Source organism: Engystomops pustulosus, chromosome 8, assembly GCF_040894005.1.
Source record: "Engystomops pustulosus chromosome 8, aEngPut4.maternal, whole genome shotgun sequence".
Taxonomy (NCBI): domain Eukaryota; kingdom Metazoa; phylum Chordata; class Amphibia; order Anura; family Leptodactylidae; genus Engystomops; species Engystomops pustulosus.
Window position 1 is genome coordinate 71,519,903 of NC_092418.1, and position 135,838 is coordinate 71,655,740.

General features: G+C 41.6%; 6 protein-coding genes across 15 annotated transcripts; 2 read left to right on the forward strand and 4 right to left on the reverse strand.

The window, feature by feature from the left end:
* Positions 1-1,044: 1,044 nt before the first annotated feature.
* Positions 1,045-6,461, reverse strand: NDUFB3 (NADH:ubiquinone oxidoreductase subunit B3). Of its 2 annotated transcripts, XM_072121156.1 has the most exons (4): positions 6,303-6,445; positions 6,116-6,219; positions 2,652-2,790; positions 1,045-1,276 (listed from the first exon to the last, which is right to left on the reverse strand). In XM_072121156.1, the coding sequence occupies exons 3-4, from the start codon at positions 2,786-2,788 to the stop codon at positions 1,120-1,122; spliced, it is 294 nt and encodes a 97-aa protein (XP_071977257.1). In that variant the 5' UTR covers positions 2,789-2,790; positions 6,116-6,219; positions 6,303-6,445; the 3' UTR covers positions 1,045-1,119. The 2 variants fall into 2 exon arrangements, with proteins under 2 accessions (XP_071977257.1, XP_071977256.1); XM_072121155.1 differs by lacking the exon at positions 6,116-6,219 and having other exon boundaries at positions 6,303-6,461.
* Positions 6,462-6,549: 88 nt separating this feature from the next.
* On the forward strand, positions 6,550-54,335 carry HYCC2 (hyccin PI4KA lipid kinase complex subunit 2). Of its 2 annotated transcripts, XM_072121151.1 has the most exons (14): positions 6,550-6,708; positions 8,262-8,304; positions 26,054-26,154; positions 27,908-27,985; positions 28,239-28,340; positions 32,369-32,548; positions 32,817-32,897; positions 34,824-34,939; positions 35,042-35,137; positions 35,999-36,115; positions 36,459-36,546; positions 36,681-36,840; positions 39,952-40,089; positions 46,831-54,335. In XM_072121151.1, the coding sequence occupies exons 4-14, from the start codon at positions 27,935-27,937 to the stop codon at positions 47,418-47,420; spliced, it is 1,719 nt and encodes a 572-aa protein (XP_071977252.1). In that variant the 5' UTR covers positions 6,550-6,708; positions 8,262-8,304; positions 26,054-26,154; positions 27,908-27,934; the 3' UTR covers positions 47,421-54,335. The 2 variants fall into 2 exon arrangements, with proteins under 2 accessions (XP_071977252.1, XP_071977254.1); XM_072121153.1 differs by lacking the exon at positions 39,952-40,089 and having other exon boundaries at positions 6,551-6,708.
* A 128-nt stretch (positions 54,336-54,463) lies between these two features.
* On the reverse strand, positions 54,464-62,857 carry LOC140075366 (queuosine 5'-phosphate N-glycosylase/hydrolase-like). Its single transcript, XM_072121154.1, has 5 exons — positions 62,724-62,857; positions 60,308-60,658; positions 58,921-59,180; positions 58,510-58,705; positions 54,464-56,784 (listed from the first exon to the last, which is right to left on the reverse strand). Exons 2-5 carry the CDS (start codon positions 60,642-60,644, stop codon positions 56,552-56,554), a joined length of 1,026 nt encoding a protein of 341 aa, XP_071977255.1. The 5' UTR covers positions 60,645-60,658; positions 62,724-62,857; the 3' UTR covers positions 54,464-56,551.
* Positions 62,858-68,002: 5,145 nt separating this feature from the next.
* LOC140075369 (queuosine 5'-phosphate N-glycosylase/hydrolase-like) lies at positions 68,003-83,728 on the reverse strand. 4 transcript variants are annotated; one of them, XM_072121163.1, is made up of 5 exons: positions 83,446-83,728; positions 78,948-79,300; positions 75,462-75,721; positions 73,626-73,821; positions 68,003-69,491 (listed from the first exon to the last, which is right to left on the reverse strand). In XM_072121163.1, exons 2-5 carry the CDS (start codon positions 79,282-79,284, stop codon positions 69,259-69,261), a joined length of 1,026 nt encoding a protein of 341 aa, XP_071977264.1. In that variant the 5' UTR covers positions 79,285-79,300; positions 83,446-83,728; the 3' UTR covers positions 68,003-69,258. The 4 variants fall into 4 exon arrangements, with proteins under 4 accessions (XP_071977264.1, XP_071977266.1, XP_071977267.1 ...); XM_072121165.1 differs by lacking the exon at positions 83,446-83,728 and adding an exon at positions 83,010-83,405; XM_072121166.1 differs by lacking the exon at positions 83,446-83,728 and adding an exon at positions 82,686-82,888.
* ORC2 (origin recognition complex subunit 2) lies at positions 83,563-97,713 on the forward strand. Of its 5 annotated transcripts, none has more exons than XM_072121157.1 (17): positions 83,563-83,716; positions 84,534-84,635; positions 86,607-86,756; positions 86,837-86,923; positions 87,651-87,743; positions 87,826-87,854; positions 88,189-88,246; positions 89,125-89,291; positions 89,372-89,470; positions 90,695-90,804; positions 91,128-91,260; positions 92,133-92,229; positions 94,105-94,251; positions 96,197-96,368; positions 96,577-96,638; positions 96,746-96,864; positions 97,094-97,713. In XM_072121157.1, the coding sequence occupies exons 2-17, from the start codon at positions 84,542-84,544 to the stop codon at positions 97,178-97,180; spliced, it is 1,704 nt and encodes a 567-aa protein (XP_071977258.1). In that variant the 5' UTR covers positions 83,563-83,716; positions 84,534-84,541; the 3' UTR covers positions 97,181-97,713. The 5 variants fall into 5 exon arrangements, with proteins under 5 accessions (XP_071977258.1, XP_071977259.1, XP_071977261.1 ...); XM_072121158.1 differs by having other exon boundaries at positions 83,583-83,727; XM_072121160.1 differs by lacking the exon at positions 83,563-83,716 and adding an exon at positions 83,764-84,024.
* Positions 97,714-111,614: 13,901 nt separating this feature from the next.
* On the reverse strand, positions 111,615-120,352 carry BZW1 (basic leucine zipper and W2 domains 1). The gene is made up of 12 exons (XM_072121167.1): positions 120,195-120,352; positions 117,676-117,751; positions 117,297-117,473; positions 117,118-117,212; positions 116,946-117,011; positions 116,172-116,307; positions 115,227-115,336; positions 114,628-114,798; positions 114,398-114,544; positions 112,839-112,977; positions 112,442-112,564; positions 111,615-112,033 (listed from the first exon to the last, which is right to left on the reverse strand). Exons 2-12 carry the CDS (start codon positions 117,737-117,739, stop codon positions 112,002-112,004), a joined length of 1,260 nt encoding a protein of 419 aa, XP_071977268.1. The 5' UTR covers positions 117,740-117,751; positions 120,195-120,352; the 3' UTR covers positions 111,615-112,001.
* Between the last annotated feature and the right edge of the window lie 15,486 nt (positions 120,353-135,838).

The following is a 135,838-nucleotide window of genomic DNA, read 5'->3' on the forward strand; positions in this document are numbered from 1 at the left end:
TTTTGTCATGGAGCAAGAGTGAGTTATAACACACAATTATATTGTAATGCAAATGCATAGAAAAGGCAGATCCCTGGTGACAGGTTCCCTTTAAGTTTAATTTGTATGCAAGTCGGAACTGTATATTTTATAATTGTAGCTCCAGAGAAAATTTTTTTGGTCTCGGTGACAATTGGATTTTAAAAATAATGGATTGCCATAAGAACCAGGATTTACAATAAATCTTAATTACAGACACATTTAATAACTTATAGCCGTTTATTGTAGCCTAGGGCTAAAGTACAGTAAATTAACAATTATCAGAGGTCCGTTTGTAACTAGGGGTCATCTGCAAGGCCGTTGTTCTTAAGTAGGGGACCGCCTGTACTCAAATACCTGTGCAAGACATTTTAACATTAAAGTTAAAAAAAAATGCGTCACAGAGCGGTGCAAAGCCTTAGTAAATGTGCCCAATTGTTGCTTCTTCAGTAGTTACAGGCAACCCAGGATGTGTCAGTTTAAAATAGAACAGAGCACTGCACATCATGGAATCCTCGGGCTGCAGGAGGGGGCCTTGCCCTGTCTATTGTATTATGTGCTAGGGCAGTGGTGGCAAACCTATGGCACAGGTGCCAGAGGTGGCACTCCGGCCTTCACTCCAACACACAGTTTGCCAGCTAGGACTCAATGCTTTCTCCTGTGATCCAATACAGCCCAGGACGCACCATGTTCAGCACTATTTTAAAGCAACATCCTTGGCTGCCAGGACTACAGGAGGAGCGGGAAGGGCTGAATAGAGATGGATTGTCCTTTGAGCTCCTGCTCTGGGTCCACTGACTCTTCCTCTTCAGGGGCCCCTGGAGGGAAGCTACAATCCAAATTTCTCCATCGTTCTATTGTATTCTATGGTGAACTCAGGACTCTCTCTTTTTCTTTTTGAATGGTATATATTACTTTTGATGTGTGGACGATTTACTATCTCAAAATAGTCCTATGTTCTGTTTTGAAAGACAGTTTGTTATTAGCGCTGCATTCTACTATGTAAAAGCATGAAAATACGAAACATAACATTTAGAACACAAGTTTAATAAGGTTTTTTGCAAATTACAGATTTATACACAGCTCCCCAATACATTATTTTCAATGGTGACCACCATTTTTCTTGGGAGGAAAGAAAGCATATTCTACACCAAGTGCCACAACAAAAGCAGCAAACCCCCATCGAAATCCTTTGAAGACAACTTGGCTCAGGGTAACTGGTTTGGAAAATTCTCCCATGTACCTCCACGCTTCATTCCTGTAAAAAAAAACAAAAAAAAAAAAGCGTATTAATTCTGGCCCAGATTGTAAAGGGGTTGTGCGGCCATAGAAAGTAAAAAAAAAACAGTTTTTTTTGTATCATTACATTCTCAAACTTTAAAATAACCATACTTTTCCTGGAAATTGCTGTGGCTAATGTTTTTGTATACATTTTTTACCTTTTATTCCTGCTTTCCCTGGACAGAGTAAACAAGATGGTCCAGGATACCCAGCTCCCACCGTGGCTGTACACCAGTTAGGCTGGAAAGTACGAGCGGCTGTGCACCATACAGTTCTGTATATGCATGCGCAACAAACTGAAGTAAGTCTCCTTATGGACCTTTGGTTTAGGGTCCCAAATCAACCTTTTTGGTAGTCTTTATATGTACAAACTTAAAGAGGACCTGTCACCCCAAAATAGCCCCCCACCAAATGGGCTCCCCATAACCCTCTCCCTAGCCCCTTTCTCCCCAGCAATTTTTTTAAAAAAAATCTATGGTCATAAACCCTGTTTAAACAGATCCGACCTCTTACAAAATAAGAGTTTGGATCCTCATATCTGGGGAGCTGCAGTCGGCTTTATTCATAAGGGGGCCGGCCGACACTCCCCCAGCACGCCCTCTTTCACCTAGGACCAATAGGAGAAGCCGGCAGCATGTATTGCATAATCGCTGCCGGCTCTCCGCAATGCCGGCGCTGTTCCACTAACAGTGGCGCGGGGCTAATTCACATGGCCGGCCGCGCTCAACTGACAGCGGCCGCGCCAGGCTTATTGACAGTGCCAGCGATTATGCATTCCCATGATAGTAGATTTACTTTAAAAATATTTCCATTTACAGAGCAGCGTGGGCGCTTGTTTTCTCCAAAACAAATTGTACTTCCTAGTGACGGTATTTAATATTCTATGCAATGTACTGGAAAGCTTGAAAAATATTCCAAACGATTGGAAATTGACAGACTTGGGTAAGTTGAAATTGTTTTGTGTGTTGAGCGGACATTTTCATTGCTACCATTTTGGGGACTGTACAACCACTTTTTATTAAAATTTGCATGTGCCACCAAAAGGCAAAAGGCAACTAATCACACATTTGGAAGCTATTTTTTGCTTCGGGTTCACCGCAGGGAATGATCGCTCTTATTTTAATAGATTAGACATTTTCATGGGCCTCTCCATTTTTACAGTGTTATGAAGGCACCTTGAAAGATATAGGCAGGGGTTAATTGCGATTTAGGATTACGTTTTGGGAAGATATATTCAATTCACAATAAAAGTACTGTATGACAGAATTCTTATTTTCAGAGGATTGCATAAAATTATGACAGCCATTAGTTTCCCACATGAAGCAATAGGTACAGTACATTTTGGGATTTACCTCAACCATGGATCCCGCAGTCCCTTTTTTGCAAGCCTCTTTTGTACATCTTCCAGTGGTGTTCCATCTATTTTCCATATCTTGTAATCTGGCATATGCATCCTCCCATGCCCATGGTGTTCATGTCCATGGCCCATCCCTGTGACAGAATGGAGTGTACTTAGTTCCATCAACAAATCAAGCAGAACTTGTGCCCTACATTTTCTCCATTAAATGGGTAATTTTATTAAACAGCCAAAAATGGTAAAATAGTCAGTAATCCAACCATGTAGGAACCATATAAAATAGAAAAAATAAACTCCAATATTGTAGGGGAGGAAAACATGATACAAGAGTACAAACAGTATATCAAGCATACAAATTGTGTTAATTTTGTCACAAGCAATAGCAACCACCTAATAGGGCAGGAGTGTTTAGGTAATAAATATTACTGTATTATGGTTTCACCAAATCATGTTTTCAGAATCTCCGCAAGATACTGCAGGTCCCAGAGGTATAAACAGATTAGGCAAGGTCCCAGTGACATCTGTTTGTATATTTACATCTGCAGTCCCCATCTATTTACCCCCTTCTCGCATTTGGACTTTTCTGAACATCCTGTTGAGGGAGGGGGAAGCATAAAGAGTGCTGAGCCCTCTTCATATTTACCGGGTATTTGCTGGCACCGATTAAGGATGTTAACCATTTAAATGGCGCTAGCAAAGGTCCCATTTTAATTGGCAGCGGCACAACGATCAGTTGCCAAAACAGCTGGGTGTTTATTTCAAACTCCAGGACTGCCTGGAGATGTACTGCAAAATCCCCATATACTGAAATACAGGCAGTTCCCGGGTTAAGTACAGGATAGGTTCTTTAGGTTTGTTCTTAAGTTGAATTTTTATGTAAGTCGGAGGTATATATTTTATAACTGTATCTCCATACAATTTTTTTTTTGTCCCTCTGTCAATAAGATTTTTAAAAATTTTTGCTGTAATGGGAAGAAGGATTATCAATAAAGCTTCATTACAGACACCTTACAGCTGATCATTAAAGCCTGGGACTAAAGAAAGGCATCCAGAAAGCTTCATCAGAGGTCACAGTGGACAAAAGGTCCGTCTGTAACTAGGGGTCGTCTGTAAGTTGGGTGATAGGGCCTAACTTGCTGAGACCCCCACCGATCGCAAGAATGAGGGGTACTTCGGACTCCCCGACACTCCTCAGACTAATGGAGCGGACGGCCGCGCATGAACATTCTGCTGTATTAATCTCTATGGAGCTGACGGAGATTAATGAGCACAGCACTCGGCAACTTCCGTCAGCTCCATAGAGATTAATGGGGCAGATTGGTCATGTATTGCCGTCTGCTCCATTAAAGGGAACCTACCACCACTATTCTACCTATAAAGGTAGATCGGGTGGTAGGTGAATGTAAGGGACATGAGGATAGCCCTTTTTAGAGCTAATCCTCACATCCCCGCTAACTATTGGTAAACTTTATTGAACTAATATGTAAATTTAGTTATGCGGCTACTGGGGCGTGGAGTAGCCGGGCACGAGGCTACACAGCGCGGCTACTCCACGCCCCAGTAGCCACATTACTCCTCCTACCCTGTTGTGTGCGGCGCGCAGCTCCTCGTAGCTCCGCTTCCTCGTCCGACAAGCCGGCTACTGCGCATGCGCAGTAGTTCCGGCCTCAGACCTGGGGCTGCTCAGCCGCGGGCCTGCGTTCTGCGCAGAACGAGATAATGACGGACGAGGGCGCAGGACGAGTGCCCGGCTACTCCACACCCCAGTAGCCGCATAACTAAATTTACATATTAGTTCAATAAAGTTTGCCAAAAGTTAGCGGGGAAGTGAGGATTAGCTCTAAAAAGAGCTATCCTCACATCCACCTACCACCTGATCTACCTTTATAGGTAGAATCGTGGTGGTAGGTTCCCTTTAATCTGATGGAGCGATGAGGGGTCCAATGGTCCCGTGGAGAGGGCCTAACTTTAATTCGTGGGAAAACCCCTTTAAGTAGGGGACCTCCTGTACTGTAATATTGCAGTGAGCAATCAGACACCCTAGTACAGTAAGAAAACAAAGACCTTTAAGGAAACCTACCATTTGATTTGATGCAGTATGAAGCAAACATACCTTGAGAATGCTGTAGCTACACTAATGCAGGATCATATCTTGGTTAACCCTGTGCTGAGTGCTTTTGCTGATAAAACAGATATAACATTATGATGATGAAGGTCTGTGGCTTCTACCATATGTCTGCTCTGGCGCTTGCTTTCCCATTTCTCAATTGCTGCACCATCCCCCAGCTGCTGTATATGAGTGATCCAGCTCAGGTTGATTCGTGCTTGAAGGTCTCGAAGTTGATTAGCTTTCCCAAGGTCCTGAATGGTATAGTTGTTTTATCAGCAAAACCACTGAGCTCAGGGATTAAGCAAGATATGATCCTGCATCAGTGTAGCTACAGCATTCGCAAGGTATGTTTGCTTCATAATGCATCAAATCAAATGGTAGGTTTCCTTTAAATCCCCCCAATTTCCTAGAACTTATATACAGGTAACTATCGCTGCATCCCAAAATGCCCGTTCTATCAAAATATAAAAACGGTTATTCTCAGTGGTAAAACCCATAACGGAAAATAGCACCCAAATATAAAAATTTGCCATTTTATATCACGTAACATTTTGAATAAAAAGTGATCAAAAGGACATATATGGGGTCATTTACTAAGGGCCCGATACGCGTTTTCCCGACGTGTTACCCGAATATTTCCGTTTTGCGCCGATTTTCCCTGTATTGCCCCGGGATTTTGGCGCACGTGATCGGATTGTGGCGAAAACCCGACGGATTCGGAAAAACCGCCGCATTTAAAAAAAAAAAAAATGTTGCGGAACCTGCACTTACCTTCACCAGGAATAGGCTGGTGAACTTCAGGGCATTCCAGCGGGCCTCTGGGAACTTCAGCGCAGCAGCGCCACCTGGTGGACGTCGGAGGAACTACCTTAGTGAATCCCGGCCGGACCCGAATCCACCACAGAGAACGCGCCGCTGGATCGCGAATGGACAGGGTAAGTAAATCTGCCCCAATGTCTCCAAAATGGTAGCAAGTAAAAGGTAATCTCGTTGCACAAAAAAAAAAAAAAGTTTGATCTTACAAAGCTTCGTACAACCAAGTATGAAAAAGTTATTAGTGTCAGAATTAGGCAAAATCAAGAGTTTTATTTCCAGTCACATAATTAGTTTTATTTAATTATAGAAAAAGAAGAGAGATGTAGGTGGAGTTGGGTTGCAGAATTACAATGGAGCAGCCTAGTGGATGACATATGATTCCCCCTCACCAATATGATATTGGTGACATAGGATTCCCCCTCACCAAACTTCAATAGAAGCCCCTACTTGTCAACAGGGCGGTAACGTTGGATTTTTTGGTTACCACCCCCATGACTAGTATCAGTCGCATGTAAATCTTAGAGGGCTCTAACCTTGCAACTGGAGCAGTACGACACAAATCACAGGAGGTATGACAGCAACATGGTGACATGTCCTCCTTTAAAGCTGTGTTTACACTGTTGCGGTTTCCTGCTGCCTGATAATGACAGAAAGAATTCGGTGACCACACACCGTGGTGGAGGTGTACATCCAAGGTTACATTCTGCATTATAACCTTACCTGCACAACACACTGCTCTAGAGGAGATAATCCAGGAGACAGGAACAGGAAATTACCTTCACGGAAGGCTGGATGTCACTCCAGTAACCTTGTAAAAACCTTAGCATATACAGTTGTCAATAAAGTTATGGAAGAGAAAAAAACTGCCGCAAGAATGACGTATTCAGCCTTGGCTCTCCAGGCAGCAGGTCTGTCTCCAGAGCGAGGCTTGGAATACAAACAAACAGCTGTTCTATGTTTCCGCGATGACGTGTGCGCCAGACAGCGCACCAATCAGGGCGGCGCTTGCTTATGGAGCGGAGTTGTCCTATGGCAGGTGGCGTTGGTGCTTTGCTGCGGCTTGTCAGGAAGAAGAGCTAGAGGGGAGACATGACCGGGGCTCCGGGAGAGGAGGAGGCGGAGTGAGGTAACCGGAGATTGTCTGCCTGTATAATGTCGTCAGGGAGCAGACGTCTATGGTGTATAGAATGGCATGGTATGGGGGGGTCTCCCCTTCTGGTCAGGGGTGGGAGGGGGTGCTCACCTCTGCAGTACTGGATGGTAGAAAGCCAATGACGTGTATGCTGTGAGGATCCGTATGTACAGGTCATGTGGCACATCACTATATGCAGAGCTGGGTTTTAACAGTACAAGTATTGTATATTGATAAACAGTCCAATTTGAAAGCAGCATGTTATAGAGCAGGTGAAGCCAAGTTTACTAGCTGCAGGCTGCATGTTATAGTACACCAGGAGCTGAGCAGATTGCACATAGTGTCCTATCTGCAGGCAGCATGGTAAAGGGCACCAGGAGCTGAGCAGATTGTACATGGTGTCCTATCTGCAGGAAGCATGGTATAAGGCACCAGGAGCTGAGCAGATTGCACATATTGTCCTATCCTATCTGCAGGCAGCATGGTATAGGGCACTAGGAGCTGAGCAGATTGCACATAGTGTCCTATCTGCAGGCAGCATGGTAAAGGCCACCAGGAGCTGAGCAGATAGGACTCTATGTACAATCTGCAGGTAGCAAGTTATAGAGCAGAACAAGCTGTGCAGATTGTACATGGCATTTCTGCAGGCAGAATATTATACATTGGGGAGAGCTGAGCAGATTATTCATGGTGTCATATCTGCAGGAAGCATATTAAATAGTAAGAGTTACTGAGCAGATTGTACATGATATCCAATCTGCAGGCAGCATGGTACAGAGCAGGAGGAGCTTAGCATATTAATATACAGACTTTCACCTGTTCACTATAAAACTGTCCTCTGGAATCCTAAACTAAAATAACCTGATTTTGTAGCTAAATAAATTATAAGTTGTATGTAATCTTTTCCAAACGATGTCAGTCTGCACAGGTCTGTAACATGTAACATGCATATTAGACTCCTCTTTTATGGTGGCAATTTCCATTCAAAAAGGAACAGTCACCCCTCCTGATATTTCTGTTCCAGTACATAGTGGTATTCCCAATCATATAACAATTCTACATCATCTTTCCTTAGAACTTTACAATGTGCCGTTATTATGATACATGGGCACCTATTTCAGTCCTATAGGTGTGGCATGGCGTAGCGGGACGCATGCCCCGCTCTACTCCCATGCCTTAGTTTCTTCTTTCCCAGAGATCCTACATTTATTGTCTATCCTGTGTATAAGGCATGTGTTACATCTATCTATTTGACTGTTCTCAGTATTATAGTTGTCAAGTCATTTACACATTTCCAAGAGAAACAGGAAAAATGTAAAATCAGAGTTTTGACTAAAACTGAAATGTAATGTGTGTGACGGGTCCTTTTTAGATCTGTTTAAGATGTTGATTTGCTCCTCAGGATGGAAGTTTTGTAATTTTGTTATATGTTACTTCGTACAAGGAGACACCCGTAATATCTTTTGGTATAAGCTTATAGGACTAGAATATTATACAATAAACTTTTCCTAATAATGTCACTTGTATCTGTTTTATATTTTTACCAGAGGCTTCAAACTCCCAGAATGCTCCACTGTGTGCACTGAAAAGGTGAATGATCTTTTAACTTTTTTGTAAAGTTTTTACATTGTTAATATATTAACCAGCTTGTTAGAATTTATTTTAGCCTTCCAGATATTTGTGGCTAATATTATCTTAATAGTATATATTGCATCCAATACCTTTTGCCTTTAAGAGGTTATCAAGGTTCTACTGGACCATAACCCACTGTATCAGGGAGTGCACCTGACAGACTGTTACCAACAACGGGTCACAAGTTCAAGAACTCTGTCCCGCTTCCTCCCTCTGTGACTTTGTAACAGGTCACTGGCTATCTGCACCTGTACAGTAGCCATCATCCTTCTCTGCTACATCGATGCTGATTAAGCTATTGTGAAGAGCAAGCCAGTCTCTACAAGGATGTCACAGAGCGAGGGGGATGTGGAGAATCCATGTCAGAAGTGCACCTAAAGTATGGAGAGGTTTATTTTTGTTTCATGGGAAAACACCTTTTATATGTTCAGCGGTTTTTGTTGAGAGGCTCATGTCTCCTAGAATGGATGATTCGATCCCCAGTTTTACCAATAAAGCACAGGCACATCTGGAATTCTAGTTGATTCTTTACTAATCATCTTACGTACAAATGTAGCAGTGCCCTTCCTGTTCTCAGATTGTGTATGGTATTGCAGCTTGGCCCCATTGACACAGACATAGACAGATATGGTTCTTGTTTTCCAGAATAACACCGCCATACAGCATTGCAGTAGAAGGATTTAGTATTGTAATGTTATTCACTTATTTCAGTTTGATTGCCAATGGTTTCTACATAGAATTTCTTCCAATGTTGGTTATTTCCACAAACCAACACCCTTTTGCTTCTCATTTTTCTGGGGAAATATGGAAATGGCTTGATGTGTCCAGTCTTGCAGTTGTGATCTCTGCTAATAAAGACAGAGTTTATCTAAAGACATCTGATGGAACATGCGCCTTTTAACCTGGCATTGGATGTTCTGAACGCATGGTTACTGGCACCGGAACAGGAACTACTGCACATGTGCAAAGCTCCAGAGAAGCTGGCGGCATGACTACAGCTTATAAACAATGTGAGAATAGTGACAGCAAAGGCTATAGGCGCGTGGAGTAGCCTCTGCTCCCACAGCCCTGACCCGCTACTGCACGTCCTAGTAGCCGATAATTGGCTTGTTAGATTGATAACTGGGGATAATGAGACAGAGGAGGTCAGCTAATGCCCCTGGAGCCCTTATGACTAATTTGTATCATTTTAAACACTGATTTTAGTTGGAAGGAGGCAGTGGATAACATGTATAAGGAGGTCAGCTAATGCCCCTGGAGCCCTTATGACTAATTTGTATCATTTTAAACACTGATTTTAGTTGGAAGGAGGCAGTGGATAACATGTATAAGAAGATTACCACAGTCATGATCCTTGGTTTATCATGCTTGATTTTGATGGTAGATTTCATTTTAAAGAAATCTTCCACTTAATAAAGTTAAAAAAAAACCTACACATACTCACCTACACACCTCTTCATTCCAATCCTGATGCTTATATTTGCTAATCTTGACACAATGGGATAACGTAAAAAAGCAGCTGGGAGCGCAGGGACAATATATATCCGATTCGCTGGGCTTTTAATTATTCACACCTCCTTTGTGATGTCACCTTCCTCTCCAACATGGGAGAGAGAGACACGAGATGTGAATAATTAGCAGCCTGGAGCGCCAGACATCGCATCCCCACGCTCCCCGCTGCTTTTTATACGTTTTTTTTTTTTTAGGTGATCCCAGTTTGACAAGATTAGTGAAGCTCAGCGCCAGAATACGAAAGAAGAGGAGTGTAGGTAGGTATGTGTTGGTGTTTTTTTTTTTTTTTTACTTTTTAAGCCTTTGACAGATAAATATTGCTTCCTTCTTGTGGTTATAATATGTTTTACAGATGTAATGGAAAAGGTTCCTCAAAATGTGGAATTTGTAGGATGTGTTTAGTTCCTTTTTAAACCAATGCTTGTGGATGCGTTACATATCTGCAGGTTCTCAATCTAATGAATGTCTCATTTGGTTAAAGGGGTTATCTGCCCCAAGGCTACTTCTGTACAGTTTTGTTTTTGAAGCAGACAATTCATGTAAAGAGTTGTTGTTGTGCTTTGGTTTCTAGGTGCCTAACTTGTGTGGGTTCAGGAAGACACAGGTTCTGGTGGCTTTGTGTTCCATTCTAAACGTCATGTAATAACATGGTAACACATTCTGTCACCTGTATTGTCTGCTTTCTAGGTACAGCGGCCTTGTAGATGATCCTGTCATAACAGATGCCAGATATAAATGTCAGATCTGCATGCCCCACTGCCTGCAGTAATGTGTCAGGGAGCTGTCTGACTGGTCCTTCACACGTCTGCTGGTTTAGCGATTTTTTTACCACAATCGGAACCCTGGAAAGTTCAATAACTGAGTTTGTTTAAGGCAGGTTGGCATGTTTGTCGATCCGCCCATGGCATACAGCAGGTATTACTATGACAGTATATTTCCAGAGAGCAGGGAACAAGGTTTGCTTTCATAATCTCTACTCCGTTCACTGACGCTTTTATCTGTCTGTTGTAGGATTTCCCTATTCTAGATGATATCTATAGACATCAGACACTCTTAACCATCATCTGTCTTAATGTCCCCTTTCCCATTTATCATGATTCAATGAATTTAAAAAAAACAAATCTATTTTACTTAAATACAGATTTCCATATAGTGTGAATCTAAACTGATAGTTGTATATTATAGCATATAACATTTCCTACCTTGTATGCGTTGCTTTTGTTTATGCTATGTCTCAAGAAGTCATATATCTGTGTGTCTATAAGGAATCTGTTGTATGGATATTTATGAGAGACCCAAAAGCAAAATATCCCTGGCATAAATCTTTGTTGGCCATTAAAAGTCACAAAGGTTTGCTAAACTTTTCATAGCTTAAAAGAAACTTTATTATAAATATGGGAGAAATGAGAGATAGGGCGGAGGCCACTGGAGCTAATGGTAAGTTTTCGATCTTGCCCTAAGTTCATGATTCTAATCAGTGTCCGTCAGTACTTTTATTATTGTCTCATCTGATTTCACTATAGCTACTGAGTGAGAGTTTAAAGGGGACCTGTCCTCAGATTTTGACCTAGCAACCTAAAGGTTCCTGTAGCTCATGACCATCTTACAGCAAACATGTTGCCCCCAAAAACTTGTGTAGTGCTGATGAAAAGTGAAAAATGAGGTTTAATAATCTACCTTGCTTGCTCGTACCCTCCTCCCTTCTACTTAAAGTAAATCTACCATCAAAATCAAGCATGATAAACCAGGGACACTTACTCATAGATCCAGACGCAATGACTGTGGTAATCAGTCATTTTGTAAGGAAGGAGGCCATGAATAACAAATATAAGATGATTACCACAGTGCCAGGATGTATTGTGATGGTAGATTTACCAGTGCTTTTCACATGTAAAGACTTTAGACAACGGATGAGGTCGGCACTCACTTGTTCATAAATAATTGTGAATCCTTTATTGGTCCATGGTAAAGTCAGCAGTTAGACTGGTATACATGAAGTGAAAAAGTGGTGCCTGTCTGACACGTTTCAGACCAGTTGGTCTTTAGTCCTAGATCATTTACCATGGACCAATAAAGGATTCACGATTATTTATGAACAAGTGAGTGCCGACCTCATCCGTTGTCTAAAGTCTTTGTCTGTTGAGGAAAGGCGTTCCTGGGGCTGAGCGGGTTAGTCTTGAGTGTTCTCACATACTACCCCTTCTCACATGTAGACTGTACTGTTCCATGTGGATGTTCAGACCCTGCGGGAAACAACTGTTATTTTCATTAAAAAAAAATTTGCTGGGAATGTGCAAAGAAGGGCAGAGAGTGAGAAGGGATTCCTTGACTTGAATGGCTCTGAAAAACGCCCCCATGACTCAACTGCATCTGTGGCAACGAGTCCAGTAGATTTTTAAACTGAACAGCGCTAGAGGAGATTTTGCTGTGAGGGGTTATGTGCTATGCAAGCTGTTATTGGGTTCCTAGGTCAAAACTTGATGACTGGTTTCCTTTAAACTCTCAGCAAAAAGTGCAGAATCAAATAATACTTTGCTTCCAAGGTCAAAACGTGGTAATAGAGCAGATATTCAGTCAAAAATAACTATTAAACTTGACAAAATTGGTAATTTTAAATTTCATTTATTTCCTAATCAGAAAAGTAGGAATACTTGGTGAAGTTGGCTACATATCAGAGTATGTAGAGAAAAACCTCTTTGACAGGGCGGATGAAGGGTTCTCTATAAATAATAAATGTAGAGACTAATCTGAACCAATGTACAGATTGTAGGCAGAAGTAGTTGGTTGCTTAGTATTGTTACTAGACTAGAATTTTGTCAACAGTTTATACTATAGTGTTTGAAGCCACAACAGTTAAAAAAAACTCTCCAAGGTTTCTTGGATCCTGGCCACATTACTGCACTGCATTCCTCGCCCCGAGACACTATTGATCGTTTTCCGTCGTCATCCTAAAGCAAGATGGGTTTGGCTTGGAATCCCCAGGCTGACTTCATCGGCTTTCTATTTTTTGTGTTCTATATATGCTGCCATTTTTATTCATTTTATCAGAGGAAGGTAAAAAAGAAAAGGTAACAGAACGCTGAATCCATTATATGATGGACAGTAAACTCCATACACTTATATCTCCTGTTTAAAAGATGCAACTTTTGGTTTAATGGAAATCTGAGCAAAGAACTAATATGGTGGGTGCTATGCCGGGTCCACTTGTAATAAAATAAAAAACAGGCACCACTCCCGCTTTGAAAAATGTATAATTGTGAAGGTTTATTCATCCTATATAGCTATTTTCTACTTTTTCAAAGCTTGAGAGGTCGTATTGCTCAACAGAAACGTTGCTACATGGGTGAATAAACCATCACGTTTTTACCTTCCTAAAGTTTGAGTTTGCTGCCTGTGTTTTGCTTTATCTATATATTATAGATTTTGTTGCAGAAAATCTTCAGTGTAATACAATTTTATTAAAGTGAATCTGATATAGGCCATCAATACTTGATCTATCTAGTGGATTAGAAAAAAGAGAAAGGCAGATGTATATGGGTGAAAGTATATGACAAATTTTATTAGAAAAAATGTGAATCTTAAAACAATTAAAAAACCCTATCCAAGAGGGTGACAATACTGAAATACTCCCCAGCGTTAGAGAGTCAATTGTATAATACCAATAGTACAGGTATAGCAGTTATCCATATACATACAAACACGGCAAACAATAAGTAAAGCACAATAACCAACCAAAAGGGGCACTCAGATATATAATATTAATCTAGTGATGAATAACAGTCACAAGAGTGTCCACAATAGATGAAGGTACAAATAAACAAAATAGTATTACAGTGTAATGGATGTAGAGTAATGGATACAGGCAGTCCCCTACTTAAGGACACCCGACTTACAGACAACCCATAGTTACAGACGGACCCCTCTGCCCACTGTGACCTCTGGTGAAGCTCTCTGGATGCTTTATTATAGTCCCAGAATGCAATGATCAGCTGTAAGATGTCTGTAATGAAGCTTTATTGATAATTCTTGGTCCAATTACACCAAAAATTTTGAAACTCCAATTGTCACAGGGGCAAAAGAAAAATTTTTTTCTAGAACTTCCATTATAAAATATACAGTTTCGACTTACATACAAATTCAACTTAAGAACAAACCTCCAGACCCTATCTTGTATGTAACCCGGGGACTGCCTGTATTATACAATTGACTCTCTAACGCTGGGGAGTATTTCAGTATTGTCACCCTCTTGGATAGGGTTTTTTTAATTGTTTTTAAGATTCACATTTTTTCTAATAAAATTTGTCATATACTTTCACCCATATACATCTGCCTTTCTGTTTTTTCTGTTCATACTTCATTCAGATGTGGGTTGTATTCATTCTTTATTTACACATTACCCCAACCCAATATATACCTATCTAGTGGATTGTAAGGGCTCTGTAAGTTCAGAAGCGCCTGAGTTCTCTTGGTAAATGGAGTGATAATATTCACATGTGATCACCGCTCTATTAGTCTCCTGCAATGTATAGGGACGACCAACTCTGCGCTCTATCACTTCCAGTGAGGTAAATAAAGAACCTGTGCACTCCTGTAACACTTGGGACATGGGACCTTGCTCGATTCTGTTTATGGGGGAGCAATGTTGAAGGAAAACCCCTTTAAGAGAGCAGCTGAGGGCTGCTTTTGTATTGAGATTGAAAAACACTATTGTGAAGGGTTATCCGTCTCCATTATCTAATTATTATAGATTGGGGACTACCAAGTAACCTTTTTACCCTGCGTGCCTTTACTTCACAATTGGTTCCACGGATGAAAGAAATAGGATTGCAGATGACATATCTGCAATCCCATGCAATAGTCGTTTTAATTTTTGTTATCTGTATTGCCTTTTTCAAGTTGTAATACAAAGAGTTTTTCACTCATGTAGCACTTCTCCCTGGCACTTTTATTCAGTGTTTGCCTTTTTAGGGGAAACTATTCTCAGCGGTTCTCATTTTCGCGCTGCTCACTTTCGTCGGACTGTGCACCTTTTCCGGGGATTACACGGCTTGCACAGGTATTTAAGAAGTGTCTGCGCTGAGATTTTGGCACACGGAATAGTTTTTTGGTGCAGCTGCGCTGGCTTCCATGCAACATAATTTAGGGGGCGTACCATTGGACGATTCGACTGATTTGAACTGAGCGCGGGATCGTGTCACAAGCCCAAGCCCTAACATGCAACACAAAAAAGATGGTTAACTCTGTGGGACCTGAGTGGGGAAGCGACACATGCAGGATATTAGGCGCACAATCTTAGTGAATTGCGTCCGTGTTACCCTTCCAGGTTTCTCCTCGGCTGTATATAACAGTGGTCGTCCTCCATGCTTTACACTACAACTGTGGCCTTGAGTAATGTTAGAATGCAGTGTCTGTATTTGCTTTGCACAGGCTTTCTCTTCTATGGAGGATTAGTATAATAGCACTTTTTATATTGTAAAACTTTATTCTTTTTAATGCTGCCAGCATACGACTGAGTTGAGTTGCAGCAGCTCTTGCCAATTCTTCCATTTTCATAATCTAGAAGATGAAAAGATACTCGGCACATATGAATCACTGCAGATATTGCCGTGCACCGATACATTCAGTCTCTCTGCAGGGTAGGGAGTAACTATCTGATCAGTGACTGTTCAACCCCTCGACCAGTACTTACCATGAGAACAGGGGTCCCACTCATCTTTAGGAAGTGATGGGTCTCTCAGACGCAATACCTTCTATTTATTGTTTGTGAATTTGCTGGACATGGCAAAATACAACATCCAGTGATCTCTCCAGTCCTACAGACATAAAATGGACAACCCACCACGCCATTCAGGGCCACTGTTTCCATGATGACTGTGGTCCCAGTAAATCTTTTCAGCAGTTTGTGCTGTGTTTATATTAGCACTGGTCTTTATGTACAGATTGTATTTGGTGATGTTCCTATTCATCATTGTACCAGTGATATCCTGTTTTAGATCATTGTGTTTATAAATTTACTGCCTCCCCGCAGAGTCCTTCCCTTTCTACAACAATGGCGTTCTTGTCCCTCCTGTCCTTATGAACTGCTTGTACAGCTATTGAGAAGGATGGTCGCTGATATGTTGCATTGCTGTGGGGTTGTATCAAGTTTACAGGTTATTGCGACAATTCTTGAGGGTCCATCTGCTGAGACCCCCATGATAATGGGAATGACAAGGGAACCTGTCACCACATTTTCACATGTACAGCTAGTGACAGGTTCCTATAGAGCCCTATTCTCTGACTGACACACTTCTTTTAGCTAAAAATTGTTTCGCTTACGTTACTTTTTTATCTTATATTTCCTCGCATAAGAGGGGGGGTGTCCTTCTTGGCCGGCCCCTCCCATCTACTCCCCCTCATGCCTTCTTACTAATTAGCAGTTCATGTCAGGCTTCAGGACCAGATGGTATCAGTGCAAGATTAATCAAGACCTGTGGTATCATTTCAAGTGTTCAACATGTTCCTGTTGGGAATGGTACAACTATGGAAAAAATCTTGTGTGGTACCAGTTCCAAAAACACTTCACCCATCGGACCTCAACAGCTACAGACCAGTGGCATTAACATCCCTTTTGAAGGCCTTCGAGAGGTTGGTTCTCGCACATCTCGGCCCCCTAGTGAGCTCATATTTGGACGCCCTACAGTTTGCTTATCAGCCAGACATTGGTGTAGATGATGCCATCATCCACCTTCTACATCGAACTCTTTCTCACCTGGAGAAACCTGGGAACACTGTGAGAATAATGTTCTTTATTTTCTCCAGTGCTTTCAATACCATACAGCCAGGGCTACTAAGGGACAAACTGGATCTGGCTGGAGTGAACCACAATCTCTCTAGTTGGATCATAGACTACCTCACAAACCGACCTCAGTATGTGAGAGCCCGGGACTGTGTGTCGGATACTGTGATGAGTAGTACAGTTGCACCTCAAGGTACAGTTCTGCCTCCCTTCCTCTTTACGTTGTACACAGCAGACTTCAGATACAATTCATGTAACTGCTACCTCCAGAAGTTCTCTGATGACTCTGCAATAGTAGAGAACGACAGGGAGTACAAAGAACTGATCTGGAAAGCTGGGAAGACCAAGGAGATGGTGGTGGACTTCCATAAGCACAGCCCTTTTTCTCAACTACTGGTTATCCAGGGGATGGACATTGAGGCTGTGAAGTCCTATAAGTACTTAGGTGTCCTCCTCAACAATAAACTGGAGTGGGCAGAGAACATAAAAGCACAAGAGGGGTCAGAGCAGGCTATACATTCTGATGAGGGCATTCTGAGTGTGGGGGCTCTTTTTAAGACCTTCTTCAGCTCTGTAGTGCATGGGTCTTGAACCTTTTTGGCTGAGAGTGCCATGAACACCACATATTTTAAAATTTCATTCTGTGAGAGCCATACAATATGCACATGCCCCCCAGTAAATAGGTAGCCACAGCACATGCCCCCCAGTACATAGGTAGCCACAGCACATGCACCCAAATAGACAGTTAGCTCCAGCACATGCCCCAAGTAGATAGGTAGCCACAACACATGCATCCCCAGTATATTGGTTACCACTGAACAGTAGAAGGGTAGCACCATCACATGCCTGCTAGTAAATTGGTAGCCACAGCACATGCCCCCAAGTAGATAGCAATAGCAAACTGTACCCCATACATGCATCTGACCACATGAAATCACAGCCTCTACAGACTTCTACTCTTCTACATGCTTCATGGAGGCTGCTGTGATTTCATGTGATCAGATACACTCATGATTACAATTTTCTATTGTTAGAAGGCTAGAGGACCTGCGATTATGTCACTCTGGTCACATGACATGAATGTAACACTAGGCACTATGTAAAAAATATGCTATAATAATATACTATATTCCTATAAGTAAATAGAGCTTTATCTGTCTGACTATTTGCAGAGGGTCCCTAAGTACAAGGGGGCAGAGCAGTGATTTGAAGAGACACACAGTTGTCAGTCATAATAATGGGCCATGGTTCACTGCCAGCCTGGGAGAGAGAAGAATCACAGCTAGCAGACATGAGTCCCAAAAGCTAATTTGCATAACAGAAAAACTGGTGTAATTAACCTACAGGGCCCACTGGCAGCTAATATTAGGTGATATGGAGAGGACATGTAACCCTTTATCAGCAGGCATTGTTAGTCAGGGTAGTAAAATTTTGGTGACAGGTCTTCTTTAACAGTGAATGGGAGTGCAGGGGTTACTCCTTTTCCGACATGCCTGTCCTGTTTCTCGGGATTGCTGGGGGGGTCCCGTTCTTATCAAAACACATGTTAAAAGGGGAAAACGCCTGTTTCCAGTTCCTGTACCCAAGTGTTTAGGTGTAAACGCTTCTGCAGGTGTACTCGCCCATTATGGAGAGATTGGATAAATATCAACAGCTCTCTCCTGTATATGGCTGTCTAAAGCCATTAGAGAATAAAAAAAATTACAATTACATGTAGCGCTGCATGGATGAACATGTTGCACGTCATATGTTTACTAGTAATCACCTGGATACACACCTCTTTGGTTAAGTGTAATCTCTGACACCTACTCCAGAAGGCAAAATAACCTTGCATCATGTTGTAAGAGGCAGCAGTAGTCCCCACTGATTCCATGTATTACTCAATGTATTCATGATTTATAGGACTGGATTCAGACACAGGGGTACAGCTTGTATATACCCAAATACAGATACATGAGATTCCTTGCTGAAGTGTAAAGAAATCTGGATGTGCCTTTAACAGAACTATGTCCATGAAGGAAATTACTGTTTGTTTGTATAAATGTACATTGTTAATATTTCATGAAGTCCCCCTGCCGATATCCATTTGAAGTGACTTCCCTATCTTTTGCTGTGCGTGCAGCGAGGCGCGGAGGCACTAAACGGAGAACCAAGCTGTTCTTCTAGCTCCATTCTCTGTGTTTAATCTGGCAGCATAGTTATCCGGATTTGCCTCCCTCTCTTCTGTATCTGATTTGTGACCTGTCCTATGAATCCCTGGGGAAACATGATAGTATAGAATTTTATATGAGCCTATTTCCAGTGGTTAACACAAGAAATCATACGCTAGACAACCCCTTTAACCTTTGCTCAGAGGATCAGATGATCCCTGTGATTCACACTTATTTTGTCAGCACATGCTTCAAATTCCTTCATTTGACAAAGCAGGTTGTTCATTTGTATCATGTTGTACCTTTACCCGGGAAACTTTTTGTGTTTGCTTAAAGGGCTTGCCTGAAGTGACCATCCTTTACCTGTGTCCTAAGTCCCAGCTATACACAGGAGTCCCCTTACATAACCCAGTGACACCCGCTGCGGAAGGGATCATCGGTCGCCAGATAGTTCTAAATTGGTTGTTTGGTGAACACTAAAGAAACCTACCTTCTGGAAAGCGCCTATACCGCATCTGTCCTGGCTGATGAATAAGTGACTATGATGGCCACAATGGTTTATTGTCGGGGTGCGTACAGGTTGACATTTTGCCTTTTACTGCTTTGGCAGCAGCGCTAGTTACAGTGTTGTCTCTGAGTTAAACATAGCCTATGATTGCCTAAGAGTATATTCACATGTGTCTGTTGCCAGCAGTTTTTTTTTTTATCCTTTAGTCTGCATCGGTCTTGCCATCAATTGTGCAGATTGGAGCTTAAAAACTAATATGTGGATGCACCCCCAAGGCCTCGCACCACCCAATATGGTGTCCACTATGGCCTAAGCCAGTGATGGCTAGCCTATGACACGCGTGTCAGTGCTGACACACGTAGCCATTTTCACTGACACGTGGCTGCCTGAGAGTTAAGTTTCATCCTACATGATCAGGTGCAGTAACCGGGAGGCTGAGAGATTGCACTGAGCTTCCAGCACCCCCCTCCTCCTCCTCCTCCTCGGGCCGACCTCTCCCCATGTGTGAGCTGTCCCTAGTGTCTCCAGTCCGCACAGGTATCAGCACGGGGCACAGCAGGAGAGGTGACCCGGCCGTAAACCAGGGAGACTCCTAATAGTTGTGGTGGGGGGAGGATGGCAGCACAGTCAGAGGTCACATCGCTGCTGCCTTGTGTGATGTCCCAGCAGCTGCCACCTCTACACTGACCATCTCCACAGCAGGGGCAAGGGAGGACAACCACTCTCATCATTATAGTAAGTAAGGTCAGTGTACTGTATGATAGAAGACAGTCATCAGGGCTTGTGTGTCAGTTTTGTGACTTACAAGCCCTGAAATAATCTTGCAAATCGCCAGACATTGCGATTATTTTGCTCCTCACACCTTCTCCATGCCAAGATGGCATAGGGGAGATGCAGACAGCGTCGCCTGCGCCCTCGCTATAACCTGTGAAGTTTCATGACAGAAAGTTCACAGGTTACTAAGCATTTCCACACCTGTCTGATTGTAACCGATCTATTACAATGTGTGATTTGCACATAGTAATAGATGATTGGGAAAATCCCCATATACTGCCATACTGTAGAATGGCAGTACATGGTAGGATCAATCAGACAACCTACAGTTAAAGTACCCTGGAAGTTAAATAGTATACAGATTTATTATTTAAACTATAAATATCACAAAATTGTTTTTTTTTGTCATGGTGACACACCACCCTAGTTATGCTCTGTTTTTTGGCGCATTTTGACACACCAAGCTCAAAAGGTTGCCCATCACTGGCCTAAGCTGTCACAAAGTTTCTCTTCTCTGTGGTGCAGGATGATCTTGGTGCCTTTAAATGGATTTTCATGTGATCAACACTTCTCCTTATCCCTCATATTGTGCCTTATCATGACCGTGAAGGTCACTCTTATCCCTAAATGAATGAATGGTTACTATCTAATGTGACCACATATGCAATTGGCTTCTTCTTTCATTTGGACGTAATGGAAGCAAAGTAACCCTTTTGATGGGGTTATCTTGATGCGACTGCAATATCCGGTTTTAGACCCCTATTCTTGTGATTACTGGGGGCTCTACCATAATGGAGCTTTCTATTATTACATTATTATTGAGTTCTGACAGTCTGTAGCAACAAAAACCTTATTCTGGTTAAAAGTCTCACAACATGTCCACATGTGGAATGAATAAAAGACCTGCCATAGAGGTTTTGTTTGGAGCTGTTGCCCGTTCTTCTTTATTTCGCTATGTGGTTGTTTGTCAGAGGAAACAACTTCTTGCTGAACCTTGTGGAGCATTAGGTCCACTTGAAGACTGGAAAGGGGGAAGGGGTAATAGGATTTGCCTCTGTAATTCTCTTTTTAATCTCGCTTGGATCAAGTCTTGTGCATCTGTTCTCTGGCTTGTTTACGGAGCAGAGAATATTCCATGGTCCACAATGGTACAGGGTGGTGCAGCACCCTGGTCACACAGAAGTATTAACGCTCTGGAGTTTATGGAACAGCTTAGGGGTTATGTTTTCAGCAAATAAACGTATGCAGTTTTTATTTGCGTATTTGTTTTATTGAATTTGCGCTTTGGTTTCTGATGTTGGTTATAGTCTGCTTGTGCCTGGTAAATGACTCACTTTAGGGATAGAAATAGAACTAGACAGCACTAATAATCCCTAGGTTCTGCATTCATCCAGCGTAATCGCAACGTTTCTACTTTAATTAGTTATTTTGAGTTAAAACGTTGCTGTTATGCTGGGTAAATAAACAGCCAGGGATATTTTTTCAATGAGGCTGCGTTCACACGTGGCACTTGAATTGTGTTTAGTAATGTACTTCAAAACGCTACCAGGTGGGACCTGATCGCATATGCGTTTCCATGGAAAATCATGCAATCGGTAATGAGTACCCAGTGCCAAGTTTGAATGCAGACAATGCAGGAGTGCTGCTTTTTTGAAAACGCATGCGTTTTTGACCAGTTTGAATTAAGATAAATGCTCAAACCTGTCAAAAACGCATGCGTTTTTCAACAATCTGAAAACGCACTAACTAAAAACGACCCAAAAACGGCATGTGTGTCTTCACCCTCAGGGCGCGGTCACACATTCGGCTAGTGTTGCGTTCATATTGTGCCGCTAACGCACAGGGGGCGGGCCTCGGCCTGATAGCATATGCGTTTCCTGGGAAATGCATGTGATTGATAGCCTTTCCCCTGTGCGTTAGCAGCGCGTTATGAACGCAACACTGGCGGAACGTGTGACCATGCCCTCGGGGTTTTAGTTTAAAGTGTCTTAACGTGGCGTTCTCTCCCCTGAATTTTTTGAGGTGCTTTTTCATTATGTTTTTAAAAACAGTAGCGTTTTTGAAAAGACGTGTGATTACATGCACAGACAGCAGATAGAAGATCACTGCATTTTTACAAATTCCAAGAGACACAGCTGCATGCAATTACCGCACATCAAGCATTGCGTTTTTAAAAACCTCAAGCAAACATTTGAAAAACGAATGCTCAAAAACTGATGCATTTTCAATGCATTTAAAGTCGCTGCATCGCATCGTAAACATGTTGATGCATGCATTTTTGTTAACGCAATGCACCGTGGGAATGCGCCCTTTGGGTAATGCCCCACATGGCGTTTTTAGTCTGTTTTTAAGCATGCATTTGTTAACTAAAAACACATGCTTAAAAATGGACTAAAAATGCCATGTGTGGCATCACCCTCGGGGTGATGCCACACATCTTGTTTTTGGACCGTTTTAAAGCATGGGTTTTCAGTCTGAGGGTGATGCCACACATGGTGTTTTGAACCTGTTTTTGGTCCATTTTTAAGCAGTTTGTCTTAAAATGCATGTGTTAAAAGGTTGGTTTTTTTTAAACGCATCCGTTTTTGACCAGTTTTATTTAAGATAATTGATAAAACCTGTTAAAAACTGATGCGTTTTTCAAAAACTTATGCATTTTTAAATGGACTGCTTAAAACCGGACCAAAAACGGGTTCAAAACACCATGTGTGGCATCACCCTAACATGCGTTTGGCTTCTTTGAATCTGTTTATCTTCATTTGTAACATGTGACAAGCATCAGGTGTTTTGCATGTAAACAATGCAAAGCACTTTGTGCTAATTACAGATCATGTGGGTTTATTTGATACGTGCTAGTGGGAAAGGTCTAGGGTGATGCCACACATGGCATTTTGAACCTGTTTTCGGTCTGTTTTTAAGCTGTCCGTTAAAAATGCATCCGTTTTTGGCAGATTTTATCAATTATCTTAATTTTCAAAAAACGCATGTGTTTTTGGACGGACTTCTTAAAAATGGACCAAAAATGGGTTCAAAACGCCATGTGTGGCATCTTCCTTACCCCTGATGAAGTCATGGTGATGTGACGCAACGCTTGGGGTTACTCACCCACATCCGACTCGCCTTCCCTCCCCCGCCTGATCTGCCTCATTGCCATTGATATCTTATAGGTTTACTTGCCTTTCATACGTTTCTTACCGAGGTATTGTATACATTGGTTTTCTTATACCTATCAAGCACGTTTTTGTATTTTGGCAGTGACTGGGGTTTTTTGTAGGGAGGGTATATAAGGGTTGTGGGGTGTCTGTGGGCATGGGACTTGGTCCCCTGTCCCACTGGGTGATGTTGTGCTGGACTGCAGCACATTTTTAATTGATTTTATGTTGTATGTGTCTCTTTTCTGTTATCAATTATTTCAAAGATATTTTGTATTGGCCACATATTTGCATTGCTTTTTCTTTAGTGTAGCTTTTTGGTGCCATTGGCCTAGGTATATACCTATTTATTGCTGTGCCGTTCCCTTGTTTGTGGTAGTAATATTATCATTAGTAGCCATCTGTAATAAAACAATACTGCAGAATAATTGAGATGGATGCAGCTGCTCCACAGCTTTGTTCTCAGATTTACTTATTATTCTAATGGGATTTGGGGAGACATCTGTAGCAGCAATTTGTCAGATCATGCTCTCAGTCTGTTTGTTTTGTGCAGAAATGAGTTTACTAGCGCTGTCAGAACTTACGTTTTGGGAGGCGGTAGAAGATGTTATTAAGGCTTTCTGCGCCCGATTAAAGGTTTGCGCTTAACGAGGTGTTTTTGCAAGCTTTTAGATATTTAAAGGGAACCTGTCACCAGGAGATCCATTTTAGCACTCCCCCAGTCCCCACAGAGCATAGTACATACACAGAAAAAAAGATATGTTATATTGTACCTTTCATTAGCATCTGCTGTGTGATTTGGCAGTTGCCAATTGGGAGGGGCTGGAAAGGAGCAGTTCCCCCCCCCCCACCCTTGGGAAACATGTGACCTTTTCAAATATATGAATAATTCCCCTCACTCGGGATTGGCTGTAGAGGAGCAGGGGGGCGTCGCTAAGCCCAGTGATGGGTGTTTTCATATATTTGAAAAGGTCACATGGAGTAGCTGAATCCCAAGGGTGGGGGGGAAACTACTCCTTTCCAGCCCCTCCCAATAGGCAACTGCCTAGTCACACTGCAGATGCTAATGAAAGGTACAATATAACATATCTTTTTTTTCTGTAAAACCTATTTTTTTATGCAAAAACACTTTGACAATGTATGCTCTGTGGGGACTTGGGAGTGCTAAAAATGGGTCTCCTTGTGACAGGTTCCCTTTAAGGTATATGACAAAATCAATATCAAATCCAGGGGTAGATTTCAGATCTTTTTTGGTTTTGGTAACCGAGAGGAAGGACATTGAAATTATTTGTTTGGTTCCATTTAATCCCATTCTGCATAAAAGGTCCAATCAGAAAAGTCCATGTGAGGCCTTATGTCCGATCGAGCTCCAGGACTTTTAGGACATAGTGTGGTAAATGTCCGTACTCTATTATAGTTTGCTTTTATGGTAGTTGAGTTGGGTTGGGAAAGGGGGGGGGGTAGTGTTAGGGAAAGAAGGCACAAAAACAGTTATAGTGAATTAAAACATAGACAAATAAAACTAAAAATGACGTGACAAAGCTTATTGTCTCATCCTTGTAGACCAAGCCCCAGCATCTGTTCCCAGGCAAGGAATTGCTTATTGGCAAAGTCCTATGAACGTTCTCTGCAAAGCTCTACCAAGAGTTTCCGGTCATTCTTAACCATAGATTGGTTAAGGTCTATTGGAGTGTCTCCCATGAGCCGTCACTCCTGGTACCACACTGTTGCAGCAACGCGGCAATCCCTCCTCATCTCAAGAGACATCAGGGTGATGAAGCTCTCCCATGTAGTAAAATTAAGGATTTTAGCCAGTTTTCCGTATCCCCTTAATTTCAATCCATACTCATTATGAACGTGATCTTATCTAGGAACGTTCTAAAGGGGGGGTGCTGTGGGACACAGCCAAGTTCAGAAGATACTTTTGCAGCCTGCCACTGCCGTCATTAATCTCATTTTATTTAGGGAAGAGTTGGGTACGAGTATCCCCGAGCCCGATGATCGCTCCCACATCTGGTACCTGGGGACATGGCTTGTGAGAGATTTGTTTGTAAAGGCCTCAATAGTGTCCCAGAAAAGTTGGAATTGTCGAGCAGGCCTACAAACTTATGGTACTTCAATCGTAACTAAACTTTCAACAAAATGTTATAAATGTAATAGTTCAGATAATAGACTTAAAGGGGTATTCTCATTTCAGCAAAATTAATGTTAATGATTTTATGAAAAAAGTTATTTTTTCCAATATATTTTCTGTATCAATTCAATTCCTTATGGTTTTCTCAAATCTCTGCTTGCTGTCATTCTAAGGAAATCTTCTTTGTTCCCCACCAGTGAACAGAAATCTGACCGTGGTCACACAGGTGCACGGCTCGTTATATCATAGAGAGTAATCAGAGCTGTGTGATATAACGAGCTGTACACCTCTCCTTTCTGTGTTGTGTAAGGGACTTCAGATACACTGCTCACTGATGGAGAAAGAAGGAGTAGTAATGAAAAACCACATAAGCTTTATTTAAGTATATATTCTCACCAGCACTATTCATTTATTGCGATACAAATTGCTTCAAAGGTTTAGTTACACTTTTAAAAGTGGTCGCACACACTGTGTAGATTTTAACGAAAATTACCTTTTAATACTTAAAGTTGAAATATCCATTGAATGAAACATACTAGGGGAATGTTGGACCCCTTTAGGTACTGCTGTGGCATCCTTATTTAGGGGCTGCTTGCAAATCTTGTCGTCTTGTCTGAAGTAATAGAGATCTCTCCCTGGCCCTTTAATTATTACTATTTCTTCTAGTGATAACATTTTTTTTTTTTATATTTTTTTTAGCATTTCACATACAAGGATGCCTGTACAGGAGAATAAATGCAGTCCACATGAAACCCAGCGCCTGCCACTGCTCAATGTAAACTGATTCTTTTATAATTCAGGTAAGTGCTGTGAGTGTCCGCATGAGTTCTGGTTATCACATTTGTGGGATTTTACAAAGCTGTACACATGCAGGATATCTTCTCTTCCAGACAGAAGGCACTCAGCATGTTGGCTTGAAAACAAAGCACATTGTGTGTTTTCTCAATCAGCTAAACCCTTGTATAAGAAAAGTTAATGCCTTACTTACAGAACAAGTATTCACCGAGGATTGTGGAATGTTTGATTCTGAAGTAGTCAGATTAAAGACTTGAAATCTGTGCAAAGCACATGCCTTCACCACCCAAACACAGATCATACTATATACCAATCCTGGGCCTGTGTAATAGAAAGCACGGTCCAAATACATTAGAGAGATTGTACCAAGTTTGCATATTAACTTTATCCACATGATAGGGGATAATAAGCTCCAGCACCTGCTACACCGTGAATAGCAGAGCTGGAGATAACTGTGCGCTGTACTCTGCAATTTGCGATGCTCTCAACTATTGAATGGAATGGCAGGATGCATGCTTCACGTTCTCTGCTGATCCCATTCTTGTGTTCTGTGGCCATCTCAGCTGTAACTGATAAGTTTGTTGTCCCCTATCTTGTTCATAGGGGATAACGTTCTAACTTGGCACAACCCCTTTAAGAAAGGCCCCATTTTATGACTCCTGTTGTGAGTGACATTGTGTGCTAATGGAGGTAAACCTGGGAGCTCCTCTGGGCTTTGCATTAGTAGAATTGTCTGGACTTATTAGGCTTTTACAAATCTTTGCTCATTTTGGATCTTGAGTTCTGTTATACCTCTCTTTGCATTCGGTGCCTGTACTTTTTTTTTCCATCCAGGAAGATCTCCTTTCACTGAGTCTCATGTATATTTAAAATGTTCTGCTGCATCTTGCTTTTCTAAAGACTCTTATCTTGTGCCAAGGGTAAACCATTTAACCCTGTATATTTTCTTGTATTTCATGTATGTCATCGATGGACAGATGTGCTTTTAATAGTCTGGTGAAAGCACAAGAGAGCATGCTGTCAGTATATAGGATCTTTTCAAGTCCGAGCTTAAAGAGGACCTGTCACCCATAAAAAGGCACTAGCAGCCTTTTTTCTTTTTATATTATTATATGTGACCGGTCTTCTTTAAAGAGGACCTGTCACCAGAATTTTACCTTGCTGACTAACAATGCCTGCTAATACTGGGTTACTCCTGTACTCCCCATATCACCTAACATTAGCTGCCAGTGAGGCACTGTACCTTAATTACAGTCATTTTTCTGATATGCAAATGAGCTCTTCTGGCTTTGACTCTTCTCTCTCCTGGGCTGCCAGTAAACCATGCCCCCTTATTTTGACTGACCGCTCTGCCTTGTGTTACATTCATGTCATATGACCAGAATGACATCTCGGGTCCTTTAGCCTCCTCACATTAGCAAACTGTACCCGTACTGTACTGTACTATATGTATGTGAGTATGTGAGCAGCCTCCATAGAGAAAGGAGAGAAGTCCATTGAGGCTGCTGTGAATACATGTTCTTAGAAACACATATACATGTGGAAACAACCAGAGCAGATGACATGTATCCAGTGCTTTCAGAGCCAGTTATAAGACTTGCTGAATCCACAAAAGACAAAACTAAAACTTATTTATGTTTTTGCTATAAGATACATTAAAGATGTACTTGGTTTTTCATACATAAAAGTGCCCACAGCCATGGAGCTATGTAAAATATCTATACTCTAATTATATACCTGTTTTCCTTTATTTTTTAGTAAGAGAGCAGTGGACGTGGTAAGAAGATGCTGGGATCTGAACGTGGAGTAGTGGAAGAATGGCTCTCAGAATACAAGGTAATTTCATTCTTGGTCGCTCAAAGACCTGCAGGAGGCCTGAGATTGCAGTAACTATTGTAGCATTACTTCTACTATCTATTTTATATAAAAGTTTTGTATATTTTGAGACTGGTTTTCTTTCACCTTAATGCACCAGGAGACAAGTACATCACATAAATCATAAATCTATTGTATTATACATTTGAACATACATGCCGGTATATGATTTCTAACTTGCTAAGCAACAAATTTCCCGTTGTGCTGTTAACAGGTATTACCTGAAACGCAGCTATCTGCTTATGCTGCAACTCTTCATCGCAAGAAAAGTCTTGTTTCTGCATTGTATAAAGTCATTCAAGACCCAAACAATGAGGTAACTCTTATACTTGACATGTTATCCGCTGTAACGTAGTACAATGAATATTTATATAGTCTGTAGTCTGAATTTTATAATCTACACAGTGTAATCACCATTATTCCCCCCCCCCCCCCCCATACTACTGTGTCTATGACTCTGTGTATATGCTCTCATTAGGGCACATCTGTTAAAGCGTAACTGTAAAGTTTTTTTTTTTTGTGATTTTACCAAATTATTATATGCGATTCCCCTTTGAAAAAAAAAAAAACAGAACAATGCATACTTTGTGCTGCTCATCCTTTTCTTTCCAAAGTTATGGCATTTTCTGTTTTGAATGTGTTTGACAAAAGTCTTTCTCACCAGAGGTGAAATGGGCAGAGACTAATGTCTGCCCTCATCTCTGCCCTCATCTCTGCCCTCATCTCTGCCCTCATCTCTGCCCTCATCTCTGCCCTCATCTCTGCCCTCATCTCTGCCCTCATCTCTGCCCTCATCTCTGCCCTCATCTCTGCCCTCATCTCTGCCCTCATCTCTGCCCTCATCTCTGCCCTCATCTCTGCCCTCATCTCTGCCCTCATCTCTGCCCTCATCTCTGCCCTCATCTCTGCCCTCATCTCTGCCCTCATCTCTGCCCTCATCTCTGCCCTCATCTCTGCCCTCTGTTTAACCTCTACTCAGACATTTACTAAGTGGAAGGATAGATGGAATGAAATGTCCTTTTGTTAATGAGTTGAGTGTCTAAAATAACCTTTCAGATCAGGATGTTCTCACATTCACAGATCAAATGGTGACTTGATAGAAGGGTACAAGAATAAAACAGGATGATTGAGTCTGTGCTGCTCTCAGCTATGGCACTTTCAGCTTGCTGGCATAGATGCCCTATGGGAGATCACGGGTCATTAACAAAGACACTGGAACAGCTTTGATATTTTATCAATGAATCCAGGGAGCAAGCAAATCATTATGTTCACATACGGCTTCATTACATGGCAACATTATAATTGCCTCTATAATGTTCCTTGCAACTCGCCTGTGGATTAGAAAACACAGATTGAGCAATGATTGTGGATATTCGAGATGTTTGTCATACAGTACAGATAAGCTGTGCCCTTGAGGGTTTTAGAACAATCTATGGAGCTTGAACATTGAGTGTTGAACATTCCCTAATGGTCCTTATACAGTGGCTTTTCCATCCAATATTTTAACAATTTATCCACAGTATTTCATGAAATATTTTCCATGGTATCTGGTCACATGTTGACTTCTTTGATTCCTCATATGATCAGCTGTGCTTCCTCCCCCCTCCTCATTTCAGTGTTTGAGTAGCTAAACCATATACATGTGAAATAGATATGTGTGATATACAGGCGGTCCCCTATTTAAGAATACCCAACTTACAGACGACCCCTAGTTACAGACAGAGCCCTCTGCCCACTGTGACCTCTGGTGAAGCTCTCTGAATGCTTTACTATACTCCCAGGCTGCAATGATCAGCTGTAAAGTGTCTGTAATGAAGCTTTATTGATAATCCTTTGTCCAATTACAGCAAAAAAAAATTTTTGAAACTGCAATTGTCACTGGGGCCAAAAAAATTCAATGATAAAATATACAGTTTAGACATTCAGCTGCTGTGGATGATTTTAGCTCTACATTGAGGTGCGATGGCATTGAGCTGCTGTCCGTGATTTTCCCCCAACAATGTGATGTGCAACGGCATTGAGTTTCTGTGGATGATCTCCCGAGCATTGTAAAAAGCGCTGGCATTGAGATGCTGTGGGTGGCCCTACATTTTGCTGTACACTGGCATTGAGCTGCTGTGATTTACTCTATACTGTGCTGTGAGCTGGTTGGAGATGCTTTCCCTGTCCTCTTTGTTGTGCGTTGCTGTGGGCAATCCTACCCCTCCATGGTCCCTGGTGCTGGCTGCCGGGTAATATGATCAGTGATTGTTCACAGAATTAATCTCCGATGTAAAAGAAAGATGGGTGCTGCATCCAAATACATTCTTGTTGTTTTTGATTTTTATTATATTATCTGGATACAACTAGTTTGTTCTCTTTCCCCCTGTGTATTGTTAAAATACCTGTACTGTACTGTACAACAGTGTTTGGCAAAATGTTTAATAAAATGTTGAAATTCAGCATAAAGTAAAACACTCACAGAACTGAATACAGAAATACATGCACTGAAAACAGCTGCAGATATAATTTGCCATAAAATGGACAAAACTATTTTTTATTTTCTATTTTGTGAAATGATAAAATCATAAAGAATCCTTACTTGTGTTCTTATTGTAATGTAGCTATCAAGCAGATGCTCCCTGTATCAGACTTCCAGCAGCAGAGGCATATGATAGGGACCTCATACAGTCTAAACATCGATTTAAAGATTCACTTTTCTACATTTACCCTGCCCATGTTTTTGCATTGAATATTACAAGGGCTTGTTGCTTGGAAGAGCTAGCCTTACCACTGAGTACAACCAAAGCCTTGTGTAATTTATCCATCCAATCAATTTTCCAGCACTGGATGCATGGGAAGTGCCCCTTTGTCAGGAGAAATGGTGCCACCCAGAGGTCAGTTTATTCATGAATATTCTGACTTCTATCACTGTGATCCCAAGCATCCACTGTTTTATAGAGTCTTCATATAGTTCTGCAGGCTTCAGAGCAGCCATCCCTGTACATATACTGATTTCCTCGGCTGGTAGGAGGTGTACACTTTACACCAGGTACTGCACAGTAATCTGAAAAGGTCGCACGCTGCTGCATTACAGAGGCTAAGTTTAGCTTTTAGGGATGTGTTTGACGTCAGAGTTGTCAGCTGTTCTCAGAAACAGGCAGCAGAACTGTGAATACATCAGGAGTGTAGTCAGTGTTTGACCCGAAATGTTAAGGACTTGCCACAATTCTTATGTATTACATGGAAGACCATTAATCTAAATCTGTCCTCTAGTACTACCAATCCTGACTAGCTGTGGCTTCTCGCAGACAAATCTCTGACACGGCTCAGGCCTATAAGATTTATTTTTATATGTATACAGGCGGTCCCCTACTTAAGAACACTCGACTTACATACGACCCCTGGTTACAAACGGACCTCTGGATGTTGGTCATTTACTGTACTTTAGCCCTAGGCTGCAATAAACGGCTATAATACTTATCAAAGGTGTCTGCAATGAAGCTTTATTATTAATTTTGCTTCTTATGACAATCCAACATTTTTAAAATCCAATTGTCACTGAGGCCAAAAAAATTCTGTCCGGGGTTACAATTATAAAATATACAGTTCCGACTTACATAGAAATTTAACTTAAGAACAAACCTACAGACCCTATCTTGTATGTAACCCGGGGACTGCCGGTATCTATCGCCTTAAACGTTCTAAGGAAAAGTTCCAGTGTGAACACTGCCTCTTAAAAGAAATCTACCATCCGTCTCATGTATGGATTAACCAGGGACACTTACTCATAGAACCAGGCGCTGTGATTGCGTTAATCATTTTTTTCATTCATGGCCTCCTTCCTTCTAAAATCAACTTTTAAAATGACGCTTATGAGGCAGAAGGGTTACTAGGGCAGCTCCCAAAGCCCTGCCCCTCCACTCTGTTTCACAGGCTGCTACACTGTCTCACTACACTGTAGATTTCCTTTAATACTGAGGAGTTGTGCACCTATGAGATTTCAAACAATCGGATCTCCTGTTAAGTAAATTAAATATAGTTACAGAAACATTTACAGCTGCTCCAGTGACATTATATTGTAATCTCTTAGTTTCAGCCATAAAGTAGCGTAAACAAAGTCTGGTTAGATCTGATATTCAGGACAGGAAGCTATTCATTATAATCTGAGCCATAATGCAGAGAGCTATATGTAAATGGTGACTTATGAGACCATGTCCTTACTGTGATTCCATTCTCCTATGTAGGATCACTTGTCTATGTGATATTTTGCCTTAGAATGATACATTTTCTCCCTGCAGCTTTATATTGTTACTAACTCTTGTTTATCTAATTGTAAATTGCTGTTTTCTCGTCTATTTGTAGCTCCTGGAACCGATCTGTCACCAGTTGTTTGAGTTGTATCGCAGCTCTGAAGTGCGACTAAAGCGATTTACCATGCAATTCCTTCCCGAGCTGATCTCCATCTACTTGCGACTTACCGCCAGCCGTGATCGGCAGAGCAATGGCTGCATCGAAGCTCTGCTTCTGGGTATTTACAACTTGGTAAGAGCTTCGATTCTACTAATTGTCTGCTTTTTTATCCCCTTACATTGAACGTTCCTCAGTGATAAGACTTTATCTTATAGCTGTCGTATGTTTACAAGCTCTCCTAATACGTGATGAAATGAAAGGCAATATTTTTCATCAGTAAGGGCCATTGCAAGTAAAAATACTGTAACCTGAGTCCTTGGGGGAGCGTTGTACTACATGTGCTGTATCCGTGTAGCTATAAATAAAACAACCTTTGAACAATGTCTTCTCTTATTCACAGGAAATTGCTGATAAAGATGGAAACAATAAGGTGTTATCTTTTACTATTCCTTCATTATCCAAGCCTTCAATATATCATGAGGTAAGAAAAGGGAACAGAAGCTGTAAATACAGAACCCATTTTTTTTTTATTAAGCAAGCTTTATTATGTAGGTAACTATGTAAGAATGTTTTATCTATTTTGGTACAGAAATACTTAAATTGGTGTGCATATGTTGAAACTTAGAAATAACATACGGAATGTCATAAAATTCAGAAGATGTCAGAAGATTTGGTATTCAGATTCATACAGAGGCATAAAATGCATAACAGGAATACATAACATCTCTCCATGGGAATGATTCTAAATCCGTGATCAGGCTCTATTTACCATCTAAGCATAGCAAGAGCAGAGGTTTAAGTGTGAAAATGCAGGTTATAATAATTCTTATCCTTCAGGGCTATATAATAATAATCTGCTAAGCATCTCCTGCTCTATAACATGATCTCTGCAGATAGGGCACTATATACAATGTGCTCAACCCATGACATACTGCCTTCAGATGAGGCACTTTGTAAATTCTGCTCCACTCCTCCTGCGCTATAACAAGCTGCCTCGAGTTAGCACATACTGGGGCAAATTTATCAAGCTGTCTGAAAGTCAGAATATTTCTAGTTGCCCATGGCAACCAATTCATTTTCATTTTAATTTACCAGTGCTCATGAATATTTTAAAGCTGAGCTGTGATTGGTGGCCATGGGCAACTAGAAATATTCTGACTTTCAGACAGCTTGATAAATCTGTCCCACTGTGTGTCACTTTTAAGTCTATTCATTATAAGCCATCCTTGCAACATCTCTATAGTAGCCAAGGAAGTGTCTGGCCCACAATATATCCTGCAGTATCTACAAGGAAGAATACCTTTCGTGTTGTGACTGGCTTCATTGTTCGCTTACTTGGCATTTGTGATATTTGTGGGCAGGATTTTTGAATCATTCCTATATCTCCTATTCCTATTATTTATTACTTCTACAGTTTTACAGACTCTTGAACTTGTAAATTGCTGTGATGAGACATTTTTATAACCTGGATATTAGTGTAGGATCACATGGTGCACATCAGATCCATGCATGTAAAAAAAATATGCAACTTGTAGATCTATATAATATGTCCTCCCTTCCTAGTTTTATGGAAAATAGATTCATCAACCAGCAAGAACCGGTTGGGAAAGCTCTGTGCAGCGCTGCATAATCTGTGTGCACCATATAAATAGAGAATTATTATTATTCAATGAAAGTGGTTACTATTGTGTCTCGTTCCAGAAGCCAAGAGTTACCTTTTGAGACTGCATTCACACGTTGCTTTTGAACTCTGTTTTGAAATTCGATTCAATCCCGGTTGGTAGGGGGTAGTATGAAATGTAGAAGGTTTAGACCTAAACACTATGGGGAACAAGCAAAATATGTTTCAGCCATAAACTATACAAAACATGTGTTGAAAGCAAGCGCTTAGATCTGAATACATCACTGTTTGTGAGTAGCTCTACCACGATGTGCTTGAATTACATGTTGCATTTGAGTTAAGTTCAGAAACGCAAACACAGCCTCAACAATGAGGTATTGATGACTATCCTAGGGATGTTCCACATATGTTGAACCCTGAGCAGTCCTTTTAAGAAAATCTCCATCAAAATCAAGTATGATAAAGCGCAGAAATAGCCATAGTTGCACAGACCCAGGCACTGTGCAACTTTTAAAATTATGCTAATGAACCTATAAGGCTCTAGGGGTTTTATCCAGAGCCCCTCAGACTCTTTAGCATAATTGTAAAAGTTGATTTTAAAAGGAAGGAGGACATGAATAACAAACATAAGAATACTATCACAGTCACTGTGACTAGATCAATGAGTAAGTGTTATGATTTATCATGCTGGATTTTGATGATAATTTCCTTTAATGTTAACAAAAGAAAAAAAAAAGTGTTACTTGTATTATTGTGTAATTTCTGTCTCCATCTTTATGGTATTAGCCATCATCCTTGGGATCCATGGCACTGACAGAGGGAGCTTTAAGCCAGCACGACCTCATCAGAGTAGTTTACAGCGATCTTCACCCCCAGAGAGAAACTTTTACTGCACAGAACAGGTGAGGAGGGCTCAGGCAGTGAACGCAATGGATATTAACCATTTCTTGTCATAAGTAAACTATAAAAAGTTAGTTAACTGCAACAATTTCCTTTTTCCTCAGGTTTGAAGTATTAAGTTTTCTTATGTTGTGTTACAACTCTGCGATAGTGTACATGCCCCCTTCTTCCTACCAGTCACTATGCAGGATGGGCTCCAGGTAAGCGGGAAAATTATGATTATTGCTATAGATGTACTATGTGAGCTGATGTGTGCTTTGGCTAACATTTGCAATTTACACTGTTTAAGCTTAAACCTGCCACCAGATTTTACCCCATTTAAACTATTCGCCCCCTCAGGTAGTTTATATAATGTGTTTTCCCTCTCTATGTGTAATCTCACCCAGTTACCTATAAAAATAAATATCCTCCAAAGTCATGTGAAAATGACCAGAGGAGGAGTCCTATTTTGCCTGAGATCAGTCAAGTTTAGAGACTACATGGGGAGAGACTTCAGGTGCCTCTATCTTTTGGTGCTATAGTACCTAGAAACATGCAAGGTGTCACATATAAGATAAGAATCTCTTCTTTCAGGCTTGTGGTGCTGTGAGCTACTGAATCTGAGACGCAGACAATTATAAGGAAAAAAAATTCTGCACCTTGTATATGCAAATATGGCTTTAAAACTTGACTCGGGCAAATATGAATCATCTTTGCTCATTTTCATTTGATGTTGTAGGATATTTTTTATTTGTAAAAGGGGGAATTTTACATAAGAGGTTTTTTTGCACCTACCCCAGGTTGTTAAGAAGTTCCCCGGTGAGTGTGTCTGTTTCAGTGTGTTCCCCATAGATAGGCTTTTTGTGATTGTTCCCTATGATGACTTTAAGACTACATGTTCTCATTTTGTGATTGAAGATCTCCTCCTGTATTAAGAAGACATTAAACAAATGGGGTTTTTTTTTTTTTGTTTTTTTTTCTTTTTAAATGATCTGCGTGATGAAATAGTTTCCAGATGATGTTTATATCTCATTTAAGATTAAATGCGGAAGAAACCAGTTTTCCCTTTGTCTTTCCTCCAGATTGTGTGTGAGTGGCTTTCCTAGGCAGCATGAAAAACGCTGGAAGGAACTGTGTGGTCGTGTGGTCTTGGATCCGGCCTTCATGGTCCAGCTGCTCACTGGTGTTTATCATGCGATGTAAGTTTATATATAATATCTAAAGGATTTTATGGCTTTTTAAGGTTTACTCGGAATTGAAGATGAATCTTAAATACTCTTGTTTTTTAACTTTAAATATCTTACTAATTTTATCTTAAAATCACCATTAGCAGATCCGCTGTGTGGTACATTACCAGCTTAGTAGATGCGTTTTAACCAGATCCCACCCACATGCCACAAGAAAAGCCCTGCACAACAGACTGATCTTTTTTTTTCCTACTGTAAAACCTGTACATATTCTCTGACCAGTAATACTGGGCCCTTGCCTTCTGAGCCCCCAATAATTAGAAAAAAAGTCATTTCTTATATATTTGTCTCTCAGATACAATGGAGAGTGGGAACTGGGGCAGGAGGTTCTGGATGACATCATCTATCGCGCTCAGCTGGAGCTCTATTCGCAGCCCTTGCTGGTAAGTGACCTGCTGTACTGCAGTCTCTTCTACAATAGTTTTGGAATTGCATCAGAAAAGACTTGCTGTTTCAATGTGCATGTTCATTTTTCTATGTTCTCTGGTTATGAATTTTTTTTAAAATTCCTAACCAGGTTGCAAATGCAATGAAAAATTCTCTGCCATTTGATGCCCCTGACTCTTCACAACATGGACAGAAAGTACTGAAAGTCGAAGTCACGCCAACAGTACCTCGTATCTCCCGAACAGCCATCACCACGGCTTCAATACGAAGGCACCGCTGGAGGAGAGAAGGTAACAGTAGTAATAGTACTGGATTGTAGTAAAAATGTCTTGTAAAGTGCATATAGATACACGCATAAAGTGTGAATTTTACTGAAAGGATATTGCACTGATCCATAGGGGTACACTGTAGTCTGGTGGTCACCAGTCTAAAGGGTTGAGCCCTTCAGTGTTATCTATTTTACTGACAGTAGTCATTTCATGCAAACTCGAGAAGTCTGCAGGTGTCTTGTTTAGGGGGTGGTCACACGCTGCACTTTTATACACACTGTGTGACTGTATCCTCACCTGTACTTTTAAAAACAGTTTTAGGCATAGGATGTATATAATCTATACATATAATGCTTGCTTTATGTTTCACAGACCCTATAGACAATACAACTTGTTGTTATTCCCAAACATTGCCTTGTATAATTGTCTAGCAGTCTGCAGATCAGCCCACCAACAGGCAATGGTTCCTTGTTTAGCTCATTAAATATTTATGTAGAATAATGGGATTATTGTTGGCACAGTGTGCAGCTAAGTGAAGGAGGAATGATTGCTACAGTGATCGTTCTATCACCATTCGCTTTGCATCTGGCTATTTACACGGGCCAATGCAAACAAGCTCTGTGGTTATCACTCTACTCATAGTAGCCTACGTCTGCAGGTGGAAAATACCTTAAAGACAACATGCCGGTAAAGGTAGACCTGCACAGTAGATGAATGTGCATGGAGTTGTCCAGGCTCTTCCCCCACATCCGCTATGGATTGCCAAAAAGTTTAAGGAATTTTTGATTTTAACTTATCAAATCCAAATGTCCCACGAGGTGAGGAACATCAGGTACCTAAGCTGCCTTCACACAGCTGTTGTGGGGACATATATCCAGCCACAAGAGCATGCATTTTCTTTCCCTGCATGTATGGCTAGGACACACTATTTGCTATGGAGAGGAAAGGCATTGCGCTGCATTATGCACGCCCAGCTACTGCTCAGTTTTCTGGCATTTTTACGAACAGTTTGACAAAGGGGAATGGTCAATTAAAAGGGGGCATGGTCTCATTGCAAAAAGGTCAGTGCACTTAAAATATTTCTGAGCTGAATTTTCTCCTAGTTTTCTGGCGTCTGTCACTAGACAGTCTTAAGCTATGATTCATTTAAATTCCTAATGCTTATAGATCCGATGATAAATGTACCTTGTGCAGAATAAGACTGTCTAATCTAATCTAACTCTACACCGACTATTCCAAAGCACTTTACAGATTCTTTTCATAAATCTGCTGCACTGTGTTGTCCCGGTCGTAGTTTTTTATGGTGATATATATCTCTTATTTGTTATGGTAAATGGCAGAGAATTATATTTAATAATTCTCCCCCATTTACCACATGGCAAAACAACATGTTTGCGTGCATTAGTAGTAGAAGGCTTATTTCTTGTGGGATGAGTTATACATTTTCATTGGTTTTATTCTGCGGTATGTGCGACCTCTTGATAACTTTATATTTTACTTGTTTGGATGCGATGTGATCGAAAGCCCTATTTCCCATGTTATATTTAACTTGCATATGAATTAAATGCCTACCTCTCTGCCTCTAGGTTGGGTTTTATGAATAAAGCAATTTTGTCTCTAGAAATTTCATAGCTAAAGTTCTAGGCAAATCACTATACCGTATTTTCCTGGTGATAAGGCGCACCGGACTATAAGGCGCATTCTCAATAAAGGCCAGGTACCATGGATAATTTCATATACAAGGCGCACCGGACTATAAGGCGCAGGGTTAGGAGGAGGTCCTGGGGCGTGGTCTGAAAGCCGAGAGGTCACAACCAGCGACTCTCCACAGAACCGCCAACCCGGCAAGTTTGAGGTAAGCGGTCGTACAGGGAGATGGGGAAGTGGGTCAGATGGAGGAGGGCAGCGGACGCTACTTACATAGGTCTCCGCTACCGGAGACAGCAGATCTCCAGCGGGAACTGCAGACCACGCGGTAGAAGTTGGTTCGCGTTATGGCGCCTGTTGTCCCGCTGGAGATCTGCTGTCTCCGGTAGCAGGGACCTATGTAAGTAGGGTCCGCTGCCCTCCTCCAGTCACTGCCCCCCTCCATACATAAGGCGCACCGGACTATAAGGCGCACTTTGGATTTCTAAGGAAATCTTAGGTTTTTATGTGCGCCTTATAGTCCGGAAAATACGGTACATCTATACAGGCTTCATGCACTGCAATACAGAATTCCTTTGATGTGTACAGATAGATTATAACCAAGAACCAATACTTCTAAGATTTACATATGGAGCCCAATTGAAGATATCCAGCTTTTTTGAGAGAGTAAACATCAGTATAAACATCTTGTGTATGAGCTTTTTTATCATGTCTAGTAGTATTATGTTCATGAATGGAGAATCAGGGTATTATTAGACCCCATTTAACATTTCATTCATTTTTTCATGCATTGTTCTCATAGATTTCTTAAGGTACAAAGTTGTATTTATATGTAAAAGTTATCGCTTGTTACAATGAACTTGTGATTTTCTGAATTCTGATCTTGTTTTGGATAAGCCACCACCATTAAAGGAAACCTAACATTTGATTTGATTTTGCATCATTATGAAGCAAGCATACCTTGAGAATGCTTTAGCTACACTGACGCAGGATCATATCTTGGTTAATCCCTGTGCTGAGTGGTTTTGCTGATAAAACAGATATAACATTATGATGATGAAGCTCTGTCGCTTCTATAGCTGCTTCAGCGCTTCTCCTAGCATGTGAGCTACTTACTGCAAGAGAGGATGATGTAATCCCTGGATTGTTCCTGAAGGCAGAATAATCAATTGCTGCACCATCCTCCAACTTAGGTTGATTAGTCATGGCTTGACTAGCCTCCATTGGTAATTAAACGTTCTGTGTGTAAAGTGTTTATCTAGGCAGCTAGCCTGACCCAGCTTTCCCAAGGTCCTGAATACTATAATTGTTTTTTCAGCAAAACCACTCAGCTTGTGGATTAACCAAAATATGATCCTGCATCAGGGTAGCTACAGCATTCTCAAGGTATATTTGGTTCATAATGTATCAAATCAAATGAAATCCTTTAAGAAGTAGCAGTCTGTCTTCAGAAATACACTAAATTGTTCCTGTGTTGAATCCCAGATGGTTTTGACCTCACAGCTGACTCGAATCCAGGCTCCCCGAACTTGAGCACCACTCCAAACCTAGGGGACACTCCTGAAGGAGATATTCTTGTGTACCTGACCCCCGAGATCATCATTCCAGAAGCTGCCACTGAGGGTAGGCCTAAGATCTGGGGCCAGGCACCCATAAGAGAGTTGTGCAAGATCAGTACTCTCTTTGTTTATTGAGACCCCTTTCGTCCCTATAGTGTTTTCATTTGTTCCCTAACAATGCAAATCTATGGTCCAAGCTGAAGGTCAGGTATTAACATTCTGTACATTTTTACAGCATTTCCCTGCAGACATGCTTGGCATGGCTATGGAATACATGGAGTAATAATGTATAACTGCGCTCAAGCTGAAGATCCAGGGGGCTTTGCTGGGGAACTCTTATTTCACAATGTGGTATCTCTGTGGTTACCCAGTTCACTTTTTATATGAAGTGCAACACTCGGGAAAGGGCATAAAGGAAAAAGATTTCAGAATTTGTTCTAGAAAATATTTGTAGTATTGCACTTTTTATCTGGTGATAGGTTCCAATAGTCTGTGCTATGCTAATTTTAAAAATGCCTTTTTCAGCATCCTGAATCATTTCAGTAGTTTGTATAAGTTTAATTCACATTACCCGGCTCCCAGCCAGCAAGTTGTAGTGTGCCCCAGAGAGAGGGGCAGTTGCAGCCTGTGTCAGTCTTCTCTCCTCCACACTCATGCAGATCTCTCTCTTCCCTCCCCCCACTTCCTGTCAAGCGGAAGGTGGGGGCAGAGGAAGGAAGCACAAGGAGACGCAGGCACACAAAGGCTGCTGCTACCCCTCCCCTAAGACTCGCCACATGCTGCTGGCATGGAGTCGGGTAATGTGAATTAAACTTTTTTATAAACAATAGAAATAATTCAGTATAATTCAGTATGCTGACAAAGGCATATTTTTAAAATCAGCATAGCATAGGCGATTGGAACCTGTCACTAGCTAAAAATGACATTCCTGGTGACAGGTTTCCTTTAAATTTAACTGATCTTAAAGGGAGTCTGCCATATGAAGTACACCACAGCGCTTGGCTGGGCACTTAGGATACACATTGATCACATGTGAAATGAGACTTTGAGAGTCTTAGAGAGTTTAGTGATTTGAAGAAGGGTGTAGCATGTTACATTTGGCTGCATGTGCATGGCTCCAAACAGCTCAAGGAGGACGGACACTATAGATTCTCATGTTTGATTTCCAGAGCACTCAGGCCGGTATCGGAAATGCATCATTGGTGCTCCTTTTTTAAATTGTGTTCACATGCTGTTAACTGTAGATTCTACAATGCAATCGATTGAGGATATATGGTTGGGTGGGTGAACAGATGGATATCAGACACAGATCATAGAACCTAGAAATAATCAGAACATTTAAAAAACATGTTTGTGAATGGGCATCACAGCCCCGCTGCCATAGTGAATGTTTACAACCCGCTACAGTGACCCAAGCTGAATTTGCCCCAGAAGAAAGTGTAATAACTGTAGACCTGTTGGAAAAACTCAAATTACAATTTAAATCACAATATACAGAAAACCTAAGCAGAAAAAACATTAATGCTTCATAGTCTTCCCCCTTTTTGGCCTTAGGTGATGGAGAAAAAGATCTATACTATCCTACACCGTTCTTAAAGGGAACCTATCACCATGGACCTCATTTTCACTAAAGACAGTTTACAGAAGTCCATAACACCTGCATTGCAAATATACCTTTCTCTAAGCATTTGCATTACAATATAATTGTATGTTATAACTAACCTTGCACCCTAAAAATCATCTGTGTAGTCCCAGGGGTTGGCTTTTGGTTTGTATGCATTTCAAAAAAACATGTGACTTGTCTGTGCTGCAGACTGCTCAGCTCTCAGCCCCCACCTTTGTGCTCATGTACAGCTCCTCCCTCCACAGCCTGGTGAGCTGACATCAGTGGAAGAGGGAGGAGCAGTGCTAAGCAAATGCTTAGAGAAGACAGAAAGCCATAATTGCAATAAAGGTGTGATGGGCTTCTGCAACCTACCATTAATGAAAATTAGGTCCCTGGTGACAGGTTCCCTTTAATAAAACCTTCCACTAACCGTACTCTGCCCAACAACTAACCCATGAAGTGGGTTATTTAAAATGTACAATTTTTTCATCTAAAATAGTCTTGCAAGTTTCCAATAAACAGCCAACTAATGAACACACTTTCTTTATCAGGCCTTATGCACACAATAATTTTTGGTGTCCGTGAACAGGTTATACAAACTTTGGCAGCTTACAGTCACCATTTGACTCTTATGCACACTGTATCTCACTGCCCCGAGCCATGCTGTCTATCCCTGCCTGGCTGGGTGAGGGGTGAGGAGCGCTTACCCCTTACATCTCCACCCTGCCGGTAACTTGCCCCCAGTTGTGTGCATTAATGATTTTCCTCATATCCGTCCCCTAGGTGTTGCACACACAGCACCTCTCGGGGCTTAGGTATTACACCATAGTTGTTATTAAAACAAAAACAATGCAATGGTTCGCTCAGTGTTTCAGGACTCCACATCATTGATCTTGTCTTTTCACATAAATCTATAATGACTTGCTGCTTGAAAATATATAAAATACATTCCACTCAAAGTCAGAGCTGATTCATTGGATTGTACCTTGTGCAGGACCTGAAGGGAGGAGCAGGACTCGAGGTTCTAGGAATACAATGAAAATGAGTCGTGCTCCTCCCTTCCTTTAATAATAATATAAATGCCATTGTGCAGAATTATGGAAACTAAAATTAGACTTCACTCTTAGACCAGTGGCACAACATTGTGCTCAGTCTTCGAAAACCAGACTATGAGCTGGTCAGACATGCATGACTGAGTACAGTGCCAGGAACTGGACTCGTTGCATCATGGATAAATAGGATGCAAGGAATCCCTCCCCAGCACTATGCACATTTCATGGAATCTGACTGGCATACAGTCTAGTTTTCAAGGACTGAGCGTGGTCTTGTGCCATCAGCCTCTGGCCCCTTTCACACAGACGTTGTGGGGACGTTTATCCAGCACAAATTTGTGGTCACATGTATGTCCCCATCGACACCCATGGCACCTGGCGGCTGTATAGTGACCACCCATGTGTGGCACTGTAACGTACCATGCACGGGGAAAAATTGAGCTTTCTCTATCTTTTCCCATGTTTATGGCCGGGTGCCATGGCTCGCTATGGAGAGGGGAGGGGTGAACTGCGTTCACCCCTCCTTCAAGCACTCTGCTGTATGCTCACAGGGCGGCTATGGCTGGGCGCACGTACGGCAGTGAAACTAATCCTGCAAAAACAACCCCAACCATACAGTCTGAATACAGCCTAAATATTAAAGTATTGATGACCTCTTTAGTGTAGGCCCTCTTAAATGCTGTGATCCCTACCAATGGCAGCAGTTCTCCTGTTCTGATTCCCATGTATATGTTATTACATTCATGGATCAGAATGATTTCTAGTTCACTGGTTCATTAAATAAGAATAACCTGAGGGCATTTTCAAGTACTTGAGATGAATATATATGACGCTGTGCTTGATGAATCAGGCCCCAGTGATATTGATATCTAATCTACTACTGATGGGTCATCAAAGACAAAGTTCCTAGGAACCCCTTTTTAAATTCACAGACCACCACCTTGATGAAGATAATTTAATAATTAAAGACATCTAATTGTGTATCTGCATCTAATAATTTATCCGCCCATATTTTTTAATTGGTGTAGTCTCTATGCCTAAGGATTTCCTATTTATGGGGATAGTCAACAACATATTATAGATAATTGATGGAATATGACAATTGCTAGCAAGCTTCTCTTTAAAACATGATGGACACTTCTTTTAAGTTTGAGAATCTACTTCCCAGTCTTGGTTTCTTCACTTTAAATATTTCATGCTGATTAGATGTGAATGATCCATCTTGGAGATTCTCAGACATTACCGTGTCTCATATCTGTAATGGGTTGGATGGCAGCCATGATGATACTTAAGATAGAACTACTTCCGTGTATGAATGGACCACTTCTTTACAGATGGCAGAATTAATGACATCACCAAGGTTCTTGGCTATCTGGCCTCACATATTTTTGAGAACCACTGCTGCATGTGAGATTCATTGGTTGTGCATGGAGCTGCATGACATCAGCACTAATCCTTCTGGCTGTGTGCTCATCTTTGTCTATGCCTAAAAACCTAATGCCCCTGCTTTCATCGGATGGGTAATCTCCAGAGACATGATGGCCTTGGTAGGGTTATATCAGGTAGGTAAGGATGATATATAATTGTACATTAAGTATTGTGTTGTATGTGATCCAAAATGTTGCTTGTGTTAGAGCATCTAAATTAGTAAAATCAAAAATCTCATTCATTCATTCCTGTTTTCAAAGCATTCATCAGATGTTTTCAATCCGTTTTTGACATACAATCAGTTTTTTAAATACGTTATGTTTTTCATTATCTTATGGAATATACTTATATTTTATATACTTATATTAAAAAAAACATTTGCTGCATTTTCATGCAAAGATAATTATCTTTCTAGAGGTATAGGCTAATAATTTATTTTTGCACATCAAAACAAAAAACAAGGTCTTATTTTTTTAAAAATAGTTTTGAGAATTTTTTTTTTTTTTTTACAAAATTAGGCTAAATTCGCACATAGTGTGCCTGCCGTACCATAGCTCACCCCGCCCCTTTCCATAGAGAAACATGGGGCATGGCAATGTATTCTGGGGAACGGTACGGTGACGCATGTGTAAATGAGGCCTTAGCTGCTGCTTTTTCTTTTTGTGCTTATATTGTATTCTGCGTTACAGTTATATACATTTCTACGTTCTTCTTCAAGTCTTCTGCAATTCATGCTGGTAAGCTGAATATTTGCTTCTGGGCCTAATACTGACCAAAAGTAACCCATCAATGCATCAATTCAATTTCTCCAAACACTTTTTTTTTTTTTTTTTAAAGATGAACTATAGGCTCTAAATGGGTTTGAGATCTGGGTAGTCTCCAGACCCAAAATGTCAACGTATTGTTCGCCCGGCCACTTGCTTATCACTAAATTTGAGGATAGTTAGACACCATTATTAATGATTTGGACATTGGAGTTCTTTTCATTGTTGAAGTTCCCAATATATTGTGTGGGATATCTGAAAGAATGGTTGTCTAGAGAAGAGAAGGTAAGCATCGCCATGGGGCCTGTGTCACTCCAGCTGTAAAGGATCCAGAGATCATAGGTGGGCTTCTACAAGTGAGTGAGTGAGCTTATAGTTTTGACTAAGAACACTGATATCTAATATCATCCATGAGAAAGTTCTCCTACCTGTCCAGGAGCTATTTGGCAATGATGAGTGCTTTTTCCAGAAGAATGCAGCACCATAATGCTTGATGAACAAAACATTTCAATTTCAAATTCATGGCTAGAAAACGCCAGAGATCTCAATCCCGTTGAGAACCTGTGTTCATTTATCAAAAGGTGCTTGGAGTAGCAAAAAGACAGAATTTTGAAGAAAAATTGCTACAGATTAGTGCAGAAAAAAGTTCTCATCCGTTGGGAGTTGGCCAGGGTGAAATGCAGAAGTCTTAAGAAACAAGGATTACTATTGAGTCTTTGCATTTTATTTTGTATTGCTTTTAATTTTATTTTATGCATTGGTTTATAAAGGTATAAAAATATATCTTGTAAATGTATAAAAGATCTAAAAACACAAAAGTAGTAAATTTTGTGAAAACCAAAATGAATACCAGTCTCAACTTTTGGCTGTAACCTCACAGGTGAACATAAGCCGCATGTGGCCAAGTCTCGACATCCCAGTAGTATACTTGCAACTTAATATAATGTACTCTTGTCAATTTCATGAGGGAGGACAATATTTCATGGCTTTTAATTTTTTTTTTTTTGGCAATAATTTTGTGGTTTATTATGTTAAAACTGAATAAGCCTACACTAGTGTGCTTGGCAAATGTAACTTTTTTTTTTTATTAATATGGGTCTGTCAACCTCAAACTCAAGTGAGCAATCCTCAGCAAAGATCATCAACATCCGATGTACCCTAAGGGTACAGGCGACTCCATTCTCTGAATAGTGGCCTAAGCGATTTTCCTTGACTTGGCTCCTGTTCAGATAAAAAGGAGCTGTTCCGCAGTAACCTGGCCTGACCACTACATAGAAAATAAGGCCATATGCTTCCTATTTCATTTTCTGCTTATGATCTACTGAGAACTGCTTATATGTTTGAGGGCCAGACCTCTACAGTCTGCTACTCTATACCTATTCTATAGCTATGTAATCAATATTTTGGCCTGGAAAACCCCTTCAACTGCACCTGTTGTGCACACACATTGAAGCCACAATCTACTTCAATGGAGAACTTCATGTACGCTGAAAGCTGTGGAGAGGAATCGTATTGCACCCCCTCCCTCTCCACAACCAGGATTTTTATAGGCAATTTGCCTGATTTTTAACCTAAAGATGGGAGATTCAATGGTTTCATTATTTTATAGACTGACATCCTGGGATAGATCTGTATGTTATTGCTGATGGTATCTGGACACTTTTCATCTAGAGGTTGGTGCTAGCTGAAGAGAAGATGCTAAGGCAGTGATTAGGATTGCTCTTCTTCTTGAACACAGGTTACTATATATAGGCTTGACTGGCATTCTGTCCGTAGACATTAAGTGACTGCGGTTTAATTTTTTGTTTTTGTAAAGTACTGATTGTAAGAATGGTAATGCAATTTCAATTAAACTGAAATAGCAGAGAAGATCCTGTGTGCACAGAAAATCAAATAAAAATGTCAAAATAAACTAAAAATGGCATTTATTGTAATGGCCTATGTTTCTGTTTTAGGACCTGATGGCACAGTGACTGGAGAAGACTCCATTAATTTCAATGATGCAGATGAGGGGTTTTCGTCCGGAGCCTCTGTTAGTAGCCAGCCTCTTGGCGCCAAACAGCCTTTATCTACTAACCAGAGAAGTGGTTCAAGGAAAGGCGGAAGCGTGAGATCTAATAAAGAAAAAGATACACCTGTTCATCTAAAAGCCAGTGAAAGTCGGGAATCCACACCAAGGAAACAACCTTCTCCTGCATCTGCAGAAGCATCACTTGAAGCTATAGAGCTGTCGCCTATGAAGAAGCACCTGAGCCTTCCTGCGGGCCACGTGGTGCAAAAAGCTAATAGTATAAGCCTCATCCGAACCTCCAGCACTTCATCAAGTAAATCATTTGACTATGTAAATGGGAGTCAAGCCGGTGGAAGCGGAGGGATAGATGGAGTTACTAATCTGTCTGCTTGCAACACCAACCGGTTTTCCACTATAAGCTTACAAGAGGACCGATTAGGGGGAGAAGGCAAAGATCTACTGTCTGCTGGTGCCCCCTTGACCAAACAGTCTCGATCCCCAAGCTTCAATATGCAGTTGATCTCCCAGGTGTAAGGTGTTCCCTTATCTGTTCCTGTGCTTATTTGCACAGTTTGTGAAACAAAGAGTTGATACATTTCCAATGATTTTCCCTTATGGTTTGTTTTTCCTCATATATATACAGTAATTCTGTGAATGATAGAAAGAGCAATACAATTTTCTGTTCCCCATTGCCTAATCCCAAATCTATGTACTGTCCATGCGGTCTATTTCTTAATTTGGGTGTTGTGCAATTTGGAATCAGTCGTTCCCATTTCAACACTGTGAGTCCTATCTTTTGAGAAGAATGAAGATCTGGGAATGTGCTTGTAAACATAGGATGTGATTCTTTTTTCCCGAAGAAATTTGGATATTTGAAAGGTCACTTGATTCTTGTGCTGGTGCAATTAATGTTACATCCTTTCTTTTTTGGCACCTTTGGACAGTCCATGGATGTTATTCCTAAACATCTGCTCATTATTGGAAACAAAATCCAGACTGGATGGCATTTTGGTTTGTCTACACTTTGGTTACAAATATGGTCTTGGTTTCCATAACCCATCTTATGTGTCTTCCCTACTTCCCACGGATGTGGGCTTTGTTTCTTCCAGGAACATGACCCTGGAGAGAAAATCCTTCATGGAAATCCTGGTGTATAATTTAGGATTATCATATTCCCCTACTTGATCATTTTTGCAGATGGATGTCAAGTTCAATGTCGGGTAAATGAAGGACTCTATCAGCCTTTGGCCAGAGAGCCTTCTCAGCTGCTCCCCTTTGTTCCCTCTCCCCTCTTAAGATCTGAGATCCTTGCACAGAAGTTGTCGGTCCAGCTGGTCGCTCTGGAGAACTCTGCAGCGGGTGCCAGCCTGCTGAAATTGCTGTTGTACGAAGTGTTGGTGTGTTCTGTTTTCTTGGTGATCCTGTTGACCACACTGCCTTTGTTATGATCATCCATGGTGTAACTTCCCTAAACTTGCCTAGCTGTGGAAGGGTGAGAGCCGTGGGTGTGCTGATCATTGCTGTTTTACTCCCACAATGTTAAAGGGAACCTGTCACGTTGAATGTGATGACAAATCAGATTATAGTTTTGTGGTTAAAGACCAAGTAGAATATCACATCCTGCTCTGCTAACATGTTGATCATGCAGATATCACGTGACCGGTTTTCTTTGAAGGGAATCTGTCATAAATTTTTCCCATATAAAGATGCACCCAGTGTTGGGTAGCAGCCCTGCAGTTCTGTATAAACCGTACCTTTGAATATTGTTAGCACTTACAGGATTGTGCAAGGGCTCTGGACAGGTTTTTCAACCTGAAGAGCTTTCTGCTCTATGCATTGTGCTGTTCCACTGCCCGACCCCTCTGCTAGGAGTAGAAGCTGTATCAGGATCTTGGTTGGATACTTACAGCAATCACTCAGAGCAGGGGGGAAGAGATGTGGAGCAGTTCATTGCAAAGAGCATAGCTCTTCAGGCTGAATGACCCATCTAGAGCACTTGCAGGAGCTGCAAACCAGGATCAAGAGTTCACTTTTTACAGTTCTGGTACTATTGATTATAGACAAAAAGGTACGGTTACATAGATCTCCGAGGGTTTATTCCTAGTACTGGCCACAGTTTATCATGGTCAAACCTGATGACCAATTCCCTTTATGAAATCTTAATGTTATAGATTCCCTTCCACTGATCTGGGTGTGAATGTATTGGGATGTTAGATGGCAAGACTTGGAAACTACCATTACCCATGAGAATGCTAAGTGTGCGTCTAGTTACCCCGTTTTCTAGGTACAGGCAGATCTTCTCGCCTGTGTGTGCTCCTTGGTTTTTAGATGTTTACAGGGTTTTTTTTTTCACCTCCTGTCATTTGTTTTGGCAACTAAGTTTTTTGCAACTGCAGATGTTACCAATAGATTTTTATTTATGTTTGTTTTTTTGTGCTGGTTATCCAGATATTATGGCTAATGCGTTGCTTAGGCATTTGTTTCCATTTTATGCTGTGTAATTGCTGTACGGTGATTTATTTTCCTCTTCATTATTCACAATAGCAACTAGACAACTTGCAGCTCTCAGTCAAATGAAGCTTGAAAGAACAAGTAGCTGCTAAACCACCCCCCAGTAATCTTATAGAGGGGGCAAAATACTGTATCAACAAGTGGATGTAATGGTGGCTGCAAGTTGTGGACTGGGCTGCTGCTATGGACCTGGCAATAAGACAAATGAATATACTGTGCAGATTCAGCTTCTTTAGCTGTAGTATAGACGGCTATGACCGTACGTGGCTCAGCTTTCAAGGTTAGTATTGATTCGGCTAAGCTTGTAGTGCAGTAGTCCCATATGTCACTGTTCTTGCATGTACAATCTTTGACATTTTGTAGAGAGCTGTATTATTTTTTGTATGTGCTCTGATGTGAGAGATCCATAGGCTTTCTCTTCGGTGTCCACGTGCATCTTTACAAGGATTACTTGAGATCAGACTAGAGTACGGACAGTGGTACGTAGCCGAGCGCGTACACAGGAAAAACCATTGCCTTCACTAACTCATTTTGATAGATTAAATTATTCTATCCATTATTTAAAGAGAATTTATGTAAGATACGCAAGTATATATTTTTCTAATTAGAGTTACAAATATCACTGTATTTATCACACTTTCAACTCTGCTGGAAGTAGATGTCCACCAGAATGACAGTACTTGAAGATGGTGCAGTCCTGATAGCAGCTGGAAACCGGTCCACCTCCTCTAGGTACCTTCTCTATAACATTTCATTGTATTCTTCAGACAAGTAACGTAGGATGCATTATGTAGAGTATCACCTCATCTCGCATCCATTATCTGAACATGGTTAGCGTAATATCCTCGATGCTGTATTACTTTCAGAAAAGAAACTGGAAGATGTTCTAGCCCCCAGCACACCAAGCTGAAATCCTGAGCTCTGGATGTGCCTTTAGCAGAATGGGTTATATCACAAATCTTTCCAATGTCCTGCATTCATGACAACCCAACAGTACGATGTTCACAGTGTCGCTCCTGTGGGTGCTGTGCCCTCTTCATAAGGCCTGTAATGTTCTGTTCTTTGTTCATGTGTTTGCAGTTAAGTCCCATTGAAAGTCAACTATATTGTAGCTCCAGACATCCCATCAAAATGAAGCTTGGATAAACCAGGGGTATTTACGTATAGATCCAGGCACTGTGACTTTGCTAATCATCTTTTATTTGTTATACATGGCCTCCTGGCCTCCTTCCTTCTAAAACCAACTTTTAAATAATGATAAGGAGCCCAATGGGCTACTGATGGTGTTATTAAGAGCCCCTCTGAGCTGAAGCTGTACAAGGAGCACTTCCCCCTTCCTACTGTTTGACATTAAATCAGGGAGTGGGAAGTGCAAAGGGGTTACAACCGCAACCGCATGTGCAACCTGAGCCCTTCAGGCTTATTAGCATAATTTTAGAAGGAAATAGATAACCAATATAAGAAGATTACCACAGTCACTGTGCCTAGATCTATGAGTAAGTGTCCCTGGTTTATCATGATGGATTTTGATGGTAGATTTCATATCTGGAGGGTATCAGGTTTATACCCCATATACTTTCTGTATAAATTATCATGTACTTTCCATTATTGATGCCCTACGGATGTTGCATTACACAGTCCAGAGTTGCATTTGCTAATGGGAGCGGTCAGAAAGTTTTCTGGCTAATCTGACTGCTTAGCGGGGAATCCTCTAATATATTGGGACAGTTTGTTTCCCAAATATTAAATTATTTTTGTGTTATACATTAGCTGTTAGTTCTTCAACATTTCCCCTCTGAAGCTGCACCGTTGTGAATGCAGCTCTGGAGGGTAAGGATCCCTGTATCTCAGGATTGGTACATGTATGTGAATGATTACATATCATTTAAGAAGTTGTTCAGCTTTCTATGTTAACATAATGTTCAGGTTGTGTTGTCTCCTGAGAAGTATAAGAAACTTACAAGTTGTGTTTTGCTTTGCTTCCTGCTCAGCTTGATATTTCTTTATAATGGATGGCGGCTATTGATTTCAGTAAGTGCTTTACCCACTAGCTACATCTAACCGCAGAGAAGCCTTTCCGGGATCAGCTTAAAGGGAAATCGGCAAGTAGAAAATGGTGTCATGTTATAGAGCAATGGGAGCTTGCCGGATAATTACATAATCGGGGAGGAATAACTCAGGTTGGAATACAAATGGATCCCTGTCTTGTATGGCACAACAGAGTATAATACATAGAAATCTCTAGTGATAGTCAAACAATTTTAGATGTGTATAAACATGTATTTATTCAGACAAGCCCTTACTATGCTTAGGAAGCCATTGGACTGACTGCATCTTTTCCCATAAAATTGCTCTGTACCATGAACAATCTGCTCAGATTTTCTATAACATGCTCTATAACATGCTCACTGTAGATGGGACACTGTGTACAACCTACTCAGCTCATTCTCCTCTATAACATCCTGACTTCACATAGGTTTCTCCTGCTCTATATTACAATGTGCTGCCTACAGATGGGACACTGTACAATCTGCTCAGCTCATCTTGCTATATAAAATGTTACCTGCATATAGGACACTATGTACAATCTTTTCAGCTTCTCCTGCCCTATAACGTGCTGCCTGCAGATAGAACACTTTTAAAATCTGTTTGGCCAATCCTGCCCAGTAATATGCTACCTAATTGATGACCTACGCAGGAATCCCTTCCAAAATCATACAGGTCATGGAGTTGGAAGCAGTTTGCTCCTTGTTTTTGTTGTGGCCAGAAGCTGTAACTACAGCAATGCTAACATGCCAAATAGCTGCATGTTCGCTTCCACTAATAAGACCTTTTTTTCTTTGAATACTTCATTTTTTATTTTATCAAAACAAGGGAAACAAATAAGAAGAGGGTTATGTAATACAGAAAAACACTTTTTAAAAAATAATTTTAAATTAGTTTTGATGGATAGCTAATTCCAACTAGAACTAGATAGTTTTCCTACTGGGGAAAAATAGCATTATACGGCAGCCATTCACATGAACAGTCTTCTATGTAATAACTTGGCTTAAACGGGTTGTCAGGAGGTTAAAAAACATGGCTGCTTTCATCCAAAAATAGTGCCACCTGGCCATGGTTTGTGTCAGTATTGCACAGTTGCAAAGAGATGAATTGAACTGAGTTGCAGTACTGGAACAGACCATGACCAGGTGTGGCGCTGTTTTGGGAGGAAAGCAGTCATGTTTTTAACCTCTGGACAACCGTTATAAGTCCAACAGGGCAGGAAAAGCTTCTACAGATGGGCTCAATGTTTTAACTGGGGAACTAGATAAACTTTGACAACATTTCAACTTATGAACTCCTTTCAGGGTTTTACTTAAGGCAAACTCCTCACATTTTGGAGCGAAAGTGACATTTTGTATTCTAATAGTCTTTAGTTATCCACAGTGTCATCCTGTAATAACTATATATAGTTGCCCAGGATACAAAGAAACACTGAAAAATCATGTTGTGTGATGCAGGTACCAGTAGCTGTACACACAGTGCTGTATATTGTGTGGTACTGGTACCAGTAGCTGTACACACAGTGCTGTATATTGTGTGGTACTGGTACCAGTGGCTGTACACACAGTGCTGTATATTGGGTGGTACCAGTAGCTGTACACACAGTGCTGTATATTGTGTGGTACTGGTACCAGTAGCTGTACACACAGTGCTGTATATTGTGTGGTACTGGTACTTGTAGCTGTACACACAGTGCTGTATATTGTGTGGTACTGGTACCAGTAGCTGCACACACAGTGCTGTATATTGTGTGGTACTGGTACCAGTAGCTGTACACACAGTGCTGTATATTGTGTGGTACTGGTACCAGTGGCTGTACACACAGTGCTGTATATTGTGTGGTACTGGTACCAGTGGCTGTACACGCAGTGCTGTATATTGTGTGGTACTGGTACCAGTGGCTGTACATGCATTGCTGTATATTGTGTGGTACTGGTACCAGTGGCTGTACATGCATTGCTGTATATTGTGTAATACAAATTTTAGTCGCTGTACACACAGTGCTATAAAATAAGACCAGACAGACGGTATACATGACCTGGATGCAGAACTTGGGCATTTTTTTTTTAGCCAGTAGATTCATACTTTTCAGTTTAATCATGTTTTATTGTTGAAGAATATTTTTACTCTTAGGAACTCAGGATATTTCCATCTATTCTTTTTTGTTAGATTACTTTGAACAGAAGATTTGGGGTCCTCTTTTATTTATCTCCCTATTTGCAGACTTGAATGATATTGTATTAAAGTAACCAATTGTGCTAGTAATGGAATGGCCAGATACCTTCTCATAGACTCGCCCTGCATCTATTTCCCAAGGCTTTTCTTGGATGGTTTATTTAGAGCTGCAGCTCTGCTTATTTCCTTGTATTCAACAGAGTATTGCAATACCATAAACAAACTATAGACTTAGAGGGGCGCTGTTTCTGGAGTAACAAAAAAAACCCCACTTTTTTTGTAATCTTTGAAGTTATTTTAATAAGATTATATAAGACAATATCTATTGAGCATATTTTCAGCGAGCAGATACATGCACACGCCATAAAGCTTATAATCCACCTGACCAAACTAATGAAGAAAAGCCTGTCTCCTCTACCAAAGAGTTTCTGCAATAGCGCATCATCCCATTGGTCCATGTAAATAGAGATCTGTTTGAGCAGTAGGACTGCATTCTGTATTTTTCTCAGATATCCGGTGACACGGGCGTCCCGTAGCATGCTGTATGCATCATGGTGTACAAGGATGAGGTGCTGCTTCCCCCCGTCTGTACAATGACAAGTAAGCTATGTCGTGGCCCTCTGGTGTGGATTTGGTGGCATTATTCCTGCCTCCCGGGACCATTGTATTTTTCTATTTTCTGTTTAGTGCAGAATTAATGCAAAACTGTGGCCGATCACACTATTGCTGCATGTCAGACATATTTATATTCTATCTGTCTTAATGGAAGCTGGTAAATGCCGTTCACTGTCGTTGAAAATGTGAAACTTAGTTGTTGTTAACAAATGTAAATATCTACCAGAGAGTAAAATAAATATTTTAATTCATTGTAAATAGAGATGTACAAATTTCTGAATTGTTCAGAATATCTATACTATGTTAAATAAATATTGTTCTGTTTCTGGCCTCGAGTGTCTGTTCTTTGTGTTACACATTTCCACTATTTGTACAGAAAAGGACTAGAAAAGCCACGTTGGACTGGATGTATGTCTGGATAATGGTGATCACACAACGGCATGTTATTCTGCATGAATCTGGCCATAAGCCCTATACTGCGTGTTCTTGTTCAGTATAGATCGGTATGGATTTATGGCATTCAGTGAGTGCTATAGTTCAGGAAGGGCTGGATTAAGGGTACATTCACACGCGGTATGCCCGCTATTGCCTTCTATGGGGACGTACATGCGGCCGCAAAATTTGTGTCCGCATGTACGTCCCCGCAGACGGCCATGTGAATGAGCCCTAACCGCTAGGCCAGATGTGGCACTCAGAGCCCTTGCTGTGGGTACTCGCCCCAGGACAGAGTTCACCAAATCCACCAAATCTTCCTGCAGTCCCAAGCAACTTAAGAGAAGCTGCTCTCAGCGCTATTTTAGAGTGACACCTCATTGACTGTTTGGAACTGCGGGAAAAATGAAAAGGTTTTGACAGAAGATTTTTTGAGGTCATCCTGCTGGACCCACCATTCTTCCTGTATAGAGAGACCCTGGAGAGAAGCTACAGTGAATTTGCTCTCCTTCTTTCAACTGCACTGGTGGCCTCAGGGGCCAATACGATTGAAAGATGTGGAAGAACAGGTAGCAATAAGTTACTGCTTAAAATGCCATGTTGGCACTTCACAGTATAGAAGTGGATTTTGGTTGTTGTTTGCGCACTCGGCCTCTCAAAGGTTTGCCATCACTGCCCTAGGATCAAAATCTTGTGGGGGCCCCCAGCGAATTTAGCCCAGACAGTAGTAAACATTACTATTCTAAATTATCATTAATATATCTACATGTTTCCTGGCTCGCAGTGCCGGTAGTACTAATTATTAGTCTCAATCACCATGCAAGTCTCACATGCAACTGCTTCCCCAAAAGTTCTCTCTTCTCCTCTCACAGATCAGGTTGAGTGATCTATGAGGAAATACATCTAACACTGATTGGCTAGCGCTTGACTGGCAACCAGTTCAGCCAGGTGTCACTCTATATGCAGCGCAGCTCCGGTAAAAGCATGCTGCATACAGAATGTGGTTGAGTATGGCTGGACAAGCACACTTTCACTGTCACAGCTTGGAGGCAGGTACATGTGTGTCACGTTGGCACTGCCGCTGCACATCACTCCCAGAGAAAGTTGGCTCACATCTGTAAGCTGACCATCAGACATTACTGGTGGGGGCCTCGGGTAGCACGCCCCTGGAAACCTCCCTATTATCTGGTGCTAGGTGCAGGGTATAATGGTCACCTAATTCCAAACTAGTGCCCAAACTAGTGCCCGTAACCATAATAGACCCAGAGCTATTATTCTGGCAGGGACAGATTTCTGTCTGACTTTGCACTAGAATGAAAATGCAATCTGCTTGCATGTGTATTTATAAAGTGCCAGTTTTGTGTCACGGCTGAAAAAATGTGCACCTGAAGGCGCGTGTTAGTGCTTAGAGTTTAATATAACATTTAATACAACAGTTCAACAGAATTGTGTCACACACTAAATATTAAAGGTGCAACAAAAAAAATAAAATGGTGCACACTTCCCGAGCAGTACAGGGTGCGCCGGAATATTGAGGATCACTTGAAAGGCAAACTGCAGTTTTCTTCACTTTTGATAAATCTGGGCCTTTCATGGGACTAATCCTCACAATGCTGTATGAATCTATGCTAAGGCTACCTGAACCTTCTATGGAAGGGATGTGTGATAAAAAGAGTCTTTACACCATTTTTGTGCATTTGTGTTGTACAGCTGTGACTTTGCTGGTGCACATCTTGCTCTGTGTTCAGGACACATTACAAGTCTATGTAGTTTATATAATGCTGCTCCTTTAAAAAAAAATAAGTGTCTTGTAAAATGTTACAAATTATATTTAATTACAACAAATATTTTTAAAAAACCTTAGATATTTTCTATATTCCCTCATACTAGTAATAGATACAGCGCACCCTATGAAAGGGAACTACATCTACAGCCTTTCTGTTGTCACGCGCAAAGTCCCATAAGAAGTTATTGAGGAGGATAGAGTTGACATTGTTGCTTATTTTTCCATCCTTCTTTTTGTATAGCTCCTGCACATGTTCATAGATCAGCTCCACGGCCCAGATGGAGCAGCCCCTGATCTCCATCTCTTCCCGATCTCCATTCTGAAACAACCACCCTGCAAGGAGAAGGTAACACCATGTAGAAATGTGGAGTGGTGTAATCCTCTTGCCAGTTAGCTTGGTACACAAATAGTATGAAAGTTTTTCTCTATATGGTATATAGTGTATTTTTGTATTGTAAGAAATGTATTATACAGTAAAGGTATATGGGAGATGTATAAAAGTGTCAGTCTTTAGACCAGTGCAGAGTAGAACTAGATTAATCTGGTGCAGTATAAGATCTGAGAGTCATATTCTGCACCTCCTATTTGTTGGTCTAGTTTGCTCCAACGCAATTAAGAATTTTTTGGTGCATGGGTGATTTCCTACAAGGCCATTGCCCTTTTCAGACAAGTCTGGCGCACCACATTTTAGATGCAAATTACTCCATTTGTCTGTCATAGATTAATACACCTCCCCCATAGTTCAAAAAAGTATTAAAGGAAATCTGCCATCAAACTCCAGTATGATAAACCAGAGACACTTACTCATAGATCCAGTCACCCTGACTGTGGTCATCTTCTTATATTTGTTATCCAAGGCCTTTAACACTTTTAAAATGCTACTAATGATCTTGAAGAGCTTTTGAGGGTGTTACCAGAGCAACTCAATACTGCAGCTTCACAGGCTGTTAAACTGTCTAACCATGTTCCCTCAGTACTGCCGTCTGTAATCTTACACAATGGGAGGGGGAAGTGCTGCTGCACAGTGTAACAGTCTCTGAAGGTAGAGCACGGTAATTCCACCAAAGCCCTTCTGGCTCATAATTTTAAAAGTTGATTTTTAGAAGGAAGGAGGCCATAGATAACAAATATAAGAAGTTTATCACAGTCACTGTAGCTTGGATCTATGAGTAAGTGTCCCTAGTTTGATGGTAGATTTCCGTTTACAACTAATGTTACACTATGTTTATGTAGGCAAAAACTGTATAACCATATGCGCTAATCTTCATATACCATAAACTTTCTTAACAAGGTGAACTACCTTTTGGATATTTTTAAACTCAATTTTAGGAGTAATGTAACGACAAGGGGGAGTTTTGGTATTTGCTGCAAAATAAAGAGATGCAGCAAATTTGTTAAAGGATTAATTTTTTTAAATTTAGTAACATCTACTGCACCAGAAAACCTTTTTTTACTATTATGATTGGCAAGAAGGACTACAATATGTCCCTATCATGGTGTGGCAACTGTATACATGCTGCCAATCTCTGGTGACATAGGTATCAGTAATAATAAGTGCTTTTCTCTCTTTTTTTTTCTCTTATATTTGTGAGGTTTTTTTTTGCATATATGTGCCAAAATTTGTGACTTTTCCACTCGCCTAGCAAAGTTAGAAGTGCAAGACATTTTGTGCCGCAAACAAACTCCAGTCCCAAGGAGGATGCATAGGCAAAAGTTTGGAAGGTGGTGGCAGAAGAATTTTGCAAAAAAACAAAACAGACACACATGCCTGAGGGTACATTCAGATGACGGTGTGCTCGGCCAAAATCCGGGCCAGAAAGAGGAAGTTGGAGGGGTGAGAAGTCTATAGGCAGACGAGCGGCCGCCCAACTCGGTGAAGGAGCGGTGACCAGGAGCCAAAGATTTCTATCGAGGTCGTGATCTGGCCTCAGTTGGTGCGGCCAGATTATGGCCACAATTGCGGCCGTCTGAATGAGCCCTGAGATAAATGAAACAAGTCCAAAACACAGAGAAAGCAAAAAAGTGAGTAAAGATAAATGAACCCCTAAGTTTACTTACCTTCTTTTAGCTTTTTCACTATCTCTTCTGAATATCTAATAACTCCAAAGTGGAGCAAGGTTTGAGGAACCCGATAGTCAGCAAACATGGTTATTTTCTGGATGTCATGGAAGGAGCCCTCGTTTTTTCCTTCCAGTACTGCCCAGGTGTCTCCAACCAGGATCTGAGCACGCTTGTAGAAGGCCACCTTCTTACCCTGGAGGAGATGAAGATAAAGGTATCCACTTTACTGTACTGTATGTTGGGTGACAACCCATATGGCTGCCAGATGGATATATGTATGGTACAAGTGTTACATTATCATGTAAAATAATTCTGTGTCTTTGAAGCATTAAGCCTGAATGTGATACATAGTTATTATACTAATAGGATTGTATATACAGATAGTTGTAGGATTGCCAGTGCACTAACCTGGAAGACCGCTTCATCCCTGTAGGATGGGAAGTTCTCCACCACCAGCTGCATGAGTTTCGCAGCACTTCTCTCACTCATTTTTACACAATTCAGAAAAGAGCCTCCGAATTTTTCCATCAGTATCTTTCCAGTCTGATGAAGGATCTCCAGACGGGTTTCAATCATGGTTATGGGAACATCAGTGTCAGAGCGGAAAACATACTTCAGCTGGTCCAGGGTTATATCAGAGTAATATGATGCTGTTGTGATGGGAATTCCTGGAAATACATAGGGCTATTATTTAAAAATTGAGTATTGTCCAAAATGAAAAAGACTAGCTTTCTTTTTTAGTTTATAGAAAATATGCCATAACTTTCCTTCAAAGTTACACCAAAGTGTCTTTAAGTCCAGTTATTGCAATCAGAATATATACCTGGAGCAACAACATTCCTCTTGAGTTCAGGTTTGTCTTTCATATACAATGGGGCACATATACTAAGATTCTCGGAAACTGCACTAAAAGTGCTCTGCCTGTGTATAATGCTGGGAGCGATGGATTCATTAAGAACGTGCGCCAGGAATCATGAATCTGTCGCTTCCCTGCACTGGCCCGACAGAGTTCACCAACTTTTTTGTGGTGCACCTTTAACATAGGGCGTGCAACAGACTTTTCATGTTAAATCTGGCGCACAGTCCGACTGAGCACCGGAACGCCCCATAATTTGTGTTGCATGGTGGCTTGTGCAGTTGCGCCACAAAACAGTCTCGAGTGACACAATAGTGGTGCAGACACTTCTTAAATACCTGTGCAAGCAGTTTATACCTAATAGAACATGCAAAGTCCGTCAGAAAACAGGCACAAAGCCCTTTGTGCCCCAATGTGAACAAAATTGTACAAATTCTACAATGGGTTTCACTATTGACCTCTATGGAGGAGAAGTTATGTCCTTCCCATAATTTGTTATAACATTTTTTTTCTTTGCCTGGCTTCTGGTTCACTACACTTCCAGCTGTAATGCTGAAGGCTTTTCAGAAGCAGATTACGATCGACTGACAGCTTATCCTTCAGCTCTTCCCTAACCTCTGCTGCACCATTCATAACCAAATCAATGGGTATTGAACTATACAAGAACTTTAGAGACTAGAGATTGAGGTAAGAAAAAGATGTTCATATAGCCAGTAGAGAGGAGACACACATTGGGTAAATTGTTTGGCTGCACAAATGAGACATCACAGCTAATTTCTGCCCTGGTAAAAATGCTGCAGAATGTCTGCTGCTGCCATCTATCAGTGATTCCACCATGTTTGTCCCTGGCCTTACTATGCACAAAGACCAACAATGTGTCAGGTGCTCATCCACAGAAGATTAGACTGACAACATGGATGCTGTCCCTAGGTTACTTACCTTCATCCAGGGCGCGGTTAATGGCGGCACAGAATGACCAGTAGCCACTATAGTCTTTTCCTTTGTATTTGACCAAATACTTCTTATCTTGATTTTCTGACCAGAAGGAGAAGTTTAATGTATCCGCAAAGAACACCCAATTGAGAGCATCTTCCCCGGATCCCTGAGGGTTTAATTCATGAAGGAATTTCCATCCCTTCAGGGTGAGCTCTTTGCGATCAATCTTCTGGAAGAGTTTCTCAGCGAGGGAGCGGACACCCTCCATGTCTACAGTCACATCCTTGCTGTTCTCTGTGATGAACTTGCCGGTCTCTCTGGGTCCAAGTGGAGCTGACATTCTGCTTTACTGCCCTGGAATGAGATTTCTTCATCATTATTTGTAGGATAATATTCCCATTAGCTCTAGTATCACAATGCAGACCATTACTAGATTACAAGTAACATGTAGTAATGTGTGTTGGAGGAAGGCTGGAAAACAGTTTAGTGAAGATCATTAGACCAAAGCTTAATTTCATTGTAAACTGTAACCCACATTTTTTATTCATTTAATTTATTTATTATAAATTAATTTATTAACAGAATATGTAACATGACGGAGGAGGAGATGCGGTCCATATGATGTGGTCCAGTGGTTTAGAGTGCCAAATTGCTGTACATAAAATTTGTCCATGGGCAAATAGATCTAGGTGCACCATGTGAAGACAGTATAGTACACTTCAGCTGCACTGTGCAAGAGCCGTAGGTGCATTGAAGTGCAATCATCAGGCTCAGATTTAGGAGAGTCTACATCCTGTCTACAATTCATGTTATCTCTCCTCTGATTTACCTAAGTGTACATACAGATACATTCAGTGTTAACACTGAGACATACAGAATACCTGCTTTGTAGAAACTAGAAAGCAGATCTTCCCAATGACTGTTGCACACTCTACAAGTGGGCAAAGTAAGCTTAAAGGAAATCTACCATCAAAGACTATCTACTATCAAGCATGATAAACCATGGACACTTACTCATAGACCCAGGCACCGTTAGTGTGGTAATCTTCTTATATTTTTTTATCCATGTTTAAATTATGCTAATGAGCACCTCGGTTTTGTGGTCTTACAGGCTATCACACTGTGCAGGCAAACTTCCCACCTCCCACAGTGTGCTAAAAATCCCACCTGCCGTGCTATTACATACAGGGAGGTGCCACAGAGCAGAGGGAGGATGAGACAGCCTGTGAAGGTCTATAGTGAAGACAGCAAGAGCACTTCTGTCACATTAGCATAATTATAAAAGTTGATTTTAGAAGGAGGCCATGGATAAGAAATATAAGAAAATTACCACAGTCAAAGTGCCAGGATCTACGAGTAAGGGCTGTTTACAAACGTGTGCAGTACGTATAAACGTGCAGTATGGTGGCACGATCCCACAGGCTGCATGCACGGATTTAACTATTACAGTTCCTGCACAGCTGGATGGCCGGCAGAGAGAACATTCTTGCATTGTATTTCTATATAATGCAGGGACTACAGTACACTGTTCTATGTGCAGTCCATGCGGTTGTGCCACCATACGGCACATATACACAGGCTGCACACGTTTGTGTAAGGGAAACCGTTTTTTAGATACAGTTTTTGATGTTCAAACCAGGATTGGAGTTAAAAAAAACTAAGAGAAGCAGCTTCTCTCAATGATAAGCCCTCACTTATTATGAACCACACCTTCTTTTGGCTTCAAAAACTGCAACTGAAAAAACTGTACGTTTGAACGCACCCACATGGCGTTTAAACATCCGTTTTCAGTCAGCTTACCATGCATTTGGCTGCTAACAACCTGTTTATCTATTAAGATAATTGGGAAAAACGGACTAAAAGCGGGCCAAAAACGCCATGTGTGGCATCACCCTAAGTGTCCCTGATGCCTGATTTTCATGGTAGATTTCCTTTTGAGGCATATCAAGTTAAACATAAAACCATGAACACATAGGAGGAAATTTATCCTACACCAGCTGTAGGATAATGGCCATGCTCCCGTGTCCCGCTGTATACCTCATGGGCTAAAAGGTAGAAAAGTGGCGTAGAAGCAGTGATAAAAATGGTAGGTTTCTTGCATAATGTCCACACAACAATTGTTCTATCTTTTTAACTTTCTAAATCTTAATCAATATTTGATGCAGAGGCTTATAAACAGAATAGGCCAACAAGCTGATGGCTCGGTCACACAGTGTTTTGCGTATGCAGTGTAGATCTACATGGAGTATCCTCTGAATCTATACGCAATGTGAGTTTGCTCTGCACAAAATAACAAAGACTCACATAAACTACAGAATTACAAGGAATAAATGAATGAAGCAGAAGACAGAAGGAAAATATAATAGGTTCCCAGATTCCCAGATCCTGTTCAGAAAACTGAGCTTATACTCAGACTTACCTTGCCCTCTACAGGAAGAATGTGTGAATGTTATCTCAGTCTGGAATATATATATGTAGGGAACCGGCACATCAATCGCCTGCACTCTGCCCAGATCACATGATATTGCACAATATGAACTACCATCCAAATGGAGCTTTATTTCATCGAGAGATAACATGATAGAACATGTTTATAAAGAGGAGGACGAGCCAGGACTTGTCCTCTGGTGACTTGTATCCCAAAAGCAGCATCCACTTATCATTTCAGAGTTTGTTTTAGGAATAGAAAATAATATCCAGTTAAATCCAAACAATAAGTTCCCATCTTCCCTGGAAGCCACAAACATAAATGTTCTCACATGGAAAAAATGATGCTTGGCAGAAGCCAGCAGAAAATAGTTTCTTTTGGGGGGATCCATAGAATTCCATTACCTTCCGTTATATGCATCTATGAAATAAATAGGACAGGTTTCATAATTTTTTCCATGGACAACAGATCAGTGAAAATACAAGCCAGTATGAAAACACCCATTGAAGACAATGGCTTTGAGAGGCATCCATGAAAATCACAGAACCACGGACACAGAACAACGCTAATGTGAAAGAGCTCTAAAGGATGCAGCGGATGGAGGTGATTGAGGTAGAGAAAGGTCCAACACTTTATTTTTTATCATTAAGAAAAACATGTTGAAGATAAAAGAACATTTATATGGTTTATTGGTCTTTCAATGAACACTTGCACTTTTTAATGCAATCTTTGAATTTTTTTCATTTCCTTTTCCTGGCAAGCAGTTCCTGAGCCAAGTGATTGGTCTGTGCGCACTTTCCAGACATTATCACACAACTGAATGCCTATGGTTACGAGAAAACATTTGGTAGCCTGCATTTGTTGGACTTTGAGGATACATTTTTCTTGAATAATATTAGTAGATTAGAATATGGGGTTTATCTGAAAAGAAAAAACACTAAAAAATCTGAGGCGATCTGGGGACGTTGACAGGCAACATCAGGGGCACTTCTCGCTGTTAAGCAAAAATTGTCACCAATTTCTTGTTAAACTGACGGGCTGCTTACTACAACAAAAATACTTGCACCGTACTATAATACCATATCTCCTGACATAATCATAGGTTGTATAGAATATAGTATGAGATCAATTACCTTTTAAGTTTGAAAGAGACACATATGCTAGGTAAGGGGCGCCAGACCGGGGACAGGGTGGTGAGGGAGAGGTGGCTAAACATGGCTGTTATTCTTTTGCTCACCCAGCTCCTGGCTGCGCCCGGTGAGAACATGTCCATAGCTCATTCAGCTCCCGGCTGTGCCCAGTGAATATATACCAATTTGTAAGCCCATGTTCTTTTAGCACTCTTCGCTTCCCGGAGGCTGCAAGTTATGTCTTTCTATTCTATTCAAAAAACAAATGTAAGGCTCTTTTTTTTTTGCTGCCTTAATAAAAAAAAGTTCTGATTAAAAAAAAAAAAGATACATTTTTCTATAGCTTTTAGTGATTTTCTAGGCCGTTTTTGTAACTAGAAAAAAAGCACCATTTTATTTTGTAATAGACAATCAATTTTGACAGGCATAGAAAAACTACAGCAAGTATTACAACTACCATCATACAGTATATTCACATATAAGAAGCTCATCTCAAGATCTAGTATGGCTCCTACATGTCTGAACATATTAGTTACACAGTGGGTCAGTGTTTATTAAGTAATACTACAAGTCTAGGACTTGTTAAGGCAAGAATCTTATAACTATTCCAAACACATTACATACATGATACTGACCCAGAGTTACTGGGGCACATTTACTTACCCGGTCCTACGTGATCCACGATCCGGAGTGTCCGCTGGTATGCACGTCTGCCGTGATTCAAGAAGATCCTGCACCCGATTTCCAGCATCTACCGCTTCCCCGCTCAAGTCCGCCAGAGTTCACCTTCTTCAAAACACAAATTTAAATGTTAAATCCCCTGCTTAGTCCGAATCTGCTGAATCGTCCAACAGCCGTCTCCCCCGATTTCTGACGCGTGAAAGCCGGTGCTGGCGCTTTATGTTGGCATGGTATTTAAGATTTCACATATTTTACCAGAATGTTAGAATTTGGGTGCCATTTTTCAATTTTGGGGGAAAATCGCCAAGACTTGTATTTAGAAGGACCTGCTCAACTTTCAATTGACTGCGAGAGACCTAAATAATAGTAAGACTTGTAAATTACCCCATTATGGAAACAACACCCCTCAACGTATGAAAAAACACTTTTAAAGAAGATTTGTTTTATAGGAGTTAAAACAAAATGTAGGAGTGTTCTACAAATTGTAATATTTTTGGACAATACATTAATTTTGGGCAGAAAATGAAACATTCACAATGGATTAAATGACAAAAAGCTCCACAAAGTTTGATACAAAATTTCTCCTGAGTACTTTGATACCCCAAATTGCTGTATGTCGCTTCAGTACCCCAAGACCCAATCTAGATATTTATATTTACTACTTGGCAGGCCAGCTTAAATATATCAGATGGTGGCTCCATTTGGGCCCATTTCCCAACTCTGAGCATCATTTAGCTAACAATCTAGGCATTACAAATTTATGGCCAGTACTTTTTTTTCATGCCCGATTCACAATTCACAATTTTGTGCCAAGTCACTTTCTAAGTTTACTGAAGTGATGGCTGAAACCCCCTTAGGGGATAATCCAAGTCTACCTGAATTATAAAAACTAGTGGACTTATGGTCCTCTATGAGAACTGTGTTTCATGCTCGTTTGAACAGTTCAAGGCCTCTTTTGATGTTCCACAAACCCAATTATACTGATATTTACAGCTCAGGCATGCCCTGGAGGCACGATTTCACCCCCCCCCCCCTAATTTCTAGTTATCCCTTAATAGGAGCGTTTAGATCACAGGGGCCATGTGGCCTGATCTCCACAATACAACACACCTGATCACAACTAGGGTAGCTAATAACCCCTCACCAGCCTAAGAGAAGTGGAGGATTTTGATTCCTAGCTTAACTGCCGAAAGCTATAACAAAGCCTTGGAGTCTCCCCATCGGCTAATAACAAGCTGATTCAGGATTCAGGTCTTGTGGATGTGTCCGATGATACATTCATTGTGGCAGGAGGTAATCTCCCTACTGTCCACTGTAACAGGCATACCTATCTCATTTAATCCTGAAATATGTCTGTTGGGGGTGCTCGATGAGGAATCAACGCAACACCACACTCATATCTTCCACAGAGGGCCCCTCTTTTATGACAGAAAGGCGATAGCTTTGCAGTAGATGTCCCCAAACCCACCTTTACTCTCAATGTGGAGGAAATTGGTAAATGGTAAATCCTTGACCTGATATGGGGGTCGGGGCTGCCGGGACAAGTTCTATAAAGTGTGGGGAAATTTGTGTGACTCCCCTGCTACTCTATACTCTGCCAAAACCCTTGTCACTCAACTTCAAATGTGGCAGGTTTGAAGGGACGTGAGATTTCTCTGCAGCACAAAGTTGAGTTTGTTACTCAGTTTCTCTTTAATCACTTTTGGATTATTGTACACAAGTAATGAGACCAGTGTGAGTCTTATCTTTAATATTTACTGCTGTATCTGTTGTACACTTTTTATGTTTTTATCTGATTAAGGGCTTATTTTTTGTGAGAAAAGGTTGTTCTCTTTAGCAGTCTTATTTTGGAGCGTGTAACATTTTTTTAGCACTTTTTTTTTTTTAATAAGGGTATTAATAAAAAATAGTTGGTCTTTTTCCGGGTTTCATGCGGGTCCAATAACAATTCTGTTTTATTATACAGTGCTCCGGACATTCCAATACCAAATATTAATGCTTTATTAAGTGTTTGTATGGGAGCGAAATTTTAGGGGCTTATATTTTATTCATTTTTTTTTAATTTTAAATGTTTTTAATTTTTTTTACAGTATACAAACTTGTACTTAAACCAGCAATGCTCTGATACAGAAGGGGTCTGACTGCCGGGGACATCAAGCCCTGAAGAGGATTAGATCCCTGGTAAGCGGCATCAGGGTCAGATCCTTAGGGGGAAGACCGTGGCGTTTAAGGGGTTAACACTGTTGATCAGAGCCGACTCCAATTGGGGGTGTTGGAGCACAGCGTCAGCGGTGATATTACTGACACCCGTTGCTTCTGGTGCTGGCTTTGCTAGTGAGCTGGTGCTGGTTATGTAATAGCACGTCCTAGTGCGGGAAGTATCATTGCGATGACATACTATTACATCCATGTGCGCGTAGGAGTTTAAAGAAGTCAACCACTCCAAAAACACACAAAAAACCCTAGAAATACTCACCTCCGCTTCTCTTGACCGTGTTCCTGTTGCTACTCTTGATCACCTAGAAAACAAACTTTTAATTTGCAGCACGGAGACAAATCTGGTGATACTAATTATACACGCCCCCGCTAGTGATGAAGTTGCAAAAAAACCACATTTGCACTAATTTCTTGTGAACACGGTTAACAGCTTTCACTGTATGTTCAAATGACACCTCTACTTTATTCCTTGGGAAGTTGTGATGAACTGTGAACCACAGTTTGGTACCTGGAGAGTAGAATTTCAGTCCAAATGCTCTTAAACATTGTGACACTGTATGACAAGACAGATGTTTAGGGTATGGTCACACGGTGTGGCCTTGGTGCGTTTACATTTTCACAGCTGCTTACACTTCAAGGATTAGCAATAAAATTGTAATTACAGACACCTTACAGCTGATCATTTCAGTCGGGGACTTAAGTGAAGCATCCAGAGAGCTTCACCAGAGGTCACAGTGGGCAGAGGGGTCTATCTGTAACCAAGGGTCGTCTGTAAATTGGCTGTCCTTGAAGTTTCCAAGGTGATATTTATTGCTGTACTGTGGCATTTATAATTTCAGGGGTTGGCATTTTGTGCTGTACTAATGGTGCATCTAAGGTGCTGGATACTGATGGTTCCCCTTAAAGTCAAGTATGACAATGCAGCCCTTGGACATATAGAGATTGTTCACCCCTGGCCTAAATCCTATGTTTAGGAATAGAACATACATTTAAAAGGGACAACATAATTTTCCAAATTAATATAAAAAAAATTCAGCCCATACTGCACAAACTATACCAATTCTATATTTGTGAAGTCTGGGTCGGGCCATGACTCACAGCACTGGGTAATGGTTGAGAGTTCACATAAAAGAAGGAATTCTAGGATATTTCATACATTTCCTGAGGGTGCTAGTAGTTTAATGGTATAAGATCTGGTGACAGTGTCCCTTTAAGGAAAAACAAGACATACACATCAAAATATACTATTTTATTATTTTATTCAACCATCAAAATTCAGTACAAATTTCAGAAAGAAACAGAGAATATGCAGAGAAGGTGTTTTACAAGTGGACAACATGACAAAGTCAGAAAATCTCATGCACACTGGTAGTACGTAGACATAATATAATGTCCATAATCTGCTATGGAGCCCAAAATCTATGAAGGTTAGGCAACAAAGGAAAAGGTGACAAAGTCTTCTCAATTATGGAGAAGCTATCACATGCACTAACTGTGCCACTGTACATGGTCCAAACACAGGGCATCCAGATCCCTTCACTTTGGTGGTTGTGAGGGTAGTCTAATAAGTTGGGATCGGAGAGCAATACACTGCTGGAAGCTGCACGGGTTGCACAAGCATACTCAATGCATTCAAGAGGGCTAAACTTTTTTTTTTTTTTTTAAACCAGGATTTTTTTTTTAAGTTTTCCACAATACAATGGGTGAAACAGACGAGGGCTAGCCTTAAAGAGGCCCTATCAAGAGGATTTGAGAAACTAAACCACCCACAAGTGTTTATGGATCAGTGGTTTAGTGTGCCAAATAGTCCCTCTGCTGCCGCTACCAAACAAAAAATATATATATATATATAAACAGGGTTTAGTGTCCCAAATCCCCTCGACAGGTTCTCTTTATGCAGTGTACGCCCTGTGTTATTGATACGGTCACCACTCAAGAAGGCACTTGCCTTTATGGCCTAGACACCTAAAGCTTGCTCTGCTAATCATTCACTTGGCCCTAAACCAAGTGGAAAGGCTGTACCGTGTTTTCCCCAGCACCAGATGGCTGCCTTAGCCCTGTGCCAACCCGGAGGGTGAAATTAGATATTCAAGAGAGAATACGCCCACTAATATATGTTATAATCTTCATAGATGCCTTTCTATAAGCACCGTTATCCATTGTAATTGGTCCAAATCTACTGACCAGCATCACAAGCAGATTAAACTTCACAAGACAATCTTGTAGATTCTAAAATGGCCCAGAATTTTACATGTAGAATAAAAGATGAAATAACAGCATTTCCCGAAATGCAATAAAAAAAGATCAACAGAACATCCTTTTTTCCTTCTTCACGCTACACAGACCATCAATATGGCCAGGTCCACAAAATGAAATCTGTGGATGGAGACTAATAGATCTCAAGTTACACGTACTCCTCTGCTACAAGATGCAATTAAGCGTCAAATCAATTAACAACTGCATTACTTCAGGCAGATTAAGTGCCAAGCATAGTCAGGTTAATAGTAGATACACCTAACTCTGTGGAAAGGAACTTCCTTGATTGCCTCCCGATAATCCCGGGCATAATCCCAAAGGAAATGATCAATCAAGACAGGATTGATTTCGTTGCTCATTTTCTCTCCTTTCTTCTCAAATAATTGGCGCAGGTGGTCACAGACCAGTTCAACCGCCCAAATGGAGCAACCCCGGATCTCCATCTCTTCACGATCTCTATTTTTGAAAAGCCAACCTACAAGTCAAACATATGCAAGTATGACTATTTGTAAAGATCCTGGTCACCCACTAACAAATGGGGGAACACTATTCAATGGTAAGTGATGTGAAGTGTATTCATCATTAGTAATAATAATCTTTGTTGAATGCTACGGAATTTGATGGCACTATATAGACAAACTCTGTAATGTGTAGTTTAATGTGGAGTAACTGTTTCTTCTCATTATGTGCCCTGCATTCAGTACTAGTACTACATCTACATCAGTAGCTGCTGTCACTCACTCCTCCCTCTACATAAACTTCTATGTAATCTGTCACCTAAATGACATTGCATATAATCTGATACTTCAAAACCAAACATGTTCCATGTCTACCAGAAATGTGGATCATCTAATATTTGTCTACCAATACCCCCTAAAGATAACCTGGAAAAAAGTGAGACAGGCCAAAATTCCAAGAAAATAGCTTCTGTTTTATAGAAACAGTGCCACAGATTATGCCTCGCACCTTAATTAAATGACTATATCTCTGGATAAGCTTAAAGGGTATTCCCATCTGGGCATTCACATTTATTAAATTCATTTGCCACATGTAAACATTTCTTCAATTGGATGTTAATAAAAAAAAATGTTCCTGTGTGAAAATAATTTCTTATAAACATAACCATGTTGTCTCCTAGAAACGAGATAGCTTCCTCGGATACGACCACCTCACATTTTGGTGGCAGTGGCCAGACTTGCCCTATTGAGCTCTGCCTGACCGCCTGGATCCAGGGATCATTACTACAGGACGGCTGTGGGACATGCAGTATCTCCCGGACATTTCATATATAAAAATCTTTTGTGTCTTTGTGCAATAACTCCAACAGAGGTGGCCGTATCCAGGGACACAGTTGTGTTTCTAAGGGACCATATGACTACATTTATGTAAAATGATCTTTTATCATTTTTTTTGTAATAACATCTACCGTATATACTCGAGTATAAGCCGAGGCCCATAATTTTACCACCAAAAACTGGAAAAACCTATTGACTCGAGTATAAGCCGAGTATACAGCCAACCAGCCCCCTATAGTATACAGCTTGCCCCCAGTAGTATACAGCTAGCCCCATGTAGTATACAGCTTGCCCCCAGTAGTATACAGCCACCTCAGCCTGCCCCCAGTAGTATACAGCCACCTCAGCCTGCCCCCAGTAGTATACAGCCACCTCAGCCTGCCCCCAGTAGTATACAGCCACCTCAGCCTGCCCCCAGTAGTATACAGCATCCCCCAGAAGTATACAGCACTGCCCCTAGTAGTTTACAGCACTGCCCCCAGTAGTATACAGCCACCTCAGCCTGCCCCCAGTAGTACACAGCACCCCAGCCTGTCCCGTGTAGTATACAGCCCAGCCCAGCCCAGCCCAGCCTGCCCCGTGTAGTATACAGCCCAGCCCGCCCCGTGCAGTATACAGCCCAGCCCGCCCCGTGCAGTATACAGCCCAGCCCAGCCCAGCCCGCCCCGTGTAGTATACGGCCACCCCAGCATAAAAAACAAAAAAACTTATATACTCACCCTCAGGTGGCCCCGATGTGCAGCGCTGCTCCCCCGATGTCCGCGCCGCTTGTCTTCAGGCTTCTGCGTCCGTCTTCCTTCTTCTGCGGGGCGTCGCCATTGATCTCTCCCGGGCCGGCGTCTAGTATGACGCGCCGCTGCTGGCGTCCGGGGGAAAAACAATGGCGGCGCCCTACAGAAGACGGGCGCGGATGCCTGAAGACAAGCCGCGCGGACATCGGGGGAGCAGCGCTGCGCATCGGGGCCACCGGAGGGTGAGTATATAATTTTTTTTTAAAGTAGTTTTTCAACACATTTTTGTGCTGAAAAACTCGGCTTATACACGAGTATATACGGTAATTGAAGAAATGTTTATATATGGCAGATTAATGAAACTGAATGTGAATGCCCAGACGAGAATAACTGTTTGAATTTGTATCCCAGCCCCCGAGACTTCAGGGGGTTCTTGGCAGGGAGCCAGGTACGTTGGTATAATGATGATAATAGCTGATGTACACATGCCACAAACATGACAAATGCACATATGCTTTTATCATATTATGGGCTTTTGGAACATGCTATTAGTGTAAAATAGTGTGGTTCCCTTAAAGCTGGTCTGCAGCATAAGCCGTGACCTGTGGAAATGAGTGAAGCCGTTTTGTGAAGAAAGCAGTGTTAATTTTTCCATTCTAGACAACCCCCTTAAGGGCCAGCATATGTTAGGCCTAAATGGCCAAGTACTTTTTTCCTGTTTATTTATAGTCTCCTTCCAAAAGTCATTAATAATTCAGCTCTATGTCACTGCAGCCATATGAGGTCTAGTTTCCTGTTACTAGAGCTCCATTTTAACATTAATAAACCTCAATTTGTTGTGCTTTAACCTTAAGTTGTTCATGGTGCAGAATAAATAAATAATACCTTTCAGTAACTCACACACATGAAAGAAAGACAGAAAAGCTGATGAAGGCAAGATGAAGCGCTAGATAAAAAACGCATCCCCTTCAGTCACCCTCTCCTGTCGTGTATGCCATTTAGATGATTTAATAAGAAAGAAGTTTTAAAGAAGTGGTGAGTGCCAACTTTTTTTCTTCTCTGACTAATCCTGCACATGCTGAAGTATTCAGACTTGAACTTTTCCTGTTACAAGTTTGAGCAAAACCTTCACAAACATAAGGCTGCCTCGTCACCTGCTTAGAGTGAACATACTTTGTCTTCACTACACTCTTCATGTGAAGGTCTTCAATAGTGCCCCTCTATACCCCTAAACCCTTCCATAGAAAAGCTTGAGTTTCAATCTGGCTAGAATGCGTTTAAGGCTACATTTACACTGCTGTAGCCCGCTGTACCGTAGCATGGCGGGCACACGGCGGCGCCAGGGAGAGGAGGAGGGGGTGAATGCTGCATGCTGGGAAAAGAGAGCGTGTCCTATATCTTTTCACAGGGTACGGAGCGGTACAGTGCTCCAGTAGAAGTTATAGGACAGTGGTGGCAAACCTATGAGCAAGTGTACAGTTGCCTCCTATGTGTCACTGCCTGCCGCTTTGTTCTCTCCACTCCGTCTCACAGATTCAGACTGTAGTACAGGAAGACGGAGGGGACAGGGATTCAGGAGCTGGTGGGAAAGTGGAGCAGAAGTGCAGTCCCTGTGCACAGGGGATGGGAGGTCGGGTAGCGAATATGTTGTATGGGTCTGTAGAAATCTCACAGGCAGCAGCTAAAATGTTACATCAATAAATACTTGTTCAATGCCTCCACCCTACAACACACTATTTGCCCCATAGAACGCCTGCTAAAAAAGGTTTCAAACCCCACAGTGCTCCTGCTACTCTTCTTTTCGGATTTGAGGCTGCGTTCACAAATTGCGTTTTAATACACATTTCAAACGCAACAGGAAGCAGCTTGTCCCAATTGCATCTGTGATTCCACTGAAATGCAAGTGACTGGTAAAGAGTAACAGGTAATAGGTGTTTTTGCCTTGTTTACACGCAAAACAGGTATTTCTCCTTCCTTCAGTGGAAATGCCCATGTGATTAGGCCCAGCCACTCCCTGTTGTATTTTAATAGTGTTCCTTAATGCAATGCAAATCCAATTCAGAGGCTGTAGGGCGGGTATTTCCCCAATCGGATATTAATTTCCCCCGAAACGCATCCTATCAGGTGAAGCCCCTTCCCATTTTAAACTGCTTTGCAATGTGAACATGTGATTGCAGCCTTAGAGGGAAAAAGAAAGGGGGCACTAAACTGGTGTAGCAGAATCATTGGTGATATAGTCATTTACATGGTGGCCTTTGCCTTCACAATGTTAATCACTGTATGACAGTAACATTTACCATTGTATAGCAGTAATATGGCACTTTGCCATAGATAAGTGGTTTTAATTTCGTATAACTGATGAGATTAATTATTTAGAGAACTAAATAAAAGTTAAACATTTGTGGTCAGTGGGTTCATTTGTTGCCCTTAGGAAATGAAAGAACAACCCGTTTAGTCGCTCAAACTGCACGGAACCGTAAAAAGACAGACGTTTTTGAGGCTTTTGAAAACTGGCATAGCGAGCTGAATAAATTCCTCCTACCTTCTTATGGTTCCCTTTGAAAGAGCACACAGTATACAAACCTTCTTTCAGTTTTTTCAGTAGCTCTTCAGAATATCTCATCGCACCAAAATGGACAAGGGCTTGGGGAATCCTGTAGTCGGCAAACATGGTTATTTTCTCGATATCATGGAAGCAGCCATCATTCTGTCCTTCTAATACTCCCCAGAGGTCTCCTACCAGAATCTGTGCGCGCTTGTAGAAGGCCACCGTCTGACCCTAAAAGTGGAGAGTACCAAGATGCTGATACACAATGTCATCAAACAGAGGCGCTGTGCATAAACCAGAAGGCACTAGAGTGAAGAGACAGCTAGAAAAAAGCCATTTATTGTATACAAGTTAGCAGGGATTTTATGGAGTGCACCCAGGAGGAAACGTGTAAATTAAGATGGAGCTGATGCTTCTCATCAAACTCAATTATTTGCCTCACTCTTCTTATTCCTAAAACCACCCCAGTGAAAATGAGCCTGACACCCCTGCTATAATCTGTGGAGTGCTTTAATAAAGAAGGCAAAAATCAAGGAATCAGCAGAATGTACAATGTTACCGCCAATAACATCTGTAGTAAAACCATGGCACTGAACCAATGAGATAAAAGCATACAATTTACTTCAATCAATAAGTAACAGGAGGGTTAAAGAGAACAGGTGGCTATTGACAATTCCACAGGAAGCATGGGATTATTAGATGTGTTAAAGGCATCTAGTGACCATTATTTTTGTGTTTTTTTAAGTAGAAGCAGGACTATGAAAACTGCATGTATAGCCCAGGATTGTAGCTGACACAGTGTGCACTGAAGTGCAGTGCTGTTACATCTACGCACAGGGAATATACAGCTGCCCTCACTGCTTGACAGTCTTGTGGGACTGAGCTCTGCTTTTTGGACAGATACTACTGAGGTGATGTGAGCGTCTGTCTGCAAAAAATACAGAAGAAAAGGCTTCTTTCAAGTCGGCCATAAACATTAATGTCCGCTGAACTTTTGAATTTCTATGGTATCATAACTTTCAGAATTTACACAGATGTGTTGGTGTTAGAGAAGTATCAGATGGTTAAAATTCAACATTTCGTGTTGCCAGAGATGACTTACAGAGGCTTTCTCCTGTCAGGAATGAAGTGCAGCCCAGCATGCATGTCTACAGGATGAGGTAGTGAGCTTGTGCACAGACATAGGCTTCAGTGAAACAAGTTTTTATATTTTTTTGTAGTTCTTAATAGTATGACACTTTGGTGCACCTTTCGGCACACTTGCAAACTAGTCACACTTGCTAGCTAGTTCCTGCTAAGTTTTTTTAGGCACATTTAAATATTAGAGGATGGAGACATGCTTTAAGCCCAATCTGCTTTGTATATATACCGTGCAGCAGAAAACACAGGATAGAAAATTAGACTTCATCCTGTTGGAGAAAAAAAATTATATGCTCCAAAGAGGCCACTCGAGGTAATGGCAGCCATCCCCAGCCTTCGCTAAAGGTACATTGTGGGTGTTCCATAAGTGATGTAACTGTCCATATAAGGAGACACTTTGACTATTGGCAGCATTAAATCACTGCCTACTGCTGATGTGCATCCTCCTCCCACTTTCTGGGGGATGTATTCCACGGTTTGGCCATATCATGGGCTAGTCTGCTGCCCATCATTCTAAGGATATTTGGGGAATCCTCCCAACAGGCACTTACAACAGAGGCAACAAGGCCTACATAATATGATATATGAAGTTGAACCTCTATAAAGACACCAACTTCATATAAGACCACTTTTCAGTGCAGTTCTTGGTGGTCATCTGAAATAGGCATTCAAATTTGTTACAGACAACCTGGCCTAGATGAGACATCTTCTCATAGAGAAGCGTTTGTTACCTGGAAGACTCCTTCATCTCTGTAGGATGGGAAGTTCTCCACCACCAGATGCATTAGCTTCACAGCACTTCTCTCACTCATTTTAACACAGTTTACAAAAGAACCTCCAAATTTGTCCAAGAGAATCTTTCCAGTCTGATGAAGGATCTCCAGACGTTCCTCAATCATTGGGATAGGAAAATCCGAGTCGCTACGAAATACATGCTTTAGCTGCTCCATGGTTATGTTTGAATAATAAGAGGCACTGGTGAGGGGTATGCCTAAAGAAAAAAAGACATTAGAAAAATGATTTCTGGGAGTCCTTACATTATGCAGAAATATGATGAAAGGACTTCATATCTGCTGGTCCGACTGCAGAGCTGGTATTGAAACAGTTAAAACAGCGTTGGCACTGAAATCTGCAAGTTGTGCAGTCCATCGGATCAAGCCGACATACAGCAGTGTTGCAGTCTTGAGGCTGCGTTCACACGTGGCGTTTGTCTTGCGTTTAGAAATGCACCTGTGGGCGGTGTTTGGCCCAATCACATATCTTTTTCCAAAGAAACACATGCGATCAGTAGCGAGCGTCCACCGTTCTGCATTTAAACAATAAAAAACAGTGGGTGCTTGTAACGGATCACATTCATTTCCATGGAAACTCAGAGTGGGGAAAAAAGTATTTAGTCAGCCACAAATTGTGCAAGTTCTCCCACTTAAGAAAGATGAGAGAGGCCTATAATTAACACCATAGGTAGGCCTCAACTATGAGAGACAAAATGTGAAAACAAATCCAGGAATTCACATTGTATGATTTTTAAAGAATGTATTTGCAAATTATGGTGGAAAGTACTGTATATACTCGAGTATAAGCCGACCCATGTATAAGCCGAGACCCCTAATTTCAACACAAAAAACTGGGAAAACCTATTGACTCGAGTATAAGCCGAGGGTGGGAAATGCAATGTTACAGCCTCCCAGTATATAGTATGGCAGTATATGATAGGATCGATCAGACAACCTAGGGTTAAAGTACCCTAGGGAGTCTGAAAAATAGTATAAATAAAAAAATAAAATAAATAAATAATAATAAAAAAACCTAAAATTTCAAATCACCCCCTTTCCCTAGAACTGACATAAATATAAATAAACAGTAAAAATCATAAACACATTAGGTATCGACGCGTCCGAACATGCCCGATCAAAATATGATAACGGTTTTTCAATGCGTTTAACCCCGTAACGGAAAATAGCGCCCAAAGGCACTTTTTTTGCCATTTTGAAAAATATAAAAAAAATCTATAAAAAGTGATCAAAAGGTCGTACAGTCCTAAAAAGGATATCATTGAAGATATTATCAAATTTTGCAAAAAATGACACCACCCACAGCTCCGTACACCAAAGTATAAAAAAGTTATTAGCGCCAGAAGTTGGCAAAAATAAACAAAAAATTTTTTGTAAATACTGACAAAATACTCACAAAAGGGTGACCCCTGAGGAAGCCTGCTTGTACAGGCGATACGCGTGGGGAATCTTTCCTCCAGCTCCCTCCCTGATTGCACTATGCACTTTAGGTAACTATTTTCATTATTTCCTTCATGGTCAAGCTACTTGAATTTATATTGTTTTTCACATGTTTGTACTTTGAATATGTCAGTATTTACCTTATATACTCGAGTATAAGCCTAGTTTTTCAGCACAAAAAAATGTGCTGAAAAACCCAAACTCGGCTTATACTCGAGTCAAAAAAATAAATCAAAACTCACCTTTCCGGCGTCCCCCTTAGATCTTCTGTGCGATCCATCCGCTACAATGGTATTGTTGTGCTGCACAACAGGGGGTTATATACACTGGGGCAGAGCCTATCAGGCTATATACACTGGGGCAGGGGCTGGCAGGCTATATACACTGGGGCAGGGGCTGGCAGGCTATATACTGGGGAGGCTGTGACCAATGCATTTCCCACCCCCGGCTTATACTCGAGTCAATAGATTTTCCCATTTTTTTTGTGGTAAAATTAGGGGCCTCGGCTTATACTCGAGTATATACGGTAACTGTTGGTAGTCTTGAGCCAAACCAGGTTCCATATCCTGGCATGTATACTTTACTTATCTATTTTCCTGCATTGAGCTCATGGCTGGTTGCTGGACCTTAGCACATATAGTGCTTTTTAATTGTTTTTATGCACTTTTGGACTTAATAAAGATTTTCATATTATTTACATACATCCTGTCTTGCTTTTGTGATTTACTTTAGTGTAAAAACTACAAAAATGCTTAAGGAATGATATAATTTTTCTGGTTAGCCAATAAAGTTATCATTCCTTAAAGGGGTATTCTCATCTGTCCATTCACATTCAGTTTCATTAATCTGCCATATATAAACATTTCTTCAATTGGATGTTATTAAAAAAAATGTTCCTGTGTGAAGAAAATTTCTCATTAAAGTAGCTATGTTGTCCCTTAGAAACGAGATAGCTTCCTAGGTTACGACCACGTCACACTCCAGGAGCAGTGGCCAGACATGCGCTATTCAGTACTGCCTGACCACCTGGCTTCAGCAATCATTACTACAGGACGGCTGCGGAACACGCAGTAACTCCCGGACATTTCATGTACAAAAACTTTTTGTTTATTTGTTCAATCCCTCCAGCAGAAGTGGTCGTATCTAGGGACACAGTCTTGTTTCTAAGGGACCATATTACTACACTTATGAGAAATTATCTTCACACAGGAACATTTTTTTTAATAACATCTAATTGAAGAAATGTTTATATATGGTAGATTAATTAATCTGGATGTGAATGCCCAGACGGGAATACTCCTTTAAGCATTTTTGTAGTTTTTACACAAAAGTATTTACATCAGATTTTTGACCTCATTTGTTCTGAAGTTTATGTTTGCTTGGGAGAAGAGAAGTACTCTCACAGGATCGTGCACTTGGAGTTTTGAGCAGCTTCGTGACTACTAAGCACTTCACACATGCTTCCATTGCAGATTACAGTATTACAATGAGGGAAATCTAACAGAAAGGACTCGTGGATGTTGCCCTTTGTACATTAAATTAAACAAAAATAACATCTTTCATAGTGACTTTCTGGCTTGTTGGCTGCTACACTTATCTGCTCCAGGTGCAAGTCACATTATTGCAACCAGTAATGGCCTATTATTACCTATTTTATCAGACCAAGCTCAAACATCATTATAAATGATAAACAGAGGCTGAGTGCACAAGAAGAGAATTGGGCCAACTAAACAACCGGGTTTCACTATCAAATAATAAAGTGTGTGGTATCACATGTGATTTTACAGCCAACCACATATGAAGGAATCTTCTTTACCTATGCCCCCAAAACAGCAACACACCTGTCCATACAGTTCAGCCCCATTTACTAGTGCAGAGAGGAGCTTCAACAGAGGCAACCAATAAGCTGAAGGAATATTCACCATAAATATGTCACCAGGAACATAAAATACAGGTTCATGAAGGCACCATTAGTTGTGTACCAACCTTCATCCAAGGCTCTGTTCATAGCGGCACACAATGACCAGTAGCCACTGTACTCCTTCCCTTTGTACTTCACCAAAAACTTTTTCTCTTCATTTTCAGACCAGAAGGAAAAGTTTAAAGTGTCTGCAAAAAACACCCAATTCACAGCATCTTCCCCAGAGTCCTGTGGATTCAGCTCATGAAGAGATTTCCATCCTTTCAGAGTGATCTCCTTCCGTCCAATCTTCTCAAGGAGTTTCTCAGCGAGGGAGCGAACCCCATTCAGGTCTACAAACACATCCTTGCTGTTCTCTGTGATGAACTTGCCGGCATCTCTGGGTGAAAGAGGAGCTGCCATTCTGTGCTCTGATCACCTATTTAATAAGAGAAAGGTCATTATAACATTAGATAATGGGGGGTGCAAACTTACCAACTGACGCTACATTTTAACACACACCCCTTTAGTAATCTGTGAATTATATTAATGTATGATGCAAAGAGTCCTTTCTTCCCTGTTGTAATCATGATCGTGATCTGTGGGCAAGCCAGGAATTTATCATATAACACCATGAATCCTGTCCTCTGCATTGTGGTTAGTTTAGCAAAATCTGGTCAGCGCACATCAGTGATTCACTGACCAAATGGTCGTGTGCTGCTGGCCTAAAGTTGTACTGAATATTAAAATAATAATAATAAAAAAAATCTATATTTAGTGCCTCCTGCAATAAACATACTGTCAAGTCCATCAGCGGCATATTAGATTGTAAATTGCTAAGACTACCAAAGAATAAACATTACAGGGCAGTCAGGTGTGGAAGGTTAAGTCTACCCAGAGTAATGACAATTAACATTCCATCAGTTATCTTTTGGAGCATTATAATTCATTCACACTGTGCTGATAACTTCCTGTTGTGCAACTCACAAATTATTCACTTTAATCTGTTTTTAAGGCCGCCATACACCTACTTGCACATACTCCGTGTATGTGATTTTTATAAACAGCTCCCATTCCTGACTGCAACTTTAGTGGATATCTTTGGTTCTGTGGCACCTAGAAACCCAATCCATGCACAATATTTAAGATTTTCCTCTTTAATATGACACCTGAAGTGTGTTTCTCAGTGCCACAGTTCTAAAGACATAGCTGTTTGAAGTGAGCCTCCTCCAGCCTGCCTACTGAGAGCACAAATAGAAGAAGCTTCAGGGAGACAGACATTTCCTCCATATCTGTTTCCCCTTGCTTTCCCCATACATGTCTGCCGCACTCTTCACTAGCTACTCCCAGGGGCCTAGGGACACTGCATACAGAAAGGTAAACTTTGATCTAACTTATCTTTTTTTTGGAAAAAGACAGTTTTACTATAAAAACACTTTGGCAATGTGTACATTATTCTCTATGGCAGTGGTTCTCAACCTGTGGGTCGCGACCCCGGCGGGGGTCGAACGACCAAAACATAGGGGTCGCCTAAAGACTTCGCCACTACGATTTTATCACGTTGTTAGCGAGAATCCAATACTCTTGTACATGGCTTGGGGTCACAGCAACATGAGGAACTGTATTGCGGAGTCACAGCATTACAAAGGTTGAGAACCACTGCTCTATGGGGACCTAAAAAAGGTCTCATGATGACAGGTTCCCTTAAATAATAATTAATGGCCGAAAGAAATAGGCACGAGGTGCTGTAGCCAGCCAAGCACTGTGCTCACCAATTTCTGACACCCCGATACTATTGAGTGGACAGGTCTGCACATGCCTACACGGCAGCCTTAATTGGCAAAGTCTCCATAAGAACTCTTACTCCCTGGCCGTAGTCTAATGCCTCTCACTCAGCCAAACCAGTTCCCTACAGTACACTGTACTGAAGAGATGCAACCACATCAACACAGTGCTGTCTTCCCACAGTTGGGAATCTGTTCTTTGCGTAATAAATATATTTGGTTTGGTTTTAATCTCACATCATGTCATAGGGCTATCTGAAAGCTATGCTTTATGTCATGGGAGGTGTGGTTTCCTTACTCCATCCTGGAAAACTTACTGACATATTTTCCCAGAATCCCCTAGTGGGATGTCAATGGCTATAAATCTCAACACGCCTACAAGGCAGACTTTTAATACCCTAGTGATGTTTACACAAAAAACATAATTTTTAGTCAGTTCTATTGCTAATTATTTGTTGGTCAATGTAGGATTCCAGAGTGTGGGTGGGCACTAGATGAGCAGACAAAAAGACACTTCATGTGATGTGAGATACTGTGTGCCAACAATGTGCTAAGAGAATCAGGGTACAGGTTTATCTACATTTTTATCTACACATAGAAAAAAAAGAGGAGCCAGACCACAGTCATGAGACGGATAGAAGACGAAATGACTCGGACTCACCAAGTCAGCAATGCTATGTCACTCCCTTCCCTAGGATCTAGACCTTATTTTGTTTGTAGTTCTGCTACCGCAGAATGAATTTAAACTTGGGCGAACATCCGTTTTTGATGAGGAGCGATCAGAACGCCAGGCAGACGTGGTTACCGAGGAAATCATTCAAAAAGTCCACGACATGATACTCGGCAAACGAAAAACGAAAGAGCGCGAAGTAGCAGAGGCCATAGGCCATAGGTGTATCGTCCGGAACGGCAATTAACCCCTATTTTGGCCTTTAGGACGCGGCCCCATTTTTCAAATCTGCCCTGTGTCACTATAAGTGATTATAGCTTTGGATCACTATGAGATATCCTGGTAATTTTGAGATTGTTTTCTCTTGACACATTGTACTTCAAATTAGTTTAAAAATTTGGATGATATCTTTCGTGTTTAGTTATGAAAAAAAAATAAATTTGGCAAAAATTTTTAAAAACTCTTTATTTTCAAAGTTCCAAATTCTCTACTTTTGATGCAGATAGTCATAGCACCCAAATAAATTTGTAACTTACATTTCCAAAATGTCTGCTTTATGTTGGATGGTTTTTTAAGATTCCACGTATTTTACTAGAATGTTATAAGTCGCAGAATTTAGGTAGCATTTTTCACATTTTTTGTAAAATCACCAAAACCCGTATTTAGATGGACCTGCTCAACTTTTAATTGACTGTGAGAGGCCTAAATACTAGCTAGACTCATAAATTACCCCATTATAGAACCTACACCCCTCATCATATGAAAAAGCACCTTTAAGAAGTTTGTTTAACCCTTTAGGTGTTTTATCGGGGTTAAAACAAAATGGAGGTGCAGTCTACAAATTGGCGTGCTATCCAGAGCAGATTTGCATTGTCAAATTGTACAATTTTTTTTCTTATATTTTATTTAGACCTATAGGGGTTTATTTCTTTTGCCACATAATTTTGGGGCAACTATAGGTAATTGGTGAGATTTTATTACAGGGGGAAACTCAATTGTCAGTGAATGAGGCAGCCTCCACAATCTTATTGTGTGCCAGATAAATCATGCTGGGTGACGTACAACTCCACATTGCTAAAATACTCCAGATACTTTTGAACAATTAATTTATAGGACATCAACTATCACATTTATTCTTGGTAGACTGCCCTGACCTGCTTCCTCATCTAGGTTCCTATGGGATGGCCAGATTCTTGTAAAAACAACTTTGTTAAAATATGCAAATGAGCTGGAGAGGCTCCAACCTACATCACCGGAGCACCTCTTGGCTCCACTGTCTAATAATGTATGCATGCCCCCACTGTCAATATTCTCCTCGTCCCAACCACTGATCCACAGACAACTGGCATGTCACCCACTCGTGATCATACTTTCCTTGCGCAGCCGGCTGGATACCAGTCCTTCTCTGATGAAGCAATTTCGAGTATGATCACACATTGGCGAGACTTGCAGACAGCTGGATGACGTTACTGGCGGTTTGCGGCGAACGGGACCAGGAGACTATTGAGACAGTAGGGACATGCATACATTATGAGGCACTTAGGAGATGTGGGAAGGATAGCATTTGCATTTTTTTATAGTTGTCCTTAGTGGAAAAGGGTTGCTCACGGACTAAACCAAAATTTTGCTAATTAGTCTAGTGCGCACCTCGTCTTAGAATTTATTTACTCCACCCGTTCCCATTTAAGTCCCACCTGACGCCTGCTTCATGCACTGTGTACAGGCAGGCCTTGTATCAGAATGGGGAAGAGAAGCCACAGCATCATTCTATATCACCGTAGTTAAATAAGTCCTGAGGAGCAAAGTTCCTCAGGAACTTCTTAGTAGAACACGTCCACCATCTGGAAGACGAATGTCCTTTAAGTCCAAATTTTCTAGAGCCACGCCCCTTTTCAGACAAGTTGTTAAAGTGCCAAAAAACGGTCTGAAACCCGCAATAAACAGCGCCAGTTACACAGCGTCCAACTAGTTATAGAAGCCCCAAGTCATGGAGCCTTCTCTATATGGATCTAAAAACATCAGACGCGTTCTTCTAACCGCCACGAGATTTAAGCCAAACCTAGGGCATGACAGGTCACTAACAAAACCCGCAGCCCTGCAAACAGCCACACAGTCACAGCGATCACCTACCAAACTTCCCAAATATGTCTCCTCCCACAGGGTACATGTGCCTCTAAGCCACACCTCCTTTGCGTGCGCACGCGGCCTTCGGTGACAACGTGCTATCTGATTGGATCAAGCAGTTTCCTCCGGTTTCACATAGCGTTCGTTCTGATTGGCGTACATGTTCCAAGCTGTGTGGGGATTGGCTGCTATGTTGTCGTTGGTTACTTGATTGGTCAGACTCCGAGGACGCTTCCCGGTGACGACTGGCTGGCGCGAAACGAAAGACTATCTGCCGGTAACAGCAAGGCGAGTGGGGGGAGGCGGTGATGACGTGTGTTGTAATGTGATGAACACTTCTCGGGTTGACATTCTTCCCTGCTACACGTGTAGTAGTTAGTGAGAGCGTCACTGCTCTATTTCCTGAAGTGGTGCATGCTGGAGATCATTACTGGGGAATTACCCATCGCTGTACATCTCAATAAAAACCACCCCAAAGAAACCCACTCGGTGCATTTCCTAATACCATTTTCTACAGTTCTTGTTTGTCAAAGGGGCGGAGCCCTACAGGCTTATATCCCACCTACAAGTAACGCCCAGATGTCAGTGAGTTCATTCAATTGGAATAACAGGAACAATAAAATGAAGGATCCTTTACTATAATAGCCGGGTCAGAATTGCGATGGATCCTCTGGGGTTGTGCTCATATTGTGAGGACTGGTTGGGCTTTCTATATGAATTATGTTATGTGATTCTGTATCCAAGCTCTATATTGTGCTGTTCACTATCCTGCAAATTCACGCCCCTAGCAGTGAACTTTGGCTACAATTGGCCAGGGGGACACCTATCACAGCCAAAATGCAGATGCGATCTAGTGTTTAGATTTGTGTAAATTCATTGACCTGCTACCAGGAGGTGTTTTGTCTGTACCAAATATGCTGACAATGTTGGACTGGAAAGGGACACATTATCACTAGAGTATCAAGAATAGATTAGTATCAGGGGAGATGGACATCCTCTTTAATATTATTCTGCCACGTGTGCTTATCTTATTGTAAAGTATTTTCTTATGTATCTTTTGTATCATTTATTATGTTTTATTAAATGTGTTACAGAGGGAGAAATGAGTTATGACTGTGAAAGAGGGAGCAAGAACCTCCAGGTGCAGTTTGTACCAGATGAAGACGTCTTGGAACATATTATTGATAAGCAGGAAGGTAAGGATGGAGCCATGGAGTGCACCTGTTCTGTGACTTCCCCTGTTATTTGTAGCCCTCAGATATTTCTATGGATGCCATATGTCACTACATATCTGGGTCCTCATTATAGAATGAGCCTGACAGTAGGACATGGGGTTGATACTGGTAGGGTTTATGGAAACGAAGTAGGTGTCATGCTTAAAAGACTGAAGAGGAGCACCCCAGGTATTTGAACTTGAAAAGCAAAGATTTGAAACAAACTTTAACTGCATTTTCCATCACTGTATGCATTCAGATTTTAGAACCCTAAAATGTATTTTCCATGTGGCCTTAAAGGGAACCTGTCACCAGGAATGTCATTTTTTGCTTGTTAAAGGTTTCAATAGCCCACTGCAGGCTATGCAGTTTTTAAAAATGCCTTTGTCAGTATTCCAAATCTGACAAAGGGAACCTGTCATCACGTTATTCACAAATGCAGCTAGTGGCCGTTTCCCATACACCCCTAGTAACTAATTGACACCCTTGTTTCAGCTAAAAATTGTTTCCCTCAGATTTTCATACATTAAACTCTATAATTTTATCTGGTGTCCAAGCATGTCTACAGCGAGTCTATCTCTGCATGCAGCAGTAATGTTATGTGACCAGGGTGGCATCGCAGGTCCTTTATCCTTCTAACATTAGAAAACTGTACACCAAGCATATATCTCATGAAATCAGAGCAAATCATATCACATGAAATCACAGCAGCCTCCATTGGAGAAGAGTAGAAGTCCATGCAGGCATTCATGTGCGTGGGGTACAGTTTGCTAATGTTAAGAGGCTAAAGGACCTGTAATGGTGTCACCCTGGTCACATAATATTAGACCACGTCCCTTGACTTGCTTTAAAGATGCTTAGATATCAGGCAAGTTTATAACTCTGATTTTGTGGGGATATGAGGGAAACCATTTTTAGCTAAAAGAAGGGGGTCAGATAGTCACTAGGGGCTCTATATGAACCTGTCCCTAGCTGTATTTGTGAAAAATGTGGTGTCAGATTTGCTTTAATTCACATTATCTGCTCCCTGCCAGCAACATGTGGTGAGTCCTTGGGGGTAGGCAGCTGGAACCTGGGTGGGGCACACTTACTCATGGATCTAGGCACTGTGGCTGTGCTAACCTTCTTATATTTGTTATCCATGGCCACCTTCCTTCTAAAATCAACTTTTACAATTATGCTAATGAGGATCTACCCTAGCACCTCTGGCTTTACAAGCTGTTCTACTGTGTCACCTGCTTTTGCAGCCCTTTTCCAGTGAGTACTTCCTGCATTTCGGTTTTCCCCTCACAGCTTATGAGAGTGAGATGCTAAGTGTTAGCTACTTCTCAGGTGGTTACTCAGAGATGATCTGCTTCATTGTATGTAGCAGCATAAGTTCATAAGCTTTTGTTGGTAATACATTTTTCTATAATTCTCATCTACAGAGAGTTACTCCATTCATTAGATTTTTATATGTATGTATGATGAATCTTTGTACATACACATCTCATTGATTCTATTATTCTGGTCACGTCGTTACATTGTGGTTGATACGTTTATGAAATCTACAAAGCTATTCATGTGCTGTAAAACACATTAAGGGCTGCCTCTCATTTAGAAAAATATATAGAACTATCTCCTTGCCTTTGTGAAGGTTATTTCCCATGCATTTAGCCACGATCACCTGGATTTCTTCATTCATTACCACAGCACGGCTGTGGGACATACTGTAACTCCCGGCTATTTTATATACAAAATCTATTTGTTTGTTTGTACAATCACTCCAACAGAGGTCCAAGGACAACATGGCTGCCATTTGTAGGAAATTACCTTCACGTGTATTCACCTCATTTTTTAAATAACAAACATTGCAGAAATGTGTTTTGTGTATAGATAGATGTAGTGGATGAATTGAATGAAATGTCAATGCAGAGATGATATTACCCCTTGAGGTTATAATTTCTATTTCAGGTGTCAAACTTCGGAACAGCACTGCTGCCCAGCGCTTAAGTAATGCCAAGAGCTTGACCAAGAATCTCAATTCAGATCATGCAGAGGATGAAACTTCAGAGGTTTGGAAGGAGAAGGATTACGTGGAGATCTTGGGAACGGATGATGGAGGTATGATAAACAAATGCTGATGCCAATTATCTGTTTTGCAATGAAATTCTAAAATAAGGCCTTTTCTTTTTTCCAAGCAGATGCCTTACGAGAAGGACTTGCAACAGGAGGGGGTGATGTGTATTCCTTCCAGACAGTAAAGCGCTCTCACAAGATGGCACAGCTTGGTAACTGCATATATAACTTTCAAGTCATTGCCACAGATTTTTATTTTTCATTTCCCTTTAAAATAAAAATAGATATTAAGGCTAGATTCACAGGAATGTGTGCCCACCACACTGTAATATGGGGAAAGATGGGACGTGTCCTCTTTTCCCCAGGTACAGAGCGGTACGGTTATGGAGGAATCCTGGGGTTCAGACGAGGCATTGTTGGCTTGGCAGTTGTTTGGGGTCACAGAACCTGCTTTGATGAACTGATGCTCCCCCTTCCTAGTGTCCTATAATAAAAGGTCATTAAGGAACCCCCAAAAAAAAGGTTTTTAAAAAGGAGGCCTCCTATCCTGAAAGCTTTTTTTAGTGAAGCAGGTTTTCTGGTCCAACATTCATATTGATGACTTTTTCTCAGGCCCCCACTCTGATCAGCTGTCTTTATTAGGTCTGGGTCCTCGAACCTAAACGTTGGACAAAGCAGGTAGCAAGAGACCCCCACAAAAAAACTGACAGGTCATCCGTATAAAAAAAATGTAAGACCTTACTATGATATTGGGAAAAGGCTGACTTCCCCCTTATGTTCTTTTTTTATTTTGGTAAATTTATTTGTGAATAAAACCTATTAAAAAAAGAACCAAAGAAACTTTTTAGCCAGATACACCAGAGAGTATCTGTAAACTTATTTTTAATATATAACCATAGAAGTGCTTTATAAAAAGTCTATTCTTTTCTATTATTTTAGCTTCAGAAATGGCCCGCACACCGGGTAAGACTGTGACTTTCTCCACACATGAGAGTCCAGAGGAGGCCACCAGTCCCCCTGCAAGCAGTAAGAGTATGTATTTTATATTAGATTGTTGTATTGTGGAAAATGGCCTGATTCATGTGTAAGTCATGTTTTTTGTTTCATTCTACAGAACAGTCCAACAATAAAACTCCTTCTAAGGTAAGCAAGTGTGCTGCCATATAAGCGTATAATGACCCATATGTTTTTTTCTTATATAAAATGTAGCTCCATTATTATAACAATTTCTTATATTGCACCAAAAAATCATTTTTTTTCTGCGACCATATTTAGTCATACTTGGCAGATATAAACCCCTGATCTCCGCACCTATTTTCCAAGTTAAATAATGAAAAATATCCTTTGTGTTTTTTTAAAATATATATCAGTGCACTAATGTTCGCTGCTCCGGGGAGCCGATGGGTGGCAGAGAAAGCATCTTCTTAAGACCCTGTTCACTGGCATGACTTCACATTTCCCATTGTTTTTATTGAAGGGAAAGAAACCTGAATTTATTTCCTCTACGCCCCATAGACTGAGGAAGAGGTTATCAGGTATAGTATATTTTCGTTTTCTTTCAATGTTAAGTACAGATTATCCATCAGTCTTGTATAAATCTGAGAGTACTTGCTGAAATCAGCCTCTACTTTTTGCTTCAATTTTTTTAATATTGCTCAGAGTTGAATGCTACCCCTTGCCTGGAGCATCATGAGCTAATGTACAATGAGAAAAGCAGCTAAAAGAAACTCATGTACTCTCATTATTTGTCTATCTGAACATTTAATATCTTATAATTGTTAAATCGGCACACCAGGCTAAGACTTGCAGTACTTTTTCTCATAAAAGGGCATTAACCACCAGGATGAAAGACTGTATGCAAATGAGACTGAGGGGCTACAGGCTCCTTAGGAGTTTGCATACAGTATTTCATCCTGGTGGTAGATGTCCTTTTAAAGAGGTTTTCTGACTTACCCCTTTGATGATCCATCTTAAGATGTTCTTGTGGTTGAGGTATCCTACACCCCTGCTGATCATCTGATTCAGGCAGAGCTTGGATTGTTGTTGAACAAGGGGAAAACTGGAAGCAGTCAGCTCTATTCCTTGTTTAGTGACCTGGATTTCTGCTCTTGTTGAAGTGCGTAGAACAGCTGGGACAGGGGGATCCTGGAGATCTTTCTTCACCTCCTCCTCAAGGTTGCCTTCCTTGTAGTGGTCATCATTCTTCATAGTTTTAAAGGTGTTTTATTTTTTTTTTTTTTATAATGTCCTCCACAAAAGCATATAAGTCATGCAAGAGGTGTCCACCTTCCTTCCTAAGATCCACCTAAACTAGACCTGTGTGAGGTTTCTCTTAACTTAATGTGGTGTCCACAGCTGTCAATGATAGGTTTTCTTAAAATTATAAATATGGATCCCTATTTTCTACATGCAGCTCCAGAACTAAGATCTGACAGTGAGAGTGACTACTCTGCTTCCGATTCTGATGAAGATATAGCTGATAGGCCAGCTACAGCAAAGACTCCAAGTAAAGTGTCACAGGTGCCAAGTGAAGCATCTCAGACTCCTGGTAAAACACCATCCAAAAGAGGAAAGAAAAAGGTACATTTTTCCCTAAATTAAACAGAAAATAAAAGGCAATATCTAATTCTGTATATAATCTCTACCTATTATAATTATAGAGCAACTTGGTAGAAGAGTACTTTGAAGCCCACAGCAGTTCCAAGGTCTTAACCTCAGACAGAACATTACAGAAGTTACAAACGCCAAAGTTAGACCAGGTATGAAGAATACATTCACATAGCAATTTTTTAAAAATGGCTGATCAGAACTAACAAAATCCACCAGCTAGTTGTCATAAAATCAGTGAGACTATGGAACATGCCTCAGCATGTTGTGAGTCTATATATTGGATAACTTCAAAAGGTGTGGATGACACTCGTAGTGGACCCTTTGACATAAGTCTAGATGCAAGCAGATGTTGCTTTCGTCTTTGTGCAATAACTTTTTTTTTTTTTTACCTGATGGTACAGTTACACTTTCACTTAAATGAATGTGTTTTTTTTACGGATCTGCATGGGGGCTGTAGAAAATTAAGCACATGTCCTATTCCTGTCAGTGTTTCTGTGTGAGACCTTCCTATAGAAGTCTGAGAATGGGGAAAAAATACTGAAACTAAAAGGATGTCATGTGTGAGTCGTCAGTATTTTCAAATCAGTTGGAATGTAACAAAATCATGTGACCTTTCAAGGAGATGAGATAAGTGACATTTAGCAGCCTTCCATTTCTTTTTGTGGATCTGCAAAAACAGATGACCCGCCAATTAGGCTCTCTTTGTTTTTGTGGCTATACAAGACCAATGAAATATGGACCACAAAACTGTACCATGTTTCTGTGCAGGTAGACCTAGGATTTTTTGCCTTCCTCTGGATCAATACTGTTAATTATATATTGGATATAATAGATAATACTTCAACCTTGTCTGCTCTGACTATATGCCCCCGAAGTACAGCTTTATTCTTAACATACATTTTTTTTTATTAGAACGACACACCACTTTACTGTGACTTTAGTAATGCTGTTCTTAGCTTATTAGACAGAGATGAAGCAGTTGCAGCAATTGTCGCAGCTGATCCGCTGTAGTTCTGGGAGACCCCACTAATGGATATTGTGGGGACTATCCCTAAGATGGTCCATCAGTACCTGGACTACAAGAAGATCACTTTCATAAACACATTGTTCTGTTTAAAACCACATGGTGTGATGCGGTATAAGCTCACTACAAGCTGGGAATACACACAATAGCAGATGATGGTCTTCACTTGCCTTTCCAAAAGCCCAGTGCATGCTAGGCTCAGCTAAGGTTTTTTTTTTTTTTTTTTTTTAGGTTTTTGTTTTTGAATGTGATGTGGGAGACAAGCCACAGTTGCCTATTTTTCAGCTGATCAAGGTATCTACCACATTAAAATATAACTCTTGCTTGTTTCCCCTGATTTTATCACTAGGAGACTTTGCGGAAGCTCCTGGAACAGTTCCCCTCAAAATTTGCAGATGATCTTAAAAATCTGACAGAAAAGCATGAGGCTTTATTCTATAAGTGGATGCTACAGCTTCAGTAAGTGACATAAATCATTAAAAGACATCCATAATAAGTGTTACGTGTCCATTACCTTGTCAGATGCACCTCGGCCCCCAGTCTTTTGTGTTCCGGGTTCAGTAGCAGGAACTTATGGTATTGTTGTAGGTCAGCACTCTTTGATTCTTCTCTAATCCATGTTCATTGGGACACTAGATCCACACATAGCTACCACCGATGTTAGATGTTAAAACCATTGTAATTGTAGCTTGCCATGAATAAGGTAAAGAATTGGGATCTGTTCACACTGAGCTGCACATCATGCAGTTTATCTGGGGTTAATTTTCCACTTTTTTTTTAAGCCTAGGCTTCAATATTATCCTCTTTGGCTTGGGCTCCAAAAGGAACCTCATGGAGAAGTTCAGGACAACTTTACTGCAGGATTCACTTCACATTGTCATCAATGGCTTTTTCCCCGGAATTACAATCAAATCAGTGAGTAGTTTTTAATATATTGAGCATTTAAGAGCTTTGTGAGCAAGTTACACACCTATATACTGAAGGCATCAAAACTATCAATCAACACGTAGAAATATATGAAATAACGTGAAATGAACTAACGTGGAAGTGTGTGTGTGTGTGTTAAGCAGTAACCAATTCAAAAGGCGGCTACTTTGAAGAACCTAGAATATAAGAACTATTTTCATTTGTTTCACACAGTATATAATTCCTCATGTGTAAATTCATAGTTTTGATGCCTTCTGTGTGAATCTACATTTTTTCTAGTCATGAAAATAAAGAAAACTGTGTGTGTAATATTCTGTATCTGCGAAGGGGTATGCTCCGAACTTCATGAGCACCCCAAGTTCTATGGCGGGCCCTGTCTGTTGCAGAATTGCGCAGTTATCCAGCAACCGTTCAGCTGTAACAAGTGTGCCGGTCATGCCTCCTTTACACCCCTCCAGACCCCCTTGGCATGAAGGCGGCATAGAGGGAATAATTGCAATCCTGTCAGTTCCCTTACCCCCAAATTGTGCTATTAAAAACTACATTTCATTCTATATAAAAACAAGACCCTATAGAAATATGGTGACAGAAAAATAAAAAAGTTGTAGCTCGTAGAAGACATTAAAACTGAAAAATAGCCTGGGCTCTAACCTGGAAAACTCCCACACCTTCCTGTGTAAACTTCAAGCTCTGTGTAGCGCTGCGTAATCTGTGTGAGCTGTATATATTGGTAATTCTCTATAGGAAGTCTGGCTGATTACTGGTGAGGCAGCATTTGAAGCCCACATATGGGTCCCTGTGTATGATGGAAATATTTCTCACCTGTTTTACAATGATTAGCTATTTGTGTCTCTCTGCAGATCTTGAACTCCATCACAGAAGAGGCACTTGGTCATACTGGAACATTTCGCAGTCCATTGGATCAAATGGACTTTATAGCACAGAGGTTCAAAGAAGGTAAATGAAGAGATATATATTGTGTGTCTGCAGCACAGAAACTATTCTTTATAAGGACTGTTCTCAGTCAACTGGATGTTTTTTATGATTGTGACACAAACATGATTGGTGACAAAAAAAGGTTTGCTGGTTTATATAAGACTTATCATGGTTGCAGCTATTTCTGAAAGGGGAAGTGCTAGGCTTTACTATATACTTTTTTAACTCCAGACTTTTACAGCACTTGCTGCATTACCCAGAGCTCACCTGGCTTGTGACTGTGGTCCTCCCAATTGGTGTTGAAGGCCTATGGAGATGTTGCTTTGCTGTTACAGCCAAGTACCAATGGGAATGTGTCAATTGAAACATATATTTAATTTTTACACACCACCATCTATACTTTTATAAAACGTTCCACAACCGGCAATTTTTGGATCCAATTACAGATTGAACACTACTGCCAATAGATGTCATTGCTTATTTACACCTCCTATCTCTTCAGAACGAGCCTAGAAATGTCTCCATAGACCTCAATCCTTGGCTCCAGTCAGTGTCTTTCAGCTTGTCACTAAATACTATCAACTGAGAAGAGGAGACAAGATGGTAGCCGCCATAAACGGGTACAGAAAATAGAAGGAACTGAATCTAAAATTAGAAAATACAGTATTTGGTGATACATTCCTTTTTTGTTTATTTTATCACTTCACACAGCCTTCACTTTTTTTAAGTATTTATACAACCCTGAGAACCCCCTGAGGTCTTCAGCACTGAGTATATTCTGTGTTTAATCAGAAGTTTTGATGTGATGGAACAATCAGTACACAAAGTCATTTAGCCTCCTAATAATTATCTTTATTTTAGAACATTACATAACGGCGGCAGCTGCCGATCAGTGACACTTCCATAATGAGTGTCTTCATTTTGGGCTTCTATTAAAGCTGTTTACAGTGATTTGGCGCTTAATGAGCTGTTGATCAGTGTGGCAGCTGTACTTCCTTCTCAGACTCTTCTAGTTATACTAGTTCCATAGCATCAATACTATTGTAATTCCATTCCACCATGTAGGAAAAAGAAGATTTTGATTTATTTTCGTGATATTCATTCCCCATCTGCAGACATCCCTGACCACTGGTGAAACTCTCTGGACGCTCTATTTTAGGCCCCTTTCACATGGCCGTTTTGGGGACGTATATCCGGCCACAATTTTGCTTCGGGATATATAAGTCCCTGTAGACGCATTTGGCGCCCAGCCGCAGTATGTTGCGCAAACACGTGTGCCGCCGTAGCTTGCACAAGAAAAATATAGCTCATGTCCTGTGCATCTCTCTCCATCGCTGTATGACACTTCATTGATATTTTTTGTTCCCATGACGGCACAAAATTTTGAGAATCCAATTGTCACGGGTAAAAAAAAAACTAATTTTGTCTGAAGTTACAATGATAAAATATATAATTATAAAAGAACCTATTGTGTGCGGAAACTTGGGTATTGCCTATATATACTCCCAGAAATTTCCAGAACAATTGCCTTGGAACTTTGTGCACACGCTGCTTGATTTAAAAAAACAACAATGAACAGTGAATGAAACGCCGTAGTGGTTCTATTTCTCTGTTATTCCTCTTGCGTGTGAATAAGTTAGATCACTGGGTTTGCCCATTCTCCCTGTCACAGGGGGTGTGTGCACATTTTTGTGCTGATTGGACAGTTTCAGTGTGTAAAGCTGATAACGCCCGGTTGTCAATTTATTAATATATGTCTTGTGAAGGACAGGTCCTCTTGATGCATAGTGCTTATGATTGTCTATTAACATGCTGTTGTAAGAAACTTTTACATGTTGGATGTTAACAATACAGCGGACAACTACTGTCTAATGGTGACTTTTCTTCAAATTTTAGAGCCCTCTCTAGAACTGTATCTCCTTATCCATAATCTGGACAGTCATATGCTTAGAGGTGACAAGAGTCAACAAGTACTTGGTCAAATGGCTTCTATCTCCAACATCCACCTCCTGGCTTCCATTGACCATATAAACGCCCCTTTAAGTGAGTATGTGGATGCTGTATTTCCTGGTTGCCGGATAACAGTCTGTTACATATTGCTCTGACCAGTAGAAGGATATGAAAAATAACTAGATTAAAATTGCTCAGTTAAGCTCACCCTGTTGTTAGAAGTCATAGGCTGCCCTTGTTATTTTCTATGGTCTGTAATATTTCTAGTCGGGTTGTGTGGATGCAGCTGTTCCACCCCTCCCCCTCCTAAGGAGAGCAGTTAGGAATGTGTGAGATGCAATACGTGAAATGTACATTCAGGTTTTTGGGGTTTGGATAGAATATAACAATTATAATAATATTATTTTTGTGATGTTTACACCACTTGTTATAAATGGCTTGGCTGGTGGTGCATAACTTATGGAAGCAGCATACCAGTCCACTATGTGGTCATTTTTACAAGGTGTATATTTTTATTATTTTCTTTTTTTTCACCCATACTTAAAGGGGTTGTCCACTTTCAGCAAAGAATTTATATTGTTTGTTTACGGAAAAATTATCCAATTTGCCAATATACTTTCTATATCAATTCCTCACAGTTTTTTTTAGATCTCTGCTTGCTTTACTTCTATAGAAAGCTTCTATGTTTACTCAAGTGAATATAATCTGTCCGAGTGATGTGATGGACAGGCAGGTGCGCAAGTCTTTATTATCACACAGTTACTATTACTCCTATTACTATGATAATAACGGCTCGTGTACATGCCTGTCCATCACATCACCATGGACTGATTATATTCACTGGAGTAAACATAGAAACTTCCTATAGAAGGACAGCAAGCAGACATCTAGAAAGCTGTGAGGAATTAATACAGTAGATTGGAAAATACTATACACTGCGCAATTCTTCACCAGACCGGGCCTGGCATATTAGAGCGTGCTGCGCAGCCATCCTGCTGGGAACATCAGGAGGCCAGGACATATTGAATATGGGGGCTTAATTAAGTTTGCTGTCTTCAAAATGACTCGCTGTTGTCACACCTGCCCGTTTGCAATCTTTTTTGTGACCTTCTTCCAACCCAGTCCACTTCACTTAATGCAACTTACTTCAGAGTTTATATCATGTGAATCCAGGTGTGATGTTTCATAAAGTTGCACTCCAGTCCCTTATATAAGAGAATCTTAGGAACCAGTAGCTTAAGACTTTAACTAAAATGTTTCAAATGCACTTGAGACATTAACACCTAAGCCGAATATTCAATGCAAAACAGGAAGGTGGAGTGTTATTTAATGACAGTGCTGCCTGTGCTGGCTTCTGATAAAGTCCCTCTGCTACAGCAGGTACATGAGGCATACGTACACCTCATGATGTATCCGCAAGTAGTTCTGCGCTAGATCCGACCTGGCTTAATTTTACTTAAAAACCTGCAGTGAATGGTTGCAGGCACAGGCCAGGAGTACCCACTCTGCAGGCAGCTGCCTCCCCTCATGCCCCCTCCACACCCACATGGCGTGGAGAGGACATAGTCACAAAACGAATTGCAGTATCTTTTTTTGTGCAAGAATTCACAATTATTTCATTGCTTCTATCCCAGAAAACTGGTGTAGAAGCACTGATAAATCTCCCCCTATGGGTCTATTCACATCTCCGTTAGGTGTTCTGTTATTCTCTCAAGTTATTGTAAGCCAAAATTAGGAGGGTGGAACACAAATAACAGGTACACATGTTTGGATTATGCCTTATCTATCTGGAGATTCTTGTTCTGTGTGTTTCACCACTCTAGTTATTGTGAGGCGAAAATAGAAGATATTAACTGAGCCTAATATGCTTCGAGTGAATGTTACTAGTACGTTCAGAGTAAATCAACACCCTAGAGAAGCTAAATGCAGAGTATCCTGAATACTCATGATAGTATAACTGGCAACTCATGATCTGCAATAGTAATGACAGTTTTCCTTCCACTAACTATTAAATATTCATGTTTATTTCTCTCTTCAGTGTGGGACCAGTCAAAGCAAAGCCTCTATAACTGGCTGTGGTATGAAACGACCACGTATAGTTCCTACATAGAAGAGACCTCCTATGAGAATTCATTGCTGGTGAAACGTTCAGGAGCACTGGCCCTCAGCTCTCTCACTCACGTCCTCCGCAGTCTCACACCCAATGCAAGGTACATGCAGCTGCACGGTTTTCTTGTTCTAAATACCAGCATCATGATGGAAGCTCTTATATACCTAGAGGTCAAATAAAACAGGGCTCTCAATTGCTGTTTTTGGTTCTATTGTCTTCTTGTAATAGAAGAAAATAGCTATTTTTTTGGCATGACCTACTCTTTCTCTGTAAATCCCTTTTCTCTAAAATCCTATCTTGCTCCTCAGGGGAATTTTCCGTCTGCTTGCAGAGTATCAGATGGCCAACAAAGACAACCCTTCATATACAGGTATGTGTTTTAGTTATGCGGTGTCCCATGTGACACTGTTGACATCACAATTTATATCACAAGATGTCCTTCACTTTTTCCATCCTTTTTTATTGACATTTCTTTAGGACTCTCATTTCAAGATTTTTATCAACAATGTCGTGAAGCGTTTCTTGTCAATAGCGATTTGACGCTGAGAGCTCAGCTGATCGAGTTTAAAGACCACAAGCTAATCCGAGCTAAAAAGGTAGTTTTTTTTTGCCTTGAGTTATTACAGTGGAGGGATGCAGAACAAATTTAATATGGAGATTCAACAATAAATGTAAAATCCACCATGAGGTATCGGGTGAAGCACTCAAATTCTATAGTCATATCATGTATGATGGGATTACAATACATTGTCACCTCCCAAGGGTGTATATTTTGGAGGTAAAATTGTTCTGTAGGTCTAAAGGTAATAAAATGTTGTATTACAGGGTCCAGATGGTGTGGAATATTTTACCATTGCGCTTGATTTAGGGACCTTAACAGATTTTTTGGACATGGAAGATAAGGAAGGTTGAAGAATTGGACATCAATAGAAGAATGGCCACTGTGGACTTTGCGATACACTGGGCCAGTGACCTGAGGAAAGAGCCTACAGTTTTTTGGCATCTGATATTGGCTGCTGTGCAGCAAATCGTCACCATTGGTTATGAACATGTTATGATGTCAGAACAGTTGGGAGCAGTTGTCAAACATGTGGTGCAAGGGAAGATAATGGATAGATAATGGAAATGAGAGAGCGAATCTGAGGAGTTGCTATCAGAGACTGCTCTACTCTTGCTGGCATCAGCTTTGCCAGCTGCCCGGTCACACTTTCCATAAGAATTATTAGTGTCATATCTGCCTGTATTACATGGTATCATGAGATAAAATTGGTATGTTTTGTATTGCTTTATGTAAAAATAGAATGAAAGGAAAAAAAATGCCATTTAGTAAGTAGTGAACAAATTTATTCCACAAAACTAAATATCTATCTGTTTGGCTCCTCCTGCTCTGTAACATGCTGGAAAAAAGAAAATTCTCCAGCATCCAATAAAAGCATGAAGTTTAATCCCTAACGTTTAAAAACTGCATATTTGAGCAACTAAGCACAAGTAGTGAAACTGTGCCTTGAATAAGGATGTTGGTGTCGAAACATGTAGGCGGGAGGCAGAGAACTACGAGTGTGAAGGAAAAAGCAAGGCTCATTGCCAGGGGAATAGGGCTTATTGAGGCACACAAGGCTCATTGCCAGGGGGATAGGGCTTATTGAGGCACACGAGGCTCATTGCCAGGGGGATAGGGCTTATTGAGGCACACGAGGCTCATTGCCAGGGGGATAGGGCTTATTGAGGCACACAAGGCTCATTGCCAGGGGGATAGGGCTTATTGAGGCACACGAGGCTCATTGCCAGGGGATAGGGCTTATTGAGGCACACGAGGCTCATTGCCAGGGGGATAGGGCTTATTGAGGCACACGAGGCTCATTGCCAGGGATTTAACTCTGCATTTAACTCTGTAAAGGAAAATGGCACTTTTTTGCCAATTTAAGAAATATAAAAAAATTCTATAAAAAGTGATCAAAAGGTTGTGCGATCCTAAAAATGATAACATTAAAAACGTCATCAAAAAACGTCACCACCCACAGCTCTGTACACCACAGTATAAAAAGTTATTAGCGCCAGAAGACGGCAAAATACTTTTTTTTTTTTTTTTTGTACAGGAGGTCTTCATTTTTGTTAATGTATGAAAACATTATAAAACCTATACAAATTTGGTATCCCCGTAATCGTACCGACCCAAACGATAAAGCAGACATGTCATTTAGGGCGTACAGTGAAATTCGTTAAATCCAAGCTCACAAGAAAATGGCGCAAATGTGATTTTTCACCAATTTCATTGCATTTGGAATTTTTTTCCCCACTTCTCTGTACACTGCATGGAATATTAAATACCACCATTTTGAAGTGCAGTTTGTTACCCAGAAAACAAGCCATCTCAAAGCTCTGTACATAGAAAAATAAAGTCATACATTTTTGAAGGTGGGGAGTGAAAAAAGAAAACACATAAACAAAAAAAAGGGCTGCTGCGGGAAGGGGTTAACATACAATGTTGTACTGTCCTGAAGGCAGCTCCGCTGTATTAAACATGGCCCTTAAGGGGGTATTCCCATTTCATCAAATAAATGTTAGTTTGTTTTATGAAAAATTATATAATTTTCCAATATACTTTCTGTATTAATTCCTCATGGGTTTTCTAGATCTCTGCTTGCTGTCATTCTATAGGACTTTTCATTGTTTATTTCTAGTGCACAGAAATCTGACACAGGTGCACGGCTTATTATAACATACAGCTCTGATTACTCTCTGATACTTGTGAGCTGTGCACATGTGTAACCATGGTCTGTCCACTGGAAATAGACATAGAATCTTGAAAACCATGAGGAATTGATACAGAAAGTACTGTATATACTAGAGTTTAAACCGAGTTTTTCAGCACAAGCATTTGGCTTATACTCTGGTAACTAGAAAAAAAAAAAAAACTGAGTACTCACCATTGTGACGCCTCGGGCAGGTCCTGTTCTGTCTTCATGTGTGCATATGTCAGCTCTAGGTCCACGACGGCTTCGTGTGCACACGGAGCTGTGGCGTACCTGGAGCCGGCACCTGCTTACATGAAGACAGAAGAGAACCTGCCCGGGGTGTTGGAATGGCGAGTACTCCGTTTATTTTATTTTTTGATGTGCTGGCCAAACTGCGGGCTGGCTTGCAGGCTATATACTTAAGGGGGCTGGCTATATACTGGGAGGATGTGACCAATGCATTTCCCACCCTAGGCTTATACTCAAGGCAATAGGTTTTCACAGTTTTTGGTGGTAAAATTAGGTACCTTGAGTATATACAGTACAGTATATTGGAAAATTGTATGATTAAAACAACATGAATTTGCCAAAATGGGAATACCCCTTTAACACCTTAGAGCTCTGCGCTGTACTAGTACAGAGCAAAGTACCGCTATTAGCGCTAGTATGGCGTAGAGCCGATCCTGTTTCGGCTCTGCACCAGAGCAGAGCCGGCATCAGGAGTCATGAGGTGTCAGCGATCATCAGCACATGGCATTTAAATGGCTGCAGGCATATTCACGCTGCTCGATCCTGCAGCTTTCCTGGGGGGGTTCTAATCGTTGTTATGGCAACCCCAGGGGTCTTAGCTCAGACTATAGTATATTCTATAGTATATTCATATCCCATAGTGGGACAAGTAAAAAAAAAGAAATAAATAAAAAATAAATTAATTAATCAAAAAGCCCCGTTACATATTACACTTAAATATACAGAAAAAAAGTGAAAATCACCATACAAACCCCACATATATAGTATGTCTATAACGACTCATGCAATAAAACTAAATCATTATTATATCGCCACAATGAACACCGTGATAAAATTTAAAAACCAAAAACACCCAAGCTCTCATTCAGCTATATAGACCAAAAAATTCAAGAGATAAGATTATGCTACTTGGAAAATGGTGATGCAAAATTATAGGCTCTTTTTTTTCCCCCTCATGAGATTTTATCGTACAAAATAAGCAAAACATAAATTTTTTTTAGGAATTTGGTATCATGGTAATCATATTGACCTGTTAAATAAATTTAACATATTACTTTGGGTATATGGTAAACACAAAAAAATATCAAGAATCAACTACAGCATTTATATTTTTTGTACAACCCCTACAAAAAAATGTTAATACATTTTTAGCAATAGGGCATCTGAACCCTAATGTAGTACCACTGAAAAACGCATCTCATCCCGCAAATAAGCCCTCACATAGCAATATTAACGGAAAAACAAATATATTTTAATAAAAAGCTGTCAAAAAGTTGTACATTTTCCAAAATGTAATAGATAAAAAATGTCAGAAGTAGAGATGAGCAAACATACTCGTCCGAGCTTGATGCTCGTTCGAGCATTAGCGTACTCGAAACTGCTCATTGCTTGGACGAGTATTTCGCCAGCTCGAGAAAATGGCAGCTCCCGCCGTTTTGCTTTTTGGCGGCCAGAAACCGAGCCAATCACAAGCCAGGAGACTCTGCACTCCATCCAGCATGACGTGGTACCCTTACACGTCGATAGCAGTGGTTGGCTGGCCAGATCAGGTGACCCTGGGATAGACTAGCCGCTGCCCGCGCTGCTCGGATCATTCTGTGTCTGGATGCCGCTAGGGAGGGAGCTGCTGCTGGTCAGGGAAAGCGTTAGGGTGTTCTATTAGAATAGTGTTAGGCAGGAGTGATTCTACAAGAACCCAACAGCCCTTCTTAGGGCTACAATAACGTTTTATTTTCCTTTTTTTTGTTTGCTTGTGGCTGGGCTTTCTGGCATTAGTAGTGCAGCTAGTACCATATTGTGAGGAATTTGCTGGGAGACTTGCGACCGTTGTGTTTAGCTCTTAGTGACACGCTTATCCACCTCAAACACCGAAGTGGGACAATTTATTAGGGGTTTGATTAGAATTAGGCAGAGTCTGTTGATTTATTTTTTTTTACCTTTATTTCTTTTTATAGCTCAAAGTCATATTGCAAAGCAGTGTGCTTTCACTGTAGGCTAGAAAATAGCCATAGGAGAACCCCAACGGCTTACTTAGGCCTACAATAGCGTTATATTTTCCTTTCTTTTGTTTGCTTGTGGCTGGGCTTGCTGGCATTAGTAGTGCAGCTAGTACCATATTGTGAGGAATTTGCTGGGAGACTTGCTACCGTTGTGTTTAGCTCTTAGTGACACGCATATCCACCTCAAACACCGAAGTGGGACAATTTATTAGGGGTTTGATTAGAATTAGGCAGAGTCTGCTGATTTATTTTTTTTTACCTTTATTTCTTTTTATAGCTCAAAGTCATCAGGCACAGCACAAAATCCAATTGTATGCTGTCAGTGTAGGTTAGAAACTAGCCATAGCAATAGGATAGCATCGTTTTGTTTAAAACAAAAACACAAAAAAACACAAAAAAAAAAATTTTGAAGTTTACACTTTAATTTTGAAAATGTTTAACCCGAGGGCTAGGGGTAGAGGACGAGGCAGTGGACGTGGACGTCCACCTACTGCAGGGGTCAGAGGCCGTGGTCCTGGGCGGGGTGAGACACCACCTGCTGATGAGGGAGCAGGGGAACGCCGCAGAGCTACACTCCCTAGGTTCATCATGTCTGAAGTTACTGGGACTCGTGGTAGAGCACTGTTGAGGCCAGAACAGTGCGAAGAGGTGATGTCGTGGATTGCGGACAATGCTTCTAGCCATTTGTCCACCAGTCAGTCTTCCACACAGTCCACCCATGTCACCGAAATCAGCACTCCTCCAGCTCCTCCACCTCAGCCTCCTTCCCCCCAGTCTGCCCCCTCCCAGCAAAATTTGGCATTTGAACCGGCATACTCTGAGGAACTGTTTTCTGGAGCCTTCCCACAGTGACAAACCACTTGTCCGGTTGCTGCTGAGCAATTTTCCGATGCCCAGGTTTTCCACCGGTGGCAGTCTGTGGGTGATGATGACATTATTGACGTAGTGGAAGAAGTGTGTAAAGAGGTGTCGGACGATGAGGAGACACGGTTGTCAGACAGTGGTGAAGTTGTTGTCAGGGCAGGAAGTCCGAGGGGGGAGCAGACTGAGGGATCGGAGGATGATGAGGTGACAGACCCAAGCTGGGTTGATAGGACGGGTGAACACAGTGCTTCTGAGATGGAGGCGAGTCCTATAGCAGAACAGGTTGGAAGAGGCAGTGGTGGGGCCAGACGGAGAGGCAGGGCCAGAGCTGGTGCATCAGCGCCAAATGTTGCCCGTAGTCAAGCTCCCGTGGCGAGGGCTAGATTTTCAGAAGTCTGGAGGTTCTTTAAAGAAACACCGGATGACCGACGGACTGTGGTGTGCAACCTTTGCCAAACCAGGATCAGCAGGGGTTCCACCACTACTAGCTTAACTACCACCAGTATGCGCAGGCATATGAATGCTAAACACCCCACTCAATGGCACCAAGCCCATTCACCTCCGGCCGGGCACACCACTGCTCCTTCCCCTGTGTCATCTACTAGTCAGCCCCCTGCCCAGGACCACGGCCCAAACACCTCCCGTGCGAAAACCCCATCTTCGCCTCCACGATCCTCCACAGCATCCACCAGCGTTCAGCTCTCCATACCCCAGACGCTGGAGGGCAAAAGGAAGTATAGCGCAACCCACCCACACGCCCAAGCCCTCAACGTCCACATCTTCAAGTTGCTTAGCCTGGAGATGCTGCCCTATAGGCTGGAGATGCTGCCCTATAGGCCCCTCGGTATTCGGTCCCCAGCCGCCACTACTTTTCCCGATGTGCCGTCCCAGCCCTGCACAAGCACGTGTCAGAGAACATCATCCGTGCCCTGACCAACGCCGTTTCTGACAAGGTCCACCTGACCACGGACACGTGGACGAGTGCTGCTGGGCAGGGCCACTATATATCGCTGACGGCACATTGGGTTAACTTGGTGGAGGCTGGGACCGAGTCTGACCCTGGGGCTGCTCATATACTGCCGACGCCGAGGATTGCGGGGCCTACCTCGGTCCAGGTTTCAAAGGCCTACTATGCCTCCTCCTCCTCCCACCCCTCCTCCACCTCCTCCTCTGAATTACCATCCGTGGGCATGGCGCCATCAGTCGGTAGCTCTAGGCACAGCAGCAGTGCCGTTGCTAAGCGACAGCAGGCGGTGCTCAAACTGCTGAGCCTAGGCGATAAAAGGCACACCGCCCAAGAGCTATTACAGGGCATCACGGCGCAGACTGATCTGTGGCTGGCACCGATGAACCTGAAGCCAGGCATGGTTGTGTGTGACAACGGCCGTAACCTGGTGGCGGCTCTGCAACTCGGCAGACTGACACATGTGCCATGCCTGGCCCATGTGTTAAATCTCAGTTCAGCGTTTCCTCAAGACATACCCCAATCTGTCTGATTTGCTCACAAAGGTGCGCCGCATCTGTGCGCATTTCAGGAAGTCCAGCACAGATGCTGCCACTCTCAGGGCAGCGCAGCGCCGCCTCCAACTGCCCGCTCACCGACTGTTGTGCGACGTGCCCACAAGGTGGAATTCAACATTAACCATGTTATCCAGAGTTTACCAGCAGCGCAGAGCGATTGTAGACTGCCAGACGTCAACTTCCACCAGAACTGGTAGTCAGGTCAGTCAGCTTCCTCAAGTCTACAATGAGGAGTGGACGTGGATGTCTGATATCTGTCAGGTGCTGAGTAACTTTGAGGAGTCAACACAGATGGTCAGTGGCGATGCCGCCATCATCAGCCTCACCATCCCGCTGCTTGGCCTGTTGAAAAACTCTCTGGTCAGCATGAAGTCGGAAGCTTTGCGCTCGTCACAAGAGACAGGGGAAGAAGATTCCCTTGTTGATAGCCAAAGCACCCTTAGGTCTGTTTCTCAGCGCATATCGGAGGAGGTGGAGGAGGATGAGGAGGAAGAGGTGGAGAATGTTGGCGAGACAGAAGAGGGGACCATTGTTCAGTCCTTCACTGTTCAGCGTGTATGGGCAGAAGAAGAGGAGTTGGAGGAGGAGGAAATGGGCAGTCAGGCCAGTGAGGGGAGTGAATTCTTGCGCGTTGGGACTCTGGCGCATATGGCAGATTTCATGCTAAGCTGCCTATCCCGTGACCCTCGCGTTCAAAGAATTTATTCCAGCACCGATTACTGGGTATTCACTCTCCTGGACCCACGGTACAAGCAAAATCTTTCCACTCTCATCCCTGGAGAGGAAAGGAGTGGGAGAATGCATGAATACCAGCAGGCCCTGGTGCACAAGCTGAAACAGTATTTCCCTTCTGACAGCGCTAGCGGCAGAGGGCGTACTTCTGCGGGACAAGTAGCGAGGGAGAGTAGGCGAGCAGGCAGCTTTTCCAGCACTGGCAGGGGTACGCTTTACAAGGCCTTTGCCAGTTTTATGTCACCCCAGCAAGACACTGTCACCTGTCCCCAGTCTCGGCAGAGTAGGGCTGATCTTTACAGAAAGATGGTGAGGGAGTACGTAGCTGACCATACCATCGTCCTAAATGATCACACAGCTCCCTACAACTACTGGGTTTCAAAGCTGGACATGTGGCACGAACTGGCGCTGTACGCCTTGGAGGTTCTTGCCTGCCCTGCCGCTAGCGTGTTGTCCGAGCGGGTTTTCAGTGCAGCTGGTGGCATCATCACCGATAAGCGTACACGCCTGTCGACTGACAGCGCTGACAGGCTGACGCTTATCAAGATGAATAAAGCCTGGATTTCTCCGGATTTTCATTCTCCACCAGGTGAAAGAAGCTCAACCTGAATAATGTATGCACTCCTCCTCCTCATTGTCCTCCTTCTCCTCCTCTTTGTACACTAAAGCATAGGAAACTGGCTATTTTTTGCCAGAGCCAACTGGCTCTAGCTATAGTACTCTATGTATTTAATTTTTCTGGAGGGCCACCTACCCGGTCCTCTGTTTTAAGCAATTTTTGGGAGTGCCACATACAGGCACTCAATCTATTTAATTTTTCTGGAGGACCACCTACCTGCTCCTCTGGTTTGAAAACTTTTTTGGACTGCCACATACAGGCACTCAATTTATTTAATTTTTCTGGAGGACCACCTACCTGCTCCTCTGGTTTGAAAACTTTTTTGGACTGCCACATACAGGCACTCAATTTATTTAATTTTTCTGGAGGACCACCTACCTGCTGCTCTGGTTTGAAAACTTTTTTGGACTGCCACATACAGGCACTCAATTTATTTAATTTTTCTGGAGGACCACCTACCTGCTCCTTTGGTTTGAAAACTTTTTTGGACTGCCACATACAGGCACTATCCAAATTAAATTGTCTCCATTGCTACCTCCACACGTCATCGCCATAGCTGGCTCCAAAAGTCGTCCATATAGCTGCCTCCATACATGGTCTCCTTATCAAACGAACTGTGTCAGGCAGAATTTTGAGTTGTTTTCATGGCTTCCACATCAAACTTGTTAACTTTGTCGCCACCCTGCTGTGTAATCCACAAAATATACTGGCAAACTTTTATCATTTACCGATATTATTTCAGCGCTTCTTGCGCATCTGTTTACATTCCCCTCACCTGCCATATCCTAAACTTATAAGAACGCTACTACACTTGATCTTATACAAAAGGTTCTTAGAAGTGCTGTTTGGGGAGTAGCCTAGAGACAGGGGCTTGGATTGGCGAAAGCTTGCCTGGCAGCAGAGCGCCAGCTCCATCTCAAGATCCAACTAACATAGTTTTAACTGCAGCACCTTTAATCTACTACTAGTTCACTGCCTCCATACATGGTCCCCTTATCAAACGAGCTGTGTCAGGCAGAATTTTGGGTTGTTTTCATGGCTTCCACATCAAACTTGTTAACTTTGTCGCCACCCTGCTTTGTAATCCACAAAATATACTGGCAAACTTTTATCATTTACCGATATTATTTCAGCGCTTCTTGCGCATCTGTTTACATTCCCTTCACCCGCCATATCCCAAACTTATAAGAACGCTACTACACTTGATCTTATACAAAAGGTTCTTAGAAGTGCTGTTTGGGGAGTAGCCTAGAGACAGGGGCTTGGATTGGCGAAAGCTCGCCTGGCAGCGGAGCGCCAGCTCCATCTCAAGATCCAACTAACATAGTTTTAACTGCAGCACCTTTAATCTACTACTAGTTCACTGCCTCCATACATCGTCCCCTTATCAATCGAGCTGTGTCAGGCAGAATTTTCAGGTGTTTCACCAGATACATAGTGGAACTCGGCCCATCTGTCGCCGCCATGCTGGAGACCTGAAGTTGCAATCATAGCAGCGCAATATGGATGCCCCATACTGTCGCTCTTAATCATGGAACCATTTCCGTAAAAACAATTAAAAATAGAACCACTATGCTGTTCCATTATTCCTAGGTGAAATATTCAAACGACCCGGCCTGCTTTGAAAAGTATAATTTTTTCAAAGTAAACGCTTCTGGCCCCCAGGCCCATTTTGGGTGGGGAGGAGCCGAGAGACAGGGGCTTGGACAGGCGAAAGCTCCATCCCAAGATTAGGCAGCCTCAGAGGCATCCATGCATGCTGCCCCTGCTGTTTCCTGTCCATTTTGCCTCCACGATCCTCCACAGCGTCCACCAATGTCTCATTTCAACTCTCTATACCCCAGACGCTGGAGCATGCAGCACATCATCCCCTTATCAAACGAGCTGTGTCAGGCAGAATTTTCAGGTGTTTCACCAGATACATAGTGGAACTCGGCCCATCTGTCGCCGCCATGCTGGAGACCTGAAGTTGCAATCATAGCAGCGCTCTGATGCATTTTCTGCGCGTGAAAAATGCATTGAAATTGTATTGAAAACGCGCGTGAAAAACTGAGACACTGAACAAACTCTGACTGAAAACTGATTGCACTCTGATGCAAAATGTGCGTTTTTCACTGACCAAACCCTGATCGCACCCTGATCAAACTCTGACGTGATCTGCAACGCAAGTGTGGAAGGGGCCTTACTTTTATTGCATGTTGCACATTCATTCATAGGTGGCACTGTCGACATGTTTTTTCCACAGCACATGTTATGTTTGAACCCGGTCAATATATTGGGACAAGGGTTGTATCATGTTTGGCCGGGCCAAATATCCACAGCCATATACAATATTCGGCTTGCGTTCCATCGGAGCAGACCAAGTCTCGTCCTGTTAGCCGAAACGGGAAGCCACGCGTGTTTTCGACCTGGTTACTACTTTGTGTTCGGGCAGCTGAAACCGGAAGTGGTCATATCGCACATCTCTTTGTACACGGCAAATGCTGGCGTTCTACATTAAAATGGCCGCACCCCACTCCGGACAATAGAACCGGAAGATGAGCTGCAGAACAAGTGCTTCCAGGTCATTTGAATATCAAGTTAGTGTGGTTACCTTAAAGTGATTGGGGATCATTTCTATTCAGCTGTGGCATGATCACATGACAGGATCTATAGGTAAAACAAATCATCTATTGGATATTCTAAACTGTGTTCCACCCCCCATTTTACTACATAGCTGTATCCACTTTCATAATCTCCAGTACCCACTGAGGAAGGGACGGCGAAACGCGCTTCGGAGTTTGCGGTACACCTCGCTTGGTCCATATTATCATGCAGCCTGGTTGGTATATTTAAACTGTGATAGCACTATGCACTTTATATATTCATTGATGATGTTTACTTTGTGATATATAACCGGGGATCTTATCTTGCAGACATGCATATGGATTTGGATTTTTAAATCTCTATATCATTTAATCTTGAGTTATTATGTATGCACTAGGCACTGGTTACTTTTGTCTGATACAGTTATTTTATTATTTTTGTACTATTCAGTGTTTATGTCATTATACTCACTTAAGCACTTACACTTTTGTACAGAATAATCCTGCATCATACAAGCTGTGTTAGGTTTAGTTAATATTGCCGCAGCATGTACAACAATTGGACCATAGGTATACTATGGTGTTCATCATGAGATGTTTTTAAGGGTTGTTTTTATGTCATAGTGACCATATATGTGTTAGTTGTGTATAAGTTAAATAAAGCTTATATTCTTGATAAATCACGTGTTTTTTTTTCACATTCTAGGGATTTAGTGCATAGTCTGTTTATATAGTCTGTATATACTGATGAGTAATATTGCAGGCCCTGCACCTTACTAGTTATTCTGGTTAATTGGTATTCATGAAAGAAAAATGACCTTGAAGGGGTTAAGCTGCTTGACAACATACTAGTAGTGGTTTATAAGTCCCATTTATGATGACAGGTTCCCTTTAAGTGATGGCTTTAGGAAGTACAATTTGTCACACAGAAAACATTTCTGTAAATGGCAAAATAATAAAACCATCCCTTTTGAAATAGACAGGCTTGTTCTTAAGTTGAATTTGTATGTAAGTTGGAAAAGGTATATTTTATAAGTTTAGATCCAGACAAATTTTTTTTTACCGATCACAATTTGATTTTCAAAATTTTGTGCTGTAATGTGAACAAGGATTATCAATAAAGCTTCATTACAGACACTTTACAGCTGATCATTGTCGCCTGGGACTAAGGTAATACATTTTAGGGTTTTCTTTGGAAGGAAGGAGGCCATGGATAGCATGTAGAAGATGATTGCCAGAGTGCCAGAATGTATAGGTAGGTGTCCCTCGTTTATCATGATGGATTGTGATGGTAGATTTTCTTTGCCAGTGCTTTTCACATGTAGACTGTACTGTTCCATGTGCATGGCCAGACCCTGGTGGAAACCACTGTTATTTGCATTGAAGAGGGAAGAGAGTGAGAAGGGATAGGACATGTCTCATCCAGGTCAATATCTGCAAAGAGTTTGTGTGTTCTCTTTGTGTTTGCATGAGTTTTCTCCGGGACCTCTGGTTTCCTCCCACACTTTAAAACTCCAATACTGGTAGGTTGATAAGATTGTGAGCCCCATGGGGACAGGGACCAATTTGATTTGGCAAGCTCTGTGCAGCATAATTTGTGTGCACTATATAAAGGAATTATTATAAATTATTATAAGCATCCAGAGAGCATCACCAGAGGTCACAGTGTCCGTCTGTAACTAGGGGTCATCTGGTGTTCTTAATTCGGGGACTGTATATATAGGAAATAAATGGAGGAGTTGCAAGAATGGCTGTACTCAACCCCTTACAGACGTGTGGTGTAGTACGTTAGCTACGGGCTGAGCCCTCTCCATAGCCAGTAAGTGTCTGCTGAATATTGCTGCAAACACTTACTGGTAACAGCCACGATCTGTGCCATCACCATCTTGGCTTGGATCGTTTTTCCCCAGTGACGTCATTGGGGAGCGGCAATCCATTGCTAGCAAGGCATATTGCAATGTGATTTGCAAAATCCCCATATACTGTAGTATGGCAATATATGGTAGGATCAGACAACCTAGGATTAAAGTACCCTAGGGAGTCAGAAATAGTAAAAAAAAAAATTCAAATAACTCCTTTCCCTAGAACTGATATAAACAGTAAAAAAAAAAAAAATCAAACATGTTAGGCATCACCATGTCTAACAATGGCGCAAATGCATTGAAGTAAACACTAAAGTAAGCAACTCCTAATGCTACAACAGATGCAGTAGTGTTACACTGCTAGTGTTATCGGAAACCTCAGATAACGCTAGCAGACACTGCTGTGATGTACAATACAAACGCCGGACTGCGCTGTAAGCGGTCAGGCTTATTTATGAGGGGGACGGTCTTCTCCCCCCTTTCAAAAGGCCGACTGTGACTTACAAGCTTCATGCGACAGTCAATACCCCTAATCTGGCCCCTCATGAATACACCTGACCGCTTACAGCACATACATAGCGGCAGTGTCTGCTAGCGTTACCAGAGGGTTCCGATAACACTAGCAGTTTAACACTACTGCATCTGTTGGAGCTGCTTACTAAAGTAGTGCTACTAGTGCTGTTTTTACAGGCAAAGAGGTCCTCTTTAAGGGGTTAAAGGAATCCACCATTAAAATCAGGCATGGATAAACCAGGTGATTGATCCAGATACTGTGACTGGTCATCTTATATGTTGTCCATGGCCTCCTTCCTTCTAAAATCAACTTTAGCTGACCAACCATGTAAAACATAGTTACCCCCACTCCTCACATACAAACGCACTTCAAACGACGCCTCTTTATTCTTTGATCTATTCTTACTCTATGATCACAGCAATACCAAATTTATATAGGTTCTCTTAGATTTAAAAAGTATTTGCCATTTTGATAGTCTGAGGTCAATAACATTTTCACTTTGGAGTACAGACCTATGTAAGGTGTCATTCTTTGTGGTATGTGCTGGCATTTTAATTCATATTAATTTGGGACCTATAAGGTCACTTTTTATTCAACTATTCATGGATGGAGAAATGGCTAAAAAGTGACAATTTGGGCTCTATTTTCCATTATGGTGTTCATACTTGAGAGTACTTTTTATATTTTGATAGGCATTGTCACCTCCCAAAATGCCATCCTAAGGTGTATGATTTTTTTTTACTATTTCAGACCCTCTAGGGTACTTTAACCCTATAGGGACTGATTGCTCATACTATATACTGCAATACTACTGTATTGCCTGAATTACAACAGAAAAGATTCCAGGATGATTAATGTACAAATGAAATCAAGGCTGGGATGGAATCCTTGTGAGCTGCTCCAACAGGTACTGGTCACAGGAATAGACAGAGACCCGATTATAGGAGGCCACAACAACTACGTCATACATACACAGATGGCCCCAAAGTGACCAATTCCTGCAAACTAAACTGTACCTCAGTATACTTTGTAAGAAACAATGATTATACATTGCATTCCATTCTCCAGAGCAGATTTTATGCAAACTACAGAGGTACTTGAATCAAAGGGTGGACTTTCCAATGTGAGAATTTCAGAATAAAAAATGTGCAACTATTATTGTTACAGTACATGATCAGACAACGTAGTCATTTTTTTCAGCAAAATTACTCGAATATGGGCAGAAGGTCCACCATATATTAGCACTTCAAAAGGTGTGTTCACATGTTCAGTTTTTCAGATGCACTTTTTGAATCCAAAAGCAGATGTGGATCATAATGGGTGAGCACATATCATTGAGAAGCAGTATTTTCACTACACTCCCGTTTTGGTCATTAAACTGTACGTGTGAAGAGTCAGGTCTGAATCTTCCCTATGGTCAGTATTTCCAGAGCACTAGGCTCATGCATGGGACAGAGAAGGTCACATCTGCATATATGAACCCATAGAAATACACGGGGGGTGGGGATTGAGCTAGCTGTAAATAGATGCTAGCCATTGTAACTAAAATTAAAAAGACAGGATTGCATGCTAGCAGGCGCCAGGAGGTGTACCACTGATGCGATTATAGAACAGCGTCCAATTAAATGAAGCTGATCTTGTGCAAATAAGTGACAGAAGAGCTGGTCGTTGAATATGGCGTTTAATTTGCAAATAGTTTCCATAACAAATATACCAAATCAGAGCAAATTTTAAACTTTATTTTTTAATAGAAAACCAGGGGATAAAACGAATTGTTAAGTTTTGAAAGGCCTTAAATTACATTATTACAGTAGAAAATACAGGAGGTAGAGGGTAACAAAAATCTGAGACATGGATCTAGACATAGCAATGCTATTTAAAACATGGTTATCAAAACTAAAAACATGACCGTAAAGGGGAGGAAATAAACGTGAATGATGAAAGCCCTTATATCATGCTTGATACAGGAGGTAGGATGTAAGAATAACCAGAAAGACACATAATTGAACATGAGAAGTTTATCTACTACTCCTGTGTTTGCTCTCCGACAACTCAATCACCCTCTTCGTTTTCAGACTCAGATTCTGCAAGAACAAAAACAAGTAGCTGTGAATACCAAAGTCAGTGAAATACATATCAGGTCTGTGATGTAACATACAGTATGTCAGTCATGTCATCTTCAATGGGGTATGGTGTTTACATGCTTCAGCCTATACATCATATGTCACTGCCTGGTATACAGTGAAGGGGGCAACAGCAGGTCATCAATATTAAAATACTAAAGGGGTTGTACCAGGAAATGAACATCTCAGACCTGCCCATGGGATCTTTCCACATTTTCTAACCCAACCTTTTAAAACATTTTTTAGCTTAGCAGAAATTCCAAACATATGCTCATTCAACCACTACTTGCAAGCTGGGCAGTCACTGGGCAACAAGACTAGAATAGTAGAAAAAAAAAAAAAAAACACCCACCCCCACACACAACCTACCTTCTTCAGCATTTTTAAGCCATTCAACAAATTTTTTCATCTGTTCCAGAAAGACACTTTTTCCTTTTGCAACATGTGCATCTTTGTACCACTTCAAAATGGGCTCTTCGCTTAGAACTTCAGCTGAAAAGGTATGGAAAATAAAAAATTAAAGGGTGTTCTGGGAATCTGATTATTATGCTAACTGAGGCCAAGTTGGATATCACCAAGATATATGCAATGAAGCCAAAACTTCTGCTGAGACCACACTGTTAGCAAGTTAATTGGCACATGGCTGCAGATTTACAATTCTGCTCACATTAGCAAATACATATTAGTTTCTTCCAATAAAGGCACTTCACTTTCAGGCTTCTGCATGTCCAAAACCAAACTTTAAATTTGGATCATTAGATCTTACCTTTGTAAAAAAGCACCACAATTTTCTGGAAAGACTTCATGAAGTGAATGTTGTCATAGCAATACTCCTGAACTTTCAGCAGCAAAGTCAGCTCAGACTGACCTTGTGTAGTAAAGGCAGCAAGGAGAGGGCTGTATTGCTACAAGAAAAATGAAGGTTTGACACCACATGAGATAATTAGACAATAGATATAAGCAGCAGTGACAAAATACATGAAATGCACATTGAAGGTTTGTTTGAGAAATATAACCCGGAACAGGGCTGTAATTTCTAATCCAACTACAGTTCAAAACTAATAGAGCTTGAGATGTGGAGACTAATGAAAGTGGGTGAGTGTCTGGTTATAGTATAAGGCTATTGCCATTTCAACAAATTAATGTTAATTTTTGTATTATAAAAAGTTATACAGCTTTCCAATATACTTTCTGTATCAATTCCTCAAGGTTTTCTAGATCTCTGCTTGCTGTCACTCCGTAGAAACCTAGGTTTACTTTGAGTGGACAGAAAGCTGTCCATGGTCACAGGTGTGTTGCTTGTTAGTATCAGAGCTGTGAGATGAGCCACCGTGCACCTGTGTGACCATAGCTGGATTTCTGTCCAATCAAAGTAAACAGAAGCTTTCTATAGAAGGGGAGCAAGCAGAGATCTAGATAACCATGAGTAATTAATACAGAAAATATTGGAAAATTGTAAAACTTTTTATAATACAAACATCTACACACCTTGCTGGTTGCAATTTACTCGCCACATACAGGTCCCCATTTCAGATGCAATTTTCAAAGCCAAAAGCAGTAGGGTGAGAACATATTGAAAGGAGCTACACCTTTTTACCACTCCACCCTTGATTTGGACATCAAAAACTGCATCTGAAAAGTTGAATGTGTGAATACACCCTTAGTGTAGCTCATAAGCCATTGCCTCATGCGAGGCAAGCTTTATACCTTTTGTTTGTTGATTGAAATCTGCTGTTTTTTTCTACATTAGCCCCCATCCAATGAAGCTCATCAGCAAGAATCAGGTCTGCCATTGTGCATTAACCATATTTTATGTGAACACATATCTATCTTACTACTTAAGAGAACCTATAAAGCTCGGAAAGATCAGAGGCAGTAGTATGGGCTATAGGCAGAGCACCTCAGGCCATATTCACATGTTGCATTCTGATAAAGTTTTTAAATGCAACAGGGAGGGTCTTAGCCAAAACACATGCATTTCCATGGAAACTAGTGCTCATTTCAGAAAGCATCACATTTTTCCTGTAAATGCACGTACCTGGTGTTCAATCCAGAAAGCATGAGTTTTAATGGAAAGGCATGAGTGTTGCGGCTAAAACCTTCCCTGTTGTGTTTGCCGTCTAGATGCAGGAATTAGACGGCCAGGCAGTTTAGCACACAAGGCTGAAGTGCCAATTTTTAAATCGCATATATGGGTGGCACAGCCATATGCATCACAGGCTGCCAAATAGTGATGACCGTTCCATTTAATGTAATCACAGTATCCATATCCCTCTGTACAACTACAGAACAAACAAGCATTAGGAAAGCCCACTGCAGCCGTACCTTCAAGTGTTTGATGGCTTGCTCTGTAACCAGCTCCTCCTTCTTATTCCACTCCACACAGCTCATTACACTTGACCACAAAATACCAATCACAGTTTGCTCCAAGATGTTATTTCTTTTCATTTCTTCTTTTACATAGACGCTGATCTAAACATGCAAGACAATATGTTATACCTGGATTATATCAGGCACAACCCAAATAGCTGGAACTTACAAGAATCCTACATTACCTCCTTAAGGGGCTCTCCTCGGGACATCATCTCTTGTAGTTCTTTCTGAAGCTCCTTACGAGCTCCAATTGTTTGTTGATTTCTAACATATTCTGAAAGCTCTTTCAATCCGGCATCTGTGAAATACTTTGTGAAGTGTTCCAGACTCTGCTTGTTTGCAGGGAAAAGTTCCTGAAAAGCAGATTAATACGTTTTTGCTGCATCCTTGCTAGAAACTTGCTCTGTACCACTAAACAATGGTTTCTGCAGTGGGGTGGTCTGTTCCAACAAGGAAAACATTGCCGAGGTCTCTACTGAGCTCAGGACCAGATCAAATTTGTATGAAGGTTCAGTTCACACCTATGAAAAAAGACTTTTCTCCCACCAAATTACTGCTTAGTGTGCTGTCACAGTGTGTTTCGTGCACACTAAAAACGCATGTTTAAAAGAAAAACTGATTCAAAGCAGCCAAATGCATGGTTAACATTTTTCCCCATTTTTTTTCAGTGCATTTAAAAGCAGACCAAGAACGGTGACAGCACCCTAATGGAAATAAGTGAGTTATACGAGTCTTCTATTCAGAGCAATTTCTCAAAAGTGCAAATGAAAAATAAGTTTACCATAAGCCTGTTGTCCATGTTAACTTTGCGAAGACTAGCAGCAACTGCATTGATATCTTTCTCATTGATCCACGATTTAAATAGTTTTACTGCGAACGCTGCGGAAACACCTGCAAAAACGTAAGAAGCCATTTGTTACAATATACCAGGATGCACCATAGTCATTTGTAACTATTTAAAACTATTGTAAGACCTAAATTGCACTTCCCGCAAATTCAAACAAAAGGCATTAAGTAGAATAAAGTCAGTTTGGTCTGCAGGGGTTGTCCAGAGGAATTCAGTGGATAACATTCTGATGGGGGAGAACCCCATAGATAATAGATTGACCTCCATAAATTCGGGTTACAAACATGCATGCTGCCGCTCCATTCAGGTTCCCTTTGGCGTGTTTTTTTTTTTTTTTTTTTTTTTTAAACAAACACCTTGTACCAGGATGCAAACTTTCAAAGGACAGGTTCCATTTCAAACCGAAATGGCTGTCTGAACCTGGATCCTCCCACAGCAAGCATCTTTCTCCCTCTGTCATGTGCACAGACAACATGACATGCACAGGAAATGCTTGCAGATGTCAGCGATTAGTCTGTGGGAGGAACAAGGAGGGACTGGAGCAGAAAGCCATTTAGATTTGAAATGCTCACCAGTTTATGCGGGCAAGGACCCTGGCAAGTCAACCGAGTGGGGAAGAAACGGGGGAAAAAAAAGCCTCTGGTGACAGGCTCCCTTTAAAGCAGGCAAGTTGTTCACAGCTGAACTCAAATCTTGAAGTGCTAACAGTATGTATCTTTCAATGCATCAACCAGTCATCTATCTAAACTTCACTCATTTACAACTAAGCAATTCCACCCTACCCCCTTGTTAAAATGCTCAAATATGGTTTCTCACACAGAAGACCAGTTCTCCCATGTAATGATTCTCAGGATTAGGTAAAATATGGGGCATTCTTACCTTCTTTAACCAAGTTCTCATTGTAGAGACTGTTGAGAATTGATGCAGAAAGATGTCCATTGGCCAGAAGTATACCGGTGAGCATGGCCAGCTTATTCCTCTCAGACTCGGAAAAACCTTTCAGAAACAGCAACAGCTACAAGGCAAGGCAAGGTTCAGACAAATGGTCATGTATTACAGGCTACTAAGAATCAGCAATCGATGTTAGTTAATATATTGCTCAGGAGATTTCTGCTATCATTTGACAAGAGCATATGTTTGAGAGTTTTGACACATGTATCAGGACTTAATATAACAATGTATATATCAGTAACTCCTGACTAGACCTAAGCATACGTTAATTGCCAAACCCAGAAATGGGTTAAGGTCCCCAGCTTTGGAAGAAAAGTACTGATGAAACCCACTAATTGAAACCCAAAATCCTATACACACACTTAAGAGACCAAGTGAGAGATTTATCATATGCAAGTGCTCCATCCGATGGGATATGATGAAGCCATGCCCCCATGATGTATCCATCAACTGCGCTAGTGGACAAAACTACTCCTGGTCTGACCTGGTGTAGATTTCAAGTAAAAACTGGCAGACATTCAGCAGTGAATGTTTGCAGGCATGGGGAAAGCATGCTCCATGCAGGTGCACTCCAGCTACAAGCATGGAGGTGGCCTAGATGTAACACTTTTATTTTGGCTTTATTTTCTGAAAAATGGCTCAAATAAATCCTATTCAGAAAAGGGAAAACAAATTCACTCAAAGTTTACATAAGTTTCTTACCTTCTTGACCTCGTCTTCAAACCCTTTTTCCAGGTATTTGTAACGTCTGATAAGCTTGTTAAAAACCTATATAGGAGATACCAATTCAGTGCTTGCAACGAGAAGAGGAAGATGGCGACCAAACAAACCCCACACACGTCAACAAAACAGGGAAAAGAAAACTACTACAGACCTGAGCAAATGCTTGCATGGTCTCTAGATCTTCCTGTGCACAAAACACACAGACGTTGGTACGGATCACGTCGTCGGCCAAAGTCCCTCCTGGTGCTAGAGAGGAAAGACAAAGCCCAGTAATTTATGCCATCTCCACATTACACATTGAATAGAGATGCTCCAAGAGCAGTCACATACCCAGCATCCCACCAGCCACCAGGATGTCAAAGAGTGTTTCTGCATAGCGGCGGTAGTCAAGCTTGGCTCCTGAAGCATCAAGAAACTTTGCTACTGCTTCCAAATCGTTGCCAGTTTCGTTTAAACCTTGAATAATGCAGTCCTGAAATTGAGTAGGGTCAAACCTCTCCTTTTCATCTATAGTGGAAAAAGTAAGCCAAAAATTAGTGACACCCATAAAAAAAACTATATAAATCATGAGCCAGAGAAATGACTGCCATTGCTCACATTTAGTACTGGACAGATATACCTTATAGGGTTTACTGATCCATTACATTAAATTAGTGAAGACTAGAATGATCTAGTATAAGCTCATATGTGATGCAAACCCAAACATTACCTCTTTTTCGGGTCTTAAAACGCTGGCCAGATAGCGTTGGCTTTTGTTGCTTTTGATTATTCATAAAAAAGTTGCCCTGCATTAGAAAAAAAAAAAAAAAAAAAAAAAAACGACATTAAGAAGAAGGTAAGCAAATGTTCAAGACTAGCAAAATGGAATATTAGGTCTAGGTTTATAGTGACACGTTCACTGACAGCAAGCAAACTAAGCTTCAAGAGTTTAAAGACCCTCCATCAAGCAACAGGCGAAACTGGTACGTCCCATCAAACCCATATGTATGGTACATTCATGCCAAAACCAGACAGGAATTGTTACAGCTTCAAACAAGGGAATGGAAGAAAAAAAACAAAAACCAAACAAAAAAATCCCAACACCATCCAGCTTCAGCCATGGATGATCCAGCAGATATCCAAATTCCTTGAGCTGTCAGTCTACTTCCCAGCCAGCACCAGACCATGTTCACACAGCACAGTCTTGTGACAGGAAATACACTGAACATGCAGACTGGTGTGGATCTGCAGCACATTCATTATTCAGCCATAGCCCATACACTTGCATGGCTGGTGAGCAGTCAGCAGATTCTCCAGGGATTTTGCATGAAACCTGTTCCAGGAAGCTGCGCACAGCCTTATTGACCGTCTGGTAGCCTGCAGCCGAGCACCATAGCAGATATCAGTGAGTAGTGGATGACAAACATGTACAGGAAGGGTAAAGAGGTATTTGGGGTCAGGAAGACTGGCTACTTACACAGTCTGCTCTCAAGTCCACATCCATTCTGTGTGATTGAGCTGACAAGTGTCAGACCCCACTAGCCACATCCCAATTAGCTGCTCGGGAAAGGAAGGAGGGGGCCTATAAATGTCGTACCCCACTAGTTATAGTATATATGGCTGGAAAAAAGATGCAAGTCCAACCTTTAAAGGAAACCTACCACCACAAATCTACCTATAAAGGTAGATTGGGTGGTAGGTGGATCAATTGGACTTAAGGATAGCCCTTTTAAGGGCTAATCCTCACATCCCCACACTTTTTTGATAACTTTTATTACACATATATTCAAATTTACTTATGCGGCTACTGGGGCGTTTAGTAGCCGCATCTGAGGTTACACGAGGCGGCTACTCCACACCCCGGTAGCCACTTTACGCAGACTGCAGGATCGCCGGACGAGGGCGTGCAGCTACGCGGAGCTGCGCGCCGAAGATGGGTGAGTAGGAGGGGTAAAGTGGCTACCGGGGCGTGGAGTAGCCGCCTCGTATAACCTCAGATGCGGCTACTAAACGCCCCAGTAGCCGCATAAGTAAATTTGAATATATGTGTAATAAAAGTTATCAAAAAAGTGTGGGGATGTGAGGATTAGCCCTTAAAAGGGCTATCCTTAAGTCCAATTGATCCACCTACCACCCAATCTACCTTTATAGGTAGATTTGTGGTGGTAGGTGCCCTTTAAGAATTAAATGTTTTTTTTCCCCATAAACCATGATATTTCTTTCTCTCCAGATCATCCAGGCCCATGCAAACAAGTACACAGAGTCCACCATAACAACCTCACTTCAAATAACTAGCACAGTCTACACTTATCCTTATGGGATGATCGGGAGGGAGGTGGGTGTGACTAGTGGTGCCTGACACTTGTAACCCACACAGTCACATTGCCAATGGGCTGATTGGAAGGGTTAAAAGCATCAGGCCCCACTAGCCACATACCAATGAGCTGATTGGAGGGGTTACAATCAGCAGACCCCAGCAGGGTCTGACACTTGAAAGCCATCCAGTCACAAACTGATGAGCTCATTGACATGTCATCCATCCCATTAACTTGTGATCTGACTAGTGTGGCCTGACACTTGTAACCCACCCAGTCACATACCGATGAGCTAATTAGAGGGGTTACAAGCAGCAGACCCCACTAGTCACATACCGATGAGCTAATTAGAGGGGTTACAAGCATCAGACCCCACTAGTCACATACTGGTGAGCTGATTGGATGGATTACAAGCATCAGACCCCACTAGTCACATACTGGTGAGCTGATTGGATGGATTACAAGCAGCAGACCACTGGTCACACACACACTGGTCAGCAGGGTCTGACACTTGTATCTCTCCAGTCACATACTGCTGGGCCATCAATAACATCAGGAAACTAATGGCAGTAAATGGATACACGGCCCTTCCATTATTGATCCTCTCACTACACAGGAGACTCCGTATACTAAGAGGAGGAGGCCGCACTGCCCGCTCAGGGAGGAGCCGCAGACCACTAGTCACAGGCCTGGGGTGACACCGCGCCCGCCCACGCGTCACTAGCAGGAAACGGGCACAAGAAAAAAAAAAAATAAAAAATGACAAGACAGTGAACCAAGAAAAATCCTATCCAGTACACGGGTACGAGAGGCAGAGGCCGCCAGCAGCAGCAGTCACACACGGCCGGGCCTAGGCCAGGCACAGCTCCGCTACCGAGACACCCAGAGCCGCCGGCGCTCACAACATAACCCCGAACACCAGGCCCCGGCTTACCGAATGTAAGTCAGGCAGGAAACGGGCCAAAGACGGGGCGGGTGGTGACGGAAAACAAACAACGAAGGCCTCTTCCGAGAGATTCCCCTGTGCTGTTCGACGACCAGGAGAAAGAGAGGCCGGAGCGCGTCACTGTTACGTCACTGAGGGCGGGAAAAGGGGAGGACTGTACCATTGTGTTTAAGCATGCAGGGGGTATAACTGCTTATGTTTTTCAGGCCGACGGTTAAGCGTTTAAGTCTCGGGTGAAGTGTCATATTTATACATTAACTTTTTAAATCCTTCTTATGAAGGTCTGTAATAATAGAAAATGTGGCTATAAAACAACGATAGATATGTTGTTGATATAAATGTTCCCTGTGTGTAAGGGACTTCTCGGCGCCCATAGTTGATTGGTACAGAGATGGGAGGCGGGGCCATTGCGGGGCGGGGACAGAGAAGCGGAGGTTGCGAGTATTGGAGCTGGACTGGACTTGATTAAGAAGTGCGAGATCACATTGTTCTCCACCATTTTGATCCATTGTTCCCATGTGAGGCCCCGGTCACACATGTCAGAAATTGTAAACACTGAAGCGCGGGACATGTTCGTGTCTCAGTGTATATAGCCCCGCACTTGTACCTAGAGATATGCTATATAGCCAAGTGCACTGCTCTGCATAGAACCCTATTCACACTAGCACATAAAATAGGGACGGATTTCCCAGACTAAACGCTGTGTCATGTATGAGGCTAGAAGTGACAGGATACTGTCTACACAGGGATACAGAGACATGACTATGATCAAGTACTTGCCCTAGCGCAATGAATACTACAACCTTGTAAATGGGGCCTAAGAAAAAGGACTTTTTTTGTGCTGAAAAACTAGGCTTATACTCGAGTATATATGGTACTTGCTTTTTTGGGCCTGGGAAAACGGCACACATACATTTTGGATTCGACGCCCATTCCGGGCCCCATAGCAGCCGCTGCGTCTGCTGTTAGGCCCCTGGGTATAACAGCTTGTATAATGGTCCAGGCATTTTTTATATAGGAATGTAATAAAAATAAGTTAATAAATAAAAAATGCTGCTGCTTGAACCAGCCATCAGCCGACATCTTAAATAGAAAGTCATAAGTCAGAGGGATTGCAGAGAAGCATTTCCGGATAACAGACAGGAGGAGTACCCAGAATTGGTTAAAGGAGTATTCCCACAAAGACAAGTTTCTTATATGTACTCGGGATAACAAAATAACACATTCTCTAATTCACTGTTATTAACAAAAATACAGCATTTCACAGTTATAATTCCAACCTGTCTCTATCAGTCCTGGTGTACAGAATTTCAGTTGCCCCTAGACACGACTCTGTAACTTCTGACTTAGGGCCTGGGAAGCCATCTTAGATTTCTGTGTGACGGCTGTGGAGCTGAAATATTTGTGTCTCTCTGCCTCTAGCCCCACTCTCACACTGATACACAGACACTGACTTCCTGTCGGCAGCAACGTGAGGAATGTAAAGCTACAGACTGATTTGGGGAGGAAGGCTCAGCAGATCTAGTCTGTTGTGGAATAGCATAGATGTTGGAGAGCTGACTGTGTCATTATGTGTAATAGGCATCTCATAGATCTCATCATCTCTGATCTGTCTCATCTCTATTTCTATGTGTCATATAATAGTAGAATATTTGGATGCCAGATGAAAGTGTATATAAACCTGGACCCTGATAATCTAAGCACATTTTCAGCTCACAGAACTAGATGGATCATAATGGGGCAGATTTATCAAGCTGTCTAAAAGTCAGAATATTTCTAGTTGCCCATGGCAACCAATCACAGCTCCCCTTTAAAATATTCATGAGCACCGGTAAAATGAAAGCTGAGCTGTGATTGGTTGCCATGGGTAACTAGAAATATTCTGACTTTCAGACAGCTTGATAAATCTGCCCCAATGTGTCTGCTTAGAGACTCCCCCCCAGACTCTGAGATTTTACACTGACCATCACTGAGTGTTGGGGGCTAAAACAGCAATAAAACTGAGTAAAATTGTAAAGTAGAGTAAAAATGATCTTTATTGTGTTTTATTGAAAATTTTGATAGGTCTGCCTAAATAAATTAAATGAGTTTTTTTTTTTTTTAAGTATAAGGTGTTTATTGTTTTCATACAGTATATCCCTCCCAAGCTATAACACATATGAATAGTATTTAAAGGGTCTAGCTTTGCAAAATATGTTTGTGGCTTCATGTAGAATGCATGCCTTAAAGGGAACCTGTAACCAAAGCGCACCTAGTTTCTGTTTATGTAGCTCTTCCTGCCTATGAAACTGTTGCCGCGCTAGCCATATCGCTTTTCGATATATACCCCGGACAAAGGCCTTAAAGGTGTCCCATACCACCAGCCTATTACCATCTTTACCGTTCTTTTCCCAGAATTCTTCCATCTCCTTTTTGAGGTCTAGCTGTCCCTCTAAGACCACCAGCCAATACCGGTTTAGTCTAAAAGATCTAACTGGTTCTTCTTTTCCGTTGATTGTGACCACTATTGGTGAGTGGTCTGAGAGTATAATGGGCTCATAAACAACCTTATGGACCAGTGGCATACATAGCTGATTTACTAAACATAGATCAATTCTAGATAATGAACCATATGATTTGCTCATACAGGAGTACACCCTCCTCTGGCCACACTTATTCCTCCATACATCCATCCACCCTAATTCTGCACAGAAGGTTGCTAGCCTGGATCCCTGGGTCTGGCTCAGTGTTTCCTGCTTGTGCCCACTTAATCTATCCAGCTTGGGGTCCAATATCGCATTGAAGTCCCCTATGACCAAAACAGGAGACTCCTCTCTATCCGAGATAAACTTTACCAAGTCACCCAGAATGGTTACAGAGAAAGGGGGGGGGGGAATGTAGACAAAAGCCAAGATAACTCTGCGTCCCTCTAAGACTCCATACAGAAATACATATCGGCCCTGTGGATCAATCAGCTTCCCCAACAAAGAAAAATTTATCTTTTGATGGATTAATACTGTCACCCCTCTAGAATAGTTGTTCCCAAATGAATGAAACTCTAAACCCGCCCATCTCTTCTTAACTCTATTAACTGTTTCTTTAGTAAGATGTGTTTCTAGTAGGCATATCACTGCAGGGAGATGTTTCTGTATTAAATCAAATATTGAGCACCTTTTAATTCGGTCGCTCAATCCACGGATATTCCATGACATGATTCTTACCGCCATTTAATTAGATCAAGAAGGGAATAGGGAGAAGAAAAAAAAAAGGAAGGGAAAATTTTACAAAGAAGACACGTAAGATAACAGTTTCCTCCGGCTCTCCTCTCCTCCCCCACCCCCCCACACCCCCAGCTCCCATCCCTCCCTTCTTCCCTCCCCCATCCCACCCCCTTCCTCTTCCCCGTAGCCTACCCTTAATTTATACGTAGACCTCTTAGACTCCTTGCGCCATCCTCCCCCAACCCCGCCCCCTCCCAAAGGCACAGGTTATCTTCGGCACAAAGATAGCCCTTGGGCTCTCATCATGCTCAGGTGGTTTCCACCCCCTGGGCCTCTAACCAGTCCGACACCTCTTCCGGACTCTCAAAAAACCAAGTTCTCTCCTTAAAGATAATTCTCATCTTGGCTGGGAATAAGACTGAAAATTTTATATTGGCTTCCGACAATCTTTTTTTGACTCCCTTATAGCTGGCTCTCATCCTCTGAGTTTCTTTTGCATAATCTGGGTATATGGATACCCGTGCCCCATTTACCATCAATGGTGACTTCTTCCGTGCCTTACGAATAAATGCATCCCTGTCCTGGGAGTTAAAGAGTTTAGCTAGGATAGCTCTCGGGGGACCTCCTTGTATACCTTTCTTAAAGGGGTCTCTAACCCAAAAAAGGGAGAAAAATTTTCTCGTCCAAACAGTCCCTCCAACCATTCCGTCACCTCCTGTACCATTTGTCCCCTTTTCCCCCTCCGGGTATCCCACTATCCTGATGTTACTCCTCCTAGAACGATTCTCCAGATCGGTAACCTTGTCTTTTAGGGATTTGTTATCTTTTTTAAGGTCCTCTAACTATGCCTTTACACCTTTTACTTCTTGTTCTAGTAGTTTCAATCCCTTTTCTGTGTTCTTAAACTGACCCCTCAGCTTATTCACCTCATCTTTTACCACGGATATCTCCGCCAGGGCCCCTCCCATCTGTTCATTCAGGGAGTCCACTGTATTTTTTAGTTCTTTTACTGTGGAAAGTATCTCAGTCAGGATACCACTGGTGTCCTGGGATGTCTCAGCATCCTGTAGAGCTGAGTACCTTGAACTCGAGACACCCGGGTTATCCTCTACCACTTTCCCTTCACCCTTCTCCTTCCCATTAACCGAGGTTTTCACGGGTGATGCCTTCCACATTTTTTCCAACCCTGTAGATTTACGGGCGTTACCTTTAGGCGGCATCTCTCTTTCCCTTTTCCTCCTATGCGCCCTGGTCTGACTTCTGGTGTACAGTGTTGGTTCTCGTGGACTCTAACTGTTATACCCCTGCTTGTTCTGTATCAAATAAAGTGGTCCCTAGACAGTGTCGGTATAAGTACACACTCTTACAATTTCCTCAGTTCCGGCTGACCCAAGGGAGGTACTTAAAACTCAATAAAGATAGATATCCCCATAATCCCTGTTATAGTAAAAATTAGACCTCAAGTTGGGGGTCCATCCGCTGGGCCCAACCTATACAGATGTCAAACTTTACACTCAATCCCCTTATTTGAGCAGAGGGGAGTATAATCAATATAGTGGGGAAAAAGGACAGGTGGAATTTGCTCAGCACTGCAGAACAGTGAGGTTTTAAACTTCCGCTCGGAGTCCTGCCCACCAGTCTCTAGAGATACCAGCATCGAGTCTCATTATAATCAAAGATAACGGTCAGCATAAAAACAGGCAAGGGGTAATATCAGGTATTAACTCAGGCAATGCTCACAAGAAGAGAGTATATCAATTTGGTAGAGCAGCAAACAGCGACAATCCAATACGCATTTCTCTTTCCCTTTTTCCTCTTGTACCCCCTGGTCTGGCTTCTAGTATACAGTGTTGATTCTCGTATACTCTTAACTGTTATACCCCTGCTTAATCTGTAACAAATGAAATAAACCCTAAACAATATTGCTGTTGGTACACCCTTTTACAATTTCCTCAGTTCCATCTCCTTCAGAGAGATTACTTAAACCTCGCTTAAGTAAACCTCTCTATCCTGCGGAAAGGTAAAGTTTTCCCCTTCCGTTCAGAGTTCTGTCTACCGGTATTAACTACTTTCAAGATAGAGACATCAAATCTTCTTACTGTCACAGCTGACCATCAGCACAAAAACAGGCAAGGGGTAATATTCGGTATATGCGGCATTAGCTCAAGCCGTGCACGCCCAAAAAAAAAAAAAAAAAGGTTTTATCACTACGATGAAACAGCAGACAGCGACAGTCCAGTACACTTCACCCCAACAGGGTAGTTTTTTACATTTTAACTCAAAACTCTTTCTGCCGATGTTAACCAGTTCAGCAATCCAGATTTCAGGTCTAGTTGCTATTAGGTATAGCAGTCAACTAGGGGATAGACAAGGGTAGATGTTAATTGTTAGTTCAGACGACACATAAGGAACCAATGGGCCGGAGGGTCTCCTATACTTGGCCAATGTCACTTTTAAGTCATATCTCCAGGAGCACTAGTACCGCACACCTGCCATTAGGTCATGCCTTCCGAGGGGTTAGTGAAAAAATAAAGACTCTATAACATAAGGCTGGGTTGCGAAGCATGTGGAAAGCAACAGTTAGTTGAAGCTAGGGCAAAAGCAGGGGAGCAGCAAACAATCAAACGATCTCACCAGTCTTCCTCACAACATCCCTGCAGGTCTTCCACGTGGAGTAATATTCCGGAAACCCTAACTTATCCAGCTCCCAACTCCCGTAGCGGTGTCTAGCAGGATCTGCGCATATAGCCTAGGTTCTTCTCCTACTCCCATGCAGCTCACAGTTTGCTCTCCTACCCCTCTTGGCTTCCTGCCCAGCTGTAGTGCCACGGTGCCTCAGTACCGGTGAACTCCGTTAGCCCATACAGGCGGCTGCCCTCACCTCTCACAACAGGCGAGGCACAGCCCCCCTGTGCCGGTGTACCTGGGAAAATCAGTGGAGCAGTATGGCTATCGGAGTATTGCGACAGACAAAACCGCACAGCTGGCAGTGCGGTGCAGTTGGGGCTGGGTCCCAGGAAGCTCCGATGTCGGTGCTTGGTAGTCTCGGGTGCCGGAGACAGCTAGTTGCGAGACCGCCGAGTCTCCATCAAGTTGCGGGCGGGAGCGCTTGGCTGGGGGAGGAACGTCGCGGCGTGCTTCCTCACATCGCACCTGTTTAATAAAGAGTTAAAGTTGCATGCAGTTAGCGAGTGTGATAGGTCTGCCTAAATAAATTAAATGAGTTTTAAAAGAACATTTAAAGCATTGGGGGTTGTGAATTAGTCTGATAGACCGGAGTAGACTGAGGTGACAGAGGAGAGGTGTGGGGGTGCATCATTATGAAGAACTTTGTGGATGAGGGTTATTAATTTAAAGTGTATTCGGAAAGAGACAACCAGTGCAGTGACTGGCACAGACTGGATGCACTTGTGTAGCCTGTTGCATTGAGAATGGATTGAGGAGAGAGTTTAGTAAGTGGAAGACCGTTTAGTAGGGAGTTACAATAGTCTAGATGAGAGTGATTCAGAGCAACATTAAGTGTTTTAGAGGTATAACTTGTAAAAAATGGTAGGATTCTAGAAATATTTTTAAGGTGGATTGGATATTTGGTACAAAGGAAAGAGGTGCTCCCTTCTGCCTTCGGGTTATGGTGATATCACAGACAGAAATGGAGAGATTAGGCTTAGGTCAATTAGTATGAGGAAAAAATTCCGTTTTGGAAGGATTGCGTTTCAAGAAGAGAGAGGACATGATTTTATAGACGGCAGAGAGTCAGTCACTGGTATTCTGCAGTAAGACAGGGGTAATATTACATGCAGTATACTGTATAACTGGGTATAATCATCATAGCGATGATACTGAAAACCAGATCTGCTGATGGTTTGATCAATGGACAGTATAAAGGGAAAAGAGAAGAGGACCTAGGACTGAGCCCTGAGGAACCCTGACAGTGAGAGGAAGAGGAGTAGAGAAGGAGACCACCACGGACAAAGTCGTGCCTGTGGAGCAACCTGGTGGTACCAATTAATGCCTACACAGTTTGCCACGGAACGGTCTAAGGTGGCATTTGTGATCAGTCTTCTCACCGGGAAAGTCCTGTCATGGGCCGCTCCTCTAAGGGACAGAAACGACCCGGTCACAGCTAATCTCACTGCATTCCTTGCTGTATTCCGGTACGTCTTCAAGGACCCAGCTCGGGTGTCATCTGGAGAAACAGCCCTGCTGAACTTGCGTCAAGGGGACTCTTCTGTTGATGACTATGCATTTCAATTCCGCAGTCTTACCTCAGAGCTCTCCTGGAATGAAGCGGCCCTGGCATAGGTTTGGTCTGTCATATTAACCGGTTAAGGACCGGGCCCTTTCCCGTTTTTTCATTTCCATTTTTCACTCCCCACCTTCAAAAATCTATAACTTTTTTATTTTTACACGTAAAAAGCTGTGTGACGGCTCATTTTTTGCGTAACAAATTGCACTTCATAGTGATTGTATTAAATATTCCATGCCATGTACTGGGAAGCGGGAAAAAAATTCCAAATGCAGTGAAAATGGTGAAAAAACGCATTTGTGTCGTATTCTTGTGGGCTTGGATATTACGGCTTTCACTTCACGCCACAAATGACGCATCTAATTTATTCTTTGGGTCAGTACGATTACAGGGATACCAAATTTGTATAGGTTTTATAATGTTTTCATACATTTACAAAAATTAAAACCTCATGAACAAAATTTTTTTTTTTATTTTGCCGTCTTCTTGTGCTTATAACTTTTTCATACTTTGGTGTATGGAGTTGAGGGTGGTGTCATCTTTTGCGACTTTTGATGATGTTTTCAATTATATTATTTTTAGGACTGTACAACCTTTTGATCACTTTTTATAGAATTTTTAATTTTTTTTTAAATGGCAAAAAAGTGCCAGTTTTGAATTTGGACGCGATTTTCCGTTACGGGGTTAAACGCAGTGAAAAAACGTTATTATATTTTGATAGATCAGGCATTTTCGGACGCGGCGATACCTAATTTGTTTATGATTTTTACTGTTTATTTATATTTATATCAGTTCTAGGGAAATGGGGGTGATTTGAATTTTTAGGTTTTTTTATTATAATTTTTTTTTTCTAACTTTTTTTTAACTTTTATTTTTACTATTTTTCAGACTTCCTAGGGTACTTTAACCCTAGGTTGTCTGATCGATCCTACCATATACTGCCATACTACAGTATGGCAGTATATGGGGATTTTACTCCTCATACATTACAATGTGCTGATAGCACATTGTAATGAATGGGTTAACCCGAAGTAGCTTAGGGTCTTCGTGAGACCCGAAGCTACCATGGCAATGGATCGCCGCTCCCCGATAACGTCACGGGGAGCGGCGATCCTCGGAAAGATGGCGGCGCGGCCGGCGGCGTTCTGCAAGAAAACACCCGCGATCGGTGCCGGCACCGATCGCGGGTGTTACTGGTAAGCCTTTGCTGCAATATGCAGCAGAGACTTACCGGCTATGGAGAGGGCTCGGCCCGCGAGCCCTCTCCATGCATCGGAACGCGACCGCCGCCGTGAATACACGGCGGGCGGTCGCGAACCGGTTAAGGACGCTTTGTCTGCAAAGACCTGCCGTCTATGCTGAGTTACCTTATCTCCCTGGCCACTCGGATCGACATCCGCTTCTTTGAGCATTTGGAGGAGCAGCGTCTTGAACAACAGTAAATAAGGATCTGTCGACTGCCCCACTTGGCTTCAGTCTTCTAGAGAGCACCTCAGCCGCCCTCCGTGTCTGCTGCAGAGGAGCCCATGCAAGCGGACAAGTCTCGTCTGACACCTCAAGAGCGTTCCAGATGAAGACAGGGGAATCTTCCTCTATTTTGCCAGCCCAGGGCTCTTCCTCGGGACTTGTCCACTCCACCCCATCCCTAGGTGAGAGCAAAGCTTCTCCACGCCTAAACATACCTGTTCTTCTCAGCTTTGGAACAGGTAGCCAGTCTCATGTTTCGGCCTTCCTGGATTTCAGGAAACTTCATTGATGGTGCCCTGGTCTCTCAGTATCATCTTACTGTAATACACTTTGAAAAGCTGCTGGTCATCTTGTCCCTCAGTGGGCAAGATGGGGAAGTTAGTCATTGGGGACAAGCATGCCCGCCTCAATGTGTAGTGGCACTTCATCCTGTAGCCTCCGTGCCTTCTCCAGTGTCCTCGAAGCCTCTGGTGGGTCTCCCCGCTTCTTATATGGACTTTACTGACGTCTTCTCAGAAGAAGCAAGCAGAGAATCTGCCACCACACCGTCCTTATGACTGTCCTATAGAGCTGTTGCCGGGCACATCTCCACGGAGTCGGGTGTACCCACTGTCTGTGCCTGAAGCCACAGCAATGTCAGCCTATGTAAAAGAGAACCTGCAGAAGGGGTTCATATGCAAGTCCTCTTCCCCTGCCGATGCTGGGTGTTCTTTGTGGCCAAGAAGGATGGTTCACTCCATTCTTGCATAGACTATTGCAGTCTAAACAAAATTACTGTGAAGTATCGCTACCCACTGCCTCTGATCATGAAGCTCTCCGAGTGCCTACGTAGAGCCAAGGTCTTCACCAAATTAGGCCTACATTGAGCATATAACCTCATCCGCAACTGCGGATACTCTTGATGGACATTTTGAGCATCTTGTAAGGGAGTGGAATTCTGCTGTACACTAAATCAGGTAGAATATTCAGGTGCTCTGGAGAGGATCCCAACCCCGTATAGTATAGGAATTTTCTGAACTCCAGTCACACTGTTTAGGTTGCAAAATCATTTTTTTTATTATACAAACTTTAAACGTGACGTTTCGGTCAAGCAATTGACCTTCATCAAACTCTGTAAGTACAGTGTATGTGAGTTAGGAGTTGGTCTATACATCAAAATATCTATTTATAAATATAAATGGTACATGGTACATAAACATGTCAATGGCAATATGGTAACATGTAAATTAATAGAAGTCACAAGGAATGGGAGTGCAAATCGGCCTGGTGTTACCAGAAACTTATCCAATATCATGGGTAACACGCTCCATAAGATTGCCCTCCAGACATGAGACACAATAGGTCTTGAAATAAGTAAATGACTTGTAAGGTACAGTTGAAATTCCATAAGGTATAGTCAAGAAGTCGTGACCTGTAAAATTAAAAAGGCAGCTTACCAGTTTGTACAGAATAGTTGGATATATGATATTGCATATAGCAATGGAGGCACCGTTGCGTGGAAATGGTGGTCACAGTCGCTCTGTGGAATGAGGTGCTGGCGTCCTAGTGCTTCTGGTGGCCCTCTGCCGTGTAGGTGGGAGGGGACTTTCGGTTTCGGACCAGAGTACTTCCGGTTGCGGACCGGAAGTTGTAATGTTTGCGTTCCACCGCTGGAACGAATGTGCGACTATGCGCACAAGAGGATCGGAATTTGCCTAACAGGGGGCAGTGATAAAGAGATCATATAATCCTATGCAAACACAAGAGGTGGACCAGCACTGCCCAACAATAACCACTGACCAAAAAACATTCCAAAATATGTAATCAAAAGCCACAAAAAGAACAGAGGCATGAAAAATAGATCAAACAAATAATATCTTTATAAATAGAAAAACACACCACAAAACATGCTTAAAAACCTTTAAAAATTGTGAACGAAGTCACAAATTAATTTCATCTTCGGGAAAGTGCTGAACACATGATAATGTGCACTGTTCCTGGAACTCCAGCTCCCCCTACTGGCCACAATATAGTTTACAACAATGTACAGAAATAAATATTATATATGGTGTTCTAATCAAAACCATGTACAAATAAGAAAATTGTATACTTAAATGCTCAGGCCATGAGAGCGGGGTGCTGGGGATAGATGCCCCCTGAGGAAGCTACTGGACTTGTCAAAAGATTTGATTAGCTCAACATTTATAATATTTATTTATCCCAACAAAATACAGTTTCTGGATACACTTGTCAATAAGAACAGTGATGGCACTTTGTGGACTGACCTATACACCAAACCTACAGACCGAAATAATCTACTCCACTTCTCCAGCTACCATCCAAAATCCACTAAAAACTTTCCTTACCTCCTTAGTTTAATAGGGTTGAGCGTATTGTCAGCAGAGCAGAGCTAGTCAACACAAGATTAAAAGAAATGGAAACCAAATTTACCAACAGGGGCTATCCAGCTAACACCCTAGATCAATATAGCAACAGAATAAGCCACCATGCATCCCTTTTGTACATTCCTATCATCCGTTCGCATACAAAATTCATCAATCCATTAGGAAACACTGGCCCATCTTACACAAGGGACATACAACTGTGGTCGAATTCCAACATCCATTTCTACCTTGCTTTAAATGACCCCTAACCTGAAGGACAAATTGGTCAAAGGAGACATAGGTACAACTTCTAAGTTATCTCGACAGACTTTCTTACGTACACCCAAAAAGGGTACTTTCCCGTGCCGACACTGTGCCCAATGCACTAATGTATGAAGAGGCGATTCTTTCACACACCCACTGTCAGGCAGACGTTACACCATTAGAGGTTATTAGACTTGCGACACAGATTATTGCATTTATCTCTTAAATTGCCCATGTGGCCTTGGCTACATAGGCGAGACCACACAGCAAATCCGTGATCGGATATCCTATCATAAGTCCTCCATTCGCCTGAATAATGCACTACTCCCTATACCAGCACATTTTATGGAGGCCAGGTTTTAAAAGTTTTAATGTACTATGTGAAATAAAGTTTTTCAATTCTATCATATGTGTATGCATTTTTCTAGTTTGGCTCTCTTCCTTTAAGGGGTTTCCCTTAGGGTACAATAGGTTTGATGACAGTACTTGACAATTACAACAATATTTATTAGTTCATAAAAAACACAAAAACTACAGGACAACAGAAAAGTAAAAACACTTAAAAGATACACCCAGAAGGATGTATGTATTCTGAATTGTATGTAGTTTTTCACCTGACGAAGGCTCTAGCCTGGAGCCGAAACGCGTTGTGTTTTACCTTTCTATTAAAAATATTTTATGGATACAAGAGTCCGATCCAATCACTGAGTGCAGCAGCGCCCACCAGAACGGGACAGTACCTCATGGATCTTCAAAAAAGTAGGTATGCTATCTGCAAAAAGTCATGGAAAGTATATTGATGTGAACAATACCCATGTGAGCCCTAAAAGAGCAAAAATGCAAGGTGGTAAATTACACTGAGCACAGCTTTGGGAAGGAGAAAACGCGTGGAAGTGATCCAGACTGCATGGAGTCTGGCACACAGCTCCACTCACACTGCCCATGTCCATTCAAAGTGCCCAACATGTTCACGGTGTGTTGAGAAACAATGCCTCACCACACCGTGACCATGCATGATAGAAGTCAATTTTGGTGGCTTGAAAGCCATTGACTGGCAATTGGTTCAGTCCTGCACAGATCAAGGTGTTGGTTCTGTTTTTTTCATCTGTGTACAAAGATTCGTCCTGTTACCATACCTGGGCCGAAAGTATCTTTACAGTCACTATATACAGTGGGTACAAAAAGTATTCAGACCCCTTTAAAAATGTTAAAAATCATAAATATAATTTTTTTTTTTTTTAAAGAAAACTGAAATATCACATGGTCATAAGTATTTAGCCCCTTTGCTCAGTATTGAGTAGAAGCAGCTTTTGAGCTAGTACAGCCATGAATCTTCTTGGGAATGATGCAACAAGTTATTCACACCTTGATTTGGGGAACATCTGCCATTCTTTCTTGCAGATCCTCTCCAGTTCCCTCAGGTTGGATGGTGAATGTTGGGGGAAGGCATTTTCAAGTCAGAGACAGACCAGTCAGGAATGGTCACAGAGTTGTTCTTTCTTATTTTAGCTGTGCTTAGGGTTACACGGGAACCTTCGGCCAAGTCTGAGGTCCAGAGCACTCTGGAAAAGATTTTCATCCAGGATATCTCTGTACTTGGCCACATTTATTTTTCCTTCAATTGGAACCAGTCACCCTGTCCCTGCAGCTGAAAAACAGGAGTGGCTCCAGTGATCATACTCAGCCATAAAGCCCCACCTAGTGGAGGGCTGCAGTGATAGTTGACTTTGTGGAACTTTCTTCCATGACCCTACTTCATCTTTGGAGCTAAACCACAGTGATCTTGGGGTTCTTCGTTACCTCTCTCACCAAGGCTCTTCTCCCACGATTGTTTAGTTTGGCTGGATGTCCAAGTCAAAGAAGAGTTGTGGTCATCCTAAACTTCTTTTATTTAAGGATTATGGAGGCCACAGGAACATTAAGTGCTGTAGAAATTCTATTTTAACCTTGGCCAGATCAGTGCCTTACAATAATTCTGTATCTGAGCTCCTAGGGCAGTGAGTAGACCTCATGATTCTCATTTTCTCTGACATGCATTGTGAGCTGTGAGGTCTTATATAGGCAGGTGTGTGCCTTTCCTAATCAAGTCAAATCAGTTTAATTAAACACAGCTGGACACCAGGAGTAAAACCAATTTTGAATCTCCTATGTAACCCGGGGACTGCCTGAACATTTGCCTCTTGTGTGCAAGAAAGAGAACTAGGGGGGTTGTCCAGGGTGCAGTAGAGATAAGAGTCATGTCCTGTACGTCATGTCCTGTACTACAAGGAAGTTAAGACTAGAGATATGTTTGAACACAGGGAGATAAATAGAAAGAGCATGATGCTTAACTGTATGTGAGATTGGCTTACTCAGGCATCTCAGCTACGGACATCAGAACATTAAATAGTTACTGATCAAACCCCTTGTAAAGCATTTGTAACCATTTTTACTGAACGCAATGGGAATGCAATGTTGCTTTAACATATGATCACACGAGGAGCCTTTGCATTGTATTTCTAAATGCAACGCTATCGCCATGTGGAAAATGTTAGCTTGGGTGCTGCCCTTATTAGGGCACCAGCTTATGGGGCTTAGGGTAAGAGAAATAGCCTGGCTGTTCAGCTTGCAATATTTACCATTAGAGACAGTTGCTCCCAACTCTAGCCCCCAGAATGTCCAATAAGATCCACTCTGAATAGACTATCATTGATGGTTCTAGGGTAAACGAGAGACACTCCCTTTTCCGGATTTAGTGGAAAAGTGTATTATCTAAGATTAGTTCATTTCTGTGTATTTATGGGGTTGGATTTATTAAAATAATGAAAAGTTACATTTTAGCATAGATAACTTGCTAATCTTGATAATTGTACAGTTAAAAACTATCAATTTAGTATGGAGCTTCTATCAGTTTTTCCCTTAGAACTGTTACAACATTTATGTGAGAGCTTATTATTCAGATCTCTACTGGTGTCCAACAAGTCCTGGCAATTGCTGGGTGCTGTTTGCTGGCCTAATTCTAAACCTCTCTTCCCAAGCTCTTCCATCGTTAATGCTCCAATGGGAAGTGGATCTGGGTTTGAGCCTAACCTCAGAGAAGAGAGAACATATTTATTTTAAAGCATAACTGTAAAGTTACTGACAAAAATAGTTTTAGCACAGCTGGAGAGAGCCTTTGATAACAATTCCAACGATACTTGTATCATAGTATCATAGTATCATAGTATATAAGGCTGGAAGGAGACGCAAGTCCATCAAGTCCAACCTTTAAGAATTAAATAAATGTTTTATCCCCATAACCCGTGATATTTTTTCTCTCCAGAAAGGCATCCAGGCCTCTCTTGAACATGTACATAGAGTCTGCCATAACAACCTCCTGTGGCAGAGAGTTCCATAGTCTCACTGCTCTTACAGTAAAGAACCTTTGTCTATGTTGATGGTAGAATCGCCTCTCCTCTAGGCGTAGAGGATGCCCCCTTGTCCTGGTCACAGGCCGAGGTTTAAAAAGATCTTTGGAGAGATCCTTGTACTGTCCGTTCAGGTATTTGTACATTGTAATGAGGTCTCCCCTCAGTCGTCTTTTTTCTAAACTGAATAATCCCAAATTTTTTAATCTGTCAGTGTATTCTAGTTCCCCCATTCCCCTAATAATCCTGGTTGCTCTCCTCTGCACCCGTTCCAGCTCTACTATATCCTTTTTATACACTGGTGCCCAAAACTGTATATACCATGTGTGGTCTGACCAGGGATTTGTATAAGGGCAAAACTATGTCTTTATCATGAGAATCTATTCCTCTCTTGATACATCCCATTATTTTATTTGCTTTAGCAGCAGCCTCCTGGCTCTGGTCACTAAAATTAAGTTTACCATCCACCAATACCCCCAAGTCCTTTTCAGCTTCAGTTTTACTAAGTAATTGACCGTTTAGAACATAATTATACTTTTTGTTTCCATGGCCCAAGTGCATAACTTTACATTTATCTACATTAAACCTCATCAACCATTTCTCTGCCCACTCCTCAAGCTTCCACAAATCCCTCTGTAATGCTAGACTATCTAGCTCAGTATTTATTACTTTACACAGCTTAGTATCATCTGCAAATATTGAAACT

Bases quoted from the DNA above. Each gene is read 5' to 3' on its own strand.
- NDUFB3 (XM_072121155.1), bottom strand. From the start codon at position 2,788: ATGGGCCATGGACATGAACACCATGGGCATGGGAGGATGCATATGCCA. The intron at 1,277-2,651 runs GTAAATCCCAAA...TTTTTTTTACAG, and splicing joins CTGCGGGATCCATGGTTGAG to GAATGAAGCGTGGAGGTACA.
- HYCC2 (XM_072121151.1), top strand. From the start codon at position 27,935: ATGCTGGGATCTGAACGTGGAGTAGTGGAAGAATGGCTCTCAGAATAC. The intron at 32,898-34,823 runs GTAAGAAAAGGG...TTATGGTATTAG, and splicing joins AGCCTTCAATATATCATGAG to CCATCATCCTTGGGATCCAT. The intron at 35,138-35,998 runs GTAAGCGGGAAA...TCTTTCCTCCAG, and splicing joins CTATGCAGGATGGGCTCCAG to ATTGTGTGTGAGTGGCTTTC.
- LOC140075366 (XM_072121154.1), bottom strand. From the start codon at position 60,644: ATGTCAGCTCCACTTGGACCCAGAGAGACCGGCAAGTTCATCACAGAG. The intron at 59,181-60,307 runs GTAAGTAACCTA...ATGTATTTCCAG, and splicing joins TAACCGCGCCCTGGATGAAG to GAATTCCCATCACAACAGCA. The intron at 56,785-58,509 runs GTAAGTAAACTT...TTCTCCTTGCAG, and splicing joins AGTGAAAAAGCTAAAAGAAG to GGTGGTTGTTTCAGAATGGA.
- LOC140075369 (XM_072121163.1), bottom strand. From the start codon at position 79,284: ATGGCAGCTCCTCTTTCACCCAGAGATGCCGGCAAGTTCATCACAGAG. The intron at 75,722-78,947 runs GTTGGTACACAA...TTTTTTCTTTAG, and splicing joins GAACAGAGCCTTGGATGAAG to GCATACCCCTCACCAGTGCC. The intron at 73,822-75,461 runs GTAACAAACGCT...CTCCACTTTTAG, and splicing joins GAGATGAAGGAGTCTTCCAG to GGTCAGACGGTGGCCTTCTA.
- ORC2 (XM_072121157.1), top strand. From the start codon at position 84,542: ATGAGTTATGACTGTGAAAGAGGGAGCAAGAACCTCCAGGTGCAGTTT. The intron at 84,636-86,606 runs GTAAGGATGGAG...TTTCTATTTCAG, and splicing joins TATTATTGATAAGCAGGAAG to GTGTCAAACTTCGGAACAGC. The intron at 86,924-87,650 runs GTAACTGCATAT...CTATTATTTTAG, and splicing joins TCACAAGATGGCACAGCTTG to CTTCAGAAATGGCCCGCACA.
- BZW1 (XM_072121167.1), bottom strand. From the start codon at position 117,739: ATGAATAATCAAAAGCAACAAAAGCCAACGCTATCTGGCCAGCGTTTT. The intron at 116,308-116,945 runs GTAAGAAACTTA...CTTGCCTTGTAG, and splicing joins TTGAAGACGAGGTCAAGAAG to CTGTTGCTGTTTCTGAAAGG. The intron at 114,545-114,627 runs GTAATGTAGGAT...TTGCATGTTTAG, and splicing joins GAGGAGAGCCCCTTAAGGAG to ATCAGCGTCTATGTAAAAGA.